Source organism: Podarcis erhardii, assembly GCF_964252035.2.
Source record: "Podarcis erhardii genome assembly, chromosome: 3".
Classification (NCBI taxonomy): Eukaryota; Metazoa; Chordata; class Lepidosauria; order Squamata; family Lacertidae; genus Podarcis; species Podarcis erhardii.
The window spans coordinates 14,850,635-14,994,813 of record NC_138507.1 but is presented as its reverse complement, the minus strand read 5'-3'; the positions used below and the strand labels follow the sequence as shown (position 1 = coordinate 14,994,813).

General features: G+C 42.5%; 3 protein-coding genes and 5 long non-coding RNA genes across 13 annotated transcripts; 5 read left to right on the top strand and 3 right to left on the bottom strand.

Annotated features, from left to right (window-relative positions):
• The first annotated feature begins 22,771 nt into the window (after positions 1–22,771).
• On the top strand, positions 22,772–24,557 carry LOC309339397. Its single transcript, XR_014155299.1, has 2 exons — positions 22,772–24,207; positions 24,247–24,557. It is a non-coding gene; the product is annotated as an uncharacterized lncRNA (long non-coding RNA).
• Positions 24,558–25,133: 576 nt separating this feature from the next.
• On the bottom strand, positions 25,134–49,485 carry BTBD3 (BTB domain containing 3). 2 transcript variants are annotated; one of them, XM_081857186.1, is made up of 5 exons: positions 49,345–49,485; positions 36,224–36,491; positions 35,583–35,673; positions 34,711–34,829; positions 25,134–29,925 (listed from the first exon to the last, which is right to left on the bottom strand). In XM_081857186.1, the coding sequence occupies exons 2-5, from the start codon at positions 36,364–36,366 to the stop codon at positions 28,893–28,895; spliced, it is 1,386 nt and encodes a 461-aa protein (XP_081713312.1). In that variant the 5' UTR covers positions 36,367–36,491; positions 49,345–49,485; the 3' UTR covers positions 25,134–28,892. The 2 variants fall into 2 exon arrangements, with proteins under 2 accessions (XP_081713312.1, XP_081713311.1); XM_081857185.1 differs by lacking the exon at positions 49,345–49,485 and having other exon boundaries at positions 36,224–36,894.
• Positions 39,023–45,670, bottom strand: LOC309338701. The gene is made up of 2 exons (XR_014155029.1): positions 39,276–45,670; positions 39,023–39,107 (listed from the first exon to the last, which is right to left on the bottom strand). It is a non-coding gene; the product is annotated as an uncharacterized lncRNA (long non-coding RNA).
• On the top strand, positions 47,266–91,834 carry LOC309339371. Of its 3 annotated transcripts, none has more exons than XR_014155251.1 (4): positions 47,266–48,855; positions 61,858–63,757; positions 64,730–64,852; positions 91,668–91,834. It is a non-coding gene; the product is annotated as an uncharacterized lncRNA (long non-coding RNA). The 3 variants fall into 3 exon arrangements; XR_014155252.1 differs by lacking the exon at positions 47,266–48,855 and adding an exon at positions 49,096–49,178; XR_014155253.1 differs by lacking the exon at positions 47,266–48,855 and adding an exon at positions 49,570–49,708.
• Positions 52,752–56,711, top strand: LOC309339483. Its single transcript, XR_014155400.1, has 3 exons — positions 52,752–52,940; positions 55,075–56,303; positions 56,447–56,711. It is a non-coding gene; the product is annotated as an uncharacterized lncRNA (long non-coding RNA).
• Positions 88,938–94,110, bottom strand: THAP5 (THAP domain containing 5). Of its 2 annotated transcripts, none has more exons than XM_081857269.1 (3): positions 93,949–94,110; positions 91,657–91,849; positions 88,938–89,978 (listed from the first exon to the last, which is right to left on the bottom strand). In XM_081857269.1, exons 1-3 carry the CDS (start codon positions 94,029–94,031, stop codon positions 88,965–88,967), a joined length of 1,290 nt encoding a protein of 429 aa, XP_081713395.1. In that variant the 5' UTR covers positions 94,032–94,110; the 3' UTR covers positions 88,938–88,964. The 2 variants fall into 2 exon arrangements, with proteins under 2 accessions (XP_081713395.1, XP_081713396.1); XM_081857270.1 differs by having other exon boundaries at positions 91,657–91,846.
• DNAJB9 (DnaJ heat shock protein family (Hsp40) member B9) lies at positions 92,215–108,240 on the top strand. Of its 2 annotated transcripts, none has more exons than XM_081857470.1 (3): positions 92,215–92,237; positions 105,684–105,910; positions 107,111–108,240. In XM_081857470.1, the coding sequence occupies exons 2-3, from the start codon at positions 105,694–105,696 to the stop codon at positions 107,545–107,547; spliced, it is 654 nt and encodes a 217-aa protein (XP_081713596.1). In that variant the 5' UTR covers positions 92,215–92,237; positions 105,684–105,693; the 3' UTR covers positions 107,548–108,240. The 2 variants fall into 2 exon arrangements, with proteins under 2 accessions (XP_081713596.1, XP_081713595.1); XM_081857469.1 differs by lacking the exon at positions 92,215–92,237 and adding an exon at positions 94,294–94,443.
• Positions 108,241–114,878: 6,638 nt separating this feature from the next.
• LOC309338831 lies at positions 114,879–115,971 on the top strand. The gene is made up of 2 exons (XR_014155077.1): positions 114,879–115,047; positions 115,824–115,971. It is a non-coding gene; the product is annotated as an uncharacterized lncRNA (long non-coding RNA).
• Positions 115,972–144,179: the final 28,208 nt, after the last annotated feature.

The following is a 144,179-nucleotide window of genomic DNA, read 5'->3' as shown; positions in this document are numbered from 1 at the left end:
TTCTAAAGGTCTATGCTGTGGTGGGCTGCTGTACATTTGTATAGGGCTAAGCTGAGAAGGGGGCATTTTGGGAAAATCGTTGTTGTGTGTGCATACACTGATTGGCTAGGATTAATCATATGACCTGTATAGGAAGCATTGCTTTTGTGGTAACCAAACGGAGTCAATTTGCAATTTGTTGTGCCAGCAAACAGTTGATTGGCTGCACAGAATCCTGATGTCATCATATCTAGTGTGTTATCCCTCATTGCCAGAGATCACCCGGAGAATGGGGGGTGGGAGAGATGTCCACCAAAGAAGAAAAGGGAAGTGAAAGAAATGGGGAAAGTTGGAATTAAGGGTTGTAAGGCATTTCAATGCCTCGCTTCCAAGTAAGTTTCTAGCACAAAAAAATAAATCTGAATATCATTCCGTTCACCCTTAGCAGAGGTCTGTTCAGATCAGAAATGATCTTTATCATCTTTCAAAGAGGCAGGAATGGGAGTGGATGTGTGGAAGTATCCTTTCTTTTGAAAGAAAAGAAGTGTGCGCAGCAATTCCTTTTTGCTGTGCAGCAATTCCTTCTCAATGTAATACTTCAGACCTTTTGCCTCCCCTGTGCTGAAAGTGCATTTCTCTTCTCCAGCTGCAGAGGCACCCATTTTAAAATGAAACAAGCAGCGAGGGAGCTTTCTTGTGCAGCAGCTCCCCGCACTGTGTCGTAAAGTGTTAGAAGAGCTGCTAGGGGCATCATAATGCTATGATGGGCCAGTGGCTAATTATTATGTACTGAGATGAGTAGGATCCAAAATGCAGCAGTCTGATTGGTCCTAGAACAATAGGACCCAGAATACAGCAGTCTGACTGGTCCACAGGAGCCACCCAATCCAGCTCCAGATAGAAGTGAATCCGCAACCTGATTGGCCTACAGGACAATCCCAGAATCAGCCAATCACATGGGGCCCATTGTGTAAATAATGTATATAAAGCAGACATTCTGGGGGAACTTCCATTCCTCCTCACCACTATGAGCTGAATAAAGGGCATGAAATCCACTCTCGACTCCGAGTATATTTCACTAATATTAAAAGGCAATGGGAATGGTTTATACAAGCCCTTTGGACCTGGAGACAGGTTCCTCAAGTGTTTTGGATGCACTGTTCACACAGGAAATCAGCAATGCTGTGCAAGAGGTTACATGTCTGGGATAGGGAGCCTCTCTTCATTCTAAGCCACTGTCAGCAGTACGGTCATCTATTGCATGGTTGAGAGGCAGGAGAAAGGGGCACCTGGGGTGAATATGATGAATACTTGCCCCTCTCCTCCTAACTATCAGGTAATAGGCTCCAGGCATTATGCAATGTCTGGAAGCTGTTGATCTCCAAATGTAATTTAGGCACCTGGCTCAAGCAGCAGACAGAGAAGACTTGTTGTGTTGCCTTGCTATTTAGCACAAACCTGTAATTATCTCCCGGTGTTATTAGCTAGTATTGTTCCGAGTTTGTGGGTACCAGACTCCCCTGTGATATGAGTTTCAGACTCCCTTGCATTATGTGTTGTTGGGTGCCAGACACTGAACCCCTGGATTCAGCAAATATGACAATAGAAGCCAGGCCAGTTGCCTGGGAGATGAGCCATTAGGAGAACAAAGGGGGGGGGGGTCTGTGCCAGATGACAAATGGGAGAGGCCCCTCCCTCAACTCAGACTTAGCTAGAAGACAAAACCAGTTTTTTGAAGCAGAGTTTTAGACTTTTGCTGTTATGTGAGCTAGACGCTAGATGCAAAGAAAGGTTGCAGGCTGTTAAAGGCGGCAAGCTAGAGAAGGGGTCAGAGCGCAGTGGTTGATCTCTGTTTGAATCCACGGCTGCAGCTATGGCAGAAGCAAGACCCTCTTGGAGTGTCAATGCCGTGCTCAGGTTGTATCTATGTGTAAATAATCCATATAAAGACACCATAGCCTCTATTGTATCTCATTTTCAAAAGGGAACATTAACCCTGGATAAAGTGCCTGGACCTCCCTGGAATCTTGCACCACTCAGAGATTGTGTGTGTGTGTACGCAGAAACACAAACACACACACACACACACACACACACACACCAGTATAAAGAAATATAAGCCAGCTACAGGACAAAGCAAACCCAATACGCCTGCTCCAATCCAAGATTAATCCATATTGGCCTCGGTACTTATGGGAAAGAAAATAAATTCAGTAGGAAACCTGGATGCTGCAGTATGGGATGCTGAAGAGGGCCTGATGTGTCTGAAGGTTAAGCATATTTAAGTTTACCCAAGGTGGGTCAAAAGTATTTTAAAGGCAGAATGTAGTGCCCAACTACCTTCAATTTTTTACATTTCTTCCTCTTTCGAATGTTATTCTCCCTGAATAAGCATCAACGTGCTTTATGGTTTTAAAATAATTTTATCAGGTACATGTTCATGTTTAGTAGAATGTGATCTTCACTTATCATTATGAGAATCCATATTGGTTCTGGGGGTGGGGGGTTGTGTGGGATGTCTAGCTGAGCCCAAAGAAAAACATTGTGTAGACCAGTTTCATTTGTGGGGGGCCTATTCTGCTTCAAAATCCTCCAACAACCAGTTATGATATTTATGAGATGAGAAAGAAAGAAAGAAAGAAAGAAAGAAAGGGTTGATAACTATCTTCTGGAACAATTTAGTCACATGAGACTTTGCAACTCAGATATTTGACCCAAACAATTCCAATTACCGGTGTATATTTTAGCCTTCTTCTTTTATTATCTTGGCTTTGTAAATTGCCCATAACACATTCTTAAACCAAGCGCACCTGATATGAGAGTACTATCAAACTGATTTTCCCCCCTATTTGTTTAAAATGAATTATGCACCATAGCCTTAAGATATCTTTGGAGTGGACCAGCCTATTTCTTGATTGTATTCTTTTGTTCGAAAGGTACTGGCTGATGGAGGAAAGGGGGAGTGGAGGGTGAATCTTAATTTAAATTACACCGCTGTCACTAATCATGGATTAGTTGCCTTTGAGAATTAACATAATCCCAAAGAAGGTCATGTACATGTTTGGCATACCAGTTATTTCAGATATATATGTTAATCATGTTCAAATTAACATAGTACATAGATTAAAACATCATGCAGAGGTACAGCAAAGCGACAAAGTAGCTGGCAGCCCTGTGAATGGGGGCTCTAATTCTCTTAAAGCTTTCAAAGATCAGTTGTCAGGTGCCTATATCTTAAAGGAAACAAGTCTTTACCGCCTGTCATTTGAATGATATTTGCAGTAACTCCAAAGAGGGTTATAGGCTGTTTTATTGTTTGAATAGGGAGGATGTCGCTCCTGTGACCTCCCATTGAACCAAGGATTTCTCAAAATGAAAATCTGACTTTGTTTGAGCTCCAGTAAGGTTGTTGGTTTTTTTAAAAAAATGTGCTTGAATAAATTGAATATTTATGGCACTGAAAAGAATGTCTTCAACCAGAGTTCTGATGAAGATGATGATGATGGTACATAGGACAGGAGTTCCCAAACTGCTCCACGGGCCACCAGCGGCCTGCAATCTTCATTCAGGAGGTCTGTGACATGTCCAGTTATAATGGGTGGAATGCAACATTCCATGAAATGCAAATCATAAGGCAATGAAATACAATATAACAGGGATGTCCAAGATTTTGATTGTGATCTACCAGTCTCCCTGGTCGATTGCGTGATCGTGATCAATGCTCCCCCCCAAAAAGCTCAACAACTTGATCACTGTCAGATTTTTTTTAGCGGGAGTAGATCGCAGCCTCTTGGAAGTTGGACGGACATCCCTGCAATATAAGATACAAAAGAAGCAACGAAAAGGCAACTTTCTCCATCTTCACTGTGACATTTCTGGATGAAGTCTCTGGGTGTATCTCTCTCTTGTTTTCCAGTCATGTCTAGCTGGGATGACCATCATCTTTGGTGAGGGTCTCTTCCAACTCTCCAATTCTATGTGCCCCCTAAATTATGGCCCAGGGCATTTAGGACTTCAGAGTCAGCATCTTAAAATGTTGCAAAAGAAAACCAATGCAGCAGTCGCTTCAGAACTGTACTGGCAGTGTTGCTGTTGCAAGAACTATAAATAAATCAACCTCACACATTTGTCATGCGGCATAGGCCTGATGTGTGCATTTGTGGCAGGACAAATTGTGTGTGGTGGGTGTGGGGTTGTATTTTCTAAATATAAAGAAGCAAAAGATTTATGTAATTTGATTTCATAGCTGACAGTCATTTTTCATCATTGTTTCAAGCATGAAAGGTTCTGCAGCGGCTATATAAAGCTTCAGGGACTCAAACCTTTGATATCATGGGAAGTAGCTCTGCTTTTCTCTCTTAAGTGAAGCAGACCCACAAATCAGTTCCCAATAAGTCTTGGTGAGGAAGATTATTATTGGGGAAGGCATGAATCCGGGAAGATTTAAAGAGTTATTAAAAGAAATGGTGTATCTCCAAAAATTAGACAAACGGCATTGAGTGGTTCAGCTGCAGATCAATTTAATGACCCTGTTCCCTGGCATGAGCTGGTTGCATTGTGTTGTTTAATGATCAAAACATCCAAATTTGAAAGCATTTATGTGAAACTGTATGGCTAGGGAGTTGGTCCTACAATATATTGACTCAGGCAGCTTTGTTCATCATAACTTTACTTGCCAGGTAATCCAAATGCCCAATCTGCTGTGCTGGGAGTATTGGATGAAGCTGAAGTATTCTTCTGCTCAGCCCTGACTGGGTCTGCTATCCAGCAGGTGGGAAACCTCAATGAACCCACCCAATGAACCCACCCAAATGGCAGTGGGTGGAAGCTACCACCGGTGGTACCTCTGCCGGCCATTGTTCTGTTGACAATGAAAAATGGTCTGGTAAGAAGACTTTGCATTGCCCTCTGCTTGGGATGAATGAAACTGTTGATTTCAGTTGTCTATGCTTCTCATTTCTTCAGTCTTAAATTCAGTTTTCCACATTACTGCAGCAATTTCTGTTCTTTTTAAAATAATAATACTAATCATCAGCATCAGCATCACCCTGCTGGGAATGTATCAACATGTTATTGCGGATTTTCCTAATACATCTTGAAAAGCAGTTTTAACTTTTGCAAACATTTTGCAGGCAATTCTCCACGTTATTTTCACTGATAAGCATTTTTGTACATATCGTTTGGATAGAGAACTACATCAGGAGATCCAACTTATTGCAGATAAGGATAGCTGTGTTTAGTTCAAGAATTAGGGCGTCTTTCATTAAAACACAAACACAATTGCGTTGATCCTCCATCCCTGTCCTCTGCCTGGCAGGAGTAGATTAAAAGTTTGTGCTCCGTGTCCAATGTATAAAATGGTCAAACATGCAAGGATGAAATATGTGCTCATATAAAAAGTTTTTTCTAAAACATCCTGCAACTTGATGAGAAATATGATGGCTGCAGCCCTGCCTCTAGTTAAATGCAACTTAGTCCCACTGAAATCATTGTAACTTGCAGTGGTGCATAATTAGTACCGAATGAACTTTTCTCCTTTTTTAGCTGCAGAGATTTTTCTTTTTCTGTTATTTCAGAAAATTACTGCAGGCGCCCCAACCCTGGGCGTTAAAACTCAAAATGAGCAGGATGGTGGCTTTGTGGGGAGCTAATGGGGGCAACACAGTGAAGATGGCTGAAAGTATATAAGTAAGACAGAAATGATAGTAGATGGCAAGTATACAGAGGAGAGAGTCGGTAATGATGATAAAAGGAAAACCTAGCTGACTGAGTAGAGAGAACATTATTGGGTGCTTTGATGGATGAACAGGGTCTAAACCCGAGATGTGGGTACTTACCCTAAACACATTTTGGAACTTCCAACACAGAAAGTGAATTCAAGACATCCTGGTTTAATAAAGGCCCTTGGCGTACTGTAATCAATCAAGCCCATAAGCTTGTCACGCTCAAGTTAGAAATAACTTTCCCTGATTCCATTTAATAACCAGTTACTTCCTAAGAATAAAAGTGTCTCCACGTTCTGTAATATTTTTCTCTCTCCACTTGCCCCCCTTTTTTATTTTCCTGCTAGTGCCTTATTGATTAAGTCCTGAATCTTGCTATAAAATTGGGCCTACACTCAAATATTTTATTGTTCTGACAGGCCAATGCATTTCCCGGGGATTTTTCTCTAAGCCTTTTTTGCCCCCAAATCACCATGGCAACAGTGGCTCCATTTATATGTTCGTTTTTCTTCAATGTGCACCCCAATAAGGAAGAAATGAATTTTATTGTCTCTACTTTACAAATGGAGTAGAAAGGCAGTGCAACTAAATACCTGTCTCAAGGTAACAAAGGGAGCCTGTGACAGAGACAAGAATGGGTTAGCATTGGCATCCATTTCAAGGCAGGTGGATGGAACTTATTTATTTATTTATTTATTTATTTATTTATTTATTTAAAAAAGTTAGTCTATGACAGGAGTTGGCAAGTTTTTGTGGCTTGGGCCGGTTCACAGTCCTGCAGACGCTGCGGTGAGCCGGGTGTGTGTGTGTGTGTGCGCACATACACGCATGTGCAAACACTATTTCCAGCACCCCTCCCGGCGCGGAAGAGGCGTGCGCAGCTTCCCATTGGCTGCAGGAGCTTCCTGCAGCCAATGAGAAGCTGGCCAGCGTCACAGAAGGTGGTCCCTGCTCTGCTTCGTGCTGGTTTAGCACGGCGCACAGGAGCCAACCGAGTGGGTGGCGAGGGTCTCCGATTGGGTGGCACGGGTCCATGGGCTGATTAAACGACCCCCATGGGCCGCTTGTGACCCATGGGCCTTAAGTTGCTGACCCCTGGTCTATGAAGACTATCATATTTATGGTGCTAAAACCCTTCATATACAAGAACTCACTTCACCGAGACCATGTAACACTGGTCCTGAAAGGCCTACATTGGCTCCCAGTACGTTTCCAAACACAATTCAAAGTGTTGGTGCTGACCTTGAAAGCCCTAAACGGCCTCAGCCCAGTATACCTGAAGGAGCGTCTCCACCCCCATTGTTCAGCCAGACACTGAGGTCCAGCTCCAAGGGTCTTCTGGTGGTTCCCTCCCTGTGAGAAGTGAGGTTACATGGAATTTGGCAGAGGGCCTTCTTGGTGGTGGCACCCGCCCTGTGGAACTCTCTCCCATCAGATGTCAAGGAAATAAACAATTATCTGACTTTTAGAAGACATCTGAAGGCAACCCTGTTTAGGAAAGTTTTTAATGTTTGATGTTTTATTGTGTTGTTTATATTCTGTTGGGAGCCACCCAGAGCGGCTGGGAAGGCCTGGCCAGATGGGCAGGGTATAAGTAATTATTGTTTGTAATAAAACCTATAAGGCAGGGCGGTCCAACTTCTTAGACTGCAAGAATGGGCCGCAAGAATACTTTCACTCAGAACCTGGGGGCTGCATGCTGAATTAAATTTCCATATAGTTAATTAAAGTGTTTGCAATATGGTTAATATAATTTTCAGGTTTATACATTTCACTAATTTTACAATCATTTTAACGTTTCAAAACTTGACTTCCATCCCCCTCTTTCTGCAGTTCCTTAAATTTATTTTTAAACATCTTCTGCATATCCAAATTAACTGAATTTGCTTATTTATTAATCTACTTTAAATATATACTCTTATCAAACTGCAGGTTATTACAATCATCCTGCCAATGTTCTTATCTGTTTACAATTTATCTGTATATATTCAATAAAACATTTCCATTCTTTTATAAAAAGTTTGTTGTCTTGATTTTTTTACTCTTTCGGTAGGTTTCACCATTTCTGCATATTCCCTAAGTTTTTGTATCCATTCTTCCTTTGCTGGGACTTATTTGTTGCTGGGTTATTCTCAGAGAAAGACAAATCCTTAAGGTGACCAGACTTCCATAGCTGTCAACTTACAGATTTGAAAATAAGGGACCAGCAGCCTTGAAAAGAAGGGACTCATGCTGGTAGCTTCGAGAACACTGTCCAACCAACTTTGTAACCAGAGGTTCAACTGAACAGAATCTGAATCACATGCACCACAAAGCCTATGCAGCCTCAACTTAAGATGGCACCCCGGCCTGGCTTTGCACTGCAAAGTTTGCAGCAGCACATGCAACAAAATGGCGTCCAGCATTCAAAAACCTCTCAGCTTGCATTAACTAGCCACACACAAGGCATGCAAGCTCCACCCCCCAGTTGTTCTTAGACTTCTTATTGGGTGAGCAACACAGCCAAGCAACACAGTTGGAGCCTCCCTCCTCCCTGGCCAGCAGGGAGGGAGGGAGAGGAGCTGATTCCTTTGAAATTTAAGGGACATCCATCAATAAGGGACAGCAGCGGGACATGGCGCTGGAATAAGGGACTGTCCCTTCAAATAAGGGACACTTGACAGCTATGCAGACTTCTCCACTGCTGTGGTATAATTTCTGCAAGCAGCCTTTTAAAATCTTCCCCTCTGTCCTCTCCCTCCCTTCTCCTCAGTTCTTTCTGTAAGCAAACCTTTCTAGTTAAGTAATTTGGCAAATGAGTGGCATTTTTACTCGCAATTACAGAATGGCTGTGAGGCATTATAGTCAGCAGGAATACCAGCCAGAAGATTCATGGCTGTAAAAATGCATAAACAGCAACCTTCCCTTAACCAAAGTAGTTTTTACCGGGGAGTGCAGGCCTGAAAGTTTTGATTTATTAGGGTGAGAACAAGCGTGAAAGCACGAGGCTCCTAAAAGTTCTGAGGGTGTTCGGCACACTCTGCTCACGTACATGAAGCTAGCTTTGAAAGACAGGAAACTGGTCAATTGTAAATTCGGAAATCCTTCGGGCGGGTAGGTGCTATGTCCTTTTGTGAGCAAAACGTTTCGCTGACTTTGAATAAATATCCCAGGCACAAAATATTGCACCGTTTTTGTTCCTTTCATAACAAATGTCATTTTCCCCACTCTCCCTTCCTTTTGCAAAGTAAGAATAGAAGTCAAAAGTTTAAATTCACCCTGCTGAGTTATGTTGACTGCTTTGATTGGTTGTGCGGCAGTTCTGAGAGGAAGAAAATAGAAGGTATCAGACGCCTTTCTTTGCTTATCCTTCCTGCTGCTTTACCTGCAAGTTGTTTTACAGATAGCCAATTGATTTTATAGATTTCAGGCAAGTTCCAACCTTCAAAACTTTCAGACAGAGAAGTTGCAACTTCTACAAATTGCTTTTTTGCCATTGTATATATTGTGTTCTTTGCCACAGCTCTAAATGGACTTTTTATTATCAAACGAGAGACAACAAGCTGGAAGCATCAGGAAGTTTCCAAATAAAAGACATAATAGTTATTAGAAGTATCCAACTTTGCCCAAAATTAGAAAATAAAGAATTAGATCTAGATTTTGCCTCTGGTACCAAACAAGGAAGCACTCCTTCCTCCGCAGAAATGTTCTGCTCCATGTTGCCAGTTGAATAGGGGAGGATGTGATTTCCATCAATTCCTCCCTTCCTCTATGTCCCTGAAAATCTGCTCCAGGGGCTTGGGGAAACTTCTGGAACAATGTGGGAGGCAGCTCTGGAGACTGCAGATGGAAAGGGAAGTTGGCCAAAATTGCCTCTTCCCTGCTTTCATTTGGTGGGGAGATTCTGAATGGAACTCCCCTCAGGAGATGCTACTGCCAGTGGGAGGAAGCTTAAGATCCAGCCGAAATTATTTGGGGACAAACATTACATTAGCTCTTGTTTTGTTGCAGCTAAGATGCCAGGCTGTGAGTCAGAGACTTTTTGGTTCACATCTTGCACCTGCCACAAATTCAGCAGCCCCTTCTTGCAGCAACAACAACAACAACGATGGTGTCAGAGTCCACAATTTAGGGGCTCTGACAGATAATGTCCTCTCCCAGGTCACACCCCTGCAGGGGTGCCAACTTGAATTAACTATTGGGTAGGGTCAAGTAAGCCCTGCCCTGTATAATTGATCACAAGACACGGCACGTGCCCACCATTTGAATGGGAATGCCTGTCAACTTTGGGGGGCTGTGGCCCCCTCAAATATTTCACTGGGGGGGCTAAAGGAACCTCGGCCCCTAGAAGTTGGCTCCTATGCACCCCTGTACCTCTGAGGATGGCAGAACTAGCAAGTTCTGATCTTAACACCTGAGAGGGTCTGTAGAGAAGGTGGTAGATTCTCAGGGATTTGGGGCCTAAGTAGTTTAGGCCTGGAAACCCTAGAATGAGCACCTTAAACTGGGCATAGAAACGAACTGGCAACCAGCACAGCTGTTGCAAAACCAGAGAGAGATGTGTTCTAAAGGAAACATCAGCTGATACATTTTGGACCAGTGGAAGTTTCTCAGTTGTCTTCAGGTTATCTTCACATAGAGAGCATTGCAGTAATCTAATCTGGAAGCTACCAGAGGCATCTGTGCCCCAAAGGGAGGCCATCTCCCCACCTCCTGGTCTTGAGAACCAACCTCCCCTCTGCCTCTCACTCCTGGTAAGCGCAGTGATGCCAGTGACAGCAGATCAGGTAAGCACCAACAGGTAAGCACCCTGCTGCCCGATACTGGTGTGTAGCTCACCTATGTAAGAGCTGTATTGTATCTGTGAAATAAGCTTTGATTACGCCGGCACAACATGGAAACATGTACAGTATTTTAATTTTATGAGATAATTTATAAAGGACAACGGCATCAATGGCTTTGCACTCTGATGGGGAAAGCAAGAAAACCTATTTCAGGTCCACACCATGTATTTAAAGCACATCCGATGTACTTTGAAAGCATGTAGCTTCCCACAAAGAGTCTTGGGAACTGAAGTACGTTCAGGATGCTCAGAATTTTAGCTTTGCAAGAGGGAAACCACATTTCCCAGGATTGTTTGGTGAAAGTCATGCACACTGAATGTGCTTTGAATGTATGGTACAGATCAGGTACAGAACAGGGGTGGACTTTGGCAATCTGTTGCAATATGGTGCCCTGTGTGAGGCCAAAATTTGGTGCCCCAAATGGATCTTCTCAATTACAGATGTTCTCAATTTTGCACCCCCTTGGTTTGGCATCCATGGGGGGGGTGGAACTGCCCGCACCGCCCTAAATCCAGCACTGACACAGAAAGTGGGTCACTCAGGTTATTTCTAAAGATCTTTAAAGGCTCCTTCTCCTCACAGAATCCCATGTGCATTATCATTAGCAACTCATTCAGTGCTGAAGACTAACTGATATCCAAGGAGTGTGCTTTGTAGATAGCCTGTCTGCTGACTAGGGAAATCGTTTTGCCAGAGCTGTAAATAATGTAAGAGGCTTGCAAGTAGTTAACAGCTCAGGAAAGCTTCGATTTGACATCAACCCCCCCCCCGCCCCCTACACTGCCCCACCCTGAGAGATTAAATGGGGCACTTGGTGAGGCAGAAGACTCCATGACTTCAAAGGTTCCTGTCTTAGTTAAAAAGAAACAAATTGCTTCCCCAGTGACTTCTCTCAGGAGAAAAAGAGAGAATAAAAAACCGAGGAAATACAAGCCTAAAGAGATTCTGTGCACTCTTTCTCTCTGTGTTTGTGTGTGTGTTCATGTTATTTAAATGGACACTCTTTAAAAGTAGAATCTTACACGCTGGGGGGGATTCTTCATATTTTATATTTACTTTCTGGCAAGATACTCATTATATCGCAGCAGACGCAAAAGGAAGATTACAGAGTTGTTTTGATGGACTTTCCATCCCTAAGCATTTTCATCCTGATTTTCATTACCACTAATTTGCTCCATTGAGAGTGCAGTTGAGGAGCTGTACGATTTGGTAGAATGCCTGTTCTAGGCTGAGGGGAGCACAGATAAACCACTGGGATGACAGATACACAGCAAAATGACTGAAACAGGGCAGAACTATGGGCCAAACATAAGCCAATTTGGACTACTGAAAGGGATTGCCTTGAAGAAACTCCAACTGGTGCAAAATGCAGCAGTCAGTGTTGTTCCAGAGTTCCCTTCTCAGAACAGAACACACCAGTTCTTTTTCATTTGCGCTAACTTCCAGTCCAAAGTCTTGGTTATTACATATGAACCCCTAAAAAGTTTGGGGCGTGGTCAGCTGAAGAACTGCCTTCTCTCACATGAACCTGGTTGCTTTGCGTTCAACATTTGAGATCCTGCTCCAATGTTATGTCATCTTTAGAGGTGGTTTTGGAGAGTAGTAGCAGCATCCAGATTGTGGAGCTCAAACCCGAAAATGATTGTTTAGCGTCCTTCTGTTTTCATCTTTAAAACGGCATAGGAGGCAGTGATGGAAAACAACCTGGATAGCTTTAAAAGAGGGTTAGACAAATTCATGGAGGAGAGGACTATCAATGACTACCAGCCATCATCATCATCATTTATTATTTATTCCCCCTTCCATCTGGCTGGGTATCCCCAACTACTCTAGGAGGCTCCCAACAGAATATTAAAAGCACAATAAAACATTAAACATTAGAAACTTCCCTGAACAGGGCTGCCTTCAGATGTCTTCTAAAAGTCAGATAGTTGTTTATTTCCTTGATATCTGATAGGAGGGCATTGCACAGGGTGGGCACCACTACCAAGAACGCCCTCTGCCTGGTTCCCTGTAACCTCACTTCTCACAGGGAGGGAACTGCCAGAAGGCCCTCGGAGCTGGACCTCAATGTCGGGGCTGAATGATGGGGGTGGAGACGCTCTTTCAGGTATACTGGGCCGAGGCTGTTTAGGGCTTTCAAGGTCAGCACCAACACTTTGGATTGTGCTCGGAAACGTACCGGGAGCCAATGTAGGTCTTTCAGGACCAATGTTATGTGGTCTCAGTGGCCACTCCCAGTCACCAGTCTGGCTGCCGCATTCTGGATTAGTTGTAGTTTCCAAGTCACCTTCAAAGGTAGCCCCACATAGAGCGCATTGCAGTAGTCCAAGCGGGAGATAACCAGAGCATGCACCACTCTGGCGAGACAGTCTGCGGGCAGGGAGGGTCTCATCCGGCGTACCAGATGGAGCTGGTAGACAATGGTGTTGCTCTGTCTCCACAACTGGAGGCAGCAAAGCTCCTGAATACCAGAGGAAGAAACCACAGGAGGGAAGAGTGCTCTTCTGCTTTCTGGCTTCCCACAGGCATATGGCTTGCCACTGTGAGAACAGGATTCTGGACTAGAAGGTCCATTGGCCTGAGGCAGCAGGCTCTTCATATGTTCTTAGAGCAGCAAATACTTTTCTTCTTTTTCTTTCCTCAATATCCTTAATCTGTTTTAAGCACCTGCTGAGGCAATGCATTTTTAAATGGGCCCAGCTGTTTTAATGATTTAATTGATGCATTTGGTTTTTTTATCTCGTTGCTTCTCAGCGTATTTTTGTGTTTTGAATCGGGAAGCCGCTTTGGGAGGGAGCTAAAAGGTGAGTAGAAATGGTACGCAATAGGTAGTAAGAAAATATTAAACTGTTCACTCGGAGGGAATAGAAAAGGGGGGGAAATATTTCTCAGAAAAGGAAACTCAGAGCCATTTCTCCACCCCCTGCCGCCCCCCCCCCAGGCTGGTTTTCATGCATCATGGCAACCCTCGCTTCACCTGAGGAGTGCATAAAATCACTTTAGACTCATGGCTGGGGAGGGCATAAGCAACCAGGATGCTATGCTTTCCAATGAAAGAAGATCTGAAAGCTTTCATCATCTCCACTGTCATGGAAATAGCCATTGGGAGAGCAATGCCCACGTATGGTTTCCAGGGAGATAAGAGCTTTGGTGGTGGAAGGAATCCTGGAGGAATTGGTGTTGGTCCTAGTGGCATTTGATGACTATTACAACCCTGATTTGAATCCAATAGTAATACAGTGGTACCTTGGTTTACAGATGCTTCAGGATACAGACGCTTCAGGTTACAGACTCCGCTAACCCAGAAATAGTGCTTCAGGTTAAGAACTTTGCTTCAGGATGAGAACAGAAATCGCACAGAGGCAGCACGGCAGCAGCGGGAGGCCCCATTAGCTAAAGTGGTACCTCAGATTATGAACAGTTTCAGGTTAAGAACGGACCTCCAGAACAAATTAAGTTCTTAACCCGAGGTTCCACTGTAATAATAATAATAAAAAATAGATTATTTATACCAACAAAAGGGACATGGGTGGAGCTGTGAGTTAAACCACAGAGCCTAGGGCTTGCTGATCAGAAGGTCGGCAGTTTGAATCCCCACGACAGTGTGAGCTCCCATTGCTTGGTCCCTGCTCCTGCCAACCTACAGTTTGAAAGCACGTCAAAGTGCAAGTAGATCAATAGGTCCCGCTCCGGCAGGAAGGTAAATGGTGTTTCCGTGCGCTGCTCTGGTTCACCAGAAGTGGCTTGGTCATATTGGCCACATGACCCAGAAGCTGTACACAGGCTCCCTCAGCCAGTAAAGTGAGATGAGCGCCGCAACCCCAGAGTCGTCCGCGACTGGACCTAACGGTCAGGGGTCCCTTTACCTTTACCAACAAAAGGTTTAAAATACATTAAAACAGAGAAGCTAGAGAAGAGCTCCATTTGTTTGGCTATTGACAGTAGGCAGCAACAACACCAACATCTGGTTCAGCTTTTCAATTTCATTCTTCTGTATGGGACAGTGACAATAAAGATATCTATCTATATTCACTCATCCCCCCTCCTTCTCTCTCTGTCATCCCACTCGCACTAGGGCTGGGAGATAGCTGGCTTTCATCAAAATCGTGAGATATTACCACCTAACCATTGCAATATACCGATAATATCATGATGTCTGATATAAAGATGGAGCCATGTAGAGGCATTGTCTGGCTTCATGGTTTTTCCTGCATCGTGGTTTTTGCCAGAACTTGCTCTTCTGATTTGCAGGAGGCAGGGGAGAGCCGAGCCAGCAGAGTTAACAGGGGCTGCAGGGGAATTGAGAGAAGCCTTGAGCTGGTTTCACGGATTTTCCCACTTTGTGATTTTTGCCTAGCAGACACACACACACAGACACCATGATTTGTGATATATTGCCAGGTCAAAAATTATGAAACCACTATCATGATGTGGACTTCAAACCGGTTTTGGGTGATATATATTGATATATCACCCAGCCCTGCCCAACACCAGGAAATGTAGTTTTCTTAAGGGCAGTTAAAGATGTTGCATGAGACAACAGCAGAAACTGTCACATCTCTCCGTCCTTCATGCGGCAGCCACCACAGAGAAGAAGGAAGTGTGTGTCTTTGTGTGCGTCTGCCTGTAAGACCGGGGCGGGGGGGGGGGGGGAGACACACACACATCTCCCTACTGCTTCTGCGATTTTACTTCTCCAAAGCAAGTTAACTCAATAAACAATAACAAGATGCGGGTAGAAAACTACCAAGGGTGTGAGGACTATTCAGTGCATGGGCCAGGGTGTCACGTAGACAATTATCTTCCTGCTGGATAGAAATCATGGTTTCGCTCTCGGTGTAATGAATTCATGTCTCTCAGGGGACAAGTTTATTCCCCTGAGGCCAAGGTAGCTTGATCTGTAGAAGCTGAGAAAGGCAGGGGGTTAGTAGATGAAGCCTTCGGAGTCATGATAGCAGCTCCTCTGTGGTCATGGCAAATTAAGGTCTTGAGGAAGGGCAGTGTTACTCTCACAAAGAGGGAAAATATCTCTTAAAAGGTTCCTTGAGGAGTGAAAATATATCCCCTCGTACTGAGGATACTGTGCCTAAAACAGTAGGCCACAGAACTGACCAGAGGGGCAGCAACCCTGTATTTAATCTTAAGTGGTGCCCAAGACCTGGTGTGAGACATAGTGTGCCCTCCATGTATTTTGAGACTCCCAGCTCCCATCAATTCCTGCAGTGGTCAAGGAGAATTGGAGTCATGGTCTAACAGCACCCAGACAGCCCCCCGATATAGATGCTAATGAGCTGGGTCAGTGTTTCTCAAACTTGGGTCTGCAGCTGGGTCCTACAACTCCCATCATTCCTAGCTAGCAGGACCAGTGGTCAGGGATGATGGGAGTTAGTCCAACAACAGCTGGGGACCCAAATGTGAGAAACACTGATAAATGGGCCAAAGGTAGGCCACTGATGGAAGGCGTTCTTTCTTTCTTTCTTTCTTTCTTTCTTTCTTTCTTTCTTTCTTTCTTTCTTTCTTTCTTTCTTTCTTTCTTTCTTTCTTTCATCTTTCTCTCCTCCCTCCCTCTCTCTCTCAGATGGAAATATGCAGAAATAAGAATCTGCCGACCCTCCAAGTGCCTCTATTTTCCAGGGACAGTCCTAGATTTACAAAAGCCATCCCAATTCCTGATCTGATTCTGGAATGTCCCACTTTTCCTTAGGGCGTCCCTATTTTCACTGGAGAAAAGCTGGAGGATATGGAGTTATGTGACCCCCAAGCCAAGGAGATAAGTAACTATACAACTTTTAGAAGACATCTGAAGGCAGCCCTGTATAGGGAAGGTTTTTTTAAAAAAATGTTTGATGTTTTAATGTTTCTATATATGTAGGAAGCTACCTGGAGTGGCTAGGGCAGCCCAGTGAGATGGGCAGGGTATAAATAATATAATTATTATTGTTATTATTGAATAGAACATCCCTATTTTCATCAGATTAATGTTGGAGCGTATGAATCTGTGGGCACAATATCTCACTGAGGGGGAAAAATGAAAGGTAGGCACAGCCTGAAGTAACCACCAGAGTTATTTTTCACTGAACGTATGTTCAGGGAATGCCAGCAGGAGCCAGCAAAAGGGAAGAGGGTTGGCAGGCAGGCACCCCAGCTATCACAGCGCTTCTGCTTGCAGCCAGGCATCTCAAGGTGGCCTGGCACCAAATGAAGATGGTATCATGGAGGCAGGCTCAAGGACGTTGGCAGCACCCCAGATGAAGCAGCAAGGCATTGGCTTGCAGAGCGTGCAAAAAGCTGGACACAGTTTGAGAGACAACCTGGCAGGCTGCAGGTGAGCAGAGGGATCGCCGACACTGGCATGGCAAATGCAGAAGGGCTTCTGCTCCTCCCTCAAGGGTAGCAGTGGTGGAGGATTAGCAAATAGAGAGAAACCAGAACCTGGCAGGTAGAACAGCAGTGGGCAAGAGAAAGCATTTGTTCGCTCTCCAGAGACTGTGGGGCTTGTGGTGTGTGCCGCTGAGGGGGGTGGGGGGCGGTATTAGGAGAAAGGGATGCCAGATGGCAGTTGTCAGGCCCAGAAGCAGTAGAATGGGAGAGAATGGGAGGAGAGAGAGAGAGAGAGAGAGAGAGAGACAGAGAGGAGGTGGAAGTAGCTCAGCCAGCATCTGGCTCAGAGGAGCCAGAGAGAGGGAGGGAGGATGGGGGCAGGGGGGCAGAGACAGTGTCTCAAGTGGATGGGGCACCTTTTTGCCACCCCATTGTGCTGCATGCAGCCTGAAGACCAAAGGATACTCATCTGCGCGATACATGCTAGCACATCCAGATATCATGGGAATGGATTGTGACTTGCTTGCAAAGCGCCACCTCTAGGAACTTTGCTCCAGCTTTCGGCATGCCCGCAAACTACCTACCATATCTTAGAACCTGCCTCCTACAGAACCTCTGCTTCCCACTACCTTATTTCAAGAAACCCACTCTCCCCAACCCCACCAGTTTGGACTACAATTTGACTCAGCAAATTGGGACGAGGGTAGCAAAATGGGCCCATTTCTGCTTCCTGGCACCGTTCCGATTTGGTTTCAAAGATGTTTCTACATGGCAGAATTGTTAGCTGTCACTCTGATTTGGCTTCAAGACATCATCACAGAGCAAAATACGAATGGCTCTGTGGTCATGTGGCACCATCATGTTGGCTATATGATCCCTGATTGGTTATCTTCTTGAGGCAATCCCAAACAATCAATGCTCATGAAAAGGATACTGCAATGGCAGGGAAAGGTAAGCAAATGGTGTTTTGTGAAACTTTTTGACCCATTGCCAGCTCTCTCCCTCCTCCTCAATTTTCATGGAGAGATTTGGGTGCAGTTCTAATCTGTACTGGTTGGTGGAAGAATCTCACCCCGCTACTTCACAAGGTAATCAGTTGTGTATCCAGGTAGCTGTGACATCATTACATCCTCCATCTTTTGTAGAGGTGACTACAAAACAGGAAGATACCCAGCAGGGTTTGACTGGGGGAAATGACCTCCTAATTTGAGGAAAAAACACTGCTGTGTGAATCAAGTCTGAAGAAAGCTATGAAAGGGGATTTGATTTATTGGCTATTTGTTCCTTCTTGTTTCTTTTATTCTAGTCGGAACTGTGAAATTGCCCAGCAAGTCAACATGACCTCACAGAATGCTCAGCACACAAAGAAGCCTCTAATGTCAAGTTCCCAAAGAATTTCCTTTCTGCAGAAATAGTAGCTGAAATGGTAAAAGCTGCTCCAAAATCGCAGAAATCACTTGCTCTGCTCTGTTTGATCACATAGCGAAACAGATTGCAGGGCGGGGAAGGTTGTTATGAATTTAGCTGAAGGAACGATGGTTACAAATTACTGCTAGTAGGTTGTTTGGTTTTTTAAGAACCCTACTCTAGATCACAGGTGGTCATTGGGATCCCTACCCCCACCCAATCATTTAGAAGGAAATTTTTTCTTCCTACCATGTGGAAAGCTCCCCCCCCCCCTTCTTAAAACACTAGCTTGCAAGAGAGTGATTTGTGGTCAGGGAATGAGGAACATGACACAAATTTAATTTGGCCACTTGGGGCTAGTACCAAATGACAGAACAGCAGGAAGCAGTTAAAAGCTTCCCCTCTACAATCAAAGCCCTGTAATTTTCTGTCTTTCTCCAATCAAGTGCTGCATTGAGGAGACCAGTCCCACTAATAACCTCTGAAAGAGCCTTTCATTCTGGCCTTCCTTAGGTAATTTGCTTCTCTAACTAACTAGGGAGTCTTAGCAGGAGCTCGACAAGAGCAGGTGTCACCTGCCCGCTTTTTCCAGCCGCATGACAAACAGCAGAGATGTGCTTTGTTACCTTATTTACAGGGGGCTTTATTTGGCTGTCCCAATTCTCTATTTATGTAAGTGTCCTTATCAGCTCCTGAGCATATGGCGCCATGCCCCCCTCCCTGTGTATCTCCCCTATTCTCTTGACTCTCTGTACTGGAACATAAAAATTAGTGATGTAGAAAACCTATTAATCCATCATTTCTATCCCTTTTCAGCATTGTTCCCTAAGGTATCTTTTCCTATTAGATATCAGTTTGAGTTCTCTAGGTGTAATTACTACAGGTTCCTTTCCCAGATCAAGTCATGCTCTCGTCAGTATTTCATTCGGTGTTTCATTTCTGTGAATCTGGCTTTGAAAGGTGTGCTGCAAACTGGACTCTGGCTGGTTAGAGATTACATCCATCCATCCATCCATGTGCACCTTACTCAAATGCAGTGGCCACGTGGGAGGTAGAATCAGGGCCAATCAGAGCTGGGTCCAGGTGAGCCATTTAGCCCAAGGCCACAAGCTCAAAGTGAGGCTACGATTTCAACACTACCTTTTCTTTCCTCACTTGATCAGTTTTGCTCCTTATATATCAGCTTAGATCTGCAAATTTAAGCAAACAAAAGGTGCAATTTGGTAAAAAGCCATATTTTTTAAAAAAACATTTTTGAACAAAAATATTATCTGTCCTGATGGCACAAGATTAGATCATGATGAACACGGTCCTTTCAGACCAGCTGATTGTATAAACAAACCACTCTTCGACTGATTCTGCCTTATTTTGTTTCCATGTGTCATCATTTTTTATTTTAAGTATGGACGTGGGTGGCACTGTGGGTTAAACCACAGAGCCTAGGACTTGCCTATCAGAAGGTCGGCGGTTTAAATCCCTGCGACGGGGTGAGCTCCCATTGCTCGGTCCCTGCTCCTGCCAACCTAGCAGTTTGAAAGCATGTCAAAGTGCAAGTAGATAAATAGGTACCGGTCCAGCAGGAAGGTAAACGGCGTTTCCGTGAGCTGCTCTGGTTCGCCAGAAGCGGCTTAGTCATGCTGGTCACATGACCCAGCTGCTGTACGCTGGCTCCCTTGGCCAATAAAGCGAGATGAGCGTCGCAACCCCAGAGTCGGTCACGACTGGATCTAATGGTCAGGGGTCCCTTTACCTTTACTTTATGGCTCGGGCCATCAAGTGGCCTGGGCCTCTCTGGATCTCTGGGCAGAATATACCATTCCAAGCATTAAAATCCACCTCGATCTCATATGACTGCTTCACATCTGGGAGGGATGTGATATGTGACCCATTTTACAATATCCTTCTTTGCTCATTGAGGCTCAGTTAGGGCCAGCCCAAGACATTTGCTCCCCAAAGGGCAAAACACAAGACAAGACAGTGCGCACTCCTCCATTCTGTGTTCAGAAACTGATTCGGATGGCAGATGAGCCTTACTTCCCACACTGATGACCTGGCAACGTTCCAGATTAGGGGTCCCCGGGAGACAGCAGAAGGGAATGGGTGGATAGCTCAAAAGGAAGAGCCGGGGGGGGGGGTTCCAGTAAAGAACATGCTATACATGCAAATAATAAATGGATAAATTTATCTGGGTATCAATCTAGTCCATATGCACCCTAGTGGTTGGCATGAATCAGATGAAAAAAAACCCAAGGCGCAGCAAAGTAAAATTGAACTTATTTAAAGCTGTCTGCCCACATTCCCAAATTACACTATTAAAAGCATCGATTTAGTCAAGCTTGATCTTAAGATGCCTATATTGAGAGTGGCACTAATTAGGTCTATAAAGTTTGAAATGAGGTCCAGGGCTTATTTCCTGCTTTTTCACAAGGCCAAACATTTTGCAGCAAAATGAATATTAATATACTCCCACAAACTGGGTTACTTTAAAAGATATTGCTGGTGCTGTTTGAAGCAGCTGCTACTGCAATCTATTTCTTTCAACACAAGCATACCCTACAAGCAGAATAACTCTTACCTTTCTAGATTTCACCTTCACTTTGAGCCGATTCTTTTGAAAATGTTGTTATAGAAGCCAAGCAGACAGTCTAATGTGCGGGTGGAATAGGCAAATTAAAAACAAAACTGCCATATTCTGCTTTGCCTGCTAGCAACCGCTAGCTTTGCAGGTAAAAGCAGATGAAAGACTCCTGTAGTAACTTTGCTGGCTTATGGTTTGATAGCACTTAATTCTTTAATTCAGTTTGTGTGAAAGTTAGAGCCAGTACTCACAAGTCAGCAGAATCAGGAGAGTTTTCCTCTGTGCCATTTACTATTGTGCCATTTCAGATTACAGGACTGTATATTCCTCACACCAAGTAGGACACTATTTGTGCAGTATGTAATACAACTCTTTCTTAATTTATGAATTTATTGAAATCATTTCTATATCATATTTATTCAAATAATATTAAGGCAGCCCACAGCCATTTCCCAACATCAGGGTCTCAGAGGTTTGATCTTCTTGCTGTCCATGGGACTCTCAAGAGTCTCCTCCAGCACCATAATTCACAGGCATCAATTCTTCAGCGATCAGCCTTCTTTATGGTCCAGCTCTCACTTCCATACATCACTACTGGGAAAACCATCATAATGACTGGGTAGATCTACCGTATATGGGGAATGGCATTCCCTTGGGGAACCTGGCCCTAAGTTGTTTAGAGCTTTATATCCCATCAACGAAACCTTAAACCTGGCCTGGATACTGTAGTAAGTCGATTCACAACAACTTAGCCACAGCATCCAGTGCTAGTTGAAACTTTTGAACCAGCCTTAAGGGAAGCCCCACCAAGTGCAGCTGTCCTGTATTGAGGTTACCAACACATGGGTCCCTGAGGCTATGTTAGCCCTTCTGAGAGATGGCTGTGTCTGGCATCCCAGCTAAAGGCAGTAAAAGGCACTCCTAGCTACTATGGCCCGTTTGGAGTCAAGTGGCAACACTGGATTAAGGACACCTGTTTCTTGAAAAGAGGATTGCTTTCTCTCTGTGCCATCTTAGTCTAGAGAGGTAGCAAGGAGAGCTCTTTGATGCAAACTTTTGCCCCCGCCAGCAAAAATCCTTTGCCAGCAAATTGCCTTTGGATGTCAATTTGACACTGATTTTCTCACTCCCGTAGCGCCCCAAAAGGGGCATGTGCCCTGCTGACAAAATAGATTAGGCAGCTCCTATTTTCAGTACATTGTTGCTTTTCCGTTGTGTCGTATGCAAGCATCTCCGATCGTTTATTGCTATCAATAGGGAAATATAATCTGAACTTGAGAAGCCGTTTGAGGAGAGTTCAAGAAAGTTCCATTTTCTCTTGAGCTTCGTATTCTGTGAAAGGGTAAGGACAGGAAAGAGTTGGCCGCTGTGTGCATGGTTTTGTTGTCTCAGGAATAGATGTGCCAACAGGTATTCCCCGCCCCCCCTTCTCACCTTGGTGGCCATGATCATCGTTCCAACCTCTACAGATTGTTCCTCTAGCACAGGCTTCCTCAACCTCGGCCCTCCAGTTGTTTTGAGACTACAATTTCCATCATCCCTGACCACTGATCCTGCTAGCTAGGGATCATGGGAGTTGTAGGCCAAAAACATCTGGAGGGCCGAGGTTGAAGATGCCTGCTCTAGCACATGTGGTCTTTTCAGCCCCTCCAAAACCTACTGAATAAGCTGATTAAACCTGGAAGAGCACATTATGACATATGACACCATCACATGTAGGACTGTCACTGGGGTTGGGAGTGATAAAATATCATTGCCCACCCACCAACCCCATGTAGAAGAGCTTTCTGTTCAAGGGCTGCAGTAAGCCCCAGAACCTAGGGGGCTGCCTTATACTGAATCAGCTCATTGGTCCATCTAGCTCAGTATTGCCTTCACTGATTGGCAGAAGCTCTCCAGGGTTTCGGACAGGGTTCTCTCTCAGCCCTACCTGCAGAAAATTGAACCTGGGGCCTTTCCCATGTTCTTCCCACTGAGGTACACCTCCCAACCAAATTGGCCCAGTTCAAGTTGGATCTTGCCCAGTTGAATTCCACCTTTTGTAGTATTTACATTTCTCAAGAGTTCGAACCCACGACTCCTTTCTTTCTCCTTTGCTTCGGTTTTGGCATTTTAACAAAATACTGATCAGCCCATTTGTTGTTCTTCTTCAGGATAGAACTTATCAGGTACATCAAGCCTTTCTGATGCCCAAAGTCCAGCAAGTATTACTGCAAATTTATTAAGGTTTCAGAAGCACACCAGGAAACAGTGTAAGAACCAGTTCAATTTTTATTTGCCTTTTAAATGTGATTATACACATTCATGTGTCTACTAAAATTCTGCACTGTTACATTAAAGATACAGTACGATAACATTCAACTTGAGGTACTTCATATTTATATATATATCTGTCCTTCATAAATAATGCCATCGGTTGCTATAGTCAAGCACTGCTCCAAGCACAACTAGACGCAGTTGTCTTTGAAATAACGGAGTTTTAACATTTAAAAAAAATCAGTGCAATAAGTACTGTAGAAATTAGAACATTTACTTAAATACTATGTCAGATATGCTTAAAGTATATTACACCACAAATCCAGTTAACAGCTTCCCTTCCCCCTTCCAGCTCGCCATGCAACAAGATGTTAGGCGTAATTTAAACAGCATCTATAATATTTTCTCACATCTCAGGCTCTGTTCCAGATAAATATGTCTGGTACTTTAGAAGAATAAACCAAAAAATACAGGAATTCATACATTTAGGATATTGACTTTCTATTTAAGAGTACAAAGCTCTCATTTGGAAACAATTCTACAGACATCCCCCGCTTCCAGTCGATTGATGCCGGCAGCCTTATAGTTCAATCCACAAACCATTTAAGGCAACATACATTGATTAGAATGAATCCAACCTAACATGGGTAGATACAGAAAACAGGATTGACTCAATGCCATTTGGGTAAAGCCTTTCATTGATAGTGGTGGTATGATCACCAGCAGATACTTTTAAATAGCACTATTAAAATATGAATGCCAATAATATAATTAGTGTTAATGTTAACAGATAGCAGCAGTTGTGGGGCACTTTATGCATTTAAGAGACAAATGCATAGTCCCCCTGCATGCAAGGACCTTGTATCCACAGAGATGTGCCTCTGTGCATGTACAGAGATTCCTCACTGCATACCCTTGTTCATGTAAGAGAACAGCAAAGTCCACACACAGCCATTTGTGCATTTCAGAGATGCTGAATGACGACCCTGTAATTGTTTTTTTTAATTTGGCATATTTCATTGGGCATTCTCTTCTATTCGTTCTAAAAGTGACGTAGGTCTTCAGGCAAAAAGCACTTTTGTTAATCAGCAGTGGGGGGAAACTCAACTCTGTAGACGTTTCCTTATCCACAGGAAGCTGTCCTCTACAGAGTCAGACCACTGGTGCATCTAGCTTAATAGTATACACTGACTGGCAGCAGCTTTAGTTTCAGATGGTATGTGTGTGCATTTCTCAGATGCTGGAGATTGAACCTAGAGGCTCTTGTATGCAATCTACTGTGCTCCAACCCCCTGCCCCATTCAAGAAAGTAACCAGAAGCCTTAGGACCACAATTTCTGCTAGCGCATTGGGACTTTCCAATGTGCTCTCCCCAAATCTTCTCCAGGGGTTTGGGAGAATCCTCAGAATGGCATGCTGAGGAAGGGGAGATAGCTCTGTAAAGCAAGCAGTAAGGTTTGCGCTGATGGAACAACAGCCTTAGTCCTACTTTGAATACAACACCATGGAGATCTTGCATTCAACCAAATGCAGTACCACACATTACTTTCTATCTGGGGATGGTTTGCACACAACTGACCAGGAACTAGATCAACGTGGACAATTCTGAAAGGTACAAAAACCTCCTTCATAAAATTGCTAGTTGCATGGTTAAAGTGCCACTTTAGGTAGCACCTTTCATTTGGCTGAATTTTCTGGTGTTATCTACAGAACCAACTCTGAAATCCTCAGCTTCTGCAGCACACTCGGAAAATGCGGACTTCCCCATTCTTTGTGTGTTCCCTCCTTATCAATATATTAGCATTCTGACTTTTCATTTTGATCCCATTTATACTTTTCTCAGTCATACATCTGAGTAGCCTCCCCAAGGAGGTGCTCCTGGCCCTATCACTACTCACTTTTAGATGAGCAGCAAAGGCAATTTTATTACAGCAAGCTTTTGCAGCATGCCTTCATTTTTCACCCTTCCCCTGCCAGATTATCCTATAGTTTTTAGTCCTTTTTATTGCTTTGCCATTTTCTTCATATTTTTGTACTTTATGCTGTGCATTCTTTTTATTTTGATTACAAGCTGCATTGACTATGCCTTAGAAAGGCATGGTACAGATGCTGACAATAAAAATAATTCATACTAGAAGTGGCCCAAGTTTAATAGTAATTTTAAAGGCATTTTAACTGAAAACTGCCGAAAGTAGTGCAATGCACACTTTAAATTCTACTGTCTAAAGCTGTAATTCTGTGCATGCTTATCTGGAAGTAAGACCCACTGAACTCAATGAGATTTACTTCTGAGTAGACGTGCACAGAAGTGCATTGTGAGGCACGTAAAATAATGTGCACCAAGCAGAATACAAACACCCAATCGTGTTGGAAGCATAACTTAGTTCTCTCCCGTATAATCTAAAAGCAGGGAAGGGTGCTTTCGTGAAAGCTGTGAAAGTATTTAGCTCTCATGGTTGCAGAGATAATTTTTAAACACCTCTGCAATATGTGCCTTGAATGCAAATCAGTTTCAAAATATGCTTTAAAATATTGTCCATACTAAGACAAATTTAATACTACTTAAACTCTGAACTCATCTCTTTTTTCAAGGAACACATGGGGAAGGTCCAGGCCTTTTGATCAGCTTAAGTGACTCAGTTGCAGAAGACACATGCTAACTTTTATGCAGCAAGCTATGCCTCCCTTATCTTAAGAGTAAACCAATATATTGCTTAAATTTTATATTGGTTTAAGATATGCATTTTTTGTATCCGACAGCACACCTCATTGACATTACCCTTGTACAGTAAAGGAGATGGTGCACCGAAATGTACCATCAAAAAAGGATTGCAATTTACCACTGCAAACTGGTTTAAGAACTGCTCATAATGGTAGGCAAATGATACTCACTTCTGCTTTCAGGTTCAAACTGAATAAGCGCCTGTCACTTTGACAAACAAGGGAAGAGAGACAGAAGGACGCCCCTTTTCAGGGGAGGTTGAGCTATGCATTCCAAAATCAGGGGCCGCCTAACCTAGCCCTCTTTCTCCCCAGCACTACACCCAACTAAACCCAGTTACTTTCCCCCATGGAAGTGAATGGCAAGACATTCACGCTTAAGGGAAATATAAAGTGCTACACTCGGATACCATTCTGGACCTCATGACAGCCATCTGTTTCAGTGGGGCATTAAGTAAAAGCAGCAGTGTACATATGCCATCTAGAGGCCAAGAGGGCACAGGGCATCAAAAACCCCACATGACCCTAGTCTGGAAACTGGCTTTTATAGGATTGCTAGTAGGGGAAATAGCATTACTTGCTCAAACCATGCAATTCCGTTGTGACTCTTATTTGAGGTTCATGAAAAAGCATGGGGAAGCATCTGCAGGAGCCCCCCCCCCAGCACATTATGCACAGATTATGCACTCTCATTTCTATCCTGCCCTTCCTCGGTGCCCTGCCACCAATTTCATCCTCACAGCATCAGTGTGAGGAAAGTTAGGCTATGCGCACCAGGGAAATTTTGTGACTGAGCAGGGCTTTTACCTGGTTCTCCCTGGGTGTAAGACCAATGCGCCAGCCACAATGGTTCTTGAGGATACCATCAGGTACATCTGATCAGGAAGCAACCCCAATACAACATGAGAGCATTTATATGCTTCTGTTTTACATCATACCATTTGAAATAATTAAAAAGGCAATAATAACATTTTCCCTTTAAGAATAGCATCTGTGTTTTCCTTTATATTATACACATCTGAGAAAACACTGCATTTGAAGGCTGGATTTTCTCATGCCCAATCCACCATATTTTAGATTCTTAATGGCACTTAAAAGACTACTAGAAGCCAGGATTCCAGCACGTTAAAATATTCAGAGCAAGCACATGAATAGATAATGTACCATATTGGTGGGTTGAGAGGTGGGAGAAACATTTATATAGTTATATCAGTGTGTAGATTTAGTGTTGGGGAGGTACACTCCCACCTTAAACAATGTAGCAGGAAGCATTCATGCTTACTTTACTGAATAAATCATATTCTTAATTTAGAGCAAGGGGAGTTGAAAATCAGCTTGGGAATACCACTGTAAACAACTTTCAAGCAGAGACAAGTGTTGCCTACTTGAAAATGTGCCTTTTATTATTTCATGAACATGAAATTGCTCTGTATCATTCAGTTATGCTTATTTCCTTTCATTTTTACTACCACCCAGCCTGCAGCCCTTTCCTGCCAAGAACACAGATGGTTCTACAGGAAGCCTGACAACCAATTTAAAAAAGAGGGGGGGGGAAATGCTTCTGGTCAATGAAAAACTGAACTTCAGATCTGAATGAAGATCAAATTAAAATGGGGGAAATCTAAGTCACAAATGTCCCCTTTTCAGAAAATGCTGGCAGTTAGCAATTTCATTACAATCACACAAAAATCAAAACTTCCTATAAAATGAACATATACATGTTTTAGAGATGCGTCTAAACAGGCGTTCTATGCAGTGTGGTAATGAATGCTACTCAAAGCAACCATTTACAGCTGTGCTAAAAAGCAGCTCTAAGAAGAAAAACTACAAATATCCATGCCAGCCATGTTACTATCTGATCCTAAACACAGTACGTAGTTAGGGGGATTCTGAAAGCCAAGAAATCTGGGCATCTTTTAAAAAATCACAGATCTGGGGCATCTTTAAAAAGCAAACATGTGGGTGAATATTTAAGTACAACTGCATTTTGTCCAACCTGCTATTTGGATATTGACTCAGAAATGGAGAAGTCTTTGAAATCTACTTGCTTCTTGCTTCTATCCATTTATCTGTCAAGTTTGTCAATTTGTGAACTATCCATAGCAATTTAAAGTAATATAATACTACAAAAATGCTATTATTATTATTTTACTCGGGTGGTAAAAGTAACCCCATGCCAAAAAGTTTTCAACTGCCTTTGGAAAAAGAAAAAATAGTCACTAGGGATTTGCTCCTTTTCTACGTATCAGAAAATTGTGGGAAAGGGACTGGACCCATAAAGGGTGACTACAAAGGCTTATTAAATGGGGAAATGCTTTATTAAAAAGAAATGGGTCCCTGAGGCACTGCCATGGTGAAAACACCATTTCAATGCACTAGCTGGACAAGCAGGGGTTGTTTTGTGTCTCAGGAGAAGCTTGGGAGAATGGTGTTGAAGAAAGTAAGAATCTACTGTGCATAACCCACTTTGCTCCTTGAGGAGACTTACTTTCCTTTGTAGACATTCTCAATGCACCAGTTCATCCCAGTGGTTCATCTCAATTAACACAACTTCCCAACATCTGATTAGCACATGCAGGAAGACCAAACTTGTCTCTAGCAAAACTGATGTGGTGTGAATTGGTGGTGTTGCTGCCAAATCAGCCTCCAGTGGAAGTGTGAGGTGGTGTTCGTTAAAACGAAGTGAGATGTTTGAAAAGCCTATGGCATGAAGGATACAAAAATAAATAAATCAAAAGAACAGGAGAAAGTAGCAAGTTAAAAGGGTAGGTGGGAAACAGCATGGAGAAGAACATCTATTTCCTTTCTTTCACAAAAAAAGGCCATCTCATTTGTGGTAAGGCTGTGAAACTCTTGACTTTTATAATTTGCTCATTTGCTTGTTCCTGGGAGCTCCCAGTAAAAAGAATTTTACACTTAGGCTACAAAAGTACAGCAAGCATTAAGCTGTTCACTGCATTCAGGAACATATTACCTGTACTGATCACATATCTGCAGACAGCAAGGTAAGTATCAAACAGGTCTGGACCAGACATATACACCATAGAACAGCACTCTCCATGTTCTGGAACCCATCTTCTTTCAGGCATAAAAGATAAGTTCTGGAATCTGCCCCCCCTGAACCCCAGTGCCATTGGTACTGTCTGAAGAGCACTGGAACTGCACAGTTACTTTGCCGCACTGAACTTCTGTCATCCCTTCCTGTCCAAAATAGCTGAGTTCATTTCCATCCAGAATCACACTAGCTGTGTAAAAGGTATCTGGTTCGATCTGCACGGGGTACTCAAACCACACTGGGAAAGTGTTGCTAGATCCGTCAGAGAAGTACTTGCTCAAGTTTTGCCCTAGGATAACGCCTTGCCGTTTGAGTTCAATCTTGGCACTGTATTCGGCCGATCCACAGCTGGAGCCATAGAGCCCGAAGCCAGCAATGAACACTCTCTTGTCAACAGCAAACTGTATGCTGTCACAACGGCCCCTGTAGCGCCACTGGTTGCTGCGGTAGGCACAAGACTGGAAGCGGTGGCAGCGTTGCGGGACAAGGCCTTTCCGGGCATTGCTCACAAACTGCAGCTCTGGCTTTTTGGCAGCCGTGTACCAAAGGAAGATATCGTTTGTTTCATTGAGGGTCAGGATGCCGGACTGAGCAGCACCATTTGCAAAGTCATCAAGCGCCATCGTAGGGATGCGGATGAGATAGAGCGCCTTCCCAAGGACTTTGCGCTTGTTTTCTATGCTGGCAGGTAGCTCTTGGCGTTGACACTCTACTTCGGCCCAACTGAGAGCAGCTTCAAAAACCACAATTTCTTTGGCATTCAGGGTCTCCCTCTGGAGGATGCTTTCGAGTGTTTGAAAATCAATGTCACAGAACCCTTCTGATTTCAAAGCCAGCTCTGCCTGGGCATCAATCACTTCCCAGCAGCGCTCAGTCAGGTCTGGTTCCTCAAATAAGCAGCTCTGGGAGAGCAGTACACAAGCGTTTTTTGCGCTCAGACTCGTCTCTAGGAAGTTAACACATGCGCGGGCAAGATGAGGAACGATGTACTTCTTGGCAGCGTAAAGAGTTGCCAGAACTGTATCCGCAGCCAAGTCAATTTCATCACAATATATGTATCTGCAATAAAAGACACGCATGTAATACTGTTAACAAAACAGATGGACGTTTTTCAAGAACACTAGTAGTGAAAGACACATGTATGATAAAACGCTAATATAGTTGTTCAGGAATTATTTGCAACAAATGCTTAATTTGTTGATTTGTCATCTACCTTTTCTTAAGCTCATCAAAACCTCAATATGGGTGACTAAAATCTGCAAATGCTCAGGAGGCAATGTTTCATATGGTCTTTTTTCATTCCACAGCACTGCAATGCACTGCAACGGAAGTTGCCTTGATGAACAACTGTGCCCTTAACTGGCAGCCCCATGAATCAATCAACTTAAGCTTTAGCTCATTATAGTGTAAAGTTGACAACCAATTTAATTTGGCGCATGGTGAAATATAATGGACTTGTATTTCAGGAAAAAATGTCTGTCTCATGACAGACAAAAAGCACTTCTTCACAGAACATACAATTAAAATACAATCGTACCTTGGAAGTCGAACGGAATCTGTTCCGGAAGTCCGTTCGACTTCCAAAATATTCGGAAACCAAAGCGTGGCTTCTGATTGGCCACTGAAGCCCCGTTGGACGTTCAGCTTCCCAAAATAGTCCGCAAACCAGAACACTCACTTCCGGGTTTGCAGTCTTAGGGAGCCAAAACGTTTGAAAACTAATCTGTTTGAAAATGAATGTACAAATGCACTGAATTCGCCAACACAACATGTGGTAATTACCATTGGCTTAGGTAGCCAGTAAAAGAGCAGACATATTTATGGAAGATCGCTCTCTTGAAAATGCATATTCACTATGACTAGTTAAATTGATTATTCAGGTTCAATGGCTGTGTCTCTCTGGATACTAGCTGCAGACACTGGAGGGGCTGTTTGTGGGCTTCACCAGGGACTGACCATTGCTGGAAAGGATGGTGGTCAACTAGATGGACACCCTCATCCTATCATCTACAGAGGTCTTATTTTCCTTGTTTCTGACAACTGACATTGCAATCGGATCACTCAAGGGAAGTGATCAAAGTACTCCAGATAACATCTTCCACAATCCATTCCACATAAGATTATGGAGCAGATTGTAGTGTGCCTGCAATAGATTGTTTGGGGATCTAGCTGGGTTCTGAAGCCAAACTCTTTCAGGCTGGGATAGCGCCCCTAAGAAGCTGATAGGCTGTCTCCCAAGTGAACTCACAGCATACTCCAAAAATGCACATCCAGTAGTACCCTTAGTTTCTCCTGCCTATCCTCCTCCAGCTCCCAAGCGCAATGAAGAAGAAAAGGAGGCATTACTCGAGCACACGAACAAGGCAAAGGTACTTCTCTTTCAATCTGGTTTGTTTTGCATACTGCATGCAATTCATGCTGAACATTCAACCTGACCACTATGAAAAGAGTTTAGAGCAGCCATATATGTATGACTTGCAGATCACAATGGGAAACCTAGTAATTTCTAGCAAAGTTAATTATTTGGAGGGAGGGAAGTAACACAAACTGGTTTTGATCTGGCACTGAGGCAAGGGAAGGAGGATGAAGGTAGTCATGACATCGTTTAAAAGCCATTTGTTGCTGGGGGGGGGGGTGGCAGAATATTTTGAACTGTATTTGTGAAGCTTTGATGTCAATTTCACTTAAGCTCTTGTTTAAAAGATTTGTGTTTACTTCTTTTGATTTTCCCTATGGGGCACTAGCTGCTCATTTACAAGGCAACCATAATCTCTCTTGGATGCACAATGTTTTAACACGTACTTCTAGCCCTTGGGATTTTAAGTGTCAGAAAGAATACAGCATAGAAGACAGCACTTAGGGATGTTAAATATCTAACTTGCACAGCTATTATAAACAGTAGCAACAGGCTAATTTACCTGTGGTCTTTTTAAAATGAAACTTTTATTATAACAATGAAATTGCTTTGGGGATTTTTGGTGGATTAAAAGCAACTGTCAGACAAAAGCTCCGAATGTTTAAGTGACACTTACCATACATAGAAATGATAACTAATACTTTAAGTAAAATGCATATTTTCCTTTTATGTTCAGGGCAAATGTGCACATCACCAGTGTAGAGGTTTTATGCATTCAAAACATGAGATATAGAAACCAAGTAGGTTTTAACACCACATATTTTAACATATTGTACACATATTAGAAGCCAGGGGTCTAAATATTTTTCTATTAAAATAATTTTAATCCTACTCTTCAACAGAAAACAGTCTCACAGAGTAGCTTACAAATATCAGTAAGATATGCTTTAAGCCACTTTACAGATTTACCTTTTGCTGTACCTTGCCTAGATGTTGTAAAATGTGTCTTTAATGGGCCAGTTTTCAACACTGCAAATAACACCAGGCAGTTTGGGGTCAATCTCCCCAGCTGCAGTCCCGAGGAAAATCCCTCTTCCACCCTGGTTTTGGAGACTTCCCCTACAAAACAAATACCAGCCTCAGAAGAGGGACCTTCCTCAGGACTCTTATCAGGAGATGAAAGAGTTAAACATCTTGTATAGTTTGGTCATGAACTAGGACAATAAAGTACACCTAAGCCTACTCTAACAGCCATATTTTTCTTTAATTGCGAAAATGTCTGGCTCCTAATTTTAGAGATGCTTTTTAAAAATTGCCGTAGAAAGATAATAAACTGGTTATCACCGAAAGAAAAAATCAAGAATGGAGATAACAGTGACCTGGTTTGCACTCTTCCCTTCTTTCTTCTCTCCTGGCACACCTTAGCTATGGATAGTGAAAACATGGTATTCCCATTGTGATGTTTCCGCTGCTACCCTATTTTGACAGGGGAGAGTCCAGCTCACTGTAAATGTTGAGTATTAAACATGTTTTCATTAGGATGAATCCACTCGTCTTACTCTTAAATCCGTGTTTCCAGAACTGTGCACACCAAGAGTACAATCAAGTGCACAGCAGAACACACACAAGCATCTACTGAAATCAAAGGCCTATTGAAATCAAAGGTTGTGAAGTGCCCTTAAACCTGTATTAGACTGTGCTCTGTTTGAGTATGCCTCCTAGTGCCTGCATTTAGGAAGATATAAACTCTTTCCACTGTAGAGCTGCATCAAGCAGTAAATCCTTTTTTTCTGGCACGGTAAGATTCAACCGAAGATCCCATATCTACCTAAGGCACTGCTGGTATTTATAACCTGAACATATCATACTATTCACCTGACAACATCCCATTTGCATCAGGACGTAACACCTATATTTAAATACTGCAACCTTCGCAGTTTGACAGATCTAGCCACAAATGACGACACAACTGCGTCTTGCCGGTTCGTACGTGTCATCTCCTTTCTTTGAAGCTCTTCACACATTCGTGTGCTGACTAGCCACAGCTACAAGCAGCAAAAGCACCCTAAGGAAAAGTTAGAAAGTGCCCTTCACAATCGCCAAGGCAATCCAGACCTGAGACTAATATTTAGCAGTTACATGGTCAGGCAAAGCTTGCAGGGGGTGATTCAATGGCACAGTGAAATGATTTTTATAATATATAAGCACACATATAAAATAGTAACAGACGCCACAAAGAAAAACGATTATTTTTTAATAAGAAATGCTAGATGTTTCCAAATACACATTCCAAATTAAATCCTGAGTTAATGGGCAATCATTGTTAGAAAGCAACTTGCTCTTCCTTACTTTCCACTAATCATGCAAGAAAAACAAGCCAGGTGGAGGGAGAAATCACCTCCCCCCAAATGCATGTCCTTTCTTCAGTTCAAGTTTAAAATGCAGAAACAGCATTTAAGAAAATACTATTATTTTTAACATTTGAAAATTCATCCGGCCTATAAGAAAACGTTATCACCAGTGACTGCATTTCAGACGTTTACAGCATCATCAGAAGCTGCGCTTATCAGGAATAAAAAGGAATTGTGTCATTAGAAAAAGGGGTAGCACAATCAAATGCAGACCTGGTTCACCTGTAATGCTAATCCAACTCATGGTTTATTGGGAATGAGGAAACATGTGAGATCTCAGTGTGAAGATTGTGTCCCATGGTTCGTCTTGCACCAGACAAACCACCCGCTGCAACCAAGGTTTGTTCTCATGCTTTGACTCACTGAAGTGAGTCAAACCATGACCCTGGACCGTGGAAGACTAAGCCAAACCATGGCTTAGCCCCAGGAAGCATGACAGCAGCAAGACTGAGATAGGATTGCTGAGGCTGTGATCTTCACTCTGGAGACTTGCATGCTTGCTCAGATGTGCTAAGCCATGGTTTGGCTTGGTGTTGTGTCTAAAACGGGCAACAGTATATTAGTAGTTTGGAATCTTTCCATTTCACCCTGTTTTAAAGCTCTTCCTTTTTATATTCAATTCTTTATAAAGTATATGAAAAAGCAGCTTGACTAATGTGACCTACTGACTAAATAAATATGCAGGAGATGGAGGCGGGGAAGGGAAGTGAGGGGTTATTATTAATAAAACAACAACAACAACAACAATACCCCAGCCACTCTGAGCGGCTTACAGCATATCTAAAAACATAAAACATGAAGCGTTAAAAACCTCCCGATACAGGGCTGCCTTCAGATGTCTTCTAAAAGTTGTTTAATTCTTTATCTCTTTGACATCTGAAGGAAGGGAGGGATAAATAAAATATTCATTTTTAAAAGTCCTATAATTAGCACACAATTACAGACACCGTATCCATAAGCTAATGAGTGTGTTTGCACATCAATTCTTTCTTTATGACAATGCCTAACTTTTTAACTGTGGCATTACTAGATCAAGTACAAACAAATTCACTTCCAGCAATGAAGAAGGATGCTTACTTCAGCATAGCGAGGAAAGCAGCAGGCTCCACATCTGGTATCCGGATTTCATCTTTGTCCTCAGCAAGCTCTCCATAAAACATTGCATGGAATACAGAGCTTCCAACAGCTAAGACATACTGTTCAAAAAGGGAAATATTATTTCATGCTTTAGAACAAAATTCATCGCCAACAGAAAAGCAGAAATGTGGCAGCGCCACAGTGAGCATTAAGAATGAAGCCATGAAGGCAATCAACAATAATGAGAGAGCATGGCATGGCTTCACTTTGCACTCTGAATTTTTAAAGCAAAACTCACTAAGGGAATCCTGGAGAAACCCCATCCACAACCCTTGAACAGACTGCTATTCTAATACATTGCTATCCCCACTGGGAGGCAGTGTGTTGCAGTGTTTCAGAATGTTATATGTGGAGGCCTGAGATCAAATTCCCACTTATAGGGTGACTTTGGACCAGCCGCCGTCTCAGCATAACCTACTTCTCAGGGTTGTTGCGAGTTTTTAAAAGGAGGGCAGATTGGTGGAAGGATAGGATCATAATGTCATAAATCAGTAAAACAAGATTTTGGAGGGGGTAATATTGTACTGCACAGTTGAGGAACATGTTGAACTACAACTCCCATGCCCAACGGCTAGCATGGCTGGGAACTGTGGTCCAGAAACAGACACAGATTTTCCCAACCTTGTATTACAGTAGCAAAGATATTTAACTGGAGGGGAAACTGCTAAAGCATTTCACCAGGCAAAGATGCTTAAAAGCTTCCATAATTATGTCAGTTCCAGTACCCAAGCCTCCCACACTGTTACAATGGCAACGGTTGATGTTCCCCTTGCTTTTCCCATGTCAGATCTAGTAATGCAGCTGTTGCTTACTTTGTGTCCTGGCAACCGCTGGGTCCCACCTGGTGGACCAACCACAAAATGAACATCTGCCATCAAGTCATTGTTGAACATTACTGCATTTCTACAAACAGAGGCAATAAGTTATTTTAGGGTTTCAGCACCCCATACATGCAATTCAGCTCCTTATAATGTTACAATCTTTCAAGAGCAACCAAGAAAATACACAAACACAAAGTGAGAAAGAAAACAGTCCTTTTTGAAAAAAGCAGAACAGATTTTAAATGACTTTAATAATCATTAAATGTACCAAGCTATGGCCATTTTTTAATAATTAAAAAAGTATGAAAAAGGCAGGAAAAACTTAGCAAGAACTTTTGTAAAAGTAAAAATGCTAAACTGTGTGATCAAATATGAAGATTAATATGGCGTGAAAGTGCCTTCATGAGAGAAGAATGCCTAAGAGGTTAAATCAAGGCAGCTTGCATGCAAAAATATTCTTCATTATCAGGAGAAAAAATAGCAACTGCACAAGGGGAACGTAAAAGCATTTCCCCTTCTTTGAGCACTGCCTAACGGGAAGGCATGCTGTTCAAAAAGAGGGCACACATCTCATTACAGACTGCCCCTGAACTGAAAAGCACATTTAAGAAACCATTTCCCAACTTGCTTACCTTTCTCGGATGGTGGGGTACAGTCCTTGCCAGTTTGGAGCTGGGATGATGTTGTTGTTATTGATGTTTTGCTGGTGGTATTGCTGGACAGCAGTGGTGTTACTGTTCGCCGGCTTCTTTCGGGGGAAAATATCAGCAGCCATCTTCTTCTTCTTTTTAGTCTTCAAGGTAATGATTTCATAGCAAACTGGAGGTAACTTGCTGCTGCTGCCACCACTGCTACTGCTTGCCTTCTTGGAGCTTTTCTTGGACCTGTTCTTAACTGTCTCTGGAAGCATCAAGAAGAAGGTGAGACATTTCATGTTCTTTCCCTTGTCATCTACCATGAGTATCCTTGTCTGTGTAATCAGATAGCCTAACTACGTAGAACAGAGGCAAGCAGAAGGTACCGAACACAGAGCTGCAAGGCTGAGATTGTGTGCTTCTTTTTCCAGCAAGGCAAGGTGACCTTTTTTCCAGTATGCTGAATTAAGATATTAGCTTTTTAAGTTTGATCCAGTACTTGATCTGTCAAACTCCTCCCCATCATGACTCCCAGCTTCATTTGCTTGCGAGAGAGCTTTGTTGTGTGGCAAAACAAAGTAGGAGAGCAAGATATGCTGCTGCTGCTTGCCTGTCAGCTGGCGCGAGTTGTGTGTTGAATGGATCTGAGTGCAGGAGGTGTTAGAGCCCTGCAGATGGAGTCAGACAAGCAGCGTTCTGAGCCAATAGCTGAAGTCACAAAGAGCGATTGGACCAGCAGCACAGCGACACAGTGTGCATATAGCTCTAATATTAAAGAGCCGGTGGCTGCACTCTCATTTAATGATCGGTTTAAGTAGAAAGGCAAACCGTTCGCACAAAGTAAATGATACAAATGTGTGTGTTTTCTATTGGTCCTTGGCTAATAATTTCCCCTTGAAGCCATACCAATTTTCAAACAGGAACATCATTTTAAAGAACCCAAGAAAATAAAAATGATTGTGCCTCACCACCACCAACAAAATCCCGAGAAACATTTGCAAGCAAGGCAAAAAGGGAAGTGAACAATATACTGCATTTTTTCCTGTAAATTATTTCCCGTTATAACTGCAAATGTTAACTTGGATAAATTTAGTATCCAAATTAAAGCAGATTAACTTGCAGCATAAAAATGGACTGATACAGTTTAACAGTCGCTCTCCAGTGCAGTTTATACTCTGGAGCTTAATGAATAGAGATGAGGTCACCGCATTAGCTTTTAACTCACAACGTTTCCTGAGAACATAACAGTCCTTGATAGACATCCCAAATCACTAAGCAAAGGCTAATTAGGCCAAATTACACCACTGGTGATTGCACAGTTACAGCAAAACTTCCATATGTGTACAAGAAACATACAATATCAAATTAGACATGAATTTAAATTATTTAAAGAGAGAGACTTCTTGCATTTGAAGGGGTCTAAACTGAAGTAATTATGGTTTACTATGTGTTGGCATGTTGCTTAATGCATCCCACCAATTGGATGTGTTGTTAAGTACAGGATCTGGTGTTAGCCCCCTCCCTGGCATAAAGGTGCAGCTCACCCCTTCCTTTAGAGCTTGGATCCAACTCTGCTTCCTGTATTAATACATGTACAGCTTCCCTCTCTCAAAGCAGAGTGAGTTGGGTGAGTAGGAAGGGGTATTGCAAGCACTTTGCACTGTACCCAAAGGGCTGGCAGGTTTCAAGCTTTCAGGTGTGTAGGGTGTGTGTGTGTGTGTGTGTGTGTGTGTGTGTGTGTGTGTTACACCTGGGAATGGAGAGCTAACACTTTTCAAGCCAAATTGCTGACAGAGGGGAGAGTGTGTGACGGCAGTGCATATGTAACTGCGCTAGCTGTGTCAGTGTGGTGGCCACATCCGTTTTCTGGTTTACAAATGTGCCCTTGGTCTCCACTCTGCGGGTGCACCATGGAGGCCAAAATGCCACACAGATTAGCAATGGATAAGCAGTCCCACTCCGTCACCAGAGTTGCCCTGAAAATATTACCATTACTCAGCAGTGCCTTATGTACAACGCGAATAGTGCTGTGTCATACTACCATAATTCAAATCTTACGTCCTGCTGGTGCAGGAGCACATGCTGAATGCCCCCCATCCTTGCAATTTTAGGAAGAGTGCTTTGTATTACAGGAGTGTATGCATTTTTAGTAGGTTGGGCCTAAGTTCAAAGTTCTAAGTATCTGGCAACATCCCTGAGCTCCTACAAGAATTACTGCATCAAATACTACCGTATTTTTCGCCCTATAAGACGCACCTTTTCCCCTCCAAAAATGAAGGGGAAATGTGTGTGCGTCTTATGGGGCGAATGCAGGCTCCTTGGCTTCAGCGATAGCAACGCGAAGCCTCCAAAGCCTGCGCTCCGGAGGCTTCGCGTTGCTTCCGCTGAAGCCAGGAGAGACTGCTCTTTGAGGCGGGCGGTGGGGAAAGCAGCGCTTCCCCCATCGCCCGCCCCAGAGGATGGGGGGCAGCAGGAAGGCGCGTGACGCCTTCCCGCTACTCTCCAACCCAGCTTCGAGGCTGGCTGTGGGGAAAGCAGCGCTTCCCCCATCGCCAGCCCCAGAGGATGGGGGGCAGCGGGGAGGCGCGCGACGCCTTCCCGCTACTCTCCAACCCTCCTGCGGGCTTTTGCGGGAGATGGGGGAATTCCCCCACCTTCCGCAAAAGCCGCGCGCTCTTTAAAGGGGCTCTGCGGCTTCTGCTGGCTTTTCTGGGGGGGGGAATTCCCCCACCTCCTAGAAAAGCCCGCAGGAGCCGCGCACTCTTTAAAGAGCGCGCCGCTCTTGGGGGCTTTTCCCCAAGGAGGGAGAAGGGACTGACTGGCCGAGTCAGTCCCTTCTCCCTCCTGCGGGCTTTTGCGGCAGATGGGGGAATTCCCCCACCTCCCACAAAAGCCCGCAAAAGCCGCACGCTCTTTAAAGGGGCTCCGCTCTTGGGGGTTTTCCCCCAAGAGTGGCCGTTTCAGTCCCTTCTCCCTCCTGGTCGAAAAGCCCGCAGGAGTCACGCTGGGCTCCTGTGGGCTTTTGCAGGAGGTGGGGGAATTCCGCCACCTCCCACAAAAGCAGGGAGAAGGTCTTGGAGTAGCGCACAGGCTGCATGCAGCCTGTCCACTGCTCCCAGTGCTGCGGGGGGGGGGGGAATCATATTTTTTTACTTGATCCCCCCCCCCCTGAAAACTAGGTGCGTCCTATGGGCCGGTGCGTCCTATAGGGCGAAAAGTACGGTAAATCTGATTATGGGAGAGAGGAAAGAAACTTAACACTAGAAAGAATTCACTGGTTTTGGGGATGCCCCGTTTAAGACCCTACATGTGTTTGGTTTGGGAAGAGGAGAGACTTCAATTAACTTCAAGCCAAAGAGAGAGTTAATTTAAGATGGATTCAAAAAGGATCTAGTACTATACCTTGGAGGGCAAAATACATGGTTTGGAGGGTCAAAGGCTTGCAGAGAATGGATCTCTGATAAAAATGACAACTAAAAGCACCGCCAAATGGCTTTTAGCTACAGTTCCACTCACACAGACCATGTTCCATATTTATTATTTATTTTATTTCTATATCACCCTTCATCTGAGGATCACAATATAAACAAAATATCTAGCCCATAAAATATTTTTCTTAGCCTTATATGGGTAGGCAATCTTAGCTAGATTTTCTTAGCACAAGCAAGGGTGATGCATCAGTGGATGGTTTTGTTCAATCCAGAAATGTGTAATTATGTGTTATTAAACTGTTATATCTATCTATAGATATAAATATAGATATACGGATATATAGTAAGGGTTGTCATGTCTTAAAATATTTACAAGTATTCCAATACAATACTTTTCTAGTAAAGCTTTGAATATGCTTGAATATATGTTTTGAATGAAAAGTGCACTTTATTTTTTTCCCTTTTCAAATATTTTAGTTCAACTAATCTGGACTACTGTATTTTTGTCCCAGTTATTCATACAGCATATGTAATTTGTTTACTAACTCTTAAGGCAAACATGCTAAAGGAGATCTCCACTGATAAGGGCAAGGGGGGGTCACTTCTTTTTCTGCTGCTTTTTTTAACAGGAAAGCCCACACTGCTATAAGCCCAGTATTAGTCATCATGATTGCCAGGAGCTTTCTGGGACTCCTTAGGTAGAAAGTCTTTCTCAGTTTAACTGTCTAGGGAATTCTGCCCCCAACCACAAAATAACTCTAAATAAGCCATTTGTGTACGGTAGCATTTGGTTCCCTCTGTCCAGACTGACTTCCTCTTAGGCATCACTGCTCTTTTTTTAATTTGATCCTCATTCTGCTTCCTTCCTTTCCTGTACGTTCAGGCCTTCCCTAGCAACAGTGACCTCCTATAGGAATACCCACGTCACAGTTGGAAAACTAAAGTGTCTCAAAGATGGAACCCTTCAGGACTAAAATTGCATATAGGACTAATTAGTGTACAGTCATTTTGTTCCACCAGACAGCTTTAAATGGAATGGAATAATATTTTAAGTTTCCCTGCTACGCTGTATGATTTTACCAGTATGACAATACTTATTTTCCCACTGTGCATTTGACAAAATTACCAAGAAACGTTTAGAGTGCTAGCTATGCATAATTTGCTTCTTGACAATACAATTAAGGGGAAAACACCATGATTAATCTCGGAAACAAATACAGAGAAGTGCAGGTTTAGCCCTATATAACTCTATAATGGTTATTTTCATTAAGTACTTTAAAAAAGAAATAGCCATCTGTTTCATTTAGTCAAACAACAATGGAATTGTAATTTTCCAAATCATACAACCTTACACTAGTTAACATACTTAGCAAATGTATTCATTCCCATATGTTTCATTAGAAGATGTTGTCAATAGAAAGACTGAACAGTAATCACATACCATATAGCAACGATAAACCTGAACGGAAACATTAAGCACTGATCACCATGTTATCAATATTTACCTATAAATTCAAACCTCAAGTCAAAGCAAATTATCAACAAATTCAACAGTGAAGTCAAGATGGCTATAAAGCACCTAAAATGTAATACTGAGAGCTAGGGTTAGATTTAGGATGGAAAACCTGGGTTCAAATTCACACTTGGTCATGAAATTCACTTGGAGAAAATAACAAATATCTACAAAATGGTGTCATCATCAGACCATAGTACACAGTCCTTCCCATTATTCTTGTTACCAATTAAGACAATATTCCATTGCCATTTTAAGATGAATCCCAAATGCATGTAACAGCCAAATCCTGTTGTGGGAGAGAAGAGGACACATTTATTCACTAAGAAGAAAACCCCATTGAACCCTGTGGGACTTAATGACAGTAGATACACTTAAGACTATGCTACAAGTTTTGCCTACACTATGCTTAAGTTGCAGATTAATGTTGATTTGGCACAAATGCTCCTCGTCTGCCCTATATTGATTTAATAGACATAATCTTGTGGTATTAATGACTGACTCCATTAAATATTTAATTGCAGGGTATAACTTGCTCTTTGATTAATTGGTGGGGTTGACAACAGAACCTAGCAGCAGCCATCCATCATGTCAACATGGTGGAAAGCAGGGTACCCCCACTGGTTCTGCTATATGGCTTCACCTCTTGCTATTTTCGTTCCACTGAGTCATTATAAGAACTCTGTAATTTAAGAATTGGTGCCTGAGTTTGCTTAGTTTCCTCTTCCCTCTTTATCCCCTTTTCGTTTTGGGCTGTGTCTTTTAGACTGTAAGCGTGCAGGTGGGGAATTTCTTGTTTTTCATGATTTTATATAAGCTGCTATGGGAGTTTTTTGGCAGAAAAGTTTGGTAGATATTGCTTTAAATAAACAAAGGAACTTATTAATTTTAAGGAGCAACATCAGATGTGATTCATCAGAATGTCCCTATCCATTTGGATATAAAGCTTGTCTTCTTGTGATCTACAACTGTTTCTTGTGGAAGCTATTACTGTTATTAAGCTTATAAGAAGCAAAGGGCTACTCAATTTATATTTTTCAAACTGCTATGCTATCACTTGTCTTCTTGAATGTCTGGGAAATACAACGAGGCCTAGATACAGATTAAAAATGATCCACAGTTCACTTAAACTAACAGCCCTTGGATTGGGGGGGCGGGGACCAAATAATGTATCTTTTGCAGTAAAGCCACCAACCTACTAAAACTAAGATTCCCTTCTAACTGCCAGAGCAGGCAGTTGCAAACCATAGTTCATGCCACTACTTTCAAATATGGATCTTCCTACGATACTGAGACGGTTTTGAGACATTTTAACGTTTCACTCAGGTATGTTCAAGCATCCTTGCAAACACTGAAACCATGGGTGAGAGCAGGAGTCACATACTAGCCTCATCCCTAGTGTCACCAGGCACACTGGCTCCTGTTCAGATCTTGGTGCAACTACCACAAAGGTTTGAAGGAAGTTTTGAACTGCACTCTGCTGATACCTCCCCGCTACCAGGAACCATGGTAAGAAAGGGCTCCAAATCAAGGGGAGTTTCCTAAGTGGGTTTACAGCAAAATGCACTTTAAATTCCCCTTCTAATCACACAAAGGTCTAAACAGGAGTCCACACATCTGGGAACATTGAGGGCAGGGCTTGCCAGTGTGAACATTCACATTCTCAAGTGAAATCCTGAACAACCCTAAATATCTAAATTCTTCTGTCGGGTAAAGAAACATTTAAACATGGTATTTCTTTGAGCAATGACTAATAACTTGCTGCGGAGCTGGCACTGTTACAGGCCCCACATAATACACATTCTGCAGCTGTAAGGTATTTTACTGTGGCAGCACCTACACTTTGGAACAGCACTCTCCCACTGTTGCTCCCCAGAAGAAATTAAGGCTTGGTATCATATAAATATTTAAATGAATTTAACCGACCAGTTTATAACCCTAGTTTATACTTTGAACTCTTATACAAGCAAGGAGTGGGGTTATGTCGATGACAGAAAATAAACCACACCCTGGTAATTACAAAAACAGCCCAAGAGTTCAGAACTAAATTGATTACATAGAATCTGGAAGCAGGGAACAACTGGAAGAAGAAAACAATGTAAACTGTTAGCAACACAGAACAGTGTTTGCCAGATGCAAGGAACATAACTTGCAATGCTGTTTTAGGTCTATAGCTGTACGCTTTGATTTCTGTGATAAGCCTGGGAAAGGTTCAGAAACAGGCGATCAAAATGATCAAAGGGGTGCAGCAACTTCTCAACAAAAAAAGTTAAAAACATTTGGGTCTTACTAAGTTTTGGGGGGAAATGTGTACTGCTGGGGTGCATGATAGGGGTGTATAAAATTATGCAAGGTGTCCCATCCACTTTGTCACAGAAAATAAAATTACTATCAATTTTCTCCTCCTCTCATAACACTAAAGCCAGGAGCTAGCGAACAAAGCTGCTGGAAGTTTGAGGACAGACAACTACTAATCATGATGGCTGTGTATGGTATCTGAGGTACTATAACTCTGAATAAGGTAAAGTAAAAAGGGATCGGACCTCTGGATGGTTACATCCACTCAAAGGCAACTATGGGGTTGCAGCGCTCATCTCGCTTCAGGCCAAGGGAGCCAGTGTTTGTCCACAGACAGCTTTCCGGGACATGTAGCCATCATAACTAAACCGCTTCTGGTGCAATGGAACACCTGACGGGAACCAGAGCGCACAGAAACGCTGTTTACCTTCCCGCCACAGCAGTACCTATTTATCTACTTGCACCGGTGTGTTTCCGAACTGCTAGGTTGCAGGAGCTGGGACAGAGCAATATGAGCTCACCTCATCATGGGGATTCAAACCGCCGACCTTTTGATCAGCAAGCCCAAGTGATTCAGTGGTTTAGACTACAGCGCCATGTCCCAAACCTGTGAATACCACTTGCTGGGAACTGCAAGTAGGGAGAGTGCTCTTGCACTTATGTCCTGCTTATGGGCTTCCCAGGGGCATCTTGTTCACCACTGTGGGGACAGGATTCTGGCCTAGATGGACCTTTGGTTTGATCCAGCAGGGCTTTTCTTATGTTCCTAAGTTTGAATATGTGAACATCCACTAAATTTATTTATTTATTGGATGCAAAGAGATTAAATACTGCCCTAGTTCATTGAAAGTTGCTTTTCAATTTTACCAGGCACCACGGACCTAGCTTTAAAATGCCACGAGCGATGCAAATGTGACAGTTGGACTCCTTTAACATGCAGGTGAAAGCCTTTGCTTCATATTAACTTCATAATTTCAGGAAATTAGCAAGATTCCAATTTGCATAAATCTTCCCCATTTGTGGATGTTTTGTTCTGACTGAATGCTCTCAAGGCACGATGAATATCAAGCAGAATTTTCATTTGAAAAACTAGATTTGTAAAATATAGATCTATTATTGAATTTTTTAATATTTTAGTCATAATCTGCCTATTAATTCATTTATGAGCCAATATTTTTACTGCGATTCTTTGCCTACCTCTTTCCATTTTAAAAGTGTGTACTCCATATTCATGGCTTAGCAAGGAACAATGTGTTTGGTTTTCTTAACACCCTCTGTTTCCAAATGAATAGTCGTCCCCCCCCCCACACACACACCAGTAAGAGACAGCTCTCTGGGAGTAAGAAACAAACTATTTATTAATACAATCTATATGACAAGCAGAGAGCAGTGTGCGCAGTTTAATCACTGGTGGGACCTACAAGGAAGTGGTGACATGACTGGCAGAACAATAAATATGTATATAGTCAAGGCCTTGTTAAGTTCTTTTGGCTGCTACATACACACTACTTCTGCATTATTCTTTATTATCAACATAAATAATAATAATGTAGCATAAATCTTTAGAATCCTACTTTAAGAACCATAAACATGCCAGTGCATGAATTCAATCCATGTGTCTCTTACAAATGATGGGAAAACATGCTGGTGGAGGAATAAAAGATGCTGGAAGTTTCTCAAGGTGTCTTGTATTTGCCAAGCCAAGCTGCTTCCTATAGACAGGGGTACCCAAGGGCCAACCAGATACCTAGACTTCAGATTTCTAACACCAGGCTCAAGACTGGAGGAGGGAGGGTTCTCTAATGTGGCTGACTATCTGATGACTTCCTGATCTTTCAAACACTTCCCTGAGATATAAATGAATGCACACACACAAGGGCCGTAGGATACCCCAACAAAAGAAACCCACCAATATGCAAGGTTATGCTGTAACCCCCTCTGGGGAAAAGAAAGGCACTTATAATAAAGATGCAATCCAATACCCACTTACTTTGGATTAAGCCTCACTAAGTGCAATTGTACTTGCTTCCAAGTAGACAGAGGTAGGATTGCACTGCAAGTTACTTAAATTGGAAAACTGCACCACATTCATTTCATGTTTACTGCCCTAGTGACTAGCAATGTACCAACCATCCAAAGATTTTGAGGCAGCATTGAAAACAATGAGAACTTTTTTCAGAAGTTGTTCTCACTGTTTTTTTCACTTGAATAACAGCTCAAACATACCATTCATACATATATATATATAATTGACTGTCATTTCAACAACTTGAATAATGCCAATTTGGTTTAAGAACATGGATGAATTTCATATCCTCCACCATAAAAGGATATACTGCTTCTCAGTAGTGGGACATGGCCTATTCCAAGCTGGGGAAGCGGGTTCTCTGCAAAAATGCTCAGGGCCCCCTCCACCTTTCCCCAGTGGGAAAACATCCCTGCCACACTGCCCAGAGGGAGACGCAAAGCATTTAAAGGCAACAGCTGCCACCACTGCTTGCTCACCTGAATGAACAACAGAGGCAGTTGCAGGAAGCAAAAGCTGTCACCTCTGCTCTCTCTCTCTTTAGGAGGTACAGCAGTTAGGTCTGTGCATCATGGACTTAGGTCTTCTCCACCCAGAAGCAAAGAGCAAATGGGCAGAAACTGCAGTTGCGCCTTCTCTTTGAACTCCCTATGCTGCTTACATGCCTTAGTGGGCAACGCAGCAGTCAAAAAACCTGGAAGAAGAAGCCACTGTCCTTGTTCACTTTCTATCTCTGGGTGATTAAGTCCTTGGGATTATCTGCCACATCAACCAGAAGATAGCCAGTGTATGGAGGCAGCTGACAAAGCAGCAGAGGCAATACAGTGGTACCTCTGGATGCGACAGGTTCCGTTCCGGAGCCCCGTTCACATCCTGAAGCGAACGCAACCCACGTCTGTGCGTGCGCAGGTTGCAATTCGCCGTGTTTGCGCATGTCATTTTGAGCGTCTGCGCATGCGGCGAAACCCGAAGTAACGCGTTCCATTACTTCCGGGTTGCTGCAGAGCACAACCCGAAAACTCTCAACCCAAAGCTACTTTAACCCGAGGTATGACTGTAGCTGCGCAAAATATGGTCTGAAGCTCAACATCAAAAAAACAAAGATCATGGCCACTGGTCCCATCACCTCCTGGCAAATAGAAGGGGAAAAAATGGAGGCAGTGAGAGATTTTACTTTCTTGGGCTCCATGATCACTGCAGATGGTGACAGCAGCCACGAAATTAAAAGACGCCTGCTTCTTGGGAGAAAAGCAATGACAAACCTAGACAGCATCTTTAAAAGCAGAGACATCACCTTGCCAACAAAGGTCCGCATAGTAAAAGCTATGGTTTTCCCAGTAGTGATGTATGGAAATGAGAGCTGGACCATAAAGAAGGCTGATCGCTGAAGAATTGATGCTTTTGAAATATGGTGCTGGAGGAGACTCTGGAGAGTCACATGGACTGCAAGAAGATCAAACCTATCCATTTTTAAGGAAATCAGCCCTGAGTGCTCATTGGAAGGACAGATCGTGAAGCTGAGGCTCCAATACTTTGGCCACCTCATGAGAAGAGAAGACTCCCTGGAAAAGACCCTGATGCTGGGAAAGATTGAGGGCACAAGGAGAAGGGGACGACAGAGGACGAGATGGTTGGATAGCGTTCTCATAGCTACCAGCATGAGTTTGACCGGAATGCGGGAGGCAGTGGAAGACACGAGTGCCTGGCGTGCTCTGGTCCATGGGGTCACGAAGAGTCGGACACGACTAAACGACTAAACAACAACATGACTGTAGCTGCTGCCATCACAGCAATGTGGTTAGTTGTGTTGTGCCAGTCAGAAACAGAATAATAACAATAATTTTATTATTTATACCCCGCCCATCTGGGCAGCTCCCAACAGAACACTAAAAACAGAATAAAATTTCAACCATTAAAAACTTCCGTAAACAGGGCTGCCTTCAGATGTCTTCTAAAAGTCAGATAGTTGTTTATTTCCTTGACATCTGATTGGATGTTCCACAGGGCGGGCACCACTACCGAGAAGGCCCTCTGCCTGGTTCCCTGTAACCTCACTTCTGACGGTGAGGGAACCGCCAGAAGGCCCTCAGTGCTGGACCTCAGTGTCCAGGCAGAACAACGGGGGTGGAAACGCTCCTTCAGGAGCAACAGAAAGCAACTGAGAGGCAGAAGTGACCCTAAGAACATAAACAGAGCCCTGCTGGACCAAGCCAATGGCCCATCTAGTCTAGCATCCTGTTTTCACAGTGGCCAACCAGATGCCTGTGGAAAACAAAGCCCAATACACCACATGGCACAAGGGGACATGGCAAGCTCCCTGTTACCATTGCTCCCTGTGAGCAGCAGGTACCTCTGCTCCCCTGCCTCTAAGGCAAAGGGGCTATCCTGGGCCCAATCCCCAGCACTCCAGAGGGAGACGATGCGGGAAAAGGAAGCAGACAAGCAGAGATGGCTCCTGCTTTGACCTGCCACATGCCCACCTGCTTTGCGAAGGAAGTGCTGTCATCGCTGTCTCTACCTTAAATGCCACCGCACACAGGAGGGAGCCCAAATCTCCAAAGATGATCCGCCTTCCACTCCCAGAAGGCTGCTACTTCTCAATGGCAGCTAGTGAGTGCTGCAGGGGTTTCTGCAGCGCCAACCCCCAGTACCTCCCCTGCGGAGCTGCTGCCAGTCAGCAGATACAAAAGTTAGATGGGCCAATGGTTAAATGTCTTACAAGGCAAGTTCCTACCAGTGGTAAATCATCACTTCTGAAGTTATAGTACATTTAGCAACATATGCATATAAATCCCTTAATGTTAAGTATTATTATTATTAAGTAGCATGTCAAGGAGAAAGCTGCAGCCTTTGCCTTTCTTGGACTAGCTGCACACACAATGACCGATCTCTCATTGGTCCAAGTCTTAACTGGCAAAAACCTTCCTCCAGGCGAGAGAACAAAAATCCCTGCAAACAAAAAAGTTTGGGTGCCAAGCTAAAACATTCATTTTCAATCAGCAGATAGGAATGGGAAGGTTGTAATCTAGCCTTCTCCCTGAGAGAGCTTTCTGCATGTAAGAAATTGTGTGTGTGTGTGTGTGTGTGTGCGTGTCTGCAAATCCTATGCATACTTGCCCACAAAGTCCCACTGAATGCAATGCGCCTTGGCTTCATACTTGCAGGAAATTGTGTGTGCACGGCTGCAATCCTATATGCCTGGGGGAGGAAGTCCCACTGAACGGAGCTTGCTTCTGAGCAGACAACTCCAGCTTTCTACTTGCAAGAAATTGCATGTGTTTGTCTGCAAATCCTACACATACTTGCCCAGGAAGTCCCACTGAATGCAACGGGCCTTGGCTTCCTACTTGCAAGAAATTGTGTGTGTATGGCTGCAATCTTTTTTCCCCGGGGGGGGGGGAGGAAGTCCCACCGAACTGAATGGGACTTGCTTCTGAGCAAAAGGAAGGAGGGGAGGGGGAAGTAGAGAGTTATCTCATCACTCAGGATCCCCACCTGCGGCCTGAGGTCGATCGGATTGGTCTTTAGGAGGAAAAACTAGGCCAAAACCTTTTTTTTAAAAAAGCAGTACAGCAAGGAGGGGGTGGGAGAGAATAATATAATAGTAAGTGCCAAGGAAGGGATATCCCCATCGCACCCGAACTGCGGAAGGCCCGGCCCGTCTCATGCCAGCCCCCACCCGAGGTAGGACCCAGCGCCTCTCGCTTGCCCCGCTGCTAAGCCAGCTCCCCCCCCCCCCCACCTCGCCGCCCCAGACCCGCCATTCCTCGACGGCCAGGGCCTGGCCTCTCTTCCCGCCGCACCGGGGCCTTCCCGAGGGAGAAGCCGAGCCCGGGCCCGGGCCACCTACCATCGCTGCCCCCTCCGTCCTCCTCTATCCGTCGCGGGCGGCGGCGGCGGCGGCGGCGCAGTGGCTGAGGCGGGTCGCCTCCCCCCGAAGCTGAGGAGGAGACGGCCGGGTAAGGGACGGCGGGGCCGGGCCGCGGGAGCGCGCCCGCCGCCCCACGTGCGCGCTCCCGGCGCTGGGCGGGGGAAAAGAGCGGGAAAACCTGTGAGGAGGAGGAGGAGAAGAAGCAGCGCGCGATATAAAAACGGCGGCTGTCGAGGGAAAGGAGGCGCTTTTGGCGCGGCTGCGTCGTGTGAACGCGCTCAACCCCAAGCGACGAAGCAACCCCACGACCCAAAAAGCGTGTGGCTTCGTGGCCGTTAGAAATGTTCGTTTCCTTTAAAAAAAAATATATATTTTTTTGCGTTTGAATGATTTTCCGTTACAAACGAACAATATTATTATTATTATTATTATTATTATACCTCGCCCATGTGGCTGGGTTCCCCCAGCCACTCTGGGTGGCTCCCAACAGAACAAAATATTTAAAACACTATGTATTTTCTTTTTCTTTTGTATTTTCTTTTGTTGTAAATATGTATGTTTTCTAATTTGTACTTAATAAAAATATTTTTTTTTTAATAAAACACGATAAAACATCAAACAAACATCAAACAAACAAACATCAAATTAGGTATAATGGAGGAGAGGAGAGGAAGGGGATGATAATATCAGGAATAGCGTCCAGCGAGTCAAGAGCATGGGGCTGTCCTGAAACATGGTGGGTGAAATTTTCTTGTTACATTTTTGTAACATTCATTTGTTACATTTTTTGTTACATTCATTGTACATTTTGTTACATTCACACAATGCCCTTCGCTCGAATGCAAAAAGGTATAGCCACCCATAACTCCCACAAAAGTGGTTTGTAAAGGACTCCTGGATGGTTGAGTCCAGTCAAAGGTGACCATGGGGTTGTGGCGCTCATCTTGCTTTTTTTTTTTAAAAAAAATGATATTTATTAAAGTTTCAAGAATTACAAAAAGAAAAAATGAACATACCACGTTAAACAAAAACCAAGCAACACACTACAATATAGAAAAAATAAAAATAAAAAATAAAAAAGTAAAACCCATTAAAGAAAAACAAAATTAGAAGAAAGAAAAAGCATAAAATCTCCTTTCTATTCTTTCATTAGCTTGTTTCCTTGACCTACTCACACCTCCCTTTTTTGTATTCTAGGTCGATTGTCTATTTCAGCAAATCCTTTCCCTCTTTTAAATTTTTTGTCCTGTAAATTGTCTTAATATAATGTAACTTTACTTTTCCTCCTTTCACCAATTAACAGTCAGTTATTCCCAAATCCTTTATATCATTTCTGCTAAAATCATATACAGTAATATTATTCCAACATCCTTCTAACAAATATTAATTTTACAATGTTTCTGTAGATAGTCTTTAAATTTCCTTCAATCTTCCTCCACCGACTCTTCTCCCTGGTCTCGGATTCTGCCAGTCATTTCCTCATCTTGCTTTCAAGCCAAGGGAGCCAGCATTTGTCCACAGACAGCTATCCAGGTCATGTGGCCAGCATGACTAAACCGCTTCTAGCGCAACGGAACACTGTGATGGAAACCAGAGCGCACGGAAACACCGTTTACCTTCCCGCCAGAGCGGTACCTATTTATCTACTTGCACTGGCATGCTTTCAAACTGCAAGGTTGGCAGGAGCTGGGACAGAGCAACAGGAGCTCACTTTGTTACGGGGATTCGAACTGCCAACCTTTTGATCAGCAAGCCCAAGAGGCTCAGTGGCTTAGACTACGAAACAGTTGAGAAGAGTTGCATTTGGCTCTGCGTTTAATTTTTTCTTTTTTGATAATGCAAACTTTGAGGTTGTTCTGACCAGGACCAGATTCTCCAAACAGGATCTTGGCCTGCGATCCATGGATTTTGTAAGGCTCTTGCTTGTTTTGATGACAATACCGGCACCAGAGGGAAGAAAAGTTACTGAAATATGAGTGCTACTTTGTAGAACAACAAAAGCTTGTGAAGCCAATCTGGTGCTTCTGCTTGTGTGTTTGCAGCATGGCAATCTCACTGCCACCTGGTCCTCCCCCAGTGCCTCCCAGTAAAACCCCACTGCCTCCCACAGTGAAACAACTGACTGGAGGACTGGTTGAGCACTGGTGTGGCCCCACTGGCTATCTGGGTTTACTTCCAACTAAACGTGTAGGATGCGTATTGCAATTTAATTGACATAAATAACAACTGATAAAAGAAAACAAGGTCCTTTTATAAGCAGGATCAGGCTGCTAGTTCATTCACATGCATCGTTCTCCCCCCTACACTTAAGATTGCTGATACAGTCATACCTCGAGTTGAATGTGCTTCGGGTTGAGCGCATTCGAGTTGCGCTCTGCATCAATCCGGAAGTAATGGAGCGCTTTACTTCCGGCTTTCATCGCTCACGCATGCGCAGACGCTCAAAATGACTCATGCGCGGAAGCAGCGAAACGCCACCTGCACATGTGCAGACACGCCATCGCGTCTTGCGTTCCGTTCGGGATGCGAACGGGGCTCCAGAACTGATCCTGTTTGCATCCCGATGTACCACTGTACTGCCTAAACACAAGGGAAATCAAAACATGCTGTTGGCAGTGTATGTTTAAAAACACACAAAGCAGGATGGTGAGCTGATGGATTCATTTCGAGAATCATTTCTTTTTAGAACGAGTGGCCCTCTTAATTTATATTACAACCAGAGTCTCTTTCCCATAGTGCATGGGGCATATTAGCAGGTAGGTGGAGAAATGTGGAGGCATACAACATTGTGGATAATCGCTACCTTCTTGTGTTTTATCTTGTCTGTTAAGAATCAAAGCACATTAAGCCGAAACAGTCAAAAATATGCCCATACTCACACATAATTTACAGCTATTACACATCTTTACCAGAGGAGTACATGTTTTGAATTATAGAGTGAAAATGATAACCTAATTGAGGCTCGGAAAGCTAACAAAATAGTCATTGTTCGACATGAATTTAAACGGCTTGCTTAACTTGAGATAACCACTGTAATTTTGCCTTATTTTCTGATTAAGGTTAAAACATTGTTTTAAATGCAAAAATCATAGTAGGAGTCACCCTTTTTAATAGATGATAATTCTGTTAGATGAACTTCTAATTATGTGGTGGGATGATTGTGTAGCTAAAATTTAAATTCATAGATCCTGTTGTATTTGGCCTTGGATATATTTTGTCACATAAGATCTATGGGAACTCTGCATGCATAAAAGGACCTGAAAAGGGGGAGGGATTGTGAAGGGGCAAGGAATATTAGGAACTGAATTATTTCCTTATGACGTCCTACATGTAACAAGTAATAAAAGGATAATGATTTATCCTTTACATTTATCCTTTAACTTACAGAAGTGAAATTACCATATTTTAAATTTGGCTCTTATCTGTATTAAATTTGTATTCATCCCAAATAAGGTTGTTTAAATAAGACTATATTGTTATTTTACAATACTTCTTGCACATCCATATATGCATAATTTTAAAATTCAAATGGAAGGCAGCAGTATAACCAGACTGACTACCTCCTGCAGCATGAGGTATACCCACACTTAAGTGAAGGTACCATGGTAATACATGCATGGTTGTGATGGAGAATGGGGTTGTGGGGGAGAGAGTTAAGGACCAGAAAGAACATCTTACCTTTAATTCCTTTTGCCACTTAACACACAAAGTGTGCTGGGGCTGGGGCCATTTGACACATCACAGCTCTACTATATGAAAGGTACAGTACTTAGAAATTGTGTGTAATCCATGTGCACATACGCATGATGTATATGTATTTATACTGCATACAGCACAAGCAGTGTATATTCACCAGAAAGCCTGTTTGCAAATAAGCGCCACAGCAGCACATTGAAATGTGTTTGGAGATGGACCAGGAGCCAGTGTAGTTACTTAAGCACCAGTGAGATACAATCCTAGTAATTGGTTCCAGTTAGTGGTACAGTTGTTCCTTAATAAATTGATTGGTTTTTGACAACAACAACACCCCTGTTGATTACCAGTAATTAATTAACCTTTTAAAATTTGCATCCTGCCAGGGCAGCTCCTATACAGTGGTACCTCGGGTTATATACACTTCAGGTTACATCTGCTAACCCAGAAATAGTACCTCGGGATAAGAACTTTGCTTCAGGATGAGAACAGAAATCGCGCAGCGGTGGTGCGGCAGCAGCGGGAGGCCCCATTAGCTAAAGTGGTGCTTCATGATATGTACTGAAGTTCCCACCCTGGGCCAGCAGGGGGATACCGTAGATAGTTTTCACGCAGGTCCACATATGCAAATAAGGGATTGAAAGTGACGTTCAGTGATTGGATAGTTACAGAAAGTGGTTACTGTTGCGTTGTAGTGGAGCACTATATAAGCAGGCTGGCTGAACCGTTCAGTTCAGTTCTGTTCTGGCCTGTGAATAAACAAGAGCTGTTTGAAGAATCGCTGTGTCGTCTGATATGTTCACCCACAACTTAACACTTCAGGTTAAGAACAGTTTCAGGTTAAGAACGGACCTCTGGAATGAATTAAGTATGTAACCATGTCAAAATACATGGTTTTAGAATCACCATACAGTTCTCGTGTGACTGACTGCATGGAAATGCCTTCTGGGTTACAAAATTCCCAAATCACTACTTCCTAATGGGGATGTAGTCATTAAGCAGTTTGCAGTGTAATCCTAACCATGTCTACTGAGAAGTCCTATTGACATGAAGGAACATTACTCCTGGGTAAATGGGGTTAGGATTGCAGCCTTAGTTTGGAGAATTCCTTGCTGGAGCTATCTCAGGATGCAAGTAGATTGCAATATTGTAGATGGTAGCTGACAACATCACACTGTCCCCATAATGGAGAGGGGCAATAGCAGCTATTATCCAGGATGAAATATGGATGATGCCGATATGAGTTAGAAAAACATGGGGAGCTCTTAACTCTGTGCTGGAGATTGGTTAAGCATTACATGCTGTCTACAGTGCTGGATCTAATGACCTAGTTTTCTATATACGCAGAAGCAAGAGAGCTGACCTTTTATTCCCTTCTATGGCATTAAGGAATGAAGAAAGAGACAGTTCACTCTGGCACGCCACTGAGCTCTGGAAAGCAAGGCCTAAAACCTCTTAAAAGGGATGACCAGTGCTGAAAAATGCACTGGGTAGCTGCAGCAAAGCACCCCATGCAACTTCATTGAGCAAATGTCCCAGCTGCCCTCCATGCCTCCAGCATAGCATCACCCTGGTGCATTAGGGAAATTTAAAAGGTGACTTGATCATTCGGTGCAGTCACATGGTGAACTCCTGGGACATGGGGCAGGGCCTCATCCATTGTGGCACTCTTGACTGAAATTTGTTTCCTTTACAACTATGCTTTGTCTTAAAATGTAGGTGCCATTTGAAGAAGCACTTATTCACACAAGCTTTGGGAGGATGAATGTGATTTATGATCCAACAGTTATTGTAGCTGTGACATTTCATTATGAAAAACTTGCTGACTGATAAAATATTTTGGTATATTGTTTTACATATTTTAACCACTGAACTGATTATACTTTATTACATTCTTGGGTATTCTGCAGGCTGGGCAGCTTTTTCTAAGGGCTCCGGGATATTATAATTACTATATTTTCATTAAATACCCTCTTAACACTGGCTATGTTTCTCTCTTTCTTTTCTTTCTTAAAGCTTTCATGTTGGCATCTCAGAAAGGTCATTGTCCTAGCTTTAATAGAAAGAGAAAGACAGAATGAGAGATTTACTGCAAATGAAAGCCATTACCAAAGCTGTTATCAAATAAAAAGAACAATATAGTAATGTTGAGCTCTAAAATAAATATGAGAAGTTGCCTGCCTGAGACAAGCACCTGACATTTGTTTTGTGCAGCTATTGCTCTCTTTTCTCTGTGTTTTGCAACGCTAATGTAACTTGCTAGCATTGTGTGGTTGTGAAGGGGGGACCCAAATAGATGAAAGCATACTGCATACTTTTCCACAGCCCAAAAAGTGCTGTGAATTTGCATGAAATTCAACAGACTGTAATAACACTAAGACAGGAAGCGATGGAAAGATTTTGAGGACATATGTCTGCAACCAGGCATATTGTGACAAGTAGCAATCTGACAGTGATGCCTCTCCATACATTGGGCTAATCAGGGCTGGGTTCTGTAAAGGTATGCAGTTGAAAGGTTGATGCCCATTAATGTGCAATCTGGTGCAGACTGCATGAGTCTGCAGAGAAAAGGCGGAACCACTCAACACCTACTTTGCCTCTGTCTGCACCCAAAAGGAAAGTGATGCCCAACCTGGTGATTACAGAATGTAAGGAGTGAGCTGCAGCCCAAGATAGGAAAAGAGGTAATAAGGGAACACCAAGCTACTTTAAATGAATGCAGATCTCCAGAGCCTGATGAACTGCACCCAAGGGTACTAAAGGAGCTTGTGGGTGTAATTTCAGAGCCTTTGTCTATTATCTTTTAGAATTCTTGGGAGAACAGGTGAGGTCCCTACAGACTGGAGGCGGGCAAAAAAGGGGGGGAAAGGAAGAGCCAGGTAACTATTGACCAGTGAGCTTGACATCAATACCAGGGAGCATCCTAGAACAGATAATTCAACAGTCGGTCTGTGAGCATTTAGAAAACAATGCTGTGATTACTAAGACCCAGGATGGATTTCTCAAAGATAAGTCACGCCAGACCAATCTGATTTCTTTGAACGCGGCGGCCGCGGCAGTGCTTTGTTGGGATTCACAGAATGCTGCGCAAGATAGTAAATCTGCAGGCTTGAGTTTGCTAGTTGATGCAACAGGCTGATGCAATACTTTCTATGGAGGTGCTGGGTCAGAATGACTCAGCAGTAATGTGCTGACAGTTGATTGGCAGTCATCGGTTTAAAAGGGAAACCTGTCCAGCAGTAAAGGTGGTCAGAGGGTGGTGTAGAGGAGTGTTTCCCAACCTTGGGCTCCAGCTGGTTTTGAACTACAACTCCCATCATCCCTGACTAGCAAGACCAGTGGCAAGGGATGATGGGAATTGTAGTCCAAAAACAGCTGGAGGCCCAAGGTTGGGAAACACTGGTGTAGAGGAGTGTGGTCAGAGAGAAAGAGTCTTCCTATTTGCCTCATGGTGCAGCCAGGAACTCTGCCTGGCTGTATGAACTGCTTCTGTAGATATTTGTATATATATTTAGCTCACAATAAATAATGCTGCACTGAAGAACCTGGAACTCTGAGCATTTCTGCTAAAGTGCCATGAGGAATTCGCGACATACTTACCTCAGCTGGCAAATAGGCGTCTCTCGGGTCAGCGACTATGGATTGGAAGGGAGGCAGAATTGAGGGAAGTGGGTGGCGCTGTGGGTTAAACCACAGAGCCTAGGACTTGCCGATCAGAAGGTCAGTGGTTCGAATCCCCGTGACGGGGTAAGCCCCTGTTGCTCGGTCCCTGCTCCTGCCAACCTAGCAGTTCGAAAGCATGTCAAAGTGCAAGTAGATAAATAGGTACCGCTCCGGCGGGAAGGTAAACAGTGTGCGCTGCTCTGGTTGGCCAGAAGCAGCTTAGTCATGCTGGCCACATGACCCAGAAGCTGTGCGCCAGCTCCCTCGGCCAGTAAAGTGAGATGAGCACCACAACCCCAGAGTCGGCCACGACTGGACCTAATGGTCAGGGGTCCCTTTACCTTTACCTAGAATGCATACCTTAAGTGGAGATAACGCTAGCGATGGCATAGCTGCTGAAAGCTGTGCCATACTTTTCACATCTCCAGAAGTCGTAGGCAGATCTTCTATTCTTCGCCCGTCACAGATAGAAAATGTGCCATATGCAGGATTCTCAGACTCACAGAATCCTAAGTCCAGATAAAAGGAAGATTCCTGAAACACCTGTTATAGGAGGTGACTGCACAGATATCCCAGAGGATTTTGTCTTGTCTTCATCCAGTGCTGTGAAAAGAGTGATGAGCAGATTATAGCTGAAGATCAAGCCGTGGCTGAAGCAGAAACTCCAGCTGAACTGTCAGTGGATTTGATGGAGGTGATGGGCCCAGTGGCCATGATCTTCGTTTTTTTGATGGACTCCCCTGCATGAGTGCCTGAGGGCCCCGCTCCTGCCACTCACCACCTGGCCCTGCTGCTGCTGTTGCTGGCCAGGAGGACTCGGAGCGGCGCAGTGTTCTTTTTAAAATGTTTTAAAATTCTCCTTTTTCCCTTTTGAATTTTTTGTACGGGGTGTGTGTGAGGGTGGGATGAATGTTTGGTTGGGTTTGGGAATTTGCTTTGATTTTGATGTGTTTGTAATTTTTACAGTTTTTTGTTTGTATTGTTTTATTGTGTGGTTTTTTTAAAAAAAGGTTTTATTTTGTTCTTAAGGGGAGGGGTCAGGGCTGCCAGGGAATGGGTCCCAACAGAATGGCTGGGGCAGGTTCCACAGGTGGGGATGCAGTGGGACAACCAATCTCAGTGATCACAGGTAGGAGGAGGAGTTATGCTAAGACCAGACCATGTCATTACCGAGGAGGCAGGTTTAGTCGTTGTTTGAGGACTATCCCTGCCTCCGGGTCTGGTCCTGACCAGATGGATACTAGAATCAGGATGCTTTATCTGAGATTCCTACATTGCTGGGGGTTGGACTAGATGACCCTTGGGGTCCCTTTCAACTCTATGATTCTATAAGTCAGTTGCAAATTGAAATGATTGCAGTGTAGTGATGTCTGAGTATGTTCCATGGCAGTAAAGTCCTATGAAAGTGGAACTGAACTATAGCCAATGGTCCTAGTTCAAATCAAGCTCCAAGCATGGATTGATGGAACAGAAGCAAATGATTATGGAATATTTGATATGCCCACAGAGGCAGGCATTTCCAGGTGGGGCTAGAGAAGATTCCTGTCTCAAACTGAAGAACTGCTGCCAGTTAGTATAAAAAACACTGAACTAGGTAGGCCTACAGTCTCAGTAGAAAGCAATTTTCTTTGTTCCCATGGAGGAAGAAAGGCTCTGTCATTGCCACTAGCATGAGTTCCTGCAAGCAGAACATCCTCTATAGGCTGATGCTACCAGTAGAACTCAACGTGTTCTGGTTAGCAAATCTATCCTCATAGTTCAATTGAATTAATATCAGCCACTACTATAGAAAATTAGAGAATCAGTTATCGCTCAGGTCAGTAGCCAGGGGTGGGTGGGGTTGGGCGGTCCACACTGGGCAGCATGAGTATCTGTAGGGTGGCACGGTGGCTGTCTTGTGTTGGGCAGCAGGGGAGCTTGAGAGATCGTGGCGGTCGCTGGGCATTTGGGGTGCTGCGGGGGGGCACTTCCTGTCCTTGAAATTGGTGAGGACAGGAAGCTCTACAACTTTGATTTTCAAAAAAAAAAAAAAAAAAAAAAAAAAAGCTGCACAACTATGACTTCATAAAAAAAGACTCAATAACTTTGGTCTTTCCAGGTGCCGGCAAGGATTGCTATGCTGCTGGCTCAGGTATCCTGTCCCCTTCTCATATATTTCTGACATTAAAAAGTCGTTATTGGTAACTGGTTTGGGAGCACATTAGAACATTTTAGTCACTGCTATGGTTTTAATTTATTTTTACTTTTTTAAAATAATAATTTTATTGATTTTAACATATAAATTATAATACGTACCACAAAACTTCACCACTTATACAATCTTTTTTTGGACTTCCATCAGCACCTCTGATGATCCACTGTTTTTATCACTTCTTATGCATTTCTTAAGTTCATATTGCCTTTAATTATCCTAACTAACCATCCTCCCCTTTATCCATTTTTGCAATAGTTCCAATAATTCACCTCACAAAAGTTCATGCAAACCTACAAACGTAATCTGATCATCACAATTACTTTTAAAATAGTCTGTAAATTTACACCAGTCTTCTGTGAATTTCAGGTCCTGCAGATTTCAAATCCTTCCTGTTAATTTTTCTAGTTCTGCATAGTCCATTAATTTCATCCTCCATTCTTCTTTCATCGGTAATTCTTCTTGCTTCCATTTTTGTGCCAATAACATTCTTGCTGCCGTCGTTGCATATAAAAACAGCTTACAATCTTTTCTACTTATATCACTTCCTACAATGCCCAGTAAAAATGCTTCTGGTTTCTTTATAAATGTGTATTTCAACATTTTTTCCATCTCATTATATATTATTTCCCAGAAGCTTTTCACCTTCTTACATCCCCACCACATGTGATAAAATGCTCTTTCTTTTTCTTTACATTTCCAACATTTATTACTAACTTTAATTTATTTTAAACTAGACAGCCTCATTTTAAAAAAATAAAAATAAAAAGCAAATAAAGGGACGTTTGCAGAATTAACCAGTGGCTTGTAGCACCTTAAAAACTAACAACACAATCCTAAACTTGTCTGCTGTTCAGAAGTAAGGCTCAACAAGGTAAACGGAACTTACTTCCAGTTAAGGGGTATAGGATTGCAGCCAAAGGGTGATATGTACAGTAACTATGTTTTACTTGGAGTAAACTCACTGAAATCAATGGACGTAACTTAGACATGTTCATTATTTTCAGTGGGTTGATTCTGAACGAAGCATAGTTGAATACCACACTACCAAATTTATTACAGCAGGAGCTCTTTGGGATGCAAAGCCACTTGTCAGCCCACAAAGGCTTATGCCAAAATCAGTTTTTAAGATGCCACAAGACCCTTGTTTTTATTGCTGCAAGAGACTTATGTGACTACACCTCTGGAAATTTTTACAGAATTAGTGTCAATCATCTGTGGCTGTCATTTCTCCAGTCATTTGGTGTCTGCTGAAGAGCCTTTTAGTAGATGTGTTGTGAAGTCATATGGGGTTATATAGGCTGTCCTCAGGGTATGGCTTTCCTGGAACAAAAAACTTAAGAAACAAGAGATTTCCACACAGCTACCAGTGAACCCTTGTCAAAGGAGTGTTAGAATGCATGCAAAATCTATTCTTATGAATACATATGTGGAGGCATGAATCCTGAGCATGTTAGAAAAGTATTTCTGGGGAATAATAAAATCATCTGGGAAATGAATCCTGGGATGCTGAACTCTTTATCTCTCTGCTTTACAGGTTTCTCAATCTCCAGCTGGAGTTGAGTCCAAATCTTCAAGAGACACAGAAATCAAAACTTTGTTTTGTTACTATTTGAATTACAAGGTCCAACCATGCATATTCTGCATTGTGGAAATAAGGAACACGGGAAAGCATAGATCCCTGCTGCAGAACAGCAGGCACAGTGCTGAGAAGAGCTGGCTTAGCAGGAACTTTTTGTTCTCTGATAATCGGATATTGGCAGCAGCAATAATATATGTGCAATACTGAAAAAGAAAACAGATTAACCCTGCAATATTCTTCTGGGTTGCCCCCCCGGGGCCATGGAAAGCATTGGAGTACTCCAATCTTGGAGAGGGATACCATACTCACTTTCTGATTCCCTCTTTCCACCACCAATTATTAATTTAGCATTAGAAACCTCACAGCATTTAAAAGATGTACATGTTTTGCTGAATTACATCCTCAATAGTTGGAATTTACCACCGGGCCTTTTCTGTCTCATGTGTCTGCTGGGTCAGCCAAATGCAAGGTGCTTCAGTATTGGAAGAAGGCATCGTCATTGCCTTCCATACAGCTGTGGATTAACAATTTGCACTCCCTGCCCTTATTTGAACTGGCCATTTATTGACAAGTACACAATGAGGAGAAATATGAGAACATATGGTTAGCTTGAGACATGCATCATACTGAGCGATACAGTATATTTGTATGGTTGAAACACTATAACTCATGTCAACCTCATTCCTATTTTGACTTCTCATTTTTATTTGTATGTTACTATAATTGCATTGTTGAAAAACTCAAATAAAAAAGTCTTTAAAGAACTAGGCCAGTTCAATACTGGTGTACACTGACGGTCGGTGGCTGTCCAGGGTTTTAGCCTTTCCCATCTTGGCCCTACCTGGAGATGCCAGGGATGGAACCCAAGGCCTTCTGCATGCCAAGTACTGTATTTTTTGCTCTATAAGACTCACTTTTTCCCTCCTAAAAAGTAAGGGGAAATGTTTGTGCGTCTTATGGAGCGAATGCAGGCTGCGCAGCTATCCCAGAAGCCAGAACAGCAAGAGGGATTGCTGCTTTCACTGCGCACCGATCCTTCTTGCTGTTCTGGCTTCCGAGATTCAGAATATTTTTTTCTTGTTTTCCTCCTCCAAAAACTAGGTGCGTCTTATGGTCTGGTGCGTCTTATAGAGCGAAAAATATGGTAGATGCCCCAAATAACAGGGGAAGAGCCCACTGCTCCTTGGTACAGCACATCCTTTGCATGGAGGAGGTCCCAGGTTCAGTCCTGTGCAATAAATCCTCTGCTTGAAACGCTGAAAAGTTGCTGTTGCCAGCCAATGTAGCCAACACTGAACTAGATGGACCAATGATCTGGCTCCATATAGGGCAGCACCTTATAATCTTACGGTCCACTCTGCAGGTCACTGGGACTTGTGGGCCTGTCTCCCTACGTGTCCTCAATCTGCAATTCCCAGTGTAATCCCAGGCAAGCAGGAAATGACCAAAGAGGCAGAAGTCACAGCAATGGGCGAAAAAGAAAACTCGACTGACCCCAGCCAGCAACGTTGGGCAGGTAAGCAGTTGATAGGTTGGGCAGCACCGGAAAACGAATCCCTGGATCCTTGTGGCTTCGCTGCCTTGGGCTGCAACCGAGAAATGAATGGTTGGAGATCCTGAAGCTGTAAGGAATGCACTTCTGAGCACGTGCAGAGAGCTTTCTTTGGGTTACACTGGACAACTGCCAGCCACTTCCTCCACTCTGGATTTAGGAGGCCCATTGAGCTTGTGCTTCCTACCAGACTTTAGCCCTGGTGGCATCTCCTTGCAATAATAATAATAATAATAATAATAATAATAATAATAAATTTTATTTATACCCTGTCCTCCCCGGCCAGAGCCGGGCTTAGGGCGGCTAACACCAATAAAATTACAGTAAAAACATAATAGGAAAAAAACAATTTAAAATACAGGTTAAAATGCAATTTAAAATGTAGCCTCATTTTAAAAGTAGCTCATAGATCAAAACCGTAAGGGGAGGGAAGACATAAGGGTCAGACTGACTCCAAACCAAAGGCCAGGCAGAACAGCGCTGCCTTGCAGGCCCTGCAGAAAGATGTCAAGTCCCACAGGGCCCTAGTCTCTTGTGACAGAGCATTCCACCAAGTCGGGGCCAGTACTGAAAAGGCCTTGGCTCTAGTTGGGACCAATCTAACCACCTTGCAACCTGGGACCTCCAAAATGTTGCCGTTTGTGGACCTTAAGGTCCTCCACGGGGCATACCATATACAGTGGTCCCTTGGTTCTCAAATGCTTTGGTACTCAAACAACTTGGAACCCAAACACTGCTAACCGGGAAGTGTTATGGTTTGCGAACTTTTTTTGGAAGTCAAACGTGCTCTGTTTTGAGTGTTATGCTTCCAGTTTGAGTGCCACACTTCCTTTTTGAGTGTTACGCTGAGGCCTGTCTGTTTTTGCTATTTATTTTGCGTTTTTCCTTCTGTGGCTCTTTTGTTTTTTGTTTTTGTGACTGTGTGGAATTCAGTTCAGCTACTGATTGGAAAAAGAGGTCTGGTGTTTGCTTGCTGGACTTCCATTCCATTCCCCCAAGGAGCTGGACTAGTTTCAGGGTTGTGAAGCTGCTTCTGAAGAGCAGAAACCCAATCAGTCTGAAGCTGACAGAACAATCTTCCATGGGAGCAAAGCCCATAGAATCAGAGCCAGGACTTGCCTTCCCCTGTGGAACCAAATGCCTCTCACAACACCTCATCAGTCCAGCAGTTCAGGGAGCATGCTAGGTGGGAAAGTAGGAGGCCATCTTTGCACTAGAAGATTGTCCCTTCGCAACTTCTCTATGGTGCCCAGTTGGGCCCTGTGGCATTTGCCCGTTTGTTTAGAAAATGTTTGAACAGGGGGGGGGGGGGAGAGATAGGGTTAAAAATATAGACCAATAGGAAAGCCGGAGGCGGAGCCTACCTATGTATAAAAGGGCTTAGCCTGAGGTTTGAGTTAGTTGTTGAGAGTTGTTGGTGGGTAGTTGGTTGGTTTTAGTGGGTTGGTTGGTTGGGAAAGGCAGTTGGAGAAGCAGTTGGCAGGCAGTTGGAAATAGAGAGACAGTTAGGGCAGTGGGTTCTTGAGTGAGGGGAGGTAGAAGAGATAGAGAGAGGAAAATAAGACTAAGAAAGTAAAGAGCAACAACATTGGGAATGCCGTAAAAGTTTGTGTCTGAAATAAAATACACTCTTCTTTATTAATTGAGAACCTGACTGAGGCTGAAGTGATTTTACTGGGGAAGACCTGGTTGGTGGCAGCGGATTAGTGGTGTAAGGGTCAATAGTCCATGAGACGACCGGGGGCTCCATACGAACGCCACAGGCCCCTTCTCCAATTTTGCACCCCTAGAACATTCCATATTTCTAAGATCAGCCCTTCAAGTCCCAAAATGTGTCCTTAGTGGAGGCTACAGTGTAGGTGACCATACTCAACTACTGGCTCAGATTATCCTTATTTTCCCTTGGCCTTGCCCCACTAACTATGAATGGTGATTTTCAATCCACGTGGAAACAGGCTGTGGCAACTAAAATCTCAACCCTGGGCTTCTCTCTAGGTTTTTTACTCGGCATGGGATACGATCAGGCCAAAGCTCTCATAAAACAACGTGTTGCAGACCCTGAGCACCCAGTTGCTTGAGAGCCTACTGCCACCATTGCGGTTTTTTTTTGTGGTGGCAGGGAGTTAATTCATGCTAATCTTTAGCAGTGCTGCTGCAGACAGGTGGCTCTTGTGACTGCTGAGTGCTATGTGGAGAAGTCAGCAGATCAGATTGGACATTCATTTGCAGTAGTGGGCTTTCAAGTATTTGCTGTCAAGTGCCAAACCCCAATGATTCTGTAATGACGTGTGTGCGTGTGTGGGGTGTGTGTGTGTGTGGCATTGGTGAGAGTCAGTAGCAATCACATGGCTTCAACACGGCCAGTTGCCAGATGTGCATCTAAAAAACCATCCCTCAATCATGTTAGCCCCCCTCTTTCATTAGTGAAAAAGGTTAAATCAACAAGCAGGGATGTTGGAGAATTCCAACAGAAATGGGACTAAAAATTGCCAATTATTTGCCTCCCATGTCCGGAAAAGAAATCAATCCAGCAAATACAATTGGCATTGGCTGTTGCTTTCAGTATTCAAACACTACATAATGAACCCCACCCTCAGTTTTAATTGTGTTTCCTTTTAAATGAAACAAAAGATGTAGAATACGGTAATAATCACATAATTAATTCTGTAAAATTCCTCCATAGGAGACCATGAGACGACTCACGTTTTTGTCCGAGGCCAAACTGCAGAAGAACAGGAACAAAATCAAGGCACGCAACAACCATGAGTCAGAAAGGAAATCAATGCCTTTGTATATCCCTCAATAGGTAAGCAGCAGGTCTGTCTGGAGAATATGTCAGTGAGAAGCAAGCAGGGCAAATAGGAGGAAGGACGTGTAGGTGGGGAACAAGTTATTCTCTTGCTTGCTTGCTTATAAGCAGGCAGGCAGGCAGGCAGGCGTGAAGAGGAAGAAAATAGAAGCATATGGGAAACAAATGGCTTGAAAAATGCTGGCATCAGGCAGTCTGTGTAGCTGCTGATCTGAAAGTCAAATGTTTAAGAGAGAATATGTAGCAGAATGTAAGGTTATGTAGGTATGAAGGGCCAGGAAGAATGTTTACTCTGAGGGCTCCTTGCACATTTCAGGAAGTGCAGGAAAGCTAACCCCACCTTGTTTCACTAAAACAGGAAAGAAGCTGATTAGTTCTAGTAAACACTAAAGAGAGACTCCCGCTACAAGGGAAGGAATGCCCCTGGAAAGACCAGAATTATGCTCATGGAATGATTTGAGGGATGGGGCAGGGGGAATACTTGACAGGAGCAAATAAATGCTTCATGTGTGCCACAGCTGTCACACCACCTTCCAGCAATGCTAATAAGACCTCGGTTCCTGAAATCTCAAAGCGTCATTAGATGAGTGAATCAAGTTGTGATTAAGTATACATGGGTGGAATGCAATGCCGTGCTAAGGCAATTTTCTGCAGGTAGAACAATCTTCCCACTCCCTGCATGCTGTTCCAGCGGTTCTCCTGACCTTCCTGAGCAGATTTGGGGCACATGTGGGTGCATTCACATGCACACGTGTGCACACACACGTGTAGATATTTGTGGAACAATTTTCAGAAGCTAATAGATCCAAATGCACTTCTTCTGTGACACTGGCCTCTGCTTCCTTGAAAAACAAAATACTTCTAGCAAGAGCTGGGTTGCACCTCATAGTGGTTAACACATTTGAATAGGGTAGAAAGGGTGAAATGGCTGCTGAGCAACACCGATGACTTTGTTACTTATAATGTAGCCCTCTCTGCACTGGCAGCTAAGAAGATCAGGAGGAAGGAACTAGACAAAATAGCGGTCAACTGCAAAAGGGATTCGGATATTTAATTTGGCACATCTTACCTGAGAATCTTCTGCTGTTCTGTTCTATTTAATGCAACAAATAATTCTAGTAGCTGTGACCATGGTTTTATTGTATGTTTGTGCCCGATTTTTATGGTTATTGTTGTTTTTTCCTTTCCCCCCTTTTTCTTTTTGTTCTCCTTCTGAATGATGCCATGGCCTATGGCTAGTGCAATGAAAAGTTTAATTGGAAACCTCATAGTGGTTGGCAAGAATATGTTTGCTATGAGTCTCACAAACCTGATCAGGATAACTTTCAACTAAATCCTGGGGAGGAGGTAGACAACGTTACAGACAACAGGGGAACATCTGGTACTGGGGATAATAGCTTTGTCAATGCACAGGAAACTGAAGTGGTGCTACAGAAACCTGCTAAAGGGCAGGAGACTACAAGAAGGAAGCTGCTGGAGAGAATGGCTCATAGTTTCAGTTGTACTAATACACAGTGTATAGGAAACAAGACAAATTTGAGCTCTTAATACTGAGTGGCAAATATGATCTAATAGGCATTATTGAAACCTGGTGGGATGAGACGCATGACTGGAATGTAGAAATCGAAGGGTATAGCCTATTCAAAAAGGACTCAAACCAATGGCTTCAAGTTACAAGAAAGGAGATTCTGACTTAAGACCAGGAAAACTTTCTGGCCATAAGGGCTGTTCAACTGTAGAATGAAGTCCATTGGAAGGTGGTGGACTCTCCTTCCTTGGAGGTTTTTAAGCAGAAGTTGGATGGTCATCTGTCATGGATGCTTTAGCTGAGATTCCTGCATTGCAGGGGGTTGGACTAAGATGATCCTTGGGGTCTGTTACGTACTGAGTTGAATAGGATCCAAAATGAAGCAGTCTGATTGGTTCTAGAACAATAGGATTCAGAATGCAGCAGTCTGATTGGTCCTAGAACAATGCAGCAGTATGATTGGTCCGCAGGAGCCACCCAATCCAGCTCCAGGTAGAAGTGAATCCACAACCTGATTGGCCTACAGGAGAATCCCGGAATTAGTCAATCACGTGCAGCCCATTGTGTAATGTATATAAAGCAGATATTGTGGGGGAACTTCCATTCCTCCTCACCACTATGAGCTGAATAAAGACCATGAAATCCACTCTTGACTCCGAGTATATTTCAGGGTCCCTTCTAAATCTACAATTACACGATTCTTAGTTCTTTGTGGGGCAGTTCAAAGCACAAATGAACATCTTGTTCTACAAACCTGAACAAATACATGTCCAGGTTGTCAGTCTGGGTTTGGTATTCTTTATCCAAAGAGAAACATCTGCTAAAGAGCAACCTAATTCTTACTGAGATAGCCAACTTGTGGCTGAGATGTGTGGGCTCACAACTGAATGATCCTCAGGGCCCCCAAAAATGTGAAATTCCTGCCAGAGTTCCAATGAATTTTTTTTTTTGTATGTGATGAGGAGCATGTGAGCACCCCTCTGCAGTTTGAAGTGGTCTTGCCCAGATACAAGTTTTCCACCTAAGCGGCTAAGTGAGAACTAGAACAGAGTACTGAACTTCAGAGGCAAAGCATTTTGGTATTTTAATAGAAAATTAGAAAGGAAAATGATTGTTCTATTATATTACAACCCCCCAAGGCACAATTGAGGAGCAAAGTGTTAAACCGTGAATGAAATTAAGCTGGCAATAAGAAAGGGCAGGGTGTTAATAATAGAAGTTTTATCACAGCTTACAATACAATAGCCGCATGTTAATTTTCAAATGTCATTTTACAGATCACAATTGCCTTATTCGGGGCTTTCTGTCCCAGCTGATTTTTTATTTTATTTTTAAAGATAGAATAAGATTTTAAGAATGTACAAGTTGCTTTGCTGGATCAAAGGAAGAAGCCCATCAAAACCAGCACTCTTTCTTTCAACAATTTTGGACTGTGTGATAACTGACCGGCACACTCTGTACCACCTGCCATCTTCCTCTTCCTCAGTCCTAATGCTGCCCCTTCTAGGGCACAGCAGGCACTAGGTTGGGAACAAAACTAGAATTTGTTGGTTCCACCAGCAATTTGCTCTGGGTCCACCTACTGTTGGGCTCACTGCTTTTTGCCCTACCAGTCACACTGGGTATAACCACCAACGCTTGCCCATTTGGCCTTTTTATGTAAAAAAATATAACCTCCCCTCCAAACACTCACACAAATACAACCTGTATTTTCAAACAAGACAATTCCACAGTGTAATTTGAGTATTTTGTTGCAATTCTACGTACAGCTATAAGCAGAGTGTTTCCGCTGACTTCTGTAGGAACTACATGTTGAAAAACTGTGCTGGTGTTTGTCGCGCCTGAAATCTGAGTAATTTGGCAACACAGCCAGTTTCTAAAGGTCCAGTTACAGATAGGTAGCCGTGTTGGTCTGCCATGGTCAAAACAAAATAAAAAAATTCCTTCCAGTAGCACCTTAAAGACCAACTGAGTTAGTTCTAGGTATGAGCTTTCGTGTGCATGCACACTTCTTCAGATACACTGAAACAGAAGTCACCGGACCTTTCTATATAGTGAGAAGGTGGGGAGGGGTATTACTCAGAAGGGTGGTGGGAATGGGTGATTGGCAGATAGCTGCGATGAGCCTGTTGACGACTCTTAACGACTGCAATAGGTCTAACAGGAAAAAGCAAGGGGTGAGAAGGTGAAAAATGGCTTTGTCATGTATAATGAGATAAGAATCCAATGTCTTTGTTCAAACCAGGTCTCTCCATAGTTTTAAGTTTGGTGATAAGTTGCAATTCAGCAGCTTCTCTTTCCAGTCTATTTCTGAAATTCCTTTGTAATAGAATTTCTCTTTCCAGTCTATTTCTGAAATTCCTTTGTAATAGAATTTCAGAAATAGACTGGAAAGAATTTTCAGAAATAGACTGGAAAGAGAAGCTGCTGAATTGCAACTTATCACCAAACTTAAAACTATGGAGAGACCTGGTTTGAACAAAGACATTGGATTCTTATCTCATTATACATGACAAAGCCATTTTTCACCTTCTCACCCCTTGCTTTTTCCTGTTAGACCTATTGCAGTCGTTAAGAGTCGTCAACAGGCTCTCTCCCTCATGCATCAATGTCTCTTTTCTCTCCCTCTCCCTGACACATGCACAGTTTGAGGGGAGTGTTTACTGGCAGACAAACAGTAAAATTTAAGTTCTGTAAGCTGGGTTCTAGACAGCTATCTTGGGTGTTTCTGTGGTATTTCAGTAGCGATCTAAAAAGAAAAAAAAATGGAGTTAAAATGATATGCAGTGAAAGGCTTGCAAGGGTGAGGTAGGATGCGGGGAGATGCTATTAAAGACAGGAGAAGCAGATGTGGGGAGATGCTATTAAAGGCAGGAGAAGCTGGTGTCTTCATCTGCTCCAGCTGCAACAAAACATGTCTCTCCCATATTGGTCTCTACAAGCCACAGCAGGTGTTGTAGCCTTCCAACAGTTTGACTTCACCCCCAAAGGAGCACTCTTCCATTGTCTTCCAAGACAGACAGGTGCCAGCCAACCAGTTAATGCAACAGAAAGCTCTGGATATTTTCATTTTATTCACAGGTAAAGTTGTATCACCAGGAAGCGCCTCAAATCAGCCAAACTAAAACATAATACTCACGATATTCTGCATTTTCAGTGTAAATTGTCAAATAAATTGAAAGAGATTAACTTGGAGTTTAAAAATTAGTTTACTGATTAAGTAATCAGTAAACTAATTTTTAAATTAATCTTTGCAAGTCAAACTGAAATGATTTTCTTACAGATTTCTTACAGTTAGTTTTCTCTTCACATCATTAATGCTTTGCATGTACGGTACTTTCGGGATTTTAATTTGATATAACTAGCTAGTTCCTGGCTTGCTGAATTCAATGTTTTGAGGAACAATTTGAATGACAGTCTATTTTTTAGAAAAGTGGCAGATTCAAAACATGTTTGTTCAAATGTAGTCAGTTCTGCTGAGCTCCAACTAGATCTATTTTAAATTTTTATCACATTCAATTGTTCTGTTGTGCACGATCCTTTCCCTCACCCCTTTCCCCCTACTAAAGTTAACATAAATGATCATATGATTTGGCCTTAGGTAAAGGTAAAGGGACCCCTGACCATTAGGTCCAGTCGTGGCCGACTCTGGGGTTGCAGCGCTCATCTCGCTTTATTGGCCGAGGGAGCCAGCGTACAGCTTCCGGGTCATGTGGCCAGCATGACTAAGCCGCTTTTGGGGAACCAGAGCAGCGCACAGAAACGCTGTTTACCTTCCCGCCGGAGCAGTACCTATTTATCTACTTGCACTTTGATGTGCTTTCGAACTGCTAGGTTGGCAGGAGCTGGAACTGAACAACAGGAGCTCACCCCGTTGTGGGGATTCGAACCGCCGACCTTCTGATCGGCAAGTCCTAGGCTCAGTGGTTTAACCCACAGCACCACCCGTGTCCCTAATTTAGCCTTAAAGTAGTTCATTTTTCATCAACCCTAGGCATGCCAGCATCAGCAGAGTGCTCGCAGATTTAGACCAGGGATGGCTGTGTGTGTGTGTACCTGTGGCTCTTTGGATGCTAGGCTTCAGTGTCCACCATCCCTGGCAATGGTGGCCAGAGCTGATGGGAGTTGAGTCTAAAAATATCTGAGGGGGAGCAAAGTCTCCCCATCCTTGCCGCAGCCCTTGCCATATCCAAAGAGCAGCTATCATCACGTGAATTTGGATTCAAAAGAGGGAGGTATCTGCAATGTCATAATGGATGTTGTGGAACTGGGAAGCAGCTGATGTAATGTCAGGAGGGGCAAAGGGGTATTCATACCCCTAAACATTTTGTGAATCTAAGTTTGGTCTCATTGAGGGGGCAGTATTTCAATATGAGTAGGAAAATGAGAGTACCCCTAAACATTTCTTTTAGAGGAAAAAAGCACTGTGTAACGTTATGATTGGTGCTACGATTGGCCGTCATGATCAGAGTTTCCTGGATGCCACATTACGACTGGTGAAGATGCTGTGCTTTCTGCACTGCGCGGGACCTTAAGTTTATTGCTCTAAGTTTGGGTTCGGTGGGGCCACTGGCTTCTCGGTTTGTGCCAGATCAAGCTGTGCAGTGCAGAAAGAGCAGAGACTTCCATCTAATTCCATTTCAAGACAAATTTCAATAGGGTCTTTAATGTGCACGAGAGAAATAACGAGAAGGTTTCCTATTATATTGCTTACAAAGAGTGATTAGGGTGTAATCAAAGAGGGCAAAAGGTGCCTGAAAGTGAACCGTATTAATGAGAGACAACTGCAGAACAGAGGGGATGGAAACACGAACTTAAAAAACAATTGCAGAGCACACGCAATGGAAACATTAACCTTCTGTTTCCTAGAGAAAGTCTTTATAAGCCTAAAGTCTCCAGTGATGCCATCAGTTAATGTGGATGGCAGTTTCTGCAATATTCATTAGTGCCATCAATGTTATACTGTATGTGCTTCATGGGTGTGATGGGTGTTATTAAAGAGATGTATGTCACACCTTTCCAAAACCTTTTTGTCTTTTTTTGTCATGGAGTATTGCACTGCTCTGTTTATAAGCAGCACCACGGATGGATTTTTCTCTACATTATTGGTTCCTTGCAGAAATTCATTTGAATGTGCTGTAAATCTGTGCTCAACTGTTCCAGCACAAAACACATCCTGGGAGAGCAGACCAGGTAAGGACCAGAATATTGAAAAACAAGCCACTCCTGTTCCCTGTTTTTCTGTGGGTCTACTCTCAGGGAGAAAGTAAGGCAGGGCTTTGCCTATTTTCATCTGAGAAATTAAAATTTTGACTTCAGTAATGGAGACAAGGGGCCACTCAACCAGGGTCAAAGAAGGGGCAAGATCTTAGCTGTCTGATGGAATATAATCGTCGTAGAAGATTGCCTTAAAATGCTCTACCCATAGCATAGATGGAATCAATGTCAGTCAATGATCTTGAGTCTGTGGGGGGTCTGCAATAACCTCCCAAAATTTCTTATGATCATTGGTAAGGATGGCTGAAAGCAGCGAATCCCAGCAAGCCTGGTTGTATCTTATATGGCTAAGCTGGATAGATTCCCTAAGTTGCCTGGTTCTAACGAAATATGTATCAGGCAATCGGGAGCTGCCTGTCTCTCTAGACTCTCTGTAGATTCTCATAACCTCTACTTTAATGCCTTTGATTTCATTATCAGTCCACTCGCCAAACCCTGGTTTCTTTTTTCTTGTTTTTAATACATTTTTATTAATTTTAACATACAAATTATAAAACGTACTACACAAATTATTACAAATACACTTTTTTTGGACTTCCATCAGCACCTCTGATGATCTTCCGTCTTAACCTCTTTTTATGCATTACTTAATTTTATATTGTCTTTCCCTCTCTTAACTTATCATCTCCCCTTTTCCATTTTTACAATATTTCCAACAATACACCTCTCAGAACTTCTTGCAAACCTACAAACGTCGTCTGATCATCACAAATACTTCTCATATAGTTCGTAAATTTACTCCGGTCTTCAGTAAATTTCTGGTCCCACAGGTTTCAAATCCTTCCTGTTAATTTGTCTGATTCTGCATAGTCCATCAACTTCATCCTCCATTCTTCAATCATTGGCAATTCTTCTTGCTTCCATTTCTGGGCCAATAGTATTCTAGCTGCTGTTACTGCATATAAAAAAAACTTACATTCTTTTCTATTTATATCACTTCCCACCATTCCCAATAGAAATGCTTCTGGTTTCTTTGTAAATGTATATTTCAACATTTTTTTTCAACTCGTTATATATCATTTCCCAAAAACATTTCACCTTTTTACATTCCCACCACATATGATAAAATGTTCCTTCTTTTTCTTTACATTTACAAGATTTATTGCTAGTTTTATACATTTTTGCTAGCTTAACAGGAGTGATATACCATCTGTACATCATTTTCAGCCAAACCCTGGTTTCTTAGGTGGCCTGTGCGAGTGTGAATGGGGCAATTCGGTTATTAGAATGTCCATAAGCTCCTCGAACCAAGTGACTCTAGCTACTGGGGGAAGTTCACCACTCCCTACCGAGATCAAGTGAATCACACGATCAGAATACACCAAGGTTTGGAAAGATGATAGTGTATGCTTGCTAATTGGAATCCTTGTGTACTGAGGACGTGGTACCGGGGTGGTGGTGGATTGATTATATATTCTGGCACACTCGATGGAAAGACAAATTTACATTGAAGGGGGAGATGGTTACTAAGCATAGGATCGCCTATGTGGAACTCAACCATGTGGGGCAGCAATTTAGTGAGGACCAGAATATAGTCTACCACACTATTTCCTTGTGAGGAGAGGAAGGTAAAGTTCCCAGAGCCTTCCCAGTCTGGCAGCCCATTAAGCCCCACCAAAGCCCTGGTGGTAGTCAGCTTGGAGAGCCATAAGCCCGCCAGGTTGATTTCTAAGTCCCCTGATTCTCGTTCCCATAAGCAGAAGTCAGGAAGAGCAGTAGAGTCCAAGATCTCCCAAGCTTTCGTATATACTTCCCGCCGTTGGCCTAGGCGGGCATTAAAATCCCCTGTCAAGACAATGGGTAAATCGGGGGAAATAGTGTCCAGATTCTCGAGCACGTGTGCAAGGAGATCCCAGTGATGGTTCTTGGCTATGACAGTACAGGTGGAAGGAATATACACATTGACCGGTAACATGTTCTGGCTCTCCAGCTCTATCTTTGTTGCTAAAAGTTTACAATTTGCATTAGCCGAAAGAATGCGTTCACATTTTATATGGGGAGCCACCTGGCTTAGCGAGCTACCCAAGGACCTGTCTTTCTTGTGGAGTTTGACTGCGGGAACCACATAGGCGTTATAGCCGGCAAAGTCAATGTGCCATGTCGACCAGGTTTCTTGTAAACAAACTACAGTGGTACCTCGGGTTACATACGCTTCAGGTTACAGACTCCGCTAACCCAAAAATAGTACCTCGGGTTAAGAATTTTGCTTAGGGATGAGAACAGAAATCATGCTCTGGTGGTGCGGCGGCAGCAGGAGGCCCCATTAGCTAAAGTGGTGCTTCAGGTTAAGAACGGTTTCAGGTTAAGAACAGACCTCTGGAATGAATTAAGTACTTAACCGAGGTACCACTGTATATCATGCTCTCTTCTTATCATATTCCAGTTAATCAAAATCCTACCATTATCAATTTATAGGAATTGGGGGGGGGGAGCCCCCCCAATCAATTATAGTGACCTATACTCTGAGCAAACCATCAGTTTCATGGGTTTTATGTCAGTAATAAAAACAGTCCGTGATCAAGGCTGTCTTCCAGTGCTTTTCTGGCGTGGCCACTCCTAGACCCCAGGCTATGGATCCTTTGTTTACATCCCAGGTCACACCTGATAGTCTGGTTCAAACTTCCCTTCTGGAGCCGGATTGGACAGCTCCAACGGCCAATCAGATTACTACATTCTAAAATCCTACCTGCCTATTATTCTAGGATTAAAGCCCCAGACATAAGAAATAGTTTGCTATTGTGACAACTAGGAAAGATTGTGCCTGTGGTGTGTCATGTGATTGATTATGTAGGGTGACACTTACCTGGGCCCCCACCATATTTTATTCAAGTTGGCACTCCCCTGGCGGCCCTTTCTTCCTAGTAAGTGTGATTAGGATTGCAACCTCAGTAGCCTTTGTAGTGGTTTTCTGCTGGGCTGTGAGTTTTCTAAGGCTGCAGGTCCTGTTTCACACGGCAGGGCTTTCTTCCAAGGAGACAAACAATGGAACTTGGTCACATGGTTTCACACCTGCATTTCATTACAGGGTTAATAGTGAAAGTGATGTAAGCAGTCAGCTATAAGAATGGACTAATGAGAAGGATGGCAACTGTACATTAAATAAGAAATGAAGTGGCTACGGGAGAAAATGATTGACACATGTTTGCAACAGGAGCAGGAAACCTGATTTTAAGAAATTGTAGTAAAGCAGTTGGGACGTGGGTGGCGCTGTGGGTTAAAGCACAGAGCCTAGGACTTGCCGATCAGAAGGTCGGTGGTTCGAATCCCCACAACGGGGTGAGCTCCTGTTGTTCAGTCCCAGCTCCTGCCAACCTAGCAGTTCGAAAGCACGTCAAAGTGCAAGTAGATAAATGGGTACCACTCTGGCAGGAAGGTAAACGGTGTTTCCCTGCGCTGCTCTGGTTTGCCAGAAGCAGCTTAGTCATGCCGGCCACATGACCTGGAAGCTGTATGCTGGCTCGCTCGGCCAATAAAGTGAGATGAGCGCCGCAACCCCAGAGTCGGTCACGACTGGACCTAATGGTCAGGGGTCCCTTCACCTTTACCTTAATAAAGCAATTTGGTTTGTTATAATTTGGAAAATCAATAAAAATAATTTGAAAGAGAGAGACAGAGAGAGAGAGAGAGAAACTGAAAGTGGTGTTTGGTAGGTGAGCAAGCTTGTAGGCGGAGTCAAAGGATCTTTATAAGTAGGGCAGATTCCTTACTAAGATTGCTTAAGAGATAGGTGTGCAGTGGAGAATTGCTTGCATTGAATGTGTGAGAGATAAAGCAGGTCATTTTGGGGGGCTTTACTTATTACTAACAATTTAAAAAGCTACAGGGAAGTGAGAATATCATAAGGAGAAAGTGTGGCGTTGTCCTTAGGGTGGGGAGATAGGAGTCCATCCTCATCTGTTTTACTGGATTTATGAGCTCCAGTATATTACTGGGACTCTTCCAGATTCTTTTCTTGCCTCTGGGTGGCATTTTAGGTTCAGGAGGCTAAGTTAAAATCTCAGTTAGAGTGTTGAATTCAGCAGCCTTCCTTGCTTTCACTTGATAAACAGGGTGCTGACAGAACAGATAAGCTCCAAGTTTGTTAATTATTGCTTATCTCACAGCTCAACATTCTTCTGCTCTCCAGCTTCCAGTTGAAAGAACAATTGGTAGTTAATAAAATACTTGGTTTAAAACAAGTTAAAATCAATTAAAACTCGATTAAAATCTGTGGAGCTCTGAAGCTGACTGCCTGGCCTGACGCCATCTTAACCGGAACTGATCAGGCGGTTTAGCAGAGCAAGAAAAAAAACTTAAGAAATCCAATGAACGTGTATGAAACTTTGCAAGGAGTTCTAACTTGTATCTTCTCCGCTTTTAGTGACTTCGGAATACTCAAGATAATTCTAGTTAAACAAATTCACAATGGAGTTATGTCATGCTACTCAGAGCAGTATTTTTTTTTTATTTTTTTTTTTAATTAATTAATTAATTTTACCGCCCTATGCCTGGAGGTCTCAGGGCGGTTTACAGATCAACAGCTCAATAACACCTCCTAGTAAATTAGTCACAGAGGACGAATGTTACCTGAAGCCAAGCAACTGAGAGAAACGCCATTTGTCTTTCTATGAGTGATAACAATAAATCAGTGACACTGAAGCCAAGCCACAAAGTCAACAGGACTATGTCAAGGTGACTTTACCAATATCATGGAAAAAAACTTAAAAGCGGGCATATGCTTTACACAGATGCACCTAGATTCCATCAATGGCATCTCCATTTAAAAAAAAGTGTAAGTAGTAAGGCTGAGAAGAGTCTCTCGCAGTAACAGACAACAGCAGCTCAGATGGCTCAAAAGTCTATAAATGTTAGTATAACAAGATAGACAACATATTTTAGTATATGGGCATACCTGCTTGTGGTGAAAAATAGGTGGGTGTTCTTTTTATTGTGAACATTGTCTCATTTTTTCCATGCTAGTTCAAGGGCTGTGGTGGGCTTGTTGCCAGTTTCATAGCTATTTGGCCATGTGTTTTCGCTCTTTTAGAAAAACCTTCAAGTCTCAAGACTTTATTTTATTGTCAGCACTTTGCTTCCATTTCATTAAAAGCCATTAACTGTCTTCCCAGCTCAACGACAAAACAGCTGAGGGGGTAGGAATTGCCGCACCTGAAAGCAGTCAAAGAGTATTCACAGTTATTGCCTTGCCCTCTATTTTTTTGCTCAGCAAATTAGATGTGAACTCCCTATTGGCCAGTTTAGTTTATAATAATAAATCTTTTCGGGCTCTGAACCAGGTCTGCAACTTCTAGACTTTAGCTTTTTCCTTTAAAGGCTGACTTCCTGATCACTGAAAACCCCTACTTGCTAGCTTGTTAAAACTTAGCCAGGTGCCTGTCCTTGTTAATCTAGCTCTTATTTATGTGACAACACCCTAAATGGTTCACATACTAAAGAAGGAAACTGCTTTGGACTGTTGGATACCCACAAAAATAAATATGAACTAGGCAGGAACCAAAGTGATATGATAGCCATGTTCAAATATCTAAAAGGATGTCACATAGAGGAGGGAGAAAGGTTGTTTTCTGCTGCTCCAGAGAAGCGGACACGGAGCAATGGATCCAAACTACAAGACAGAAGATTCCACCTAAACATTAGGAAGAACTTCCTGACAGTAAGAGCTGTTCGACAGTGGAATTTGCTGCCAAGGAGTGTGGTGGAGTCTCCTTCTTTGGAGGTCTTGACAACCATATGTCAGGAGTGCTCTGATGGTGTTTCCTGCTTGGCAGGGGATTGGACTCGATGGCCCTTGTGGTCTCTTCCAACTCTATGATTCTATGATTCAAAGTATTTCTTCACGAAAAGTCGATTGGGGCAAATGATGAACTGTAACTTGCTGGGGGAGTATGTTTCTCTATCTCTTCCTGGGAAATAGTATGGACGAAAAGCTAAATATAAGCAGCTTTAGGCTGTGTTTGCAAAAACAAAACAATATATTTCTTCCTTGCTTAGTTTGCCCTCTTTGTCTAAAATTTAAGGTAGTTTATTCACACAGGGAGTACAGTTGTGAATATTTGGGAACTGGATGATGTTCTTCATGAAAATGTGTAGAACATTTGGGACAACTTCTAGATAGAACTAAAGGTGACTTTTGTTTAGTTACTTTCCATTCTTCTTCGTGGTCTGCAGTTCACTCCACAAGAGGGGGTCCTAGTGTGTTTCTGGTGAATAGTCAGCTTACAAAAGAGCAACATGAATTACTCATTAAGAAAACTGGAGGGGAAATTGTAAGGAATTAGGGATGAAATAACTTTTAAATATTAAATTGTAAATAGGATGGAATAGCAAACCAAATATTTCCCATGCAATGAGGTTGCCTTTGAAAACAGTGGGAGGAAAGATACTGGTTGTGCTATGTGTATAGGAGCAAATATTTTTACTAGATCTAAAGGGAGAATGTGAAATGTTGTAAATATAATTTGGTATCCTGCCCTTAAATAAGTTGCATGAATTTGTTTGGAATTTCTCCAAGGATTTTGCTTTCAGAATAGTGAGGAAATTTGGGTTTGCTTTCCACCTGCAAAAAAGCTTTGTAGGAAGGCATATTGATTTGCAAATGGTCTTTGACGGCTTTAAAAAAAAACAAACTTTACTAGTTCTTGCATTTTAATGTAGTGCTTAGACGGGTTTTGTTTTTTGAAATATTTGTTTCTCACCTTTTAAATTGAAATAGAACCACTGAACTAGGCAGATAGCAATTCTGGTTTGGGAAGGTTACAACAATACTGGGAATAAAGCAGAAAAAGAAAACCCAAGAATCCAAAATGATCAAGGGTTTGGAGCACATTTCCTACAAAGAAAGCCTAAGATATTTGGTCCTCTTTCATAAGACAGTATGATAGGCATCTATCAAATTGTGAATGGACATAGAGCTCTCCTCTTCCTCCCCTGAGAACTTCAGGTCACCCAACGAAATTTAGTAGTAGATCTCAGGTGAAATAATTTATTCAGGCAATATGGAATTTGCTGGCACAAGATATAGCCTCTCACTGGGATGCTTTTAAAAGAAGATTGGACTGATTCATGGAGGATCAAAGTAGCCGCAACAGCAAAACGGAATCAGCCATATTCAGGGGCAAAATACCTCTGAACCGCTATTGTTGGGGAGTAAAGAAATAGAAAACCATTGCCTTCATCTGTGGCTTAGAGACATCTGACTGACTACTATTAGATACGAGATAAATGAACAAGTCTCCACCCTGGTGGAGCCTCACTGCTGGTGAATAATCTATTCACCATCCTACACATGCCATCGCAACATGAAATTAACTTCCAAGTTCAATGCGTGCATACTTTTTAATCTAGCAGCGAGATAGACAAGTCCTTCATCTAAGTCAAGGGCAAAATGAGAGATGTATGAAAAGACTCTTTTATATATTTTAAGGAATTCTTCCATTGTGAAATTGCAATGAAGTTGAGAATATGCTTTAAAAATAAAAAGGAAATTACAGAGCTCATTAGGGAGACCTTTTTTTTTTTTGTCTATTTAATGCAGAATGAAAAATATCTATGTAGAGTTGATTCATTTCCCTGATCCTCAAAAGGAGCTATGATGATGTAGCACAGAGGACTTCCCCTTCCCCTCCTTTTGAGGCTGAGCCTCTCCCAAATCTTTGCCTACAGTGATGATGATTCTTCCATGGATGGCTCCAAGATGAGCTGTGGAACCAGAGCTTTAAAACTCACTGGGGACAAGATTCCAAAGCTCAAGTTTTCCTAGGTAGAGAGCAAGTCAGTGATGGCTTGAGGGTTCTCATCAGCCCCTGAAGATGGTATATTTGTGTCTACCCTCTCAATGTGCAAATGAGGAGAGCAATTGACTGCAGGATCTGGAGAAATTGAAACTTGCTCCACCTGTATTTCCTCACTTTGGGCTTCCAGCAATCTTCTCTTGTGGCTGTTGTGTAGAATAAAGTAGTGCAAATGACTACAGTAATGGGTCCTATGGTGCTGCCCCAGACATACCTATTGTGAACACAAACAGAGAGTGGAATCATCACACAATTCTCAGCAGTTGGGGAGCGCGTGGTTCCTCTTGGTCAATGTCAGGCTGCAACGTGTTGATAAGAGGTGTCACATGTCCCTTTTGGACCAGTCCCGACAGGTGGAGCATGAAATTAACTCCTTTGTGGTCTGTTAGCATCATCTCATTTTGACATGGACGAATAAAGCATATTCCTATTCGTTCAGTGGGGATTACGTGCTCAAAGAGGGACACATCCTGTCTTTAGCAATTAAGAAGGTTATCAGTTATGTGTATTTGCTTATGTGAAGGCTTTGCAGTAATGATATCTGTTGAACTGTTTGTTCAGTGAATTACTTTGTGCGTATTACAGTAATTGGTTTAATTAAGGTAAATTGATGCAGAATTAGATATGCTATCAGTGTGAAAGGAAAGTAGCTGTCAAGTCACTTCTGTCAAAAATAACACCTTGTTTATATCCTGCCATTTTATGCAAGTATGCAATACGCCTTGCATGAAATAAAGATAATACAAAAATGAAGCACTGCCAAAAATGCATACGAAAGCATATTACATAAGTAACTAGGATGTTTTTCAAGGATTTTGAATTCTTATTTGCTCATTTTAAGTAGTGGGTTAAACCACAGAGCCTAGGACTTGCCGATCAGAAGGTCAGCGGTTCGAATCCCCATGACAGGGTGAGCTCCTGTTGCTCAGTCCCTGCTCCTGCCAACCTAGTAATTCGAAAGCACATCAAAGTGCAAGTAGATAAATAGGTACCGCTCTGGCAGAAAGGTAAACAGCATTTCTGTGTGCTGCTCTGGTTCACCAGAAGGGGCTTAGTCATGCTGGCCACATGACCCGGAAGCTGTACGCCGGCTCCCTCGGCCAATAAAGCGAGATGAGCGTCACAACCCCAGAGTCGGCCACGACTGGACCTAATGGTCAGGGGTCCCTTTACCTTTACCTTTATACCCTTTAATTTATATTTGAGGCACTTTACAAAAGAGAATAAGGCCCCTAAAAGGCCACCAAAATAGTCAGCTAGATTAAAATTGTATCTCAGAAATTGGGGGGGGGGAGGGTCTTCACCTGGCTCCAGAAAGAGTTTCAAGATGTCCCACTGAATCCGAGAGGAGAGGCATGGCAAGGACTGTACTATCCTTAGTGCCTCCTTTCTTTGCAAAGTGCCCAGTTGTTTGTTTGTTTGTTTTCCCATTTGGGCTGCAATCCCCTGCACACATGCTTACATTCGAGCAAGCCCCACTTGAATCCAAGGTGACTTACTTCTGAGGAGAGACACACACAGGGGCTGTGCTACTCAAAGTAGCTTCTCAATGTCCCCAGCATCCCCAAGAGGGATGCAGCCTCGTGGCCAGAGGGGAAGGCAAGGGCTGCCTCTGTAGCATCACAAGGAGAAGCTGAGAGGAAGGGGGAGCCTTAGGTGGCTGTGTCACATTTGAGAAAAAGAAATAACATCGCTAGCCCAGTTGCCCACCCCTCACCACCCACCCCGGGCAACATGCACCCACTATTGCAGTCCTCCCCTATTGTTAGGTATCTTACCAGAGAAGGAGGAAAAGAGGGGAAATGAAGCATCTATGTGTCAGGATTTCCATTCTCTCCCGTGCTGCAGTGTGTGTGTGACTACTAGATCACATGCTCTCTGTGTTGACATTCCATTCTTTGGAAGCATGGGAACCGAAGGAACTGTGCGCCACTTCCGTCTTCGTTCTTTTTTTTTCAATTTTTTAAATTCATTTTACAGTGATACCTCGGGTTAAATACGCTTCAGGTTACAGACACTTCAGGTTACAGACTCGGCTAACCCAGAAATAGTACCTCGGGTTAAGAACTTTGCTTCAGGATGAGAACAGAAATCATGCGGCGGTGACACAGCAGCAGCGGGAGGCCCCATTAGCTAAAGTGGTACTTCAGGTTAAGAACAGTTTCAGGTTAAGAACGGACCTCCGGAACGAATTAAGTATGTAACCAGAGGTACCACTGTACAGTATAACACAAATAAAAAACCAAACAGCAAAGACAAACAATTCGAACAAATTCTTGCCATATCATTATTTTTCTAAACATTGCTAAGTGGGCTTCCCCAAGTCCCACCTATCTGATTTTCATTTTACTTCATCTTTAGCAGTTTACATATATCATAATTTCTAACCTTTTTTTTAAATCACACTTAAAATAACTTCACATTTTATCACTTGCAAATAATACTATTTTAAAATACCCTATCTTCTACTTCTAACCCTACAGCCTATATCCACTTCCAAAGCTATTCCAAGTTTTAAATATTAACATATTTTTCAAATATTCCTTAAACTTCTTCCAGTCTTCTTCCACCGTCTCTTCTCTCTGGTCTCGGAGTCTCCCGGTCAGTTCGGCGAGTTCCATATAGTCCATCATCTTCATCTGCCATTCTTTGATAGTTGGTAAATCTTGTTTCTTCCAATTCTTCGCTAACAATATTCTCGCAGCTGTTGTGGCATACAGAAAAAAAGTAACATTCTTTTTGGGGATTTCACCCCCCCCCACTATAATAAATAATAAATGTGTTTTTCAACACTTTTTTCAATTCATTATAAATCCTTTCCCAGAAGTCTTTTACCTTGGGGCTGCTCTGTTCTGTTGTTCTCTCTCGGAGGAGAAGAGACACGCCATAATGGCTCTGTTCTTTCGATTCTGTAAATAAATCACTTGACCCAGATGCTACGTATCCTCAGTCTCAGCTTCTGCTAAGCTCTGCTGCTTGCTTGAATGTCTGGAGGAGTGAATGCTGTGCTATGCGTTCTGGACTGGTGCCGGGAGAAAGCCGTCTCCCACCGAGAAGCACCAACAATTTGTGGGTGGGTGGGTGGGTGGGTGAGGCCTTACAAAAAGCACACCTAGACACATTACAGCAGCTGTGGTGGGCCAATGGCATCCGAGGCTCTTCCCCTTCACATGCCTGCATTCGGACCTCTCTCCTGGGGCCTGATGGGAAGAGAAAGGCATCATGTTGGTGGTGGAGGGAATGCCACTGCTGCTCCAGCAGTTGCTTCCATGACCCCCCAACCCTACAAGGCAGGTCCCACAGAGCAGACCTTATGGCCACCCAGGGCCACATTGAGGAATTTGACCCCATAGTGCCATAGGACTCATACACCACCCAGTTCAAGTTCTTCCTTGCAGCCAATAAGGTGACCAAACCCATACTGAAGCATGCCACGTTGTTCAGTGTGTGGGAACCTGCTACGTTCGAGATTGCCCAGGCTCTTTCTCTGCAATTTTTTATTTTTATTTTACCATATTACATTCAGTTACATTAGTATTAGATCATCTGCAAATGCCCTTAATAATGCTGATCTAGTGCAAGAAAAATTAATGCTGAGACAGGAGCAAAGACCATCAACATACGGCTCAGTCTCCTAGTGTAGCTAAGGCCAACCTTCTAAGAGCTTCTTCAAAGACTACAAAAACAGCACAGTGTTGTGTGAATTAGTGGAATATCCTTGCTATTCACAGATGTTTACAGGAGGAGTGCAGTGCAGTTGTTTGATAGATACAGGCTCCCAAGTGCCTTGCATAACCTTAAGATTTTATGAAGAGTAGCTGTCACATATTAATCTGCACTCACAAGAAACACTTGAAGTCACAGGTGCAGAAGGTAAAAAGTCCCTTATTTGGGATATGTAACAGTTTGTCTCTTTTCCCGAATAAAATTGTGCAGCTGAAGAGGAGCAAGTCTCAGATCCCCTACGAGGATCCTCCAAATGCAGTTCCTATTGTACAAATGTCCTGTAGAAGTTTGGTGATGATTTGTTTCAAGGTACAACACAAGGTTGGTTTTATAGCCCTTCCCCCCATCGATGCCTAGTGTCCAGTCTCACCTTTAATGTTTTCTGTGACCAACCCACTGTCATCTATTTTTATGTTACCATGCTCTGTTCATAGATGCCTGATTGGCAAACCTAGTGTCCACAGAATGGCACCAAGCCTTCCTATTGCCATATTCTTTTTGTATGTTATCGTACAGAGGAAACTGGTATCTTTCCCCTGTCAGCTTCACCTTTGAGCCAGTGCCAATGACTGGGCTCAACTTCTTCAGCCCCAAGTGGGCCAGGCAAGCTGGGAAAACACTTCCAGACACCTTCCACTGCAGGGAAGCAGGTCTAAGTGCAATGGACTCACAACTTCGAGCTGTGAGCACCAAACTCGGTGCCAAAGTCAGCACAGCACAGCACAGCACAGCAGAGTATGAACTACACGAACGACAGCTCTGAAGCATAACTTCTTTATTCTTTTACAACTACTGCAAAACTAAAATAAACTAGAAACTAAAGACTATCGGAGGCTCCTGGACTGCACGAGTGTTACAGTTGCTTAAGCAGTCATCTTATCTCTACACAGATAACACTCAGACTCTCACAGAGTCAGGCTGGAACAGAAGAAGCGATGAGCAGATTCTGCCCCCTCCTTTCTGAAAACATTGTCAGCAGATTCTTGCAATGGGAGGGGTGAAATATCCACATCCCCACTCTATGGCACAAAATATGTCAAGGCATCCCAAGGTAGGCTCCGGTGGCACAACAGCAATGTAATCAACAGGGGAAAGTGCTGGGGCATGTGCAGAGCACCCATCCTTGTGCCAGCAGTGTGCCAAAAGAACAGGGAAACACTGAACTGTTCTAGGAAGAGTCAGTTGCTTTACTGACAATATAATATAGTTTCAGTTATGAACAGTTGTACATACAGTCTTTCCAGCAGCATACAGACTATGCTCTGGCCAAGTGCTTTCTGACTCACTTTCATACGCCTGACCAGTTGCAGGTGCAGGCAAACGCACCCAAAATTAACCAGCACAGCACTAGCCCTTTCATTAAAACTAACCAGTTCACAAAATCCTGGTGGAACAAGGAGGTTTTCACCTGCCAGTGGAAGGAAAACAAGAAGCACGCCAGTCCAGCTTCTCCAGGGAGCAACTTCCAGAGTCTGGGAGCAGACACCAAGAAGCTGGTGGAAGCGAGAGAAGGGTTTCCCCAAGAGATCTTAAAACCCAAGCATGTTTGTATGAAGGAATATGGACCAATGCACAAATGGCTTGGACCTAAGCTGTATTTGATTATTAGTGAACAGATATTGTCACTTTTTTATTAGTGAAAGGATATTGCCACTTTTTTAATGCCTGTTATTCATGTTTGGTGGATTTCCTTTACATTAACAACTTTTGAAATAGAGTATTCTCCATTATATCCGCAATTACAGGCCAACCCCTTTCTTCAAATCCTGCCTTAGCCCTTCTGTCTTTGGACATAGACTTAGGCTCCACCCTGCACTACAGAGAACTAGCAGGCTTCTTATTGACCACAGCATGATTAGAAACAGCTTGGCAATGGAAGAGCCAGACTGAAATATCCCTGAACATATGGGGAAAGGCTTTAATTACAATGGGGGAGGGGCTTAAATGAGCTGTGCAATGGTAAAAACGGGAGGGGAAAAGCCTTAATTACAATGGGGGGGGGGAACACTCAAATGAGCTGTGCAATAGTAAAAATGGAAGGAAGAACGCCTCAATTATTTTGCGGGGGACTCAAATTAACTACGCAATAGTGAAAACGGAAACTCAGGAGCACGTTCGGTTTCCGAGGCAAAGTTCAAAAACCTACTTCCGGGTTTGCAGCGTTCGAGTTCTGAGTTGTTCGGGAACTAAGCTGTTCGAAAACCGAGGTACCACTGTATCTGGGATACAGCAATGTCTGAATGTCTCACCAGACACAGAAGGGCATAATGAATAGAGACAACTTCCAAGACGTGGACTCCTTTATTTAACTATGTTAATGAGCAAAATAAAGACCTTCTTATAGTGCAGAGGTTACGTTAAGTAATATGTTTGAATGTTGAATGTATAAGTGTCTGTCTAGAGACAATGGATAAAACAAACACAATTAGCCATACTGCTGGATAAGTGTTTAATGGTTATTGTATTTGTTTAAAAAACCAATTTAAAAAAATTTTAAGTAGCATTTACTATGATTATAATTTGCAGGCATCTATTTTAGTGATGGGATGCGGGTGGCGCTGTGGGTAAAACCTCAGCGCCTAGGACTTGCCGATCGCATGGTCGGCAGTTCGAATCCCCGCAGCGGGGTGAGCTCCCGTCTTTCGGTCCCAGCTCCTGCCTACCTAGCAGTTCGAAAGCAGCCCTAAGTGCAAGTAGATAAATAGGTACCGCTTTATAGCGGGAAGGTAAACGGCGTTTCCGTGTGCTGCTGTGGTGCTGGCTCGCCAGAGCAGCTTCGTCACGCTGGCCACGTGACCCGGAAGTGTCTCCGGACAGCGCTGGCCCCCGGCCTCTTAAGTGAGATGGGCGCACAACCCTAGAGTCGGACACGACTGGCCCGTACGGGCAGGGGTACCTTTACCTTTACCTTTATTTTAGTGATTGTGGAGTTTCTCTTAATTCCATAAGTATTTCTTTCAAATTTGAAACAGACATGGGGAAGGGAATTTGTGTGTATATCATGTAAAAGGATCCAACTATTTCAGAAACAGAAATCAAATGAAGGGAAAACCCTTCTGAATATATAGCAATATATTGTCCTAGTCATAATATGGGCTGATGTCAAATAAACAGTCAAAGAAAATAAGAACTATATCAACCATATTAAAAAATCTAGAAAGCTATAGTTATAGAAGACTCCCTCACTGGAAATGGTGCTATATGGTCTACAAATAATACATACTCAATTAACTAATATGTGGGACTTGTATAAATCATTTTAACACTCAATTTTTTTCTTTTGGCATCAGTAAAAAATGGGATCAGATTTAGGAGAGGAAAGGAGTATCTCATTAGAATGATAATAGGCAAAACAAGCTTTCTACATGTACCACAACAACAAAGGAAAAACAGGTAGTAACAAAATATAATTTATTTAGATGTGTTTCAATGTCAGAATCAGGGGTTAAATAAAATGTAACTTTCATATGCACTAAAAAAGAAGCAGATTCCTTGTTGGATTATTTCAGAACAGCCACATTACACATGAGCTTCTTTGTTCTTAAAATAATATAGCTGATTAGAGAAGGTATTACTTACAAAGGCAATTATTCAGGTGTAGAGATAATTATATTCTCAAGGCCTCACCTGTGGATCAAAAGTTCATCAGGCTAAGGCAAACACAAGCTTGCTCGATTAAGACTTGAGATGATTACCTTATTTATCTGTCAAATCATTATGTAGTTCTAGTAAGAGCTGGATAATCAGTACTTATGTTTCATACCATCTAGAATGGCACCAACCTTCACATCCACTGTGCTCTTTTACCTAACAATAAATGATCATTAGATGTGCCAAACATTTCAACTGTCCAAACTATAATTTTAAGCCAACAACTGGCTCATTTTCCTTACTCCTAAGTGTCGGTCTCGGGGTATCACGTTAATAATGTGCATTGCACAAAAAAACAGAACTTCCCACTGCATCTTTAAATTGTTTGTTTTTGCTGTGAAATTGCTTTGGAATATTTTATGTGAAGCAATTCATGAACGCAATAAAATAAAAACTGGAAGAGTGCCTGGTTTTGTGTAATCCAAAGCTCACACCACTTACTGTTCCTTATTCATTTACTCAAATTTTGGCACAGGCTTCATCCACCTGGCGGTAACTTGTGAAAAAATGCCGATTTGCGGAATTAGAATTCATATCCTATCAATATTTAGGTGTTCAGTCAAAATCCAGTTGTATAGAATCACCTGTAGCTAGATTGATGGGGACAGGAGCATATAAAAAGCATCTTAGCTGGATATTCTTCATCAGTACAGAGCTGCATGTGGATCCTGATCAGGCCCCATAATCCATCTGACTCTTTTCTGAAAGTAATGGAACCAGCTCCCTATTGTGGCTGGAAACTCCATTAGCTCTCCCTTTGAATTTGGGTTCCCCTTTCCTTGCACTTCCTGCCTTGCTTATCACCTTTCCTTTCCAGCTTGCTCTTTCTTCACTTTTTATCCCTTCCTGCTTCTTTATTCCCACTTTTCCAACTGCAGCTCATCTCACAAAGGTCTGGGAGCATTGTGTGTTAAAGCCAATTGTGCGACAAAAAACTTATGTTACAGATAGGTAGCCGTGTTGGTCTGCCATAGTCAAAACAAAAAAAATCCTTCCAGTAGCACCTTAAAGACCAACTAAGTTAGTTCTAGGTATGAGCTTTCGTGTGCATGCACACTTGGTATCTGAAGAAGTGTGCATGCACACAAAAGCTCATACCTAGAACTAACTTAGTTGGTCTTTAAGGTGCTACTGGAAGGAATTTTTTGTTTTGAAAAAACTTATGATCATGGATAACAATGATGCATCTTGAGAGGAACCATATCCCTATCAAAGAGATGGGGGAGCCTACAGCTTATTGGGGGATGAAGAGGGGCTCATAAAAGCCACTCTCTCAGTCTTCAGGCTGCCTATGCAACTCAGTGTTGAATAAGAAACAAACTGTAGAGTCAACTGTAATTCAGTGGCAAAGTATCTCTACAGAGTATGTCCCTTTCCAGGATCTGGTAGGAAACTAATTAATTACCACCTGGCATGGTCAATTTATCCAACTGAAAAGAAAGAGGAAGTAATTGGAACACCGTGTTAGGAAGATATTAGAAATTACAGTGGTTTAATCAACAATTCAGTTAAACCACTGGAGCTAATTTTTTTCCAGTACTGGGGCAGGTGGAGGTATTCCACTCATATTTCAAAGCAAAACACTATGGTCTTGAGCCTAACCCATCTTATTTCAATAAAATCCCTTTTATTTCCATAGAGCAACTCAATCTGTCCCTCTCTCCTGAACAAAGTAAGTGGAAACCAAGATCTATTGAATCTTAATGTAGGCTGCAATTCTATGTGCCCCCCCCCCCTGGAATACATTTACTACCGAGTAGACCAAAGAAGCTGCAACTTTTAAATTAAAGGGGCTTGAGTAACATTTTTGCTTTTTAGAAAGTTAAGGCTACCCCTATACGCTTACTTGGGCCTAAGCATAAAAAACTCACTGAACATACATTCAAATAAGCCTGCAAATCTCAAGCTTCACTGCTAAGCCTAACTCTTCGATTAAGCCATATCAAATAACTTACTTCAGTGCAATCATGAAATAAAATACAAGGCTTCTCCTTTATGAATAACCTGGCTGTTGCACCTTTAAGAAACTTGAGCATTTGATAAACGCTATTAAATAGTACCCTTAAAAATGAATGAAGGACTCAATCATCTTCAAAGTACAAAGTAGTAATCAGTTGTAACAATCAGTGCAAAACCTTTATTGTATCATAGTAACTTCAAATGTTGTGAAACAGTTTTCTACAATCTTGAGTTTTTCTTCAGAGAGCAGATTTTCCTGCTTCAGTTTTGCGATAAGCGCTTCTAAGGATTTGAGCCTGTTTAAGGTTTTTCTCTCCTGGATTTCTAAAAGTGCTATTTTGGAGTGCAGCTTTGTAATTTTCTGCCAGAGTTGTTCCTTGTCAGAGTCTTGCCTGCAGTATGAATGCTCAGTCTGCAGAACATCAATTCCACTGTAACTGGCAATACATGCAGATGTTTCAGTTCCTATGTTTATTAATTCCTGTTCTGCTGGTAGAAATGAACCCTCTAACAGCAAGGGAGTTCTTGAACCCTCAGAAGGAACTATAATGGTGATAACAGAATCTTTATTACCATTCAGCTGTTCTAAAGCTTGTGAAACAGTGTGGAGCAATACAGTGTTTTCATCAGTTTCTTGCAATTCCACCGAACAGCTTGCAATGGGAAAGTCCAGTTGATCAGATGGAAGGTCATTAATTGGTACAGTGATATTGTTTAATTCTGGAGATGAACCCAAGTGTTCAAGATGTATCTGTGGAACTGTGACTTTGGATTCTGAAATGCGCTCAAGACATGCATGAAGATCATGAACTGAAGTTTGCAAAATTGTGGTTGTGCTACTGAAAATATTATCTATAGAGTTATTAAAACTACAATTTTCTGGGGAGCTGTAATTGTGGGCTGTTGAATTCTGCACATCAGCTGGCAGTAAGACTGGGCTGGTTTGCTCCGTATTCTGTGTAACAGACTTAATTAGACAGGAAACATCATCTTCAACTTTTACTGTGTTCTTAAGCAGTTCTTTCTTTTCTGGAGACTTGCTTAAAGTTGTACAAAGTGCTTTTCTATATAGGCTTTCTTCAATGATATTTTTCTTTGGTGAAGCAAGTTTAAGAGATGCAGTTGCTACACTCATATCCCTTTGTTTGACATCTATTTTTTCTTGTTTTCTTTTCTGGGAAAATCCTTTTTCCTAAAGAAGAGAAAATAATTGATTTTATTAAAGTTGTTACAACACATTGCATGGTGGTTCCCTCTCCTATATTGTATTACAGCATAAGCCAGTGTGGTGTAGTGGTTAAGAGCGGTAGTCTCGTAATCTGGGGAACCGGGTTTGTGTCTCCGCTCCTCCACATGCAGCTGCTGGGTGACCTTGGGCCAGTCACACTTCTTTGAAGTCTCTCAGCCCCACTCACCTCACAGAGTGTTTGTTGTGGAGGAGGAAGGGAAAGGAGAATGTTAGCCACTTTGAGACTCCTGAAGGGGAGTGAAAGGAGGGATATCAAATCCAAACTCTTCTTCTATGCATGTTATCTCAGATACAAGTCCAACTGTGGTCATTGAGGGCTTACTCCACAGTAAGTGAGCACAGGACTACAACCTGAAATATTATTCAATAGTCCCACCATTCAAAATAGATTTGACGCTTGCACACCAGCCTTGTGCAGGTCTACAATCTTGTCCCTGACATCCTTGGACAGTTATTTGGTCTTGGTCATGGTGGCTACTTTGGAATCTGCTAGATTGATTGCTTCTGTTGACAGGTGTCTTTTGTACAGGTACTGTAACAAACTGGGATTACAGGTAAGACCTCTCCCTTACAGCAGGTGCTTTTAATCTCAGTTCGTTACATACAGTGAAGATACCAGGTAGCCTGACAGCTGGCTGGTTGATAGGGGATCAAATACTTATTTCACTCATTATAATGCACATCAATCTCTGACTTTTGTCTTCTGGGTTTCTGGGGTTTTCCCTATTGTTATTCAGTCTCTCACAGCTACAATAAACCTACCATTAAAATTATGGACTGGTCATTTCTTCGTCAGAGGGCAAACGGGCAAATTTAGCAGGGGATCAAATACTCCCCCCCCCCCGTAAACCCAGAATAGAGGGACACGGGTGGCGCTGTGGTCTAAACCACTGAGCCTAGGGCTTGCCGACCAGAAGGTTGGCGGTTTGAATCCCCGCGACGGGGTGAGCTCCCGTTGTTTGGTCCCAGTTCCTGCCCACCTAGCAGTTCGAAAGCACACCAAAGGGCAAGTAGATAAATAGGTAGCGCTCCAGCGGGAAGGTAAATGGCATTTCCGTGCGCTGCTCTGGTTTGCCAGAAGCAGCTCAGTCATGCTGGCTACATGACCTGGAAGCTGTCTGTGGACAAACGCCGGCTCCCTCGTCCCATAGAGTGAGATGAGCACGCAATCCCAGAGTCGTCTGTGACCGGACCTAACGGTCAGGGGTAGCTTTACCTTTTAAACCCAGAATGCTTGGGTATAACAGTACAAACCTTTCACAGAAGCCCATTTTGGTATATAGCAATATAATTAGTTTATTATTACATTTAGCAAAAAAACAAAAACAACAAGTCCCATGATGTTCAGCAAAGCACCCTCCACTCTTGTTTTGGAGGGAAGAAGACACAGTATCTCCTTCCTCCCACCTAGTTCTTTGCAGGCATATGTTTACTTGGGGTTTTAAACAAATATTAAATGGTAGTCCTGCCCCCTAATCAATTCAGGGGCAGGTGGACCCTGAGTTGGCATCATCCAGCAGTCTCAGAACAGAGCCCGAGGGTGGATCAAGAGGGTGCGAGTTGTGCACATCCTTACCCTATATTACACAGTTTGTTTCTAATTTGAAATTCTCTGTTTTACCTGATTAACAGATGATGAAAAAATAGTCGGCACTGCTGTCGTTTTCAAATATCGAATGCCCCATCGTACATCAAGAGAATCTGGCGTAAAATGGTCACTGCAGAGAACCTGGTGCTTGCTGGGAGTCCAAGTGTCGCGTTTCATATTCCGTAACCATTTCTCTAATCTTTCTTTATCATGAAGAGGAAATCTGCTTTAAAAGATTTTTACAAGAACAGTATGTTACGCTTCAAGTAAAATTCTTACCTGCAACCTTTTAGACTTTATGTGCAAAAGTATCCATTTAAGTTTCTTACAAAACATTTTGTTCCTGGAGATACTTTGCAAGAATGAGAGTTCTAGATAAAATATATGATTTGAATAATGCATCAGCCAGTGACATAACATCACAATTCAAAGTGCTAGCATTGACACATAAATCCTAAATGGTTTAGGATTTGGGTATGTCAGGGACTGCTTTTCCCAATGAAACTGCTGCTTCATTAAGATCTGCTTTGGAGCTCCCTCCATGGGTCCCTTCAGACAAGAGGCAGGTGATGATTGGAGACAGCTGAAAATCTTCATCTTCCCACGCTTTTAAGGTCAATATCATAGATTCAATTTTTATTTATTTGTGCTGCTGCTATTTTGATAAACTTCACAACAGATATAGCTTGTTTGTGTAGGGAACTTCTCTGGAAACTTTGCTCTGAAGAGCAGGATGTCAAACAAATGCTAGGCATTCATATGGACACTGTGTGCATTCACAGTAGTATCACACAGTATGCTGCTTGTAAAAAGCATTGATTACATTTTGAAATGGGCTTACGTGGCCTTTTCACACAGCAACAGGTATAGTCCTCCAGACCTAGACCTTGGCTAGCAGGTCCTGCCTCTGTTTCCTCAATTAGGTCCCAACTACACTATGGTGTTTCTCTGCTAGTTTGTACCTTGTTAACCAAGCTGCATGTAGCCCCCTTAGAGACACCATTTTTACTGGACCCAGCCAATCTTAAAATTGACTATCAGGCAAGCTACAGAGAAGAGGGTGAAATACATTACTTTTTGAAAACCTACCCTTTTTGAATGGATGTGTGTAAAGTGCCGAGTATTTATTTATTTTGGCCAATTTATTATAGCACTTAGAAACAATTGTAATTTAAGTAAATTGATACAATGCAGCATTGAACAGTAATGGGGGTGTGAAAGGTCATGTATTAAAGTGCCGAGTAGTCAAGCAAAGACAGATTCACACTTGCATGTTACCGGTCTACCAGATATGCGCGCTTACATGAATCTGCCAAATGACTGCTACCCTTTCAACACAAACGTTTCAGTGGACTCCCACTTTCTCCATTCCTTTACTTCCCAGTTCATATTTACATATCGTCAGTGCTTTTTTTTCCTAAACAAATGTTTAGGGGTACTCTCACTTTGACTCAAGAAAAACCACCATTTTATAGTCCAAATCAGGAAAACATAAATACAGTAAAAGGACAAAAATTCCCAAAATGTTTAGGGGTATGCGTACCCCTGTGTCCTCCCAGAAAAAAACACTGTATGTTGTTGGGATTGCAATAAACCTCAGACCAGTTTACAAAAGGACCAACAACACCCCACACAATCCATTACAATTATCCATAAAAGACAATTAAAGGTAGATTAAAACACATTAACATCTACATGTTTCTGGACAGATTCCAGAGGGGGCTTCCTGTTGGGCTGCAATGGGTTGTAATGGATATGGATTGCTCTAAAGTCAGTTTTTAGTGACGGCTGATCCATGGCCGCTTGATGTACGTTTGGGGACTATTAATTTGTTTATTATCGTGGAAGAACTGTAGTGTCTGCTGCTGTGATCTTATTGTGACTTTTGGAGCACCCATCATCTCAAGTTTGTAGGATATTGACTTGGAGAGGCATTCTGCCTCCATTTCAGTGATCTTTGACAGTGACTTACCACTCCTACCATTCCTGTTCATGGAACATTTATTGGATTCTTGTTAGTTTATTTGATTCATGCACATATTATGTCTTCTGTTTATGAATTTTGAAACAGTATAGTGTTATAAAAATACTGTCAGTCTATTATTAGCCGACGTGTTGCTTGATGTTGTTCAGAGCGTTCTGTTCTGCAACACAGGGGATTTTCTTTGGTGTCATTTCAGCACCAGCTGAAAAGGAAAAACCGCCTCGTATTTTGCCACAACCCACTCTCCTTCCCCTCCGCTTCATGACACCCCCCACTTCCCAGCTCAGCTGGCGGGTCGGTGATCGCGCAGCCCGTCCCTTCAGCCTCCCCTTGGTACTCACGGGTAGAAGCTGAGCTTCCGCTGGTCCCGGGCGCTCTGCCCCGCTCGGTTCCGGCAACAGGTAGCAGCGCAGTACCGAGGCATTGCTCCCCTCCCCCCACCCCGAGCCTCCCGGGTCCCAGCTTCGCCACAAAAAACAACAACGAGCAACAGCCTCCCCACCCTCCTCTGGCTTCCGCTTCCGGAAGCTGCTTCCGGCTTCCGGCCCCTCGGCCCCGGAAGCCCGGCGCCGGCCAATCGCTGAGTCACCCCGAAGCGGAGCCACAACAGCCTCCTTCCACGTGCGCCGAAAGCGGGCGCGCCGCGTCAGCCGCCCGCGGGCGGCCAATCAGGGAGCGCTTCGTGGTGGTAGGAGCGGCCCCGCCCCTCCGTCCTCGCGACGCTCCTCTGGGCCGAGGCTATAAAAAGGGGAGGGAGAGGCGGGAAGGAGCGGTCCGGAGAAGGGGCAGCGGAGCGTCGAGGGGAGAGCGGCTGGGGGTGTGTATGTGGAGAGCCGGTGAGTGGGGCGGCGGCGACGACGCAGGGGGGAAGCGTTAGCTCTTGCTCCCGTGAAGGGGGGTGGGGGGCAAGAACTCCTTCGTGGCTCCCTTATAATGTCCCTTGCCCCCCTTTCATCCTCCCTCTTTACCCCCCCTTTGCCCCCCTTTTAATCCCCGCTTTGACACTCCTTCCTCCCCTTTTAACCCCCTGCCCCCTTCTGACCTCCTTTCCCCCCTTCTAACCTCCTTTCGACTCCCTTTTAACCTTCTTTGCCCCCCTTTTAATCTCCCTTTGCCCCACAGTTGCATCCCTTTAAACCCCACTTTAACACTCCTCTCTCCCCTTTCAAGCCCCTGCCCCATTTTAATCTCCTTGCCCCCCTTTAACCCCCTTTGCCCCACTTTTGCTTCCCTTTAAACCCCATTTTAACACAAGCTTCTCCCCTTTTCACCCCTTCCCCATTTTAACCCCCTTCCCCCATTTAATCTCCCTTTTCCCCACTTTTAAACCGCACTTTAACACACCCTCCTCCCTTTTTATCCCCTTCCTCCCTTTTAACATCCCTTTTAAACCCCACTTCAACTCTCCTTCCTCCCCTTTTCACCCCTGTCCCATTTTCACCCCCTTTCCTCCCCCCCCTTTTAACATCACTTTGCCCCATTTCATCTCCCCTCTGCTCCCTCAGAGGTGGAAAAAACCTAAATGGTTATGAGTTGGCGGGATGGGGGTTCCTTCCCTCCACCCACCAAGTCTCCGTAGCTGTGAGACGTTGTTAAAGGTTAGGGAGGTTTTTTTATGCATCAGGAATGAGGCCTGTGTAGTGTGTTCTATTTTTCTCCCCAAGTATGTATTAGCCTCGCCCATCATCTCAAGTTCTTTTTAGGATGGCTAACAGGATCAAAGGTTTTCCTTTCTCTCTCTCTCTCTCTCTCTCTCTCTCTCTCTCCCTCTCCCCTCCCTCCCTTTCCTCACAACAGCCCTGTGGTGTAGATGAGGGGCAGAGAGAGAGAGAGAGGGGTCCACGGTCAGGGTCATGGCTGAGTTGAGCTTTGAGCTTGAGTTTTCATTAATGTATGCTTTGCATTTGTAAACCACCTGTCCCCATTCTATTCTCACAACAACCCTGTGAAGTAGGCTGAGAAGTGGTGGCTGGTGGCCCAAGGCCACCCAGTAAGCTACATGGCTAAGTGGGGGATTTGAACCCTGGTCTCCTAGGGGGTCTTCTAGCTGTGCAGACCTCTATGGAATTTTCCTCCTCTTCTTTAATTCTAATCTCGATGGGTAAGTAAGATACCAGGCTGCAGTTAACATGGGGGGAGGGAAGTGGTTCAGACTTGAAGGCATCTTCATCTATTGTGACATTGTGTAGGGCTGCCATAAGTGAAAATTCAGACACATACATTTTTGAGTTTTTAGTTTTGCCTGTAGTTATCAAAAAATGACATTTTTGAGCTATTTAAGAAAATTTACCAAAATCTTGACTTCTGACATGGATTGTCCGGATTTCCCCAGGCATTTCAGCGATTTCCGCCTGGACACTGTTTACAACTGCTGTATTCCAGCTATGTCCGGGAAATTCCAGGCGTATGGCAACCCTTATGTTGTACAAACCAAATCCAAATTAAGCTGCAGTGGGCGAGGTGGTGATATGAACTAAGTGAGGGATGAGCTTGCTTATGCTGAGGGAGGAAAACTCTCATTAAAAAACACACCAGCTAGAAATAAGAAACCAGGAGAAAAGCTGGAGCTAGATCCTTTTGGAAGGAGGTGAGCTGTGTTCCAGCTACACTGCATGCTAATAAGATAGATGTGAGTTTAAGTGCTTACAATGGGTGGTGTTGCAGACTGCTATTTGCCTCCCTGTAATTATATCTGAATACAGGTTGCCATAGATCAGCTGTGAGTGCAAGGCATTCAGCATATGAATGCATCACCTAATATAATTAAGATTTTAAACTGGCAGTTTAAGTTACAAAGGAGAGGCTTGTCCTGAACTAGAGTTAAATTAAACTGGTTATCTTCACCCTTTTCAGTCCCAGGACACACTTTTAAGCCAAACATACATTTGGAGACCCATATTTGCATGGTGGTAGTGGTCCTATTGTGACCCACCTTGGATCAGGCTGCAAACCCACTTGACACACTCGTTGAAGACCAGTGGACTAAACCACGGTTCCCAGTCCTGGCACGTAGTACAGCTTAGAGAGGAGGAATGCGAAGTTCTAGCCTTGTTGTAGCTTATGCCCAAGTCCTAGTACAGGTGTGGGGAATCTTTTGCCCTTTTGCTGAACTACAACTCCCATCAGCCCTTGCAAGAATGGTCATTGGCCAGGGACTATAGGAGTTGTAGTTCAGCAACATCTGGAAGGCCAAAGGTTCCCTACACTTGCCCTTATTCAAACGAACCACAATTAAACCTTGGTTTGATCTCCTTAACTAGAGTTAGACTGGTTCGCATGACACAGTAAGCCAAACTATGCCCTACCATGAACATGTGGTCTCCAGGAGAGGTTTCGTTTGTTCCCCCCTAGTTGTTATTTTTAATCCTGCACTGTTAGTTAACACCTCTACTTGCTAACTATCAGCTGTAGCCAAGGTGCATCCATGCAGTCCTGGTAAGCCATAGTTTGGTTTTGTTCAGTTTCTGTTAATTGATTCTCATGAAAACTTGCAGATTCTGGCTTCACACAATTAACTCAAGGCAGTGTCAATTTACTCTTGGCAGAAAGCCAAGGTCTGCTTGACCTAGAAACTACTCACTCCGATTGGTTAAACGACCAGCACTCAACTCTGTTATCTAGGAATGCTAGTACGTTTGGGGTGTGGTGTGTTAGGAGTAGGAGTGCTGTGTAAGGTTGAGAGAGAGAGAGTGAAAGGATTTATTTTACTTTGTTTTGTATGCAGAAACTCTGCTGGTTTCTTTTTCCTTTTAATAAATCCTGTAAATAGTTATTCTGAGTCTAGCTGACTAGTCATTTCCACCTCAACTAGCTTCTTCGCTGTGCAGGAAAACTCTGCTACGTTTGGGCTAAAGCCATTAGAGCTATGCCTGACACTTCAAAGTTCCAAGAGGTTATGGGTATTGTGCTGCCAGCCTGAGTTGTGGTGGTGTCAGCATCGACGGTGTTGGTTCCAGTAGTTCCGGAAGTTGTTGTTCCTGTTGGTGCAGCAGATGGACACTGGTTGGTTCCTGACTGTTGTTTGCTGGTGACGCAGTGGACACAAGGACAACAGTTGCAGCGTGTGAGTGCTGGGTTGCTGTGGTTCCTGTTCTCTCTCTCGGTGGTCGTGAGTAGCTGGTTCCGGGTTCCAGGGACATCGCTCTCAAGATGGCCTCTCAACCAGTTCAGATGGCTTTTGAGCGTCTGAATGACTCCAATTACTTGCTGTGGTCGGAACGCATGCAGGCAGTGCTGCAGAGGGATCGTCTCTGGCAAGTGGTGAGTAAGTTTCCTGCGAAGCCTGATGATGAAGACCTCGATAAAGACCAAAGAGCAAGGGCCACAATTGTTTTGGGGCTGGAAGATTCCCAGTTGCCGTATGTGAGGGGAATCAAAACAGCTAGAGGTGTGTGGCAAGCACTTAAAGAACTTCATGTGCGTGAGACAGCGGTTTCCAAGCTGTTCATTCGCAAGGCATTGTACAAGGCAATGTTACAGCCTGGGGCTACAATGCAGGAACACCTACACAATTTACAGTTAAAGTTTGCTGCTCTACAGGAAAGAGACTGTGCGTTAGACCAGCAGGAGAAGGTGGCTATTATTTTGAGTTCTCTCCCGGAAAGCTGGGATAATTTAGTTTTGTCTCTAGAAAGCATACAGGAGCATGATTTATCAGTCAGTTACGTTACTGGGCGTTTGATTGAAGAATGGCAGAAGAGGCAAGAAAGGTCGTTTGCTGCAGAGGCTTCTACAGGCGGGCGGTTTGGAAGGAGTTTTCATGCCATGCCAGAGGTGAAGCAAAAGCAGCGTACCGGTGAGGAGACAGCGTTTGCTGTTAGGCGTTGTTTCCGATGTGGGTCTTCGGCGCATCTAAAACGGCAATGTCCAGAGTTGGTCAAGTCTCAGTGGCCGGTGCAAGAGCAGAGACGAGATCAGCAGCAGCAGCAGCAGCAGCGTAAAAAGAAATTCTTCAAACGAAAACAGTCGGCTCAGCTGGTGACCGCCGAGGTCAAGATTGCTGATGAGAAACAAACTGTCTGGGTGGTTGATTCGGGCGCGTCTCGGCACATCGTAAATTCAGATGAATTGTTTGTTTCCAAGAACTCAGCACAGCGCAGCCAGGTAGCCCTAGCAGACGGAAGTACTTCCGAAGTGATTTCGGGGGGTGCAGTTTTTGTTCCTTGTTTTCGTGAATGCCTGCAAAATGTACTTTGTGTGCCTTCATTAAGGAGCAATCTGATGTCTGTAGATTGTTTGCTAAAAGCTGGGTTTAAAGTGTATTTTGAAGGAGACAGTTGCATTATTAAGAAGGCTGGTGAGATTTTAGGCACTGCTAAGTCAGAGGGAGGCTTGTTTTGGCTTAAAGCAGGATCTCAAGTTGCAGCAGTAGTCAGTAAATCTCAGCCTGCAGTGAATAACAAAGCTATACATGACAACTGTGTGCACTTATTGCATAGGAAATTGGGGCATGCTGGCTGGAAAAGTGTACTAAAAATGTCTGAATTGGCTGATGGGGGTAATTTAAAGAGTTGTAATAAGTACCTTGATTGTAATGTCTGTAAAAAGGTTAAAACCCACAGAGTCTCTTACCCCAGAAGTGACAGAGTTAGTGAGTCACCGCTACAGCTGGTTCACATGGACGTAATTGGTCCATTTGCTGTAAGCAGGGGTGGATCGCGTTTTTCATTAACAATTGTGGATGACGCCACGCGTTACTCTTGGGTTTTTCCCATGAAGAATAAGGGTGACGTGTTCACTAAGTTTAAAGGCTGGGTGGCATCTGTGGAAAGATTTCTGTCCATTAAACTCAGAAGGATTCAGACGGACAGAGGTGGCGAATTTATGTCAAATGCTTTTAGAGATTGGTTACAAAAGCGTGGCATTGGGCATAGAAAAACGAATGCTTTTTCCCCAGAGGAGAATGGCGTTGCAGAGCGAAAACACAGATCTTTACAAAATATGATGTTTGCCATGCTTGATGATGCTGATTTGCCCATGTCTTATTGGGGGGAGAGCATGCTCACCGCGTGTTATCTCCAAAATAGGCTCTTTCATCAAACAATAGGTACAACCCCGTACTTTAAATTGTTTCAGAAAAAACCCAAAATTGACCATTTGCATGTGTTTGGATCAAAAGCCTGGGTACTAATTCCAAAACAAATGAGAAAGAAGGGAGATCCTAAGACCAAACAGTTAGTGTTTGTGGGTTACCAGGAGCTGGGAAAAGGTTTCCGCTTTGCTGAAGGGACAAATGGCATTGTGATCTCCAGGAATGCCAGTTTTTGTGAACATAGTGGCTGGGAGAGACTACATGCCAATACTGAGGTTTGGTTTGAACCTTCCCAGGAGCTTCATGACTCTGAAGGTAAACATAGAGAATCAGAGTCTGAAGGGGAGGAAAGTTCAGATAAGAGCTCTCAAGAAAGTGGAATTAGCCAGAGACCAGTTGCTACGCAACAAAAGAGAGGTCGTAGTTCTGAGGAGGAAAGTGGGTCAGAAGAAAAATTTTCTCCCAGAAGATCTAAAAGACAAAACAAAGGAGTGCCTCCGGTGCGTTTTTCTCCAGATACTGCAAACGTGTTTAGTGTAATTGCAGAGCCCAAGAGTTTTCAGGAGGTGTTAAAGTTACCAAAAGAGGAGGCAGAGCTCTGGAAACAGGCAATGGAAGAAGAGATGTCCTCTCTGAATGAGCACAAGGTCTTTACACCAGTAGCAGCGCCTGAGGGGGCAAAGATTGTAGGCTGCAGGTGGGTGTACAAACTTAAACCTCTGGTGACAGGAGAGTACAAATACAAAGCTCGTTTAGTGGCTCAAGGATACTCTCAGAGGCCTGGAAAAGATTATGACGAGACTTTTTCCCCTACTGCTAAGGGGGACAGTGTAAGGCTGATTCTAACGCTTGGAGCAAAGAGAAAACTCCTGTTAAACCATTTTGATATCCAGACTGCATATTTACATGCATCAATATCAGAAGACCTGTATCTAGCCGAACCGCCTGGTTATGAGACAGGTTCCAATAGAGTGTTGAAATTAAACAAAGCTTTATATGGTCTCAAACAGGCGGCAAGATCTTGGAACAAATGTTTCCATGAGGCCTTAGTGTCATTTGGTTTCAAGCAGAGTACAGCTGACAATTGCGTTTATGTACGTGGTACAGGCAGTGATCAAGAGTTTTGTCTGATTTATGTAGATGATGTATTGTATGCTTGTAAAACAGATAAACAAACTAAAAGGTTTGCCAAGCAATTGTCCAGCAAGTTCAAAATGAAGGACTTAGGCCCGGTTAGGACATATCTAGGGTTGGAAGTGTGCTGGGCCCAAGATGGCAGCTGCCTAATTAGTCAGCAGAACAAAGTTAAACAACTACTGACTACATACAGGATGCAGGATTGCAAAGGGGCAGTGGTGCCTATGGATCCAGGTTTCATAAAAACACTTCATATAGATGAGAGTCCTGAATTTGAACATCCTGATATATATCATTCTGCAATTGGAAGTTTATTGTATCTAGCACAGTGGTCCAGACCTGATATTAGCTATGCAGTAGGCATATTGAGTAGATTGGTCTCAAAACCCACACTAAATGCCTGGAAAGGGGTAAAACAAGTTCTGAGATACCTCAAACAGACAATTGGCTATATGTTACAATTAAATTCTTCAGAGGATGAAATGTTGAGTTGCTTCTGTGACAGTGACTGGGGAAATTTGCCAGATAGAAAATCTGTCACAGGACTAGTCATAATGGTCAGTGGAGCTTTAATCAGCTGGCGGTCACGCAAGCAAGACGTTGTAAGTGTGTCATCAACAGAATCCGAGTACGCCGCATTGAGTGAATTGTGCAACGAGGTGATTTATTTCAAGCATTTGTTAGCAGATTTAAATGTAAATTGTGGAGAACCAGTACGAGTTTACATTGATAATCAGGCTTGTATAACCTTAAGTAAAACAGAGGGTTTCAAATCACGTTCCAAACATATCTCTGTAAAATACCAAAATGTACGTTGCTGTGTACAAGACAATATAATCACATGTACTTATGTACCAAGTGAAGAAAATGTAGCAGATGTATTAACTAAACCATTGGCAAAGATAAAGAACAAGCAAATGTGCAAGGGTTTAGGTTTGCTGGAAAAACAAATCTCCTACATAGGTGTTATTTGATGTTAATTGTCCAGCAGAATCTGTGAGGGGGTGTTCAGTTTCTGTTAATTGATTCTCATGAAAACTTGCAGATTCTGGCTTCACACAATTAACTCAAGGCAGTGTCAATTTACTCTTGGCAGAAAGCCAAGGTCTGCTTGACCTAGAAACTACTCACTCCGATTGGTTAAACGACCAGCACTCAACTCTGTTATCTAGGAATGCTAGTACGTTTGGGGTGTGGTGTGTTAGGAGTAGGAGTGCTGTGTAAGGTTGAGAGAGAGAGAGTGAAAGGATTTATTTTACTTTGTTTTGTATGCAGAAACTCTGCTGGTTTCTTTTTCCTTTTAATAAATCCTGTAAATAGTTATTCTGAGTCTAGCTGACTAGTCATTTCCACCTCAACTAGCTTCTTCGCTGTGCAGGAAAACTCTGCTACGTTTGGGCTAAAGCCATTAGAGCTATGCCTGACACTTCAAAGTTCCAAGAGGTTTCCCATGTTGTTACAAACCAGATCAATACAGCTTAGTAAAAAGTGAAAGCAGAAGCTCCTCCTCCCCATCCCACCTCACACAAAAGGAATTTTTCACTGCTTGTTGATAATTAAAATTGTGTCTATTGTCTTAATAGTGCCAATACATTTCCCCCCCCTGACTTCCAGTTCTCAGACAAGATAGTTAGCAGTTCTTTCTAGCTTACCCTGAAGGTTATTGAGCCTTTACCTGAACCTGGCCACACCATAATCTGAATTATTCTCATAATATTATGCCCAAACCCTTCACTTCTTATTCCCATCAGTGTTTGTCTCATCACTACTTATGATATGGTAATCTTTATTGTACAATAATCTTTATTGTCATTGTCCCATACAGAACAACGAAATTGAAAAAAATCTACATCAGACATTCAAAAACCAACAAGCCAGCTATCCCAGCCTGGTTAACTCCCTAAAAACTCTGATACCCCATAATTAAATAAATAAATAAATAAAATATACTCCCACAGAGACTACCTTACACTGCCTTTAAAACCAAAATCTCATTTGGATAGAAACTTAGCTTTATGAAGCAGAAGCAAACTGGGATGTTGTGTAGTTACTATTATTTTTATTTTATTAATTATAAAATTTGTATACCACCATATACCCACAGGTCCCAGGGTGGTTCACAGAATAAAACCATGATATAAAAACACAGAATACATAATCAAAATAGAAAGAACAATTGTCACTTTCATTTTTATGTTGAACAGCACAATTTAGTTTTGAAAACAAAGTACAAACTTTAATAGAACAGACTGTTTTATCCTTATAGCTATATTATTTCATTTCTTTGTGCGTATATGTTTAGAGCTTGTCCCTAAACAACCCTAGAGAGCCTTAGTAGAAAGAAGGAGGGGCAAGATGAAAATGGAGGAAAGAGAGTTTGGGAGAATGTAACATATGTAAGAGTGTAGATAAAGAACAACTTGTTTGTGTCCAAGTCTTGCCTGCTGTGGTCTCATTACCAGGAATAAGATGCAAAACAGGCATGTATAGACATGTATAATAATTTGCATATGTATAAAAAACAGTATTAATGTACACATTGAAATTGTAATTGCCCATGTTAGGAAGTGATAAATGTCAGTATGAGTGTTGACAACTGTAGGGAACAGAATTTTCAATTGGGAATTGGTAGTTATGAATTGCATTTCTGCATTATCAATTTTATTTATTTATTATTATTATAGCCTGCAATATCCCATGGGCTCAGAGTAGCTCATAGCCATTTCATCAGCATCTTTCTTTGTCCCCAAAGGGCTTGCAGTAAGTATTAGGTTTTGATGGCTGAGGAAACAAAGGCAATCACACTAAGAATAATACATTACTTCCACTTGCTATCACTGTTGCTCCCCGTGCCCAAAAATAAAAAAGCTGGCATTTATTTCCATTCACTGCCACCTCTCCATTTTCATGCCAAAAATACACAGCTAAAAATGGGTCCTGCAGTTCTTTTTAAGGGATGTATTTAGTCTTTAGCAATACTGTTAAGAAAAGGGAAGGGCTGAAGTACAGGTGACTTGGAACTTACACACATTTAACTTGTGCACATTAAGGGCCTCCAGGAAAAAAAGACTTTGGGAATCCCCCCCCAACATAAAGCCAACGTATGTTGAGGGTCACCTGCAAACACAGCAGGTGGAAAGAAGGCTACAATTTATTTTGATTGTTTTTATTTTGCACAGGGTAGGCAGTGTTTTTGCAACAAAGGAGAAGCCTGATTATAAAGCGAACTTCTGCAAAATAGCCCAAACTTTATCCACTGCTTCTGACATTACTGAAAAAATAACAAGGTAACACCAGGCTAGGGATGCGGGTGGCGCTGTGGGTTAAACCACAGAGCCTAGGACTTTCTGATCAGAAGGTCGGCGGTTCGAATCCCCGCAACGGGGTGAGCTCCCATTGCTCGGTCCCTGCTCCTGCCAACCTAGAAGTTTGAAAGCACGTCAAAGTGCAAGTAGATAAATAGGTACCGCTCCGGTGGGAAGGTAAACGGCGTTTCTGTGCGCTGCTCTGGTTCGCCAGAAGCGGCTTAGTCATGCTGGCTACATGACCCGGAAGCTGTACACTGGCTCCTTTGGCCAATAAAGCGAGATGAGCGCCGCAACCCCAGAGTCGTCCACGACTGGACCTAATGGTCAGGGGTCCATTTACCTTTATTTAACACCAGGTTACCTTAGTGTACAGATACACAGACATGCACATTTGCCCTTTCTCGAGTGGTTTTTGTCATTACAAATGTGAGTTAGTAGGCATCTTTAGAAACGTGTGCATGCATATTGTGTATTTCTGCACATATGCACACACAGAGTGTGTAAACTTTATAAGGTCACCTAATGTTTCCTTGATACTGTTCCTGATGTTTCTGAAAATCTAGTATTTGTAGGGAGACATTTTAAGCAGGCCTGAAAAGATAAGCCTCCCAACATGGACGAATTCAGCATTGCCCTGCTGTGGTGCTTGTTGATGATTGTAGATCTTTAACAGCAGAAATTTGAGAAGAGATCCTAAACCCTTGTTTGGTGGAAACCATAAATACATGTAGAAGTGTGGCTCTGATCCAACCAAAGTGAAGTACTTACCTCTCTTTGATTCCAATAGCAGCAATCTAAGGGAAGCATTCAGAGGTACGCTCTTATTATTTCATTGGTGCAAGCGTTTTGGCTTGCCTGATGAAATGATTCCCTCTCCTCCCACCACAGGATATTCCACGGTTTCTGGTGACACACCCCAAGCCAATTTGGGGGGCAAAGGAGGGGGAACCTCCATTGTGCAAGTGGAAGTTGTTGCGCAGGGTTTCCGCTGGTGGGACACATTCGTTTAATCCTACCCTAAGCATTTGGCAGGATATTTAAATGTGTGTACAGTGGAACCCCGGGTTGCGAACGTGATCCATGCAGGAGGTATGTTTGCAACCTGCAGCGTTCGCAACCCGCAGCGCTGCATCAGGTCCCCATTCTGGTACTTCCGGGTTCGGCTCAGTGTGCAGCCTGAAAACGCATTACCTGAAGCATCTGTAATCCAAGGTACAACTGTAAAAAAATAGACTGCACAGTTTAAACCTTTTGGGTGATAATCGGTATTTGAAGTAGATTCATTGAAAGCAATGGACTCGAAGTAATTTGTTTCCCCTGGGTCTATTTTGAATGTAACTTAGGTTTGCATCACACCTTGCTCAGAAAAGGCCTTAAAAAATAAAGATCAATCTTTTAGTAGCTAGGGGTAAGTATAAATTATTCTGAAGGAAGTCTACTAATATCCATGGTGAAAGGAAATATATTAGCTGCAGCTGTGAACTCTTAATGTTGGTGCAAAAGTAAAAATATTCAAAATTGCTTTCCTTTAAAAAGGTAAATAATTCATTAGAGAGATGCTTTGTTGCCAAAGGCTAATCATGTTGTTTCCCCCCCACAGGAATATTGCAATGGCTACTACACAGGCTGTCTTTATATTTGCACTCTGCATTTTAATGATAACAGAATTAATCCTGGCTGCTGAGAGTTATTACGACATCCTAGGTGTTCCCAAGACTGCATCCGATCGCCAAATCAAGAAGGCATTTCACAAACTAGCAATGAAATACCACCCAGACAAGAATAAGAGTCCTGGAGCGGAAGCAAAATTCAGGGAAATTGCAGAAGGCAAGTAGAATCCTATTCTATTTTACTAAACACTCATTGACCTGATATTTCTTGATCTCCACTTTGCATGGAGATGAGTAAAGCTAGATATATTTCGTTGAATCCAACTAAATCATTGCACACGGGGAACAATAGAACTTTCTATCCCTCCCATCCATTGCCTCCAAATCTAGAAAACTTGCATTTTTCAGAAAGTAATGAAGCTTGTCTGCTTGTGTAGGAGTCCTGTGTATTCCTTGGAGCACAAAAGGAACTAGTACTTAGTACTAGAAGAATCTTAATTCTGTTTTCTAGGGATTAAAGAGTCATCTGGTCATAATAACCCTTTTAGCTATCTTTGGAAACTGTTGCACACAGGCACAACTTCATTTATTGTAAATATTTATACTCTGACTTCTAAGAGTGTAGTTTCCAGCAACTATACCTCCTAAATTCTAACTAAAAATAGTTACAATTGAAACACATATTGAACTAACAGTTTCACTTAATTTCTCTCTTCGGCTGAAGTGAGACAAATCAATCCAGGGAGACTTTAGCATAAAAGATCTGGAGAGGCTCAAAAACATATTTTTTTAAAAAAAGTTTTATGTGATCCTTGATAAAGCAGAATTTGCAAGTGGATTAAAAAACAATAAGTTGTTGCAGAGCACTTAGGGAGGCTCTTCTACGGGCCCTGTATCTTTACAGGCCATTCTGTGCATGCCTCCTCAGAAGTAAGTCCCACTGAGTTCAGGGATGCTTACTCTCACATAAGTATGTGTAAAACAGTTCGCCCAAGTCATGTCCTTGGCTGAGGTGTTGACATTTTGACAGAATTCTAAATTCAAAAGAATGAGGAACTGATCTGGAAAGGTTCGTTGGTAGAACACATACTTTGTTTGCAAGAAGTTTTGGGTTCCATCTTCATAAGTCTGGGACCTAGGATTGCTTGTTAGTGTATTGAGCTATATGGCTCAGTTGTCTGACTTTGTGGAGTGTGTTCTATCTGTGACCTAGTATCATCAACAGTGGTGTAACAGTTCTCCAGCATTTTGAAAGCTCAAAAACTTCCTCAGTTCTTTTACACGAGAACCTTGAACTTGAAGTGGCCAGGAGCTGAATGAATATATGTTATGCATGCAGAGTATATTCACTTCTACTGAGCTAAAACTGATCTCTCTGAGCATGTGCTAAACTTTCTCTTGCATTGCTCTTTAACAGCATATGAAACGTTGTCGGATGAAAACAAACGTAGGGAATACGACCAGTTTGGCCATGCTGAAGGACGAAGAAGCAACGGAAACACTTTCCAGCAGCCTTTTAACTTCAATTTTGATGACTTGTTTAAAGACTTTGACTTCTTTGGTCAAAACCACAACACACAGTCGAAGAAACATTTCGAAAGTCATTTTCGGAGCCATCAGCATGCTCACAGCAGGCAAAGGCGTTCTTTCCCAGAATTTTCCTTCGGAGGGGGACTGTTTGATGACATGTTTGAAGATATGGAAAAAATGTTTTCATTTAATGGGTTTGAGAACACACACCGACACACAATGCAGACTGAAAATAAATTCCATGGATCTAGTAAGCACTGCAGAACTGTCACACAACGTCGAGGAAACATGGTTACTACATTCACAGACTGTTCTGGACAATAATACTTGGGCGTTTCTTCTCTGCCCCGCCCTTAACTATTTTCTTTCTTTCTGTCCTTTGCTGCTGAAATACAGAAGTTCTTCTGTGAACTGTGTGAGATTTATTGTTTAATCAGAGTACTTTAACTGCTGAAATAAGCTGTAGCTAAACTGATAACTATTTCCCAGAACTGCAACAAAGCAAGATGAGACGATGTTGACCTTATTTAATGGGTTACATAGAATGTGCATGTGGGGGAAAATCTCCATATGACAGTGTTAGGGTCTATTTTTAATAACATAGAAGCAGGTTAACAGATTACCTCACTAGTGCCAGTTAGTGGTACAATAAACATTATTATTGTCAGATTTCTATTTCTATAAAGTGTTATCCTGTTGAGTGATTGTGTGATCTTATGTTTTTAATTAGTTTGCCTACTCCAAACCTGAGTTATTAGTACTCACTTTAAAATACCACGAAACATTAAATTTGACTTTTTTAGGTGACGTGTGACAAGTGTTGCGCAAAATTGACCTTGCAGCTCTTATTGTTAGGCCCTGAGCACAGAAAGTTGGGAAGCATTAGCAATGACGATCATGGCCAGCATCTGAGGTTGGCTTTGTCACTGTTAGCCAGTTGTGAGTTTCATTGAATTGCCTCAGTACTAGTGTAACAAACTACTGTTTTACCTGTACCACATAAAACAGAACACTTGACTTGTCTCTTTTTTTAACCTAGTGCGTATGTTAATATGAAAGGCGGGGGGGGGGGATCTTTCTCTTGTTGCCATGACCTAAAGGCTGAGGTATAGCTACCCCTTCCTTATAGAGGCCTTTAATCTGTGTTTCTATGTATGTATATTATTCCCCCTTTTGCCTATAGCCAACAGAGTTGAGTTAGTTTCATATTTACGTATTGCTTCACACATCCAAGGGCACTCCAAAGCAATTTACTATAATAAAATACAGTAGCCATAAGAAATACAGTGGTACCTCGGGTTACATACGCTTCAGGTTACAGACTCCGCTAACCCAGAAATATTACCTCGGGTTAAGAACTTTGTTTCAGGATGAGAACAGAAATCGTGCTCCAGCGGCTCAGCAGCAGCGGGAGGCTCCATTAGCTAAAGTGGTGCTTCAGGTTAAGAACAGTTTCAGGTTAAGAACGGTCCTCCGAAATGAATTAAGTACTTAGCCCAAGGTACCACTGTATACCAAAACAGCACAAATGTAAAATGTTAAGTGTTCATCGAAAGGAAATCACATAAACATCGCTGGGAGAATAAAACCATATTTGCCCTTGGTGACAGAAACTTAACAAGTTGCACCAGACCAGTTTGAGAGCATTCCATAAATGGGCCCCTCTCAGAACATTTCTTGGAAGGGAACACACAGAAGGACCTCAGGTGTTGATGTGCGGTAATCTGTTGACCTGAGGAAAGGGGGTTCATGATGCATTATAGGTTGAAACCAGCACTTTGAATTGGGCTCAGAAATACATTGGCAGAACTAGAATTTTATATTCAGATCACCACCTCCTGTTCAGTAGTCTGGCTACTGTGTTTTGCAATTGCAGCAGGAAGTTTTGGTATACCCACCATTTGCACTCCTCCATACCACGCCCCCATGGTGAGCCTGCTAAAAAATTGTTACTACATTGAGTTGGATAGGTACCCTTGCATATACAATTCAATGGGGAGAGCTTCTGTATCTCCTCACTTCAGTGCAAAATATTTTCCAGCAGCCGCATGCATTCAGTTTCTGAATTATGTGCAGAGATACCAATAGATGTACAGAAGTGTGATGGAAGTGCAAGCAACCTTTAAATATTGACCTGTGAGCTATGTAGGTACTGGAGTTGTGGATGTCTTTTAGAGAGGACCACCCTGTGTAAAAAGTGAAAAGCTGCTTCATTTTTAAAAGTTTCAGCTCATGCAGTAAGCAGTGGTCTTCAGCTGGTGGCTCATGATCTCATCCAAGGTGGTTCACAACAGGAGCACCACCGCCACCATGCAAATATATGGCAAAAGATTCAGAAAGGGTTCCCATGTTGGGGTTATTAGTGGGTCTTGGATCTGAAAAGGTTGAAGATACCTGCATTGGAGAACTTAGCTAGGAAAATAGGTTCACTGCAACAATGGCAATGGGTATAAATCAATATTCCATAACTTCTGTAAAAGTACATACCCTTATATTTGGTATCAACTTGATTCTTGCACTCAAGAGTTGAAGACAAAGTATTTATAGTTAACACATTTTGTCAGCAATTGCATTTAATGTTGCTTTCATTTGTTTATGTTCTGCACATTTTTAAACTCAAAACATGAACGTGTCCATTTGCAACAAGGACATGCAGCAACAACCAGAAGCGAATGTGGTGAGGCAAAGCTGTCCACCAGGGTCACTCCTATTTCCCTGGACAAGGCAGTGGTGAGTTTGGGATTGTGTGAATGCCCCAAGAGAGACTATACAGCAGACCTGCTTGTATACCTGCACAGGTAAGCTGCAATGACCCATGGCAAGAAGGTAGCTCTGCCTCACCACACTGGCCACTACTTGTAATAGCGGAATGGGACACAGTGCCTTACAACTACTTAACAGGTGAACATGTTTTTAACTTAATACAGAGTTCTACTGTGAGCCTCTTGCCAGAGTGGATATTCCTTATGCAGGCAGCCACTTGTTAAAGGACCAGTTCCTGCAAGACTACATCCCTAGTGGTCTTGGGTGGGCATTTATGAAACGTGTATTCAACAGAGGAAAAGCGCTTAAGTGCTCAGCTTAAGTAGCTTAAACAGCTGCCCAATTCTGGGTGGCTAGAACAAGTTGTAGCCACCTTGTCTTAAATAAGGTAAAGGGACCCCTGACCATTAGGTCCAGTTGTGGCCGACTCTGGGGTTGCGACGTTCATCTTGCTTTATTGGCCGAGGGAGCCGGCGTACAGCTTCCAGGTCATGTGGCCAGCATGACTAAGCCGCTTCTGGCGAACCAGAGCAGCGCACGGAAACGCCGTTTACCTTCCTGCTGGAGTGGTACCTATTTATCTACATGCACTTTGACGTGCTTTAGAACTGCTAGGTTGGCAGGAGCGGGGACCGAACAACAGGAGCTCACCCTGTCGCGGGGATTCAACCTGCCAACCTTCTGATCAGCAAGTCCTAGGCTCTGTGGTTTAACCCACAGCACCACCTGCGTCCCTTTTGTCTTAAATACATGTCACTGAAACACAGCAAGCCTCTGCAAGTCCCTTACGTGGATCATGCCACTTGGTAATCTTTTCCTGCTGCAAATATCACACAGGTTTACAGGCAAAGACATAAAAGGCCAAGAGTAACATATTTAAAATTACATTCTTGAGAGTTAAGAAAATGCTTGGATTTCCTAGCCCAACCCTTCAGAGATTCTTATCAGAATCGAGGAAAAATAGTTGCATTAAACATAGGGTCTGGTCAGCTCCCCTGTGGTCAGCTTTTCATTCTGTGATAGTATAGATCTTTCAGTATAGGGGTTTTCTTTTGTTTTTTCCTAGAATGCCATAGCATTAAGAATAATGAATACCCACACTTCCCTTTTCTTTCCCTGTTCTCTGCAGCAGCAAATGAGGTATAATAAAGTGGATCGCATCCATGAAGCTATGTGCATCTTTGCACTAGTTTTGTGTGTTTTTTAAAGGCCTCTTCTCTCCACTCCCTCTTTTGCTCCTTTTCTATTTGGAAAACAACAACATCCAAGCAACAACAGAATATGAATATTAATTTTCTAGCTTCTTGCCCCTTAGACTTTCAGTTATTGTTCTGTTAAAATTGCTTAATTGGTAGTCCATGGGGAGAGGAAAAAAACCACCCTAAGATTCTGTAACTAATTATAGAATTGAGGGCATTCGTGTGATTTTAAATTAAAATGCTGAGCTTCTGAGGTCTAAGCAAAGACAAAGCGAGCTATTTAATTGCATGTAATAATTTTCATCTAAGAATGGAGTTTTGTGCCACCGTGCTTGTGGCTTGGAAATAATTGTGATGTTCCTCCTCAAAACACTTCACTATATATAGAGAGAATTGGTTTTTAGTAGCTAAGGGCTTCAAGTATTCCTAACAAAAGACAAAAAAAATACTCATACTAGAGAATTCCAGTTCTGCTTGATCCAAGAGGCTTTTTGCAGGTGCTCAACATATAAGGAAAGGTGCATTTCTGATTGGCACGACTTTATACATGCCTTGCTGCATATGTAGCCCTTTGATGTTCAGTTATGAAACATTTGTTTTTATGTAAACCACTTAAAGATTTAAACTATATTGCTCGGCATGGATTGATAGAGTGAATGAAGGCTTCAAGGGCTTTTTAATAGATTACAGAAATGAATAGCTTTTTAAGTAAATGCCTAATACTTAAAGGAGATGGGTTTGGAGTGGAATGAGATGATGAAAACTGAAGGTAGACCTTTCAATTGTATAGAAGAGGATTTTGAGAGAACAGTTTGTCATGCATGCATAATGAAAAATTCCCCTGCAGAAATCCCCTCTCTGAGCCAATTATTAAGATTCAGGAGCTATGTCCTCCTGTATATAGTCCCCTGGAATGATGGGGACTATCAGCTCTCACCCCATGTCCCTCACATTCAGAGGAAGCTGGTCCATGAGGGCACTGCTCACCAACCTGTGTGCCCTTAGCTGGTCCCCACTTGCCTGCCTTCTTTCTTACAACCCGTCAAGGGGTGAGTCTGCCTGTCATTGGCTGTGACTGTTGGTCTCCTTGCTTACTGATCTACCTCCTCCTCCTTCAGCGATCACTCGTAGCCGAGTAAGATTGTCTTCCATGAACGCAGTCGTAGCGGTGTGTCCATAAATGACTATGGAGGCCAATTCTGGATCCACACATCCTTCTACAGGGTGGCCATAGGTTTCTGGGCAGGAGGTGATCACGGTGAGGATTTGCCAAACGTGCCTTCCCCTTAGCTCATTTCTCCCATTTGTCCTAAGATCGTGCTTCTTCAAAGTCCATGATGCCTTTAAAGGTAAAGGGACTCCTGACCATTAGGTCTAGTCGTGGCTGACTCTGGGGTTGCGGCTCTCATCTTGCTTTATTGACCAAGGGAGCTGGTGTACGGGTCATGTGGCCAGCATGACTAAGCAGCTTCTGGCGAACCAGAGCAGCGCATGGAAACGCCGTTTACCTTCCCACCGGAGTGGTACCTATTTATCTACTTGCACTTTGACGTGCTTTTGAACTGCTAGGTTGGCAGGAGCAGGGACCGAGCAATGGGAGCTCAACCTGTCACAGGGATTCGAACCGCCGACCTTCTGATTGGCAAGTCCTAGGCTCTGTGGTAGAAGCTATTCTCCAACTCACGCTTGCCCCAGAGGGCACTAGCCACCACAGCTGATATATTCCCAGGGTCACAATTTCTAACCTCATAAAAGTCAACAAATGGGATTAGGTGCACTTTGTTTTCTTTAATAATTTTGTTTCTTTAAATGCCCATGGCAACTGGGTTGCAAAGCCACTGGTCAGAGAGAACTTCATAACCACAGATGATGATGGATTCAGGGTGACCAGTCAGTTCCCTCTGACCTATATGCATATATGTATATTGTTGTGAAGCTTAAGAATGGGGCATCTTGAAACTAGGACTAAGAAAAGATATCCCCCCCCCCAAAAAAAGTGATTCCATTTACAAACAATGGATTTAGATGCTGGGTTTGGGGACTGTTAATCTGGTGGTTAAAGGTAAAGGGACCCCTGACCGTTAGGTCCAGTTGTGGATGACTCTGGGGTTGTGGTGCTCATCTCGCTTTACTGGCCAAGGGAGCCGGTATACAGCTTCTGGGGCATGCAGCCAGCACGACTAAGCTGCTTCTGGCAAACCAGAGCAGCACATGGAAACGCCATTTACCTTCCTGCTGGAGCGGTACCTATTTATCTACTTGCACTTTGACGTGCTTTCAAACTGCTAGGTTGGCAGGAGCAGGGACCAAGCAACGGAAGCTGACCTTCTGATTGGCAAGCCCTAGGCTCTGTGGTTTAACCCACAGTGCCACCCATGTGACAAATATTCCTCCTCTCTCTGTTTCCTTTAACTGCTCCTGTCAAAGGTCTGCAACCGCTTGTGATGATGCCCAAAAGTGTTTAGGCAAAATAAAAATAAATTAAGAGGCAGGGGGAATAATGCTGATGCTAGCACCATATAGTCATACCCCAAATCTATCCATTCTGGCTTGTGACAGTTGAAAGGGACACGGGTGGCACTGTGTTCTAAACCACTGAGCCTGTTGGCCTTGCCGATCAGAAGGTTGAAGGTTTGAATCCTTATGACGGGCTGAGCTCCCATTGCTCTGTCCCAGCTCCTGCCAACCTAGCAGTTTGAAAGCATATCAGTGGGTACTGCTGTGACACAAAGGTAAACGGTGTTTCTGTGCGCTCTGCTTTCCATCACAGTGTCCCATTGTGCCAGAAGCGGTTTAGTCATGCTGGCCACATGACCCGGAAAGCTGTCTGTGGAGAAATGCCAGCTCCCTCGGCCTGAAAGCGAGATGAGTGCCGCAACCCCGTAGTCACCTTTGACTGGACTTAAGCGTCCAGGGGTCCTTTACCCTTCTTTTTTTTACCTTTTATGACAGTTGCCTCCTGTGTGTCTTGATTGCTGCATGTGTCTACACAATAAGTGCAGTACTTTGCGTGAAGCGCAGGTCATGGACGGGAAATGGTGTGAAAATATTAAATCTGCAAGTGTCCAATCCGCTTTCAGTATTGAACTTTGCAGTGCGGAGATCCAAGGTTATAGGAAATGCTAATATCTTCTTGGTTGAGTTGCAAGCTGTCAGTATGCATGAAGTTTGGGAAACTTTAGGATAAGCAATTTCTTTAATAACAGCATTAGGCTGTCATTCAGAGCCGCAGTGGGAATGCGAAAGCCTTCAGTGAATTATTGGGATGTCAGCAGCACACTGTTTTGATGGAAAGGAGGGGAACAGGCCACCCAATTCAATGCACGCCTCTGTGTTTAATGTGAAGGGCATTTTTAGACCTTATGGGCAACTGATAAAGTGATTTGTGTAACGAACTCTGGCATTAGCAGCAGCACTGCTGTGCCCATTTCTGTTTCATCACTGTCAATGTTGATGGGAGCATCAGTGCAACTCACATATGTGAAAGTATCATATTTGCTGAATGCCTTCAGAATTGCTCTAATTGCCTTCCTTGCACCCCTAATGGACACAGATGAAGCACTTGGTCTTAGGTGTGGAGGGCAGACAGAAACAGGAAAGCTTGTGCTTAGATTGCATGTTTTTTATTTTTTAAAAGTGAACAGTACAGGCTTTCTAACTACTGTGCACTTAATTGTTTCGATTTCCAGGAAGATGGTTGTAACAGTAATACAAGAGTCCACACAATCACTAGGTTGTGTCATATGAATTTCAGAAATTCCTCTTTTCCTTATGGAGGACTAAGTCAATGTCATTCGTCTGCCTTCCCACAGAAGAGTGGTTGAACCAACTGAACATGTGCGATGGAGTCACAGAAAGTGAGGTAATTGTGACATCTTCTTGCTCTTTTTTCTTGCTTGATTATAAATTTGAACTATGAGTTCTTGTTCTCTATGTGGCTTGAGTGCTTAGTATGTGTATCACAGCAGGGGATAGAGTAATTTGTAGTAAGTTGGCAAGGATATTTGACTTCAAACTGCTTAACAATAGCAGCAATCCAATAGCCCCGGAAGTGTAGGTGGGTTCCCACAAGGGAAGACACAGTGATAACAGCAAGACCCTTTATGGAACTAACAGAACTGGACAACAGGGGCAAAGCAACTGCTTATATACATTTCTGAAAGCCTGGGCCACTCCCACTCCCAACGTGACTGGTTGTCTAAATTTCCAAGCTGCGAATCACGACTCAGAGTTCAAGAGCCTGTGGCAGAGGCTCAAATCCTGAAATGTTCTGTGATTGGATATCATGTATCAAATCAGAACACAGGGGCTCAGAATCCTTAGTCCAGACACAAGCACAAGCAAACACAGACTACTGAATACATAACACCCCCTCCACGTTAAATTATATTGCTGAAATAAAAAAGGTTTGGTGATATCCGGGTGTGGCCTTTTGCATAGAAGGACATTGTGTTCCAACAGTTCTGGTACTCATAACAAACTCATGGGCTCAGAATTCTTTTAATTCTAATTGCATCCACTGGCTACAGTACATACCTGGGCTTCTAGTAAGAACAAAGTAGATGTTGTAAGTCTAATGTCTGCCCAGTCCCATTTTGTAGAAACTCAAATACCTATATATGCACTTGAACCTTCCAGATCCATAAGGAGAAGATTCTTGGACAGCAAACATGAAGGGAAATGCTAGACTTAGGTCTAGGTTCCATGAGGCATCAAAAAACAATCCTAAGAAGTATAGCTGCTGACTAATCAATCAATGTGAAGGAATAGATGAAGTCAAAGTAAATGAAGTCGTGTATTTTTATAAGATATAACTATGAAAGGATTTTCAAACTTTTACAGAGAATAAGCCTATGGTCTCCAGACTATACAGGAATTTCAAAACAATCTGATGTGACTTCACAGCACCGGATATCATGCCAGTGTATTCTAAACTATGTAGCTGTGCTGACTATAGATGCATCTTTCCAAGGCTGATGAATTTCTGCACAACTCTCAACATCCCTCTCTCCTCCATCCAGACCATCAAGAGGCATTGTTAAGAGTTAAATGACACAATGCTGCCAGGCAAAAGCACTGGGGGGGGGGGGGCAAACAGCAGTTGTTGAGGCGTATGACCTTGAGGGTATGTGTGTGTGTTTAAAAACAAAGAAAACAGCAATATACAAAAGTTAATATCAAATACCAAGGATTTTTCAAAAGAAAAAATTAAAATAGAGAGAGGGGAAAATAGGCTTCTGATTCTCCGTCTATTAATAATAATAATAATAATAATAATAATAATAATAATAATAATAAATTTTATTTATACCCTGCCCTCCCCAGCCAAGGCTGGGCTCAGGGCGGCTAACAAGCAATAATAAAAACAAGTTGAATGAATACAACTTAAAAACAAGTTTAAAATACCACATTAAAATATTGAAACAATAAAATATTAAAAAGCAGCCTCATCACAGGAGGAGAAAGGAAAAAGAAAAAAGAAAAAAGAAAGAGGGGGAGGGAATCAAATTGGCTCCAAACCAAAGGCCTATCAGTTTTATAGACTTCTGCAAAACCCTTGTTCTATAACAGCATTCAACTCTTCTACTTTCCATAAACCAACCGTTCCTCAGTCTTCAGATCGAGATATTACAAGCTCATTTCCTTCTTTGCGCAACAAGTCTATAAGGGGTTTCCAGTCATTAATAAATGTCAACAATGATTTTTCTCTAATTAAACACGTCCACTTTGCCATCTCAGACAAATCCATTAATCTCAATAACTATTCTTCCATAGTCGGTAATAATAAGTCCTTCCTTCTTGGTACATATAGCAATCTTGCCACAGTGATCATGTAGTGAAATAATTTTCCATACTCTCTTTCTGGTTGTATACAGGTAAAACTCGAAAAATTAGAATACCGTGGAAAAGTTCATTTATATCAATAATTCAACTTAAAAGGAGAAACTAATATATGAGATAGACTCATGACATGCAAAGCGAGATATGTCAAGCCTTTATTTGTTATAATTGTGATTATTATGGCGTATTATGGCATATGTATCCACCAAATATGATAAAGTACCACTTCTTGACATTTGACACTTGCGACAAACATTTGAAACATTTTTATACACTCTAAGTAACTTTTGATACCAATAACTTACACACCAATGATACATTGCTTTGTAAAAATTCTCTTTTAAACACAGGATTTATTTTAACCCTTTTGTCCATATATGTTACCACTGTTCCATCTGTACATTATAACCATATATATATATATTTGCCCATTCCTGGGGGGAGAGGTTCATATTTAGACCCTGAGCCTCGGGTCCCTTACCCTGATTTAGCAACACTCTTGCTTTGCAATATCAGTTTGTTTGAATACAATTGACCCAATCAAGGCGAAGTCTAAATAAACATATTTTATTTCTATCAGATAGGGATGAAATAATTTAAAACCTTCACACACACACACACCAGTAGATCTTTGACTGGTGGCCAATAGAAAGTACAATACAGTTGTACCTTGGAAGTTGAATGGAATCCGTTCCGGCAGTCCATTCGACTTCCAAAACGTTCGAAAACCAAAGTGCAGCTTCTGATTGGCTGCAGGAAGCCACAGAAGCCCTGACGGACATTCGGCTTCCAAAAATAGTTCGCAAAGAGTCACTTCCAGGTTTGCGGCGTTTGGGAGCCAAAACGTTCGGGAACTAAGCTGTTTGACTTCCAAGGTATGAGTGTAATAACCAATCTTATGTGGCTTCACAATATTGCACTGCAGACACTACATCGCATTAAAATATGTTGCAAATTATTTAGCTGTGCTGCCTTAATATATCTTTCAAATGCTAACTGCACCACAGGAACAACATATAAAAGGTATGACTACCCCAAACCTGGAAATCCAGAAGATGAATACTGTTTACAACAGATGTATTTCAGAAAACATGACAGATGCTTTTCAGGATCACTTAGATCTTGTATCTATTGATTGGTCAGGGATTACATCCTCTAGATTTGGTTTTCCATTAATTTTGAACCATTTGAAGGCTGCTCTTTGATCATTACTTCTCTGGAGACATGTACATGATCAGTGAGTTACAAGTTCAATCGGTGCTACTCTGTTCAGTGGTGGTACTTTGCCAGGCGCAAAAGGCTTATCTCCAAATTGGAATAGCCAAATGTTGTTTCATACATCCTGCTCTAGTTTTTTTTAATTGCTTTTATAAGAAATGTCATTAGCTTGCAAAGGGGAGGTGAGCTGCATTATGTGACAGGCTTGGGTAAAGCTTACTCTTGGCTTCTGCACTGTGAAAATAGAGGCATTTCATATAGTGTAGGGGCACAAAAGTTGTTGAGCTCCCCCCCCCCCCCGAAATATACCCGGAGTCGAGCTTGGATTTCATGTTCTTTATTCAGCTCATAGTAGTGAGGAATGAAAATTTCCCCAAAATATCTGCTTTATATACATTATTTACACAATGGGCCCCATGTGATTGGCTAATTCCGGGATTCACCTGTAGGCCCATCAGGTTGCGGATTCACTTCCACCTGGAGCTGGATTGGATGGCTCCTGCGAACCAAGAACTAACTTAGTTGGTCTTTAAGGTGCTACTGGAATGAATTTTTTTTTGTTTTGACCCCCCCCCCAAGTTATTGAGCTTCTTTCTTTCTTTATTTCTTGGGGAAGGCACAAAGTTGCTCCTCTTCTTCTTTTTTTGCAAAATCTCAATTTTTGGGGAAGTTTTAAACCAATTTTTTTTAGGGAATTTGCCAGAAAAACACTTCTGATATGGGCTGCCATATGCCTAGGTTTTCCTAAACAATTTTTCGGTTTTTTGAAAATTTTGCTTGGACAGCATCTGCTAAAATTGACAGATTCCCTGCCCCCCCCCCCAACTTGACAGCTATCCTTTATGCAACCTGCTGTGTGGATCATCTTAAATCTCCAAGCCATTCTGTGTGTGTTATGTTACTTGCGCACTTCCAGGCCCATTTCCTGAACATCCAGAGGGGTGCTCATTGAAACAGTTTGCCTCATTTTCCATGTGTAAAAGATGCTCTCACATGTTGTCGTTGTTGACATCTGTCTGTCTCGAGAGACAATGGAGTGCGCCTCCAAAGGGGTGAAGCCAAAGTCTCTGTGACAGACGTCCATGTTGATAAGCATCTTTTACAACTCTTGCTGAGGGGAAGGAGAAAACCTCACCGCCCAGGGCCAATTAGGTGTGAGTGAAATTTTTTGCTGCCCCTGTCAACCGGAGACCAACCGTGCTCCTAGCAAAGGCCTTTCCTTGAGGCAGGGTGAAATCTATACAGGCCTGGTCTTGCAATGAGGCTCTCTTTTAAGGTCCAGAAAACCCAGCCTTCCCCAAAAGCCTCATGAAAGGGGGAGAGGGACTGTGTGATGAGATAAGCCAGGAAAATGGTTGACAGCTTCAGGGAGATTGCTGCACAAAGCAGCCCCGCCATGTGAAGAAGGCAAGTAAAATGTAACTTATCAGTGGCAGGCACCTGCAAATTCACCCTGATCCATAACATGGCAAAAGAGGAGTGTGGCTTGTTTTGCTCACAAATGAGGAAATACTATGCTGCCATGGCAATGGGCTACCACTTCACTGAATTCCTTTCCTTTAGTCACAGAAATAGGATTTAGCCTTCACCTCTGCAATCTCTGTGGTAACATGCATTTGTGGCTGCCCTCGTGCCAAGAGCAGTCTGGGTACGCTCAGAGTCAGAACCAGATAAGAATACATTTAGTTCTAATTTAACATACTGGTCCAGAGGAACAGATAATTTGTTCCGACTAATAAATCAGGCAGAGAACAAGAAAGCTGTGGTGTGAGACAGCTTCTTGACTTCTTTTTAAAATATGGAATGTTTGACATTTGGCAGAAGGAGGGGTATTTTCCCATTATGTTACTAGAAGCAAATCTTGTAAATATTCAATTGTTTCCTAACTTATTTTTGGATTGATTGCAGAATAACCATGTGGGGCAGGCTTTGGATAAAGATGCTCTAATACTGTTTTGGGGTTGCAACAACCTCCTCTCCTCTTGTCACCCATATCTGTTCTGGATTTCCCCTAACCTTCTGGAGCAGACAGGGGGACCATGGGGGCATGTCAGGAGAAAGGCATATAGGAAGTCCTATTGAGCAGGTCAAAGTCCTTGCGCTAACAGACCAACTTTGTTGGATACAACCCTTGGTATTTAAGGTGTAATTCAGTGGCGTCCAAATTTTTTCAAAGAGGGCCAGAGTTGAGCTTTTTTAAGGATTTTGTCACATGGATGACAAATCTATACAGTCTATACAGGTGTTAAATCACTCTGCCTTTCATATCTGAAGGCCAGATGAAAAATAAATCCAGAAAGCTGAAATATATGTCAGGAACATTGTAAAGTACATTACACAGTAATAAAGGTTGTCTGTTCACAACATATGAACAGGAACATAACACCAGGTATACTTGTTGTGCCCAAATATATTTATACCTACTCCACTTGTGGCCCCGCCCCACCCTCACAACTAGAAGAAAATGGAAGAGTGTTATAAACAAAATTGAGTGAAGCCGAGGATGATGTCGGGTATTTAAAATTCTGCAATTAACAATTTCTCCTCTTAAGGACATAAGATATTATTGTTAAATACCATGGTGATTTTTGAAAATGCATAAAATTAACTGAAAAACTTTTGCAATAACTGAACTTTGTAAACCATTTGAGGCCTGGGCAGGCCAGGTCTTCTTATTATATACCTGCTGGGATTGACAAGGCATCTGACCCTCACCTGAATCACATAGCTCTCCTGATGAGTGCTTTGGTCTGCCCACCAGATACCAGGCACTCTGCTATTCAAATTAGGCCCCAGTGTTTTTGTTACAATCCCCTTCTCCATTAAGTAATCAATTTTAATTTAGAATTTAAATTCTCAAAATTTTCTTATCTGTTAATTAGAGCAAGTAAACTACTGCTCTGACTTCATTACAAACAGTATTTCTACCAACAGCAAACCTGCTCCTCTTCCTTTCAAAGATATTTTGTTGCCATTTGCAATTGTAGCTGCCTCTGATTAGTTATCATTTAACTATTGGGAGAAATAATTAGCATCACATGTCATTAGCCCGCGACATCTGAACTTGTGGAAAAACTTTTTTTTTAAAAAATCCCTAAGCCGTGCGGTCACAATATCAGCAAAAATCTGACGTTCTGCAATACACGCAAAAATGGTGCCAAACTGTTACAAATGTTCCCCTGAAAGGTGTTTTGGTGGAAACAGAAGAGTTTTTATCATCGGAAACAGAATTAGCCCTCGACGTCTGAACTTGCGGAAAAACTTTTTTTAAAAAAAATCCCTAAGCCGCGCGGTAACAATTTCAGGAAAAATCTGACGTTCTGCAATTCACTCAAAAATGGTGCCAAACTGTTGCAAATGTTCCCCTGAAAGGTTTTTCGGGAGAAACAGAAGGGTTTTTATCACCAGAAACAGAATTAACCCTTGATGTCTGAACTTGCGGAAAAACCTTTTTATAAAAAAAATCCCTAAGCCGCGCGGTCACAATTTCAGCAAAAATCCGAAATTCTCCAATTCACTAAAAAATGCTGCCAAAGTGTTGCAAATTCTCCCCTGAAAGGTTTGGCGGTGGAAACAGAAGGCTTTTTATAATAGGACATGAAATCAGTATTGGAGTATTGGAGTACTACAATATATCCAAAACAATGGGAGAAATTGGAAGGATCTCAAAAGAGAAGGCAGACAGGGACTGGAAGGTGTTTAAAAGATACTTGCAAAACTATATCGAAAAATCAGAACTCCTATTAGAATAAACAAGTTTCGTTTCAAATATTGGAATACTAAATAAGATGGATAACAATGTGTAATAGAAAAAGAAGTATGAAATTAGTTTAAAGGTGTGTGAAAGAAAGTAATAGAAATGGAAAGAAATTGCAGTTGAGTAGATTGGAAGTCTAACACAAAGGGTGAGGGGTGGTGGATGGTGATGGGAATTATCTGTGGGATTGGGTGCAGGTATGTTGTAGGTATGTTGTATGTATGTAGATATGTTGTATGAAATGTATGTTTGTATTTTTGTGTATTAATGTTGAATTATTTTAACAATAAAAAATTTATTAAAAAAACAAAAAACAAAAATGGTGCCAAAGTATTCCAAATTCTCCCCTCAAAGGTTTGGCGGTGGAAACAGAAGGCTTTTTATCATAGGCCAATAAATCAGCCCTCGACAACTTAACCTGTGAAAAAAAAAGATTTCTAAGGCCCGGGGTCACAACTTCATCAAAAATCTGAAATTCTCCAATTCACTTTAAAATGGTGCCAAACTGTTGCAAATTCTCCCCTGAAAGGTTTGGAGGTGGAAACAGAAGGCTTTTTATCATAGGACATGAAATCAGTCATCGAATACATCACCCGTGAAAAAAGAAAATTCTAAGCCCCGGGGTCACAAGTTCATCAAAAATCTGAAATTCTCCAATTCACTCAAAAATGCTGCCAAACTGTTGCAAATTCTTCCCTAAAAGATTTGGCGGTGGAAACAGAAGGCTTTTTATCATAGGCCAAGAAATCAGCCCTCGACAACTTAACTTGTGAAAAACATAATTCTAAGCCCCGGGGTCACAACTTCAGCAAAAATCCGAAATTCTCCAATTCACTCAAAACTACTGCCAAACTGTTGCACATTCTCCCCTGAAAAGGTTTGGCGGTGGAAACAGGAGGCTTTTTATTATAGGCCAATAAATCAGCCCTCGACAACTTAACCTGTGAAATCAAAATTTTCTAAGCCCCGAGGTCACAACTTCATCAAAAATCTGATATTTTCCAATTCACTCAAAACTGCTGCCAAACTGTTGCAAATTCTCCCCTGAAAGGTTTGGCAGTGGAAACAGAAGGCTTTTTATCATGGGACATGAAATCAGCCCTAGAAGACATAACTTGTGGGAAATTTTTTTTGTAAGCCCCAGGGTCACAACTTCAGCAAAAATCTGAAATTTTCCAATTCACTCAAAACTGATGCCAAACTGTTGCAAATTTTCCCCTGAAAGGTTTGGCGGTGGTAAGAGAAGGCTTTTTATCATAGGCCAAGAAATCAGCCCACGACAACTTAACCTGTGAAAAAAAATTTCTAAGCCCCGGGGTCATAACTTCAGCAAAAATCTGAAATTCTCCTATTCACTCAAAAATGCTGCCATACGGTTGGAAATGCTCCCCTGAGAGGTTTGGCGGTCGAAAGAGAAGGCTTTTTATCTCAGGGGAAAAAATGAGCCCTCGACAACTTAACCGGTATAAAAAGATTCTTTTGAAAAAATCCCTAAGTTGTCCCTAATTTTCCCGGGACAGTCCCAGATTTATTGAAGCTGTCCTGGTTTCTGATGTTATCCTGCTTTTCCTTAGGACGTCCCTATGTTCATAGGAGAAATGTTGGATGGTATGGAGTTATACATAGAATAGAATGATAGAATGATCTCGATACGAATCCAAGGCAGACCTTTTAACATCACAGTAATCCAAGTTTATGCACCAACTACTGGTGCTGAAGAAACTGAAATTGACCAATTCTATGAAGACTAACAACACCTTATAGAAGTGACACCAAAGAAGGATGTTCTTCTCATTATAGGGGATTGGAATGCTAAATCCCTTATGAATACACAGTGGAAGTGACGAACAGGTTTAAGGATTTAGATTTGGTGGACAGAGTGCCTGAAGAACTATGGCTGGAGGCTCGTAACATTGTACAGGAGGCAACAACGAAAACCATCCCAATGAAAAGGAAATGCAAGAAAGCAAAGTGGCTGTCCAACGAGGCCTTACAAATAGTGGAGGAGAGAAGGCAAGCAAAATGCGAGGGAGATAGTGAAAGATACAGGAAATTGAATGCAGATTTCCAAAGAATAGCAAGGAGAGACAAGAAGGCCTTCTTAAACGAGCAATGCAAACAATAGAGGAAACAACAGAATGGGAAGAACCAGAGATCTGTTCAAGAAAATTGGAGATATGAAAGGAACATTTCGTACAAAGATTACCATAATAAAGGACAAAAGTGGTAAGAACCTAACAGAAGCAGAAGACATCAAGAAGAAGTGGCAAGAATACACAGAGGAATTATACCAGAAAGATATGGATGTCTGGTACACCCCAGGTAGTGTGGTTGCTGACCTTGAGCCAGACATCCTGGAAAGTGAAGTCAAATGGGCCTTAGAAAGCACTGCAAATAACAAGGCCAGTGGAAGTGATGGTATTCCAGCTGAACTATTTAAAATTTTCAAAGATGATGTTGTTAAGGTGCTACACTCAATATGCCAGCCAGTTTGGAAAACGCAGCAGTGGCCAGAGGATTGGAGAAGATCAGTCTACATCCCAATCCTAAAGAAGGGCAGTGCCAAAGAATGCTCCAACTACCGCACAATTGCACTCATTTCACACGCTAGCAAGGTTATGCTTAAAATTCTACAAGGAAGGCTCAAGCAGTATGTGGATCGAGAACTCCCAGAAGTGCAAGCTGGATTTAGAAGAGGCAGAGGAACCAGAGACCAAATTGCAAACATGCGCTGGATTATGGAGAAAGCTAGAGAGTTCCAGAAAGACATCTACTTCTGCTTCATTGACTATGCAAAAGCCTTTGACTGTGTCGACCACAGCAAACTATGGCAAGTTCTTAAAGAAATGGGAGTGCCTGATCACCTCATCTGTCTCCTGAGAAATCTCTATGTGGGACAAGAAGCTACAGTTAGAACTGGATATGGAACAACTGATTGGTTCAAAATTGGAAAGGGAGTACGACAAGGCTGTATTTTGTCTCCCTGCTTATTTAATTTATATGCAGAATGCATCATGCGAAAGGCTGGGCTGGATGAATCCCAAGCTGGAATTAAGATTGCCGGAAGAAATATCAACAAGCTCAGATATGCAGATGACACATCCTTGATGGCAGAAAGTGAGGAGGAATTAAAGAACCTTTTAATGAGGGTGAAAGAGGAGAGCGCAAAATATGGTCTGAAGCTCAACATCAAAAAAACGAAGATCATGGCCACTGGTCCCATCACCTCCTGGCAAATAGAAGGGGAAGAAATGGAGGCAGTGAGAGATTTTACTTTCTTGGGCTCCATGATCACTGCAGATGGTGACAGCAGCCACGAAATTAAAAGACGCCTGCTTCTTGGGAGAAGGGCAATGACAGGCCTAGACAGCATCTTGAGAAGTAGAGACGTCAGCTTGCCAACAAAGGTCCGTATAGTTAAAGCCATGGTTTTCCCAGTAGTGATGTATGGAAGTGAGAGCTGGACCATAAAGAAGGCTGATCGCCGAAGAATTGATGCTTTTGAATTATGGTGCTGGAGGAGACTCTTGAGAGTCCCATGGACTGCAAGAAGATCAAAGGCATCCATTCTTAAGGAAATCAGCCCTGAGTGCTCACTGGAAGGACAGATCGTGAAGCTGAGGCTCCTGTACTTTGGCCACCTCATGAGAAGAGAAGACTCCCTGGAGAAGACACTGATGCTGGGAAAGATGGAGGGCACAAGGAGAAGGGGGCGACAGAGGACGAGATGGTTGGATAGTGTTTTCGAGGTTACCAGCATGAGTTTGACCAAACTGCGGGAGGTAGTGGAGGACAGAGGTGCCTGGCGTGCTCTGGTCCATGGGGTCACGAAGAGTCGGACACGACTAAACGACTAAACAACAACAACATAGGGAAGTTTTTTAATGTTTACTGTTTTATTACCTTTTGATATGTTTTGGAAGCCGCCCAGAGTGGCTAGAGCAACCCAGGCAGATGGATGTGGTATAAATACAGTGGTACCTCGGGTTACATATGCTTCAGGTTACATATGCTTCAGGTTACAGACTACGCTAACCCAGAAATAGTGCTTCAGGTTAAGAAATTTGCTTCAGGATGAGAACAGAAATCGTGATCCGGCGTTGCGGCGACAGCATGAGGTCCCATTAGCTAAAGTGGTCTTCAGGTTAAGAACACTTTCAGTTTAAGAACGGACCTCCGGAACGAATTAAGTACTTAACCTGAGGTACCACTGTAGTAAAATTGTTGTTACAGAACAGGGCACCCCTATTTTCATCGGAGAAATGTTGGAGGGTATGCTTTTGTCCTCACCTCAGTTTTAACTACTGGCTCCTCACACAGCTCCTGACTCACGACAGTGTGTTGCCCATCGCACAGGATTTTATGCAGCCACTGTTGGCGGGTACATTTTGGGACTCAAAATATCCAACGTCATTAAATTCTGGTGTACTTTTTAACATAATAGTCTAAACAGGGATCAACATACAAACATTGAGAAGCCATTCCCCCCGCCCCACTACTTGATATGGAAACAACTGGAAAAACCTCTGTGATTGAGGCTACCAACATGGCGCCTTTTTGTACAGTGAACACTTCTGAGGTCATTCTTACTACTACTTTAATACTGTTTTACTACTAGTTTACTACTACTTTACTACCGCTTTACTACTACTTGACTACCATTTTACTGCTACTTTACTACTACTTTACTACCATTTTACTACTACTTTACTACCATTTTACTACTACTTTACTATAATTTTACTACTACTTTACTACTACTTTAAAGCTATTTTACTACTATTCCACCACTCAAAAATGGTGCCAAACGGATGCAAATGCACCCCGGAAAGGTTTGGCGGTCGAAACAGAAGGCTTTTTATCACAGGAAAGGAAATCAGCACTCGACAACTTAACTTGCAAAATAATTTTTTTTGAAAAAATACCTAAGCCCCGGGGTCACAATTTCATGAAAAATCTGACTTTCGGCCATTCACTCAAATATGGTGCCAAACGGTTGCAAATGCTCCGCTGAGAGGTTTGGCGGTCGAAACAGAAGGCTTTTTATCAAAGGAAAAGAAATCAGCCCTCGACAACTTAACCGGCAGAAAAAGATTTTTTTGAAAAAATCCCTAAGCCCTGCGTCACAATTTCATGAAAAATCTGACTTTCGGCCATTCACTCAAAAATGGTGCCAAACGGTTGCAAATGCTCCCCTGAGAGGTTTGGCGGTCGAAACAGAAGGCTTTTTATCACAGGAAAAGAAATCAGCCCTCGACAACTAAAACTGCAGAATTATTTTTTTTTTAAAAAATCCCTAAGCGCCGGGGGACAATTTCATCAAAAATTTGACTTTCTGCAATTCAGTCAAAAATGGTGCCAAACGGTTGCAAATGCTCCCCCGAGAGGTTTGGCGGTCGAAACAGAAGGCTTTTTATCTCAGTAAAAGAAATTAGCCCTAGACAACTTAACCGGCAGAAAAAGATTTTTTTGAAAAAATCCCTAAGCCCCGGGGTCACAATTTGATCAAAAATTTGACTTTCTGCAATCCAGTCAAAAATGGTGCCAAACGGTTGCAAATGCTCCCCTGAGAGGTTTGGCGGTGGAGAAAGAAGGCTTTTTATCACAGGAAAAGAAATCAGCCCTCGACAACTTAACCGGGAGAAAAAGATGTTTTTGAAACATTCCCTAAGCCCCGGGGTCACAATTTGATGAAAAATCTGACTTTCGGCCATTCACTCTAAAATGGTGCCAAACGGTTGCAAACCTGAGAGGTTTGGCAGTCGAAACAGAAGTCTTTTTATCTCAAGAAAAGAAATCACCCCTCAACAACTTAACCGGCAGAAAAAGATTTTTTTGAAAAATTCCCTAAGCCCCGGTTTCACAATTTGATGAAAAATCAGACTTTCGGCCATTCACTCTAAAATGGTGCCAAACGGTTGCAAAGCTGAGAGTTTTGTCGGTCGAAACAGAAGTCTTTTTATCTCAAGAAAAGAAATCATCCCTCGACAACTTAACCGGCAGAAAAAGATTCTTTTGAAAAAATCCCTAAGCCCCGGTTTCACAATTTCATCAAAGTTCTGACTTTCGGCCATTCACTCAAAAATGGTGCCAAACGGTTGCAAATGCTCCCCTGAGAGGTTTGGCGGTCAAAACAGAAAACTTTTTATCTCAGAAAAGAAATCTGCCCTTGACAACTTAACCGGCACAAAAAGAATCTTTTGAAAAAATCCCTAAGCCCCGGGGTCACAATTTCATCAAAAATCTGACTTTCAGCCATTCACTCAAAAATGCTGCCAAACGGTCACAAATGCTCCCCTGTGAGGTTTTGGCGGTCGAAACAGAAAGCTTTTTATCACAGGAAAAGAAATTAACCCTCAACAACTTAACCGGTATAAAAAGATTTTTTTGAAAAAATCCCTAAGCCCCGGGGTCACAATTTCATCAAAAATTTGACTTTCTGCAATTCAGTCAAAAATGGTGCCAAACGGTTGCAAATGCTCCCCCGAGAGGTTTGGCGGTCGAAACAGAAGGCTTTTTATCTCAGTAAAAGAAATCAGCCCTCGACAACTTAACCGGCAGAAAAAGATTTTTTTGAAAAAATCCCTAAGCCCCGGGGTCACAATTTCATCAAAAATTTGACTTTCTGCAATCCAGTCAAAAATTGTGCCAAACGGTTGCAAATGCTCCCCCGAGAGGTTTGGCGGTCGAAACAGAAGGATTTTTATGTCAGTAAAAGAAATCAGCCCTCGACAACTTAACCGGCAGAAAAAGATTTTTTTGAAAAAATACCTAAGCCCCGGGGTCACAATTTCATCAAAAATCTGACTTTCAGCCATTCACTCAAAAATGGTGCCAAACGGTTGCAAATGCTCCCCTGAGAGGTTTGGCGGTCGAAACAGAAGGCTTTTTATCAAAGGAAAAGAAATCAGCCCTTGACAACTTAACCGGCAGAAAAAGATTTTTTTGAAAAATTCGCTAAGCCCCGGGGTCACAATTTGATCAAAAATCTGACTTTCGGTAATTCACTCTAAAATGGTGCCAAACGGTTGCAAACCTGAGAGGTTTGGCGGTCTAAACAGAAGTCTTTTTATCTCAAGAAAAGAAATCATCCCTCGACAACTTAACCGGCAGAAAAAGATTCTTTTGAAAAAATCCCTAAGCCCCGGGGTCACAATTTCATGAAAAATCTGACTTTCGGCCATTCACTCAAAAATGGTGCCAAACGGTTGCAAATGCTCCCCTGAGAGGTTTGGCGGTCGAAACAGAAGGCTTTTTATCACAGGAAAAGAAATCAGCCCTCGACAACTAAAACTGCAGAATTATTTTTTTTTTAAAAAATCCCTAAGCGCCGGGGTCACAATTTCATCAAAAATTTGACTTTCTGCAATTCAGTCAAAAATGGTGCCAAACGGTTGCAAATGCTCCCCCGAGAGGTTTGGCGGTCGAAACAGAAGGCTTTTTATCTCAGTAAAAGAAATTAGCCCTAGACAACTTAACCGGCAGAAAAAGATTTTTTTGAAAAAATCCCTAAGCCCCGGGGTCACAATTTGATCAAAAATTTGACTTTCTGCAATCCAGTCAAAAATGGTGCCAAACGGTTGCAAATGCTCCCCTGAGAGGTTTGGCGGTGGAGAAAGAAGGCTTTTTATCACAGGAAAAGAAATCAGCCCTCGACAACTTAACCGGGAGAAAAAGATGTTTTTGAAACATTCCCTAAGCCCCGGGGTCACAATTTGATGAAAAATCTGACTTTCGGCCATTCACTCTAAAATGGTGCCAAACGGTTGCAAACCTGAGAGGTTTGGCAGTCGAAACAGAAGTCTTTTTATCTCAAGAAAAGAAATCACCCCTCAACAACTTAACCGGCAGAAAAAGATTTTTTTGAAAAATTCCCTAAGCCCCGGTTTCACAATTTGATGAAAAATCAGACTTTCGGCCATTCACTCTAAAATGGTGCCAAACGGTTGCAAAGCTGAGAGTTTTGTCGGTCGAAACAGAAGTCTTTTTATCTCAAGAAAAGAAATCATCCCTCGACAACTTAACCGGCAGAAAAAGATTCTTTTGAAAAAATCCCTAAGCCCCGGTTTCACAATTTCATCAAAGTTCTGACTTTCGGCCATTCACTCAAAAATGGTGCCAAACGGTTGCAAATGCTCCCCTGAGAGGTTTGGCGGTCAAAACAGAAAACTTTTTATCTCAGAAAAGAAATCTGCCCTTGACAACTTAACCGGCACAAAAAGAATCTTTTGAAAAAATCCCTAAGCCCCGGGGTCACAATTTCATCAAAAATCTGACTTTCAGCCATTCACTCAAAAATGCTGCCAAACGGTCACAAATGCTCCCCTGCGAGGTTTTGGCGGTCGAAACAGAAAGCTTTTTATCACAGGAAAAGAAATTAACCCTCAACAACTTAACCGGTATAAAAAGATTTTTTTGAAAAAATCCCTAAGCCCCGGGGTCACAATTTCATCAAAAATTTGACTTTCTGCAATTCAGTCAAAAATGGTGCCAAACGGTTGCAAATGCTCCCCCGAGAGGTTTGGCGGTCGAAACAGAAGGCTTTTTATCTCAGTAAAAGAAATCAGCCCTCGACAACTTAACCGGCAGAAAAAGATTTTTTTGAAAAAATACCTAAGCCCCGGGGTCACAATTTCATCAAAAATCTGACTTTCAGCCATTCACTCTAAAATGGTGCCAAACGGTTGCAAATGCTCCCCTGAGAGGTTTGGCGGTCGAAACAGAAGGCTTTTTATCAAAGGAAAAGAAATCAGCCCTTGACAACTTAACCGGCAGAAAAAGATTTTTTTGAAAAATTCGCTAAGCCCCGGGGTCACAATTTGATCAAAAATCTGACTTTCGGTAATTCACTCTAAAATGGTGCCAAACGGTTGCAAACCTGAGAGGTTTGGCGGTCTAAACAGAAGTCTTTTTATCTCAAGAAAAGAAATCATCCCTCGACAACTTAACCGGCAGAAAAAGATTCTTTTGAAAAAAATCCCTAAGCCCCGGGGTCACAATTTCATCAAAGTTCTGACATTCGGCCATTCACTCAAAACTAGTGTCAAACGGATGCAAATGCTCCCCTGAGAGGTTTGGCGGTCGAAACAGAAGGCTTTTTATCTCAGAAAACAATTCAGCCCTTGACAACTTAACCGGCAGAAAAAGATTTTTTTGAAAAAATCCCTAAGCCCCGGGGTCACAATTTCATCAAAAATTTGACTTTCTGCAATCCAGTCAAAAATGGTGCCAAACGGTTGCAAATGCTCCCCCGAGAGGTTTGGCGGCCGAAACAGAAGGCTTTTTATGTTAGTAAAAGAAATCAGCCCTCGACAACTTAACCGGCAGAAAAAGATTTTTTTGAAAAAATCCCTAAGCCTCGGGGTCACAATTTGATCAAAAATCTGACTTTCGGCCATTCACTCAAAAATGGTGCCAAACGGTTGCAAATGCTCCCCTGAGAGGTTTGGCGGTGGAAAAAGAAGGCTTTTTATCTCAGAAAAGAAATCAGCCCTCGACAACTTAAGCTGCAGAATTATTATTTTTTGAAAAAATCCCTAAGCCCCGGGGTCACAATTTGATCAAAAATCTTACTTTCTGCCATTCATTCAAACATGCTTCCAAGTGAAGAAAGTAGGGAAAACCACTGGGCCGGTAAGATATAATCTAATTGAAATCCCTTATTTTGACTACTGGCTCCTCACACAGCTCCTGACTCACGACAGTGTGTTGCCCATCGCTCAGTTCTGACTAAAGGAATTAATGCAGCCACTGCTGGCGGGGACATTTTCGGATCCAAAATATCCAACGCCAGTAAATTCTGGTGTACTTTTTAACATAATAGTGTAAACAGGGATCAACATACAAACACTGAGAAGCCATTCCCCCTGACCCACTACTTTATATGGAAACAATAGGAAAAACCTCTGTGATTGAGGCTACCAACATGGCGCCTTTTTGTACAACGAACACTTCTGAGGTCATTCTTACTACTGCTTTACTACTGCTTTACTACTACCTTACTACTACCTTACTACCGCTTCACTACTACTTTGCTACTGCTTTACTTCTGCCTTACTACTACTTTAGAACCATTTTACTACTGCTTTACTACTACTTTACTACTACTTCGCTACTGCTTTACTACCACTTAATACTACTTTATTACTACTTTACTACCACTTTACTACCATTTTACTACTACCTTACTATCATTTTACTACTACTTTACTACTATCTTACTGCTGTTTCACTACTGGCTTACTACCATTTTACTACTGCGTTACTACTACTTTACTGCTATTTTACTACTATTCCACCACTTTACAATTGTTTTACCATTACTTAACTGCTACTTCACTACTGGTTTACTATTGCTTTACTACCACTTTACTTCCACTTTACTACTGCTACTTTATTGCTTATACTACTTTACTATTTATACCTCTATTAATAGAGTAGACCTTCCTGAACAATGGCATGCTTGTCTATAGTAACAAATAGTATTGTTACTATTTTCTTAATTGTATATACTGCCCTTCATCCGTAGATTTAAGGTTGGTTTACAACTTAAAAATGCAAGGTAAAAAACACAAAATACACAATAAAAACAAGAACAAGAACAAACCAATAAGCCTCCTCCCTCAAAATCTCCTTTGGCTTGTCCTTCACTCATGACTTCTCTCTTGTTCCTTGATCTTAACTTCCCCACTTTTGCAAACCTTCCAGTTTTCCCTAATTTTCCCGGGACAGTCCCAGATTTGTTGAAGCTGTCCTGGTTTCTGATGTTATCCTGCTTTTCCTTAGGACGTCCCTATGTTCATGGGAGAAATGTTGGATGGTATGGAGTTATACACAGAATAGAATGATAGAATGATCTCGATACGAATCCAAGGCAGACCTTTAAACATCACAGTAATCCAAGTTTATGCACCAACTACTGGTGCTGAAGAAACTGAAATTGACCAATTCTATGAAGACTAACAACACCTTATAGAAGTGACACCAAAGAAGGATGTTCTTCTCATTATAGGGGATTGGAATGCTAAAGTAGGGAGGCAAGAGATAAAAGGAACAACTGGCAAGTTTGGCCTTGGAGATCAAAACGAAGCAGGGCAAAGGCTAATAGAGTTCTGTCAAGAGAACAAGCTGGTCATCACAAACACGCTTTTCCAACAACACAAGAGACGACTCTACACATGGACATCACCAATCGAAATCAGATTGATTATATTCTCTGCAGCCAAAGATGGAGAGGCTCTATACAGTCAGCAAAAACAAGACCTGGAGCTGACTGGGGCTCAGATCATCAGCTTCTTATAGCAAAATTCAAACTTAAACTGAAACAAGTAGGGAAAACCACTGGGCCGGTAAGATATAATCTAAGTCAAATCCCTTATGAATACACAGTGGAAGTGACGAACAGGTTTAAGGATTTAGATTTGGTGGACAGAGTGCCTGAAGAACTATGGCTGGAGGCTCGTAACATTGTACAGGAGGCAACAACGAAAACCATCCCAATGAAAAGGAAATGCAAGAAAGCAAAGTGGCTGTCCAACGAGGCCTTACAAATAGCGGAGGAGAGAAGGCAAGCAAAATGCGAGGGAGATAGTGAAAGATACAGGAAATTGAATGCAGATTTCCAAAGAATAGCAAGGAGAGACAAGAAGGCCTTCTTAAACGAGCAATGCAAACAATAGAGGAAAACAACAGAATGGGAAGAACCAGAGATCTGTTCAAGAAAATTGGAGATATGAAAGGAACATTTCGTACAAAGATTACCATAATAAAGGACAAAAGTGGTAAGGACCTAACAGAAGCAGAAGACATCAAGAAGAGGTGGCAAGAATACACAGAGGAATTATACCAGAAAGATATGGATGTCTGGTACACCCCAGGTAGTGTGGTTGCTGACCTTGAGCCAGACATCCTGGAAAGTGAAGTCAAATGGGCCTTAGAAAGCACTGCAAATAACAAGGCCAGTGGAAGTGATGGTCTTCCAGCTGAACTATTTAAAATTTTAAAAGATGATGCTGTTAAGGTGCTACACTCAATATGCCAGCCAGTTTGGAAAACGCAGCAGTGGCCAGAAGATTGGAGAAGATCAGTCTACATCCCAATCCCAAAGAAGGGCAGTACCAAAGAATGCTCCAACTACGACACAATTGCACTCATTTCACATGCTAGCAAGGTTATGCTTAAAATTCTACAAGGAAGGCTCAAGCAGTATGTGGATCGAGAACTCCCAGAAGTGCAAGCTGGATTTAGAAGAGGCAGAGGAAACAGAGACCAAATTGCAAACATGCGCTGGATTATGGAGAAAGCTAGAGAGTTCCAGAAAGACATCTACTTCTGCTTCATTGACTATGCAAAAGCCTTTGACTGTGTCGACCACAGCAAACTATGGCAAGTTCTTAAAGAAATGGGAGTGCCTGATCACCTCATCTGTCTCCTGAGAAATCTCTATGTGGGACAAGAAGCTACAGTTAGAACTGGATATGGAACAACTGATTGGTTCAAAATTGGAAAGGGAGTACGACAAGGCTGTATTTTGTCTCCCTGCTTATTTAATTTATATGCAGAATGCATCATGCGAAAGGCTGGGCTGGATGAATCCCAAGCTGGAATTAAGATTGCCGGAAGAAATATCAACAAGCTCAGATATGCAGATGACACAACCTTGATGGCAGAAAGTGAGGAGGAATTAAAGAACCTTTTAATGAGGGTGAAAGAGGAGAGCGCAAAATATGGTCTGAAGCTCAACATCAAAAAAACGAAGATCATGGCCACTGGTCCCATCACCTCCTGGCAAATAGAAGGGGAAGAAATGGAGGCAGTGAGAGATTTTACTTTCTTGGGCTCCATGATCACTGCAGATGGTGACAGCAGCCACGAAATTAAAAGACGCCTGCTTCTTGGGAGAAGGGCAATGACAGGCCTAGACAGCATCTTGAGAAGTAGAGACGTCAGCTTGCCAACAAAGGTCCGTATAGTTAAAGCCATGGTTTTCCCAGTAGTGATGTATGGAAGTGAGAGCTGGACCATAAAGAAGGCTGATCGCCGAAGAATTGATGCTTTTGAATTATGGTGCTGGAGGAGACTCTTGAGAGTCCCATGGACTGCAAGAAGATCAAACGCATCCATTCTTAAGGAAATCAGCCCTGAGTGCTCACTGGAAGGACAGATCGTGAAGCTGAGGTTCCTGTACTTTGGCCACCTCATGAGAAGAGAAGACTCCCTGGAGAAGACACTGATGCCGGGAAAGATGGAGGGCACAAGGAGAAGGGGGCGACAGAGGACGAGATGGTTGGATAGTGTTTTCGAGGTTACCAGCATGAGTTTGACCAAACTGCAGGAGGTAGTGGAGGACAGAGGTGCCTGGCGTGCTCTGGTCCATGGGGTCACGAAGAGTCGGACACGACTAAACGACTAAACAACAACAACACAGGGAAGTTTTTTAATGTTTACTGTATTATTACCTTTTGATATGTTTTGGAAGCCGCCCAGAGTGGCTAGAGCAACCCAGGCAGATGAATGTGGTATAAATACAGTGGTACCTCGGGTTACATATGCTTCAGGTTACATATGCTTCAGGTTACAGATGCTTCAGGTTACAGACTCCGCTAACCCAGAAATAGTGCTTCAGGTTCAGAAATTTGCTTCTGAGAACAAAAATCGTGATCCGGCGGCGTGGCGACAGCAGGAGGCCCCATTAGCTAAAGTGGTGCTTCAGGTTAAGAACGTTTTCAGTTTAAGAACGGACCTCCGGAACGAATTAAGTACTTAACCTGAGGTACCACTGTAGTAAAATTGTTGTTACAGAACAAGGCACCCCTATTTTCATCGGAGAAATGTTGGAGGGTATGCTTTTGTCCTCACCTCAGTTTTGACTAGTGGTGCTGCTCCTCCTGGCGACTCATTAGATGACCTTGTTGAGGACTGGAATAACCGGCTCCTGGGTAAGGTAATTGAGAGAGCGGTTGCTGAACAGCTTGGTAGGTTTCTGGAGGAAACATCAGCATTAGATCCATTTCCGTCCGGTTTCCGTCCTGGTTTTGGGACGGAGACGGCTCTGGTTGCCCTAACAGATGATCTCTGTAGACAACTGGATCGAGGCGGGTCAGGACTGCTGATCCTTTTAAATTTGTCAGCAGCCTTTGACAGTCGATCATGATCTTCTGGACCACCGCCTTGCAGACGTGGGGATACAGGGCATAGCCCATAACTGGTTGTGCTCTTTTATCTCTGGTCGGGGACAGAGGGTGGCACTAGGGAGGGAAATGTTGTCGCGCCACTCCTTGGTGTGTGGAGTGCCGCAGGGCGCAATTCTCTCCCCGGTGCTTTTTAACATCTTTATGCGCCCCCTTGCCCAGATTATCCGGAGCTTTGGGCTGGGCTGTCACCAATATGCTGATGACACTCAGCTCTATCTGCTGATGGATGGCCACACTGACTCGGCCCCGAACACACTGACCAGATGCTTGGAAGCTGTGGCTGGATGGTTTCGTGGGAGCCAATTGAAACTAAATCCTTTGAAGACAGAGGTCCTATGGCTAGGTCGGGGTGGCATGGGGATGAGGGACCAACTCCCTTCTCTTGCGGGGGCCCAATTAGTGCCATTGCCTTCCGTTAAGACAAAAAAATTCCTTCCAGTAGCACCTTAAAGACCAACTAAGTCAGTTCTTGGTATGAGCTTTCGTGTGCATGCACACTTCTTCAGATACACTGAAACAGAAGTTTCCAGACCTTTCTATATAGTGAGAAGGTGGGGAGGGGTATTACTCAGAAGGGTGGTAGGAATGGGTGATTGGCAGATAGCTGTGATGAGCCTGTTGACGACTCTTAACGACTGCAATAGGTCTTACAGGAGGAAGCAAGGGGTGAAAAGGTGAAAAATGGCTTTGTCATGTATAATGAGATAAGAATCCTAGGTCTTTGTTCAGGCCAGGTTTTTCCATTGTTTTAAGTTTGGTGATAAGTTGTAATTCAGCAGCTTCTCTTTCCAGTCTATTTCTGAAATTCCTTTGTAGTAAAACAGCTACTTTGAGATCTTGTATAGAATGTCCTGGGAGATTGAAGTGTTCTCCTACTGGTTTCTCTGTCTTGTGATTCCTGATGTCCGATTTATGTCCGTTTATTCTTTGGCGTAAGGTCTGGCCTGTTTGTCCAATATAGAGAGCTGAAGGACACTGTTGGCATTTTATGGCATACACAATGTTAGACGATGAGCAATTAAATAGTCCCGAAATGGTATGTGTGATGTTGTTGGGGCCAGTAATGGTGTTGTCCGGGAAAGAGAAGCTGCTGAATTACAACTTATCACCAAACTTAAAACAATGGAAAAACCTGGCCTGAACAAAGACCTAGGATTCTTATCTCATTATACATGACAAAGCCATTTTTCACCTTTTCACCCCTTGCTTCCTCCTGTAAGACCTATTGCAGTCGTTAAGAGTCGTCAACAGGCTCATCACAGCTATCTGCCAATCACCCATTCCTACCACCCTTCTGAGTAATACCCCTCCCCACCTTCTCACTATATAGAAAGGTCTGGAAACTTCTGTTTCAGTGTATCTGAAGAAGTGTGCATGCACACGAAAGCTCATACCAAGAACTGACTTAGTTGGTCTTTAAGGTGCTACTGGAAGGAATTTTTTTGTTTTGACTATGGCAGACCAACACGGCTACCTATCTGTAACTTCCGTTAAGAGTTTGGGTGTAATCCTTGATGGCTCCCTTTCCATGGAGGCGCAAGTTACAGCAACAGCCAAGGCGACATTTTTCCACCTTTGCCGCATCAAGCAGTTGGTCCCTTACCTTTCCCGCCCCGACCTGGCCACAGTGATCCATGCGACGGTCATCTCCAGGCTTGACTACTGTAATTCGCTCTATGCGGGGCTGCCCTTGAAGCTGTCCCAGAAACTCCAGCGGGTACAGAATGCTGCAGCGAGGCTCCTCACGGGGTCTCTGCCATGGGAGCATATTCACCCAGTGCTTTTCAAGCTGCACTGGCTCCCGGTGGAGTACAGGGTCAGATTTAAGGTGCTGCTTTTGACCTTTAAAGCCCTTCACGGCCTAGGACCCTCGTACCTTCGGGACCGCCTCTCCTGGTATGCCCCACGGAGAGCCTCAAGGTCCATAAATAACAACACCCGAGTGGTCCCAGGCCCTAAAGAAGTTAGATTGGCTTCAACCAGAGCCAGGGCCTTTTCAACTCTGGCTCCGGCCTGGTGGAACGCTCTGCCTCATGAGACCAGGGCCCTGCAGGGCCTGTAAGACAGAGTTGTTCCACCTGGCCTTTGGCTTGGAGCCAATTTGATTCCCTCCCTCTCTCTCTTTTTTCCCCCCCTTTCTTTTCCTTCTCCTCCTGCGATGAGGCTACATTTTAATATTTTAATGTTCCATTATTTTAATGTTGTATTTTATTTTTGTTTTTAAGTTGTAATCATTCATCTTGTTTTTATTATTGTTTGTAAGCCGCTCTGAGCCCGGCCTTGGCTGGGGAGGGCGGGGTATAAATAAAAAATTATTATTATTATTATTATTATTATTATTATTATTATTATTATTATTATTATTATAGTGTAAACAGGGATCAACCATCAAACACTGAGAAGCCTTTCCCCCCGCCCCACTACTTTATATGGAAACAACTGGAAAAACCTCTGTGATTGAGGCTACCAACATGGCGCCTTTTTGTACAACGAACACTTCTGAGGTCATTCTTACTACTACTTTACTACTGCTTTACTACTGCTTTACTACTACTTGACTACCATTTTACTACTACTTGACTACCATTTTACAACTACTTTAGTACCATTTTACTACTACTTTACTACCATTTTACTACTACTTTACTACCATCTTACTACTTTACTACCATTTTACTACTACTTTAATGCCATTATACTACTGCTTTACTACTTCTTCACTACTGTTTTACGATCATTTTACTACTACTTTACTACAATTTTACTACAATTTTACTACTAATTTACTACTACTTTACTACTACTTTACTACTATTCCACCACTCAAAAATGGTGCCAAACGGATGCAAATGCACCCCTGAGAGGTTTGGCGGTCGAAACAGATGGCTTTTTATCTTTGGAAAAGAAATCAGCCCTCGGCAACTTAACCGGCCGAAAAAGATTTTTTTGAAAAAATACCTAAGCCCCGGGGTCACAATTTCATCAAAAATCTGACTTTCGGCCATTCACTCAAAAATGGTGCCATTCCCCCCGCCCCACTACTTTATATGGAAACAATAGGAAAAACCTCTGTGATTGAGGCTACCAACATGGCACGTTTTTGTACAACGAACACTTCTGAGGTCATTCTTACTACTGCTTTACTACCATTTTACTACCACTTTACTACTACTTTACTACCACTTTACTACTGCTTTACTACCACTTTACTACCACTTTACTACTACTTTACTACTGTTTACTACAGCTTTACTACCGCTTTACTACCACTTTACTACCACTTTACTACTACTTTACTATTGCTTCACTACCATTCTACTACTACTTTACTACTGTTTTACTACCATTTTAATACTACTTTAGTACAATTTTACTACAACTTTACTACCACTTTAGAGCTATTTTACTACTTTACTACAACTTTACTACTACTTTAGAGCTATTTTACTACTATTCCACCACTTTACTATTGGACCATTTTACTACCTCTTTACTACTACTTTACTGCTTACTGCTGTTTCACTACTGCCTTACTTCCATTTTACTACTATTTTACTACTGCATTACTACTACTTTACTGCTATTTTACTACTATTCCACCACTTTACTATTGTTTTACCATTACTTAACTGCTACTTCACTACTGGTTTACTATTGCTTTACTACCACTTTACTTCCACTTTACTACTGCTACTTTATTACTTATACTACTTTACTATTTATACCCCTATTAATAGAGTAGACCTTCCTGAACAATGGCATGCTTGTCTATAGTAACAAATAGTATTGTTACTATTTTCTTAATTGTATATACTGCCCTTCATCCGTAGATTTAAGGTTGGTTTACAACTTAAAAATGCAAGGTAAAAAACATCAAATACATAATAAAAACAAGAACAAGAACAAACCAGTAAGCCTCCTCCCTCAAAATCTCCTTTGGCTTGTCCTTCACTCATGACTTCTCTCTTGTTCCTTGATCTTAACTTCCCCACTTTTGCAAACCTTCCAGTTGTCCCTAATTTTCCCGGGACAGTCCCAGATTTATTGAAGCTGTCCTGGTTTCTGATGTTATCCTGCTTTTCCTTAGGACATCCCTATGTTCATGGGAGAAATGTTGGATGGTATGGAGTTATACATAGAATGGAATGATAGAATGATCTCGATACGAATCCAAGGCAGACCTTTTAACATCACAGTAATCCAAGTTTATGCACCAACTACTGGTGCTGAAGAAACTGAAATTGACCAATTCTATGAAGACTAACAACACCTTATAGAAGTGACACCAAAGAAGGATGTTCTTCTCATTATAGGGGATTGGAATGCTAAAGTAGGGAGGCAAGAGATAAAAGGAACAACTGGCAAGTTTGGCCTTGGAGATCAAAACGAAGCAGGGCAAAGGCTAATAGAGTTCTGTCAAGAGAACAAGCTGGTCATCACAAACACGCTTTTCCAACAACACAAGAGACGACTCTACACATGGACATCACCAGATGGGCAGCATTGAAATCAGATTGATTATATTCATCGCTCAGTTCTGACTAAAGGAATTAATGCAGCCACTGCTGGCGGGGACATTTTGGGACCCAAAATATCCAACGCCACTAAATTCTGGTGTACTTTTTAACATAATAGAATAAACAGGGATTAACCATCATACACTGAGAAGCCTTTCCCCCCGCCCCACTACTTGATATGGAAACAACTGGAAAAACCTCTGTGATTGAGGCTACCAACATGGCGCCTTTTTGTACAATGAACACTTCTGAGGTCATTCTTACTACTACTTTAATACTGCTTTACTACTACTTTAATACTGCTTTACTACTACTTGACTACCGCTTTACTACTACTTGACTATCATTTTACTACTACTTTACTACCATTTTACTACTACTTTACTGCCATTTTACTACTACTTTACTGCCATTTTACTACTGCTTTCCTACTACTTCACTACTGTTTTACAATAATTTTACTACTACTTTAGTACTACTTTAAAGCTATTTTACTACTATTCCACCACTCAAGAATGGTGCCAAACGGAAGCAAATACACCCCTGAGAGGTTTGGCGGTCGAAACAAAAGGCTTTTTATCACAGGAAAAGAAATCAGCCCTCGACAACTTAACTTGCAGATTATTTTATTTTTTTTTGAAAAAATCCCTAAGCCCCGGGGTCACAATTAGATCAAAAATCTGACTTTCGGCCATTCACTCAAAAATGGTGCCAAACGGTTGCAAATGCTCCCCTGAGAGGTTTGGCGGTCAAAACAGAAGGCTTTTTATCACATGAAAAGAAATCAGCTCTCAACAACTTAACCGGAAAAAAAGGATTTTTTTGAAAAACCCCTAAGCCCCGGGGTCACAATTTGATGAAAAATCTGACTTTCGGCCATTCACTCAAAAATGGTGCCAAACGGTTGCAAATACTCCCCTGAGAGGTTTGGCAGTCGAAACAGAAGGCTTTTTATCACAGGAAAAGAAATCAGCCCTCGACAACTTAAACTGCAGAATTATTATTTTTTTAAAAAATCCCTAAGCCCCGGGGTCACAATTTCATCAAAAATCTGACTTTCGGCCATTCACTCAAAAATGGTGCCAAACGGTTGCAAATGCTCCCCTGAGAGGTTTGGCGGTCGAAACAGAAGGCTTTTTATCTCAGGAAAAGAAATCAGCCCTCGACAACTTAACTGGCAGAAAAAGATTTTTTTGAAAATATCCCTAAGCCCCGGGGTCAGAATTTCATCAAAAATCTGACTCTCGATGGCCGAAATATTGGGAAATAATAGAAAAAACTGGAGACAATTGGAGGCTGCAGAGCTTTGAAAAATTAAAGAATAGGGTGCAAGACTGGTTTCATTACGCTCAAATTCAAGAGGTTTTTAAGTTGGACAAAAAAATAGGATTCCAGGTGGAAAAATCGAAATTAGAGACAGAACTGTTAGAACCTAAGACCAAGGTACTCTCGAGAATGTATAACTTGCTGCTTAAATGGAACACCCAGGATGAGATAGTCAAATCAGCCATGATAAAATGGGCTCAGGATATTGGGTACAACATTATGTTTGAAGACTGGGAAAGGTTATGGACCACTGGAATGAAATTCACGGCATGTAATGCCCTGAAGGAGAATATTATGAAAATGATATATAGGTGGTACATGACCCCAGTCAAACTTGCAAAAATATATCATCGGTCTGATAATAAATGTTGGAAATGTAAGGAGGCTGAAGGGACATTCTTTCACCTTTGGTGGACTTGTCCAAAAGTGAAGGCCTTCTGGGAAATGATCTACAATGAGTTAAAAAAGGTGTTTAGGTACACCTTTCCTAAAAAACCAGAGGCCTTCCTCCTGGGCATTGTGGACCAAAAGGTGTTAAAGAAGGATAGAACACTTTTTATGTATGCAACTACAGCAGCAAGAATACTCATTGCAAAATATTGGAAGATACAAGATCTTCCCACGCTGGAAGAGTGGCAGACGCAGTTGATGGACTATATGGAACTGGCTGAAATGACTGGCAGAATCCGAGATTTGGGAGAAGAGACAATGGAAGAGGACTGGAAGAAATTTAAGGACTATTTACAAAAACATTATAAGTTGTATGAATGTTAAGAATCTGCATGATTTGGAAATTTTAGCTCCTGCAACTAGATTGGGAAAACAGAAAATTAAGTTATAAGCAAGAAAAAGTTGAAATTTAAAGTTATTTTATGTATTATTTTAAGGTATAAATAATTGACAAAAGGTACTTTAAATTTAGAAGTAAAATATTTTGAAAGATATAAACAAGATACGAAACAAGGTAATAATTTGCTGATATGTTTATTGTAAAGAACGCAGGGTGAGGGAGATGTGGGGAAGTCCAGTTAGTAACGTAAAAATGCATTTTGAAAGTTGGATTATTTTTCTTTTTTCTCTTTTTTGGTTTGTTCTTTTTTCCTTTCCTGTAAATTGAAAATGTAATAAAAAAATTTTTTTTTAAAAAAATCTGACTCTCGGCCATTCACTCAAAAATGTTGCCAAACGGTTGCAAATGCTCCCCTGAGAGGTTTGGCGGTCGAAACAGAAGGCTTTTTATCACAGGAAAAGAAATCAGCCCTCGACAACTTAACAGGCAGAAAAAGATTTTTTTAAAAAAATCCCTAAGCCCCGGGGTCACAATTTCAGCAAAAATCTGACTTTCGGCCATTCACTCAAAAATGGTGCCTACTGAAGAAAGTAGGAAAAACCACTGGGCCGGTAAGATATAATGTAACCGAAATCCCTTATTTTGACTACTGGCTCCTAACATAGCTCCTGACTCACGACAGTGTGTTGCCCATCGCTCAGTTCTGACTAAAGGAATTAATGCAGCCACTGCTGGTGGGGACATTTTGGGACCCAAAATATCCAACGCCAGTAAATTCTGGTGTACTTTTTAACATAATATTGTAAACAGGGATCAACATACAAACACTGAGAAGCCATTCCCCCCGCCCCACTTCTTTATATGGAAACAATTGGAAAAACCTCTGTGATTGAGGCTATCAACAGGGCACGTTTTTGTACAACGAACACTTCTGAGGTCATTCTTACTACTGCTTTACTACTGTTTTACTACTACTTTACTACCACTTTACTACTACTTTACTACCATTTTCCTACGGTTTTACTACTACTTTACTACCACTTTACTACTACTTTACTACCATTTTCCTACTGTTTTACTACCACTTTACTACCACTTTACTACTGCTTTACTACTGCTTTACTACTACTTTACTACCATTTTACTACCATTTTACTACTACCTTACTATCATTTTACTACTCTAGTACAATTTTACTACAACTTTACTACTACTTTAAAGCTATTTTACTACTATTCCACCACTTTACTATTGTTTTACCATTACTTAACTTCTACTTCACTACTGGTTTACTATTGCTTTACTACCACTTTACTTCCACTTTACTACTGCTTATACTACTTTACTATTTAT

Bases quoted from the DNA above. Each gene is read 5' to 3' on its own strand.
- BTBD3 (XM_081857185.1), bottom strand. From the start codon at position 36,549: ATGGTAGATGACAAGGGAAAGAACATGAAATGTCTCACCTTCTTCTTG. The intron at 35,674-36,223 runs GTAAGCAAGTTG...CTCTGTTTGTAG, and splicing joins TACCCCACCATCCGAGAAAG to AAATGCAGTAATGTTCAACA. The intron at 29,926-34,710 runs GTAAGCATCCTT...CTTTTATTGCAG, and splicing joins GCTTTCCTCGCTATGCTGAA to ATACATATATTGTGATGAAA.
- THAP5 (XM_081857269.1), bottom strand. From the start codon at position 94,031: ATGCCTCGGTACTGCGCTGCTACCTGTTGCCGGAACCGAGCGGGGCAG. The intron at 91,850-93,948 runs GTGAGTACCAAG...AATCTTTTAAAG, and splicing joins CGGAAGCTCAGCTTCTACCC to CAGATTTCCTCTTCATGATA. The intron at 89,979-91,656 runs GTAAAACAGAGA...TCTCTTCTTTAG, and splicing joins TTTCATCATCTGTTAATCAG to GAAAAAGGATTTTCCCAGAA.
- DNAJB9 (XM_081857470.1), top strand. From the start codon at position 105,694: ATGGCTACTACACAGGCTGTCTTTATATTTGCACTCTGCATTTTAATG. The intron at 105,911-107,110 runs GCAAGTAGAATC...GCTCTTTAACAG, and splicing joins ATTCAGGGAAATTGCAGAAG to CATATGAAACGTTGTCGGAT.